This window comes from Numida meleagris, chromosome 4 (assembly GCF_002078875.1).
Source record: "Numida meleagris isolate 19003 breed g44 Domestic line chromosome 4, NumMel1.0, whole genome shotgun sequence".
NCBI lineage: Eukaryota > Metazoa > Chordata > Aves > Galliformes > Numididae > Numida > Numida meleagris.
Window position 1 is genome coordinate 63272688 of NC_034412.1, and position 137693 is coordinate 63410380.

The 137693-nt window shown below is 41.6% G+C and overlaps 1 protein-coding gene and 1 long non-coding RNA gene across 3 annotated transcripts in view; one reads left to right on the plus strand and one right to left on the minus strand.

Annotated features, from left to right (window-relative positions):
• LOC110399004 lies at positions 52033–121258 on the minus strand. 2 transcript variants are annotated; one of them, XR_002438811.1, is made up of 3 exons: positions 120988–121258; positions 108936–109131; positions 52033–52503 (listed from the first exon to the last, which is right to left on the minus strand). It is a non-coding gene; the product is annotated as an uncharacterized LOC110399004 (long non-coding RNA). The 2 variants fall into 2 exon arrangements; XR_002438812.1 differs by lacking the exon at positions 52033–52503 and adding an exon at positions 97836–98560.
• The window catches only part of PITX2 (paired like homeodomain 2), an 11005-nt gene continuing 4625 nt past the window's right edge, over positions 131314–137693 (plus strand). Inside the window, exons 1-2 of the mRNA XM_021396680.1 lie at positions 131314–131407; positions 133333–133388. Coding sequence (XP_021252355.1) covers positions 133343–133388 — 46 coding nt within the window. The 5' untranslated portion in view covers positions 131314–131407; positions 133333–133342. The remainder of the gene's footprint in view (positions 131408–133332; positions 133389–137693) is intronic.

The window sequence follows — 137693 nt, forward strand, 5'->3', positions numbered from 1 at the left end:
ATTTTTTGCTGTTACAGCTCAAGCAATAAGGAACAACTTATTTTTACTTTTCTACATTACCTTAATGCTTTAGGATGCAAAATCTTTCTCTCTGAGCAACTTGATTTCTTGATTCCTGGTACATTTTTTCCTTCTGGTTTTGGTATAATTATTTTCTTTCTAAACTTTTCAAGGATCACAAGAAAAATTCTCCACAGAGGCTGATCTGGTTCTTTATACAAGTCAGTTCATTAACACTGCACATCTTAACAGTAATTAGTAAATTTAGCACATGCTAAATTTACTAACAATGCATTGGTTTTTCCCCCCTCAAATATGATAAAATAATTCCTCATTTAAAGATTATCACAGAAGTCTGCTCAAACTTCACAGCAGAGCAATCTTCTGAACTGTTCCTAAAGTTTCTTGATTACACATGAATAAGATATGTATCTCAATGGCCAGTGTCCTTAATCTCTACCTGTACATATCCCCAAAAGTTGACTACTTTTCAGCTCATATCAGCAATCGAAAGGTTCATATAAACAGGGTAAAACTGACCCTCAATCTACTCTCACTGCTGCAAATGCTCTACAAGAAGATAATCCAGTGCACATTATCTCCAGCTTGTAGCCCCTCTCTCCATACATCGCGAGGATACACAGGAAACTTGGAGGGAAAAGCCATCAGTCTGCTCCGAGTAGAGGGAGGTGGTGGTCCCCCTCTACTTGGCTCTTGTGAGGCCCCATCTGGAGTACTGTGTCCACACCTGGGGCCCCCAGCACAAGAAGGACGTGGAGCTCTTGGAACGAGTGCAGAGGAGGGCGACCGAGATGATCAGAGGGCTGGAGCACCTCTCCTATGAGGAAAGGTTGAGGGAACTGGGCTTGTTTAGTTTGGAGAAGAGAAGGCTCCGGGGAGACCTCACTGTGGCCTTCCAATACTTGAAGGGAGCGTATAAACAAGAGGGGTATCGATTGTTTGTGAGGGTGGATAGCGATAGGACAAGGGGGAATGGTTTTAAGCTGAGACAGGGGAGGTTTAGGTTAGATATTAGGAGGAAGTTTGTGGTGATGCACTGGAACAGGTTGCCCAGGGAGATTGTGGATGCCCCGTCCCTGGAAGCATTCAAGGCCAGACTGGACGTGGCTCTGGGCAGCCTGGTCTAGTGGTTGGCGACCCTGCACTTGGCAGGGGGGTTGAGACTCGATGATCTTTGAGGTCCTTTTCAACCCAAGCCATTCTATGATTCTATGCTCTCAAGACCAGAGGTGGAGGACAGAGAGGAGACTGATCCACAGAGGAACTAAAAATTCCTGCAACAACTCTGTCCCTTGTAAGGTCATTTACAAGCTTAGTTTCTTACTGTGAAATTAGCTGCAAGTTTTCTCAAGTTTCATCACACTTGTCACAACTGGCAGCTGATCCCTGACCACCTCCATCACTCAAAGCTTACTGTTACTTTTAAGCAACTTTTTGCCTTCACAATTCACACGCACCTCTGAAAACAAAGATAGCAAAGTGGAAATCCAAAAACTTGAGTCTTAGTAATCAAGCATGTGAGGGGCGGCTTATAATAGGCAAGTTTAATTTGATGTTCACTGAGGATGGACATCTCTTTTCATTATTTAACTCCAAGTTAGAGCTACTCACAGCTGTCCATTAGCAACTGATACTATGAATGAACCAGACAGAAAATGCCTATTGTTAGTCACTTTCCAATAGAAAGTAAGAATGGTGAATTGCCTTAGAGGGCTGGGAGACTTTTACGAGCGTTGCCTTTCTGCAGCATTCTCTTGTTTTCAGTCTTGGATCTTTTGAACAAGCAGAACATGTAGAAAACTTGAATGGACAAAACAGACAGTGTATAATTTTTGTGATCTCTCCTGCTGTCTCTCCATCATTCACAGAAATGAAACCAGGGAAAGTGGCAAAACACCACAGCACAGGAATAAGTTCATGGAGTTGATGTCATGCATCATACATGTGTAACAGAAGGGCATCTTATAAAAGGTACTTCAGTGTTTAGTAGAGCTCTAGGAGCGTACTGATAACCACATGGGGGAAGTGAACACACAGTGAGCAATTACTGAGTTTTCCTCTGTCTTTGACAGTGAGGATGTTTCACACTAAACACTTAGATGTGAAATAGGTTTGGTGGTTTTTTTGTTTGTTTGTTTTTACTAATGTTAGTTCAAGGTTTGGTAAAGAAAGCTGCCTCTTCACTTGCCTTTGGAGAATAACTTCTCTTGGTTTGAGGAGGCAGATCTTCAAGGAATAAGTATAGGTGACTACATGGAGGAAACAACTTCAACATTTTCTCCTTCTCAACACAACATTCCTTCACATCATTCCTTCCCCCACCTTCACCTGGTCTACAGATAAGTAAATACATGTGTGTGTGCACATTTTCTTGTTTTAGACTTTAAAGCAATCGCATTCCCTGTGTATCTTACCCAAAAAACAAACTGCTGGAGGTGTCATGAGTATATCTGTTTTCTCAGGCACAATTCTCTGCAAAATAACCTTTCTAATCTTACTTCGGTGCCAGAAGGCAATTGAACACACAACTAAGGAACAGAGAGAAAAAAATCACATGGCATGATTGCCTTCTAGCTCTCTTACACCACAAAAAAGCTGCAAGTGAAGAAACCAACCATTCTTCACGAACTGTAGGTTCCCAAAGCAGCTGACTTCCTAAGCAAACAAAGTCAGCAAAATAAGTCTCTACATACCCAAGTGAGCAAAAAATTTAGGAGATTTCAGATATTATCTGGATTGATTTGATGCACATGGCTTGTATCATTCAATATTGCTTCTACTTTCTTGCTGTTAGACCTGAAAAACTGTCTTTCATCTTAGCAAGGTTTGAGATACTAAACTCAATGCTCACAAAGCAGAGTAAACGTAACAATGGTCCAGATCCATTTGTGCAACGTGCAGTATTTTTTGCAGCAGCTGAAAATATTTTCAAGACTTCTTTTCAACAGAAGTTATAGGGTTTCTTTTTCCCCATATGCTATAAAGAATAGGCTTTCCAAACTGTACTAAGTAATTTACTCAACTTGGCAATGCAAGTAGGAAAGCATCTTGAACCACAATGAAGCTAGGCGTTATAAATATTTTCTACTTGTCTCTGCCTTTCTCTAAAAACCTCTTCACTCAACACAAAGGCATATGCACCGTCAGCAAGTTCAATGTCTCAGAGAAAACAATACATTAAAACACAGTCTGGAATAATTGATTTTATATTCCATTACAAATATGTTTTCATGTTGATGTGAAAAATCTTAAAGCAGTTAAGGCAATTTTACCTTTGATCATAGCAACTCATGAGATTGCTTGCTGGTTCCTCCATGCAAGGAAGAGCTGCTTCTCCTGCTTCAAAACTCAGGAAGCTCCAGAGATGTTCCTCCAAACGCCCTTCAAGGCTCCATCAAACAAATCCCCAAGATGGGCTACTACAGTGCCCTGCATCCCACCCCCCGAGCCCCCCCAACTGCTTCTCCACCCACCACCGAATTGTCTCCCCATCCACTCAACATCCCCCACTACTCACACACCCACTTCTGAAGGGGCAACATTTTGCTGTCTCTGGGCTTATTGACTATCAGAGAGAAAGAGCTATCACTCCTAAAAATAATGAAACAGACCATGAGGTCTGTGTATTTTAAAGATCTGGTCATGGCAAGCTTCTTAGCCTTTACAAAGTAGAGAAAATACTTCTCCCCTTAATTTTTTTATCTACACTTAGAGTAAAATCAACAATAAGCTGTACACAACCATCCCACTGCACTGCTTTATTCCTCTTCTAAGTCTCGCAAACTTTATACAGACAGAGCAGCCTGCTAAACCTCTGCGGGATTGGGCCATGGCCTGCAAATTTTTGTCAGAGCAAGGCTGCAGACAGTGCTGTAAATCTAGAATTAAGCTTTCTGGACCACAGCAGAAGAGGCATTCAAAAAAAAATTAACACAAATAATCTGCAGTAAACTCAGGCTAGTATCTTGTTATTGTTTCCATACTATAGCACAGTATGAATGAGTTTGAATTCAAGAGAGCATTTTGTTCCACCTGAGATGGTCACAAGCAACTCAGAAAATACATTTTCAAGGGTTTTATCTGATGCAACATTAGCACAGTCACCATTACGACTGAAAGAAACAAAGAAATGTCATTCAAGAGAAAAATCAAACCAAGGAATTTACTGAAATATGAGCAGTGACACAACATCAAATTCCCAAGGGCTCGGCTTCCCCTGGTTGAGAGCTGATTTCAGAGAAGCACTCTCTTGACTATCCATGGAAAGAGAGAAGATAATCCCCTAGGAAAAGAAAGATTTTTGTACAAACTTCTCCTAGGCCTACTCATGGTCTACATCTGCCCAGAACACACCTCATGTTGTACTTGGCTGCATGCAAGCTTGGAGAAAACCCTGAAAGCACTTAGAAAAGGCGAGGAAGGCACCCAGCCATAGACTTCCAGCAGCAGACTAAGCACGGACACAGCTCTACAGTCCCCAGCCTGTGATTCATCAGCAAGTAATAAAAGGGACACATTCTTTCACTTACGCAGGTGCAACTTGTTTCTGTTGAGCAGGACATCATGGAGTTGAAGTAAATGCATGAAGTGTCACTTTGGCAAAGGCTTCAGCAGTTTTTAGTCATGATTTAAAATTACTGCTGGAAGGTAACTTAGTAACCACTACTTTAAAAAAAATAATAAAAACAGTTTTTGAAATTTTTCATTTCCTTGAAACAAAGGAAAATATGTTTGCTTTTAAACAAGTAGCCTTCGATATTTAATTGGAAGCCATTTTCTATAATGTAATAACTTGCAGAAGCTTTCAGGCCTGGCAGTTATTTGGACAGCTGTCAATCAAACCGTCTCACAGCTACTCTACCGTGTCAGCCATCAGCTAACCTACACTTTCCCAGGGACGTCTTAGCATGGCATCTTTGTTCTGTTTTCAGATAAACAGATCCAATTTCTCAACAAACAGACTGCTACAGTCCTTTTGATAACAATGTAATAATTCAAAACAAATGATTCTAGGCTTTGATGATAGCACTTTTATGGGTCATGAAGAAATCCTCCCACCAACATCTGTTTGATTTTATCTACTTGAACTTTATCCTCCAGTTGAAGATTTATAAGCTGAAATCATCCCAGCCTATTAAAGTCAGACTAATGTTAAAGCACTAACGCAGAGAATGAAAGTGCATTTCACAGTCATCTACCTTTTGAAATCCTGCCGTGAGGAAAAGATATCAAAAGTTTGGGAGATGTATGTTTAAATATGCTGGAAGACTGCATTCTGCACAAAGCCCCGGATGACTGAGAGATTAAAGCATCTAACTGCTGCATTACAGTGGGAGCAAGTTATTTACAGAACCAGTATTTAGAAAGACAACATGAAAAATACAGATGTTGTTTACATTTAAAGATTGTTTTCTTTGCAAAAACCTCTATGGGTGATGGAAATTCACTCCAGATTTGTGCCCCCCCCCCCTCCTTAATTTCCTCATACACTGTAAATAAAAGCATGACAGCAGAGCTATTAGAATCACTTGTTACTTATTAACTAGATGGCAAAAAATTTAGTCGGGATGCTTTATAAAAAAAAAAAAAAAAGAAAGAAAGAAACACTTTTCACAGAAGGTCAAATCAATCATGCTCAGAGAAAGAGTATCACATACTTAACTACCTGAAAACCTTTTTCTATGAAAGGCAGCTAAAAGAGAAAGCATTTGGCATTGTCACAGTTGCAGACTAGTTAAATGAAAAACAAAAGACTGATTCTGCAAATGCTGACACTTCCATAAACTGCTGCAGTTTAACAGTTGCTTGCTGGAATATTCCTCTGGAATAAACTGGCTTCGTGTACTCCAGATTAAACTCTTTTTTTTCCTCTAAATCTCAAATTAAAATATATGCTGCATCACCATAAGCACACACTAAAACTTTGCACTGTTAGTAAGAACATTCATCTCGGATATCTGCAAATGGAAAAAGCTATGGTGCACCCACATGTAACTGCAACAGAAACATGAACAAGTCAGTGTTCAGAGGTGTATGTCTCAAGAAGCTTAACCCTATGTCTTTACATATATATATTTACACATCCCTACACAACTGTCAGATCCTCTTTGCATGAAACAACTCAAACTACTTTACACACGCTAAAACTATTTCACTACAGTAGGGAGAGATGACCCTGTAGATTAGACACTGCCCTTATCACCAGTAACATATACAGTACAACTGGAAATCGTGCTGACTCAGTCTGTGTAAACCACTTGGGAAGACTCCTTCTCCATTGGTCAAAAAGCAGCAAGGTATGCATACACATTGAAGCTGTATTTCTTGCAAAGGAAAGAGAAGTCTGGTTGCATGGTTAAGTGCTGAAAAGCTCCACATCAAGTCTAGAGAGCCAGTGGCATAGTGAAAAGAGAAGGCACAAAGGTGGAGTAGCACTGAGCGGCTTCCTACAGTGAGTGGTTGTGAGAAAAGGGTCTGCTCACTTCAGGAATTTTTCCAGGCCAGCAATCCAAGTTTGGGCTTGGGGATTTTTTTTTTTTTTTTTTTTTTTTTGTGAGGGGAGGGGGGCAAGGGATATGGGGAGGAGTTGTTCTTTTCCAACAGGAAAAGGCATGCCTAAAGCTCAGTGGCAACATAAAGTAGTGTAACATGAAGGAGAGGGAGACCAAAAGCCCAGCGTACCTTCCCTTTGACTCTGTCTGTTGTATGACATTTACCAGATGACTATATGGAAAGTACTCTGTAATTAAGTTCATCTGATCACAATAACTTTAAGGAAAGTTCATAAACTAAGTCAAAACTCAGAAGCCAGAATAATTTGTTTGTATTCTAAGTAGATGAGCATGTCGCTCGAGCTGAAGTTACACTTCTGTTTGGTGTGAACCAAGTCAAATGATTTGATGGGGGTCACACAACAGCATTTCAGAGGGAACACCTGCTTTGTTCTACTGGCCATGCCAAAGCTCCCCCAGTCTATGAGTGCCCATCTCCTGGCACAGCACTGCTCCAGCACCGTCAGCACAAGTGAGAAAGTAAAGAAGTTTAAAGCCCTCCAGAACGTAATGACAGGTGAAAATGCCAAACGTTGCTTTAGCTTGGGATTCTGTCACGCTTCATGTAGCTTCTGTCTCACACAGGAATCAAATTCTGCAAATATATCATTCCCACAACTGTACCAGGTCACATGCATACACTCTGGCTGCTAAAAACGCCCCCTCCTCGTATTCAGCATGGAAGAAAAACAAGTTTATTAGGGAGAATAAATTTAGACACCAGCGTCTCTCATCAGTGCATCCAAAAATAACAAACTGTAATAGCTGTACACTAAGCTCAGCAGAGGGAGAACTAAAATCAGAAAAAAAAAAGAAACTAAAGCATCCATCAACATACGCGCAGGGTAGAAATTCCTCCTGTTGAAATCCCTACATGAAATCGTGCATGTGCATTTCCTTCTTGTTTGCTTGTTATTTTTAAGCCTGTACAATCGGGAACTTGTGTCAAATTCCAACATTTCCAAAAAAAATCCCCAAGACGAAGCCTAGCCATAGAAGAACAGCTGCACCCTGCACAGAAATTGAAATCAATGGCATTTAGCCACCTAGCCCAAACAAAATGCTCAAGGAAAAAGTTGTTCTACACGTTCTCCCTATCTGCAACAGGTTTTCTGGATGAACACACAGTGTTAGTTAAAAAATAGCCCAACTGCCTTGCACAGTACTATCAGCAAACAGAAGAGCCAAGGAAAGGAGGCTCAGCCATCGCAGCACAGTGGAGCAGCGCACTGCTCTCTGCTCATGCTGTCTCCCCAGCTGGCTTGCTTTGCAAACACTGTATCATATGTTCTTGTCCTGGATCCCCAAAACAGTTACAGTGCTGTTTTCCCATCTCAGAGGATCCCAAGATATACAGATGAGTTTTTCTTTATGTGAAGGGGAAGGCGCTTCTTGCACGCAACATGGAAGATGCATAAAAGCATTATTTAGGTATTATTCAAAATACAGCATGACTTGAGAAGCACTGTTTGCCAGTAAGCATAAAAATACCATTAAGATGTTCAGATTGTCATATCACAAATCTGAAACTGAATCTATCATCAGCTGCGCTAGCAATGTGTTTTCTGCCAAGTTGCCATGGGTAACAGAAATGCATGATGACAGCAATAAATAACTTTAATGACTGCTGATAATATCATGAAAAGGGCTTTGCAATACACAGACATCATTTAGAGGTTTATTAGCCATTATTAAGTGTTGCATCCTGCCTCAACTTGTCAGCTAATCGTAGCAAATCGCTTGTGTATACATATATTTTTATTCATCTCGGTGTATATGTAAAGCTAAACATTATAAACTACATGCTACACAATTAATTCAGGTTCTTTTCACTTAAGGCAACTTGAAATAGCATTCCCAATCACTCACACACCAGTGGGTGCACGTCTGGTACCTGCACAAACAAAATGCCTTTCAAACAGAATCTGTCCCTCTGTCATGCTCTGCCCCTTTGCATAACCCAGCCATGGTGGGATCCAACACCACACACAGCCTTCTTATCTCATGTACCTGTCATTTTGGAGTCCTTTTCTACATGGCATTCCTAGAGGTCTGTAGCATCACCATCTCTACACGTAGGCCTTGCTAGGAGCAGTTCAGCCAGCAGCATGGGTGCCAAAGTTACCTCAGCAATATTAAACTAATCTTCAGTTTTGCCTCTTGAAGAAATCCAGCCCCTGAAGCTTGCCTGCAGGCAACACACCAAGAGTAGGATGACACCTTTTCACAAATACCTGCAGTTAGAAAATTTTCATAATTAAGTTTCCTTAAAATTACATCATTCAGAGGTTGGCTGACCTTGTTCTTACCTTTTAACTTAGAAAATACCGTATGTTTTACATTGTATTTTGACATGTCTTCCTGTCCCCCTCAACCATTTCTGATGATTACCACTACTAAAAGAGCAAAGTAAAAAACTAGGATTTTATAGCTAATGCAACACGTTAACATAGACATTAAATACTATTTTTATATGCATTTTAATTTTCTTAAGGAGTAAAATATGTGTGCATTTTTTTGCATCAATTCTGTTAAAGCATACCTGATAGAGGAGAAAGAACTGTACTTGCAGACATGACATTTTCATGATCTACATTTAAGCAAACATATACTTAAGCAGTAAACATAAGAGCTTATTTGATTTAAAATGGGATTTGAAAATCACCATCAATACAAATATGACAAGATACCTTTTAAAAGTGTTGTTTGGCAACATATTTCAACACACAAAGACTTTGGCAAGATGACATAAAGACTTGTGGGCACTCAGCATATTAGGCATTTAAATCTTCCTCAACTCACACATCACACTGTTCCATCCACCATACTATATAAATGACAACATGATTACAACAAGGTGGACTAGGCAGCATCAAATATGGTTGTCTGTCAAGCAGTTACCAGTATTTTTCTTCACTCTCCTTAAGCAACTGCTCCACATGGTCTTCATGTCACAGCATATAGGTACAAGCAAGGGTTTTGTTTTTTCTTTTGTAACTTTCAGTCCTAGTGTGTCACTATAATCAAGATTTGAAGATCACAAGCATACTTCAAGCTATGATTATTAATTGCCTTCTGTTGAAGAGACAAGATTTGTCACCTGCAAAAACTCGGGAAGAAAACTTAATGCAATTACCATTCGTAAGTGTAACCAGAATGTTATGCTGCATTCACTTACACTCCTTATTTTTTAAAACCCTTTAAGTGGCCCACATGCTGAAACATTGTGCAGAAAGGCATGGAAGTAGACTTTGTTTTTGCACTATACTGTGTGCAAGTTGCTGCACTCATCCATCAAAAATGAAATACAGTGGAAAGTAAAAGTGGCTTCCTAACAAATCCCAAAACCAGCATGGTGTACAGCAAGATGGTCAGTGGTTCAAAGGAAAGTTAAAACAAAAAGATAGAAGAAGAAAAAATCATTATGGCTAATTATGTCATCCCAATAACTGTAAAAAGAACTCGAGCCTCTATGCTGTTTCTGATAAAGCTTCTGGTACATAACGACAGGATTTACAGCTACCAAGATTATGAGGTGGCAGGATTCAGATCCATTTCTGCTCCTTCCCTTAAGGGCCATGTAGCGTGGAGAAAGTAAAACCTATGGAGCCTCATTTGATACTTCTCAGGCTGAGGAGCTCTAACCAAATCAAATGAAAACCAAGTTCACTGATGAGTAGCATCCCTGCTAGGAATTCTGAATGAGGCTGGTTTTGAAAGGCTTATTTTGCAGCAGTGAGATTTTCTATTCCTTCAGATTAAAGTGTTTGTGGAGTCGTAAGATGCCTTCAGTTTTCAAACCAGAGCCTGTAACCTCTTACATGTCCCCTCTGTCCCCCCTGCTTCAAATAGCAGTGAATCCAAGTGAGAAGCAGCATACAGAAATTGGTTAGAGTTGGCAAACAGCGTGACAACTGCAACACAAACCCAAGAGGGGAAAATAAACAACCCTTCAGTCATCCCAATTATTGGAACCATGTGGGCATTTAACATGCTGTGGGTTCCTCAGGCATTGGAGAACATAAATTAGTGCAATAAGTGATACAATTAATGAATTTCAGCAGTCAGATATAAACACAAGTAATATATCCAGGAATAAATCAGGGAGTCATTAACAAAGAAACCCTGTTGCTTTGGAGTACCCTGCATTCCCAGACTCTCCTTGGATCCACTCACAAGACAAAATTACTTTCCAGACAGAAACTGTAAACATAGAGGGATGAGGTTTCCCCTCAGACTTTTCCAGTGCACCTGTTTCCCAGGCCTACCTTGCACCTCTCCCCATGGATCTCTTATTCCCAGGACCAGAGGGTATCTCTCTCTGACTGGCTTCCTTCAGCTTCTCCCAGCTCCAGATTCAGCAAGGATTTGGCTATCTAAACATCTGGAAACATGCAATTTCAAGCATCTCATCTCCCTTTGAAAGACTGAATACTTTTTCAAAGTCTACTGTAATAATTTGGGATGAGTGCACAGAGACATATGTCATATAACCTATGTCAGGTGGTTCCATCAGGAATGCAAGAAGTTCTGTTTACTAGCAACAAAAGCCCCTAAATAATCCATAAATCATATCATTTTGATAACTATCATCTACAGCTTCCCTATCTGAACCAATGCATTTTAAGCTCAGTTCACTCCCATGCACAGATCTGTCCTGCAGATAAAAAAAGCTCGCTGTGATTAGTAGTAGACTGATCACTACAGTTTACAAAGGGTGAAAAAATAAGATTATTACTGCTGTTTAAATTTACCATGAGCATGAACAGAAAAATGTAGGGCAGAAATCCATTTTGAAAGAATGAATGAATTCAAGACACTGCTTTGCAAATGGTTTACTCTACTGCCAATTTTATGTCAAAGTCCTAACATTTTGGCTAAGAGTCCAAAACATTAGGAAAGTGACTTATCAAAGCTTGGACCTTAACCATATGATTTCCTTTGTTGAAAACTTAGAGCACTGAAAAAAAAAAACAGGGTTGTGAATGAACAGCATGGATTTCGCACCATTTTAAGACAACCTGATAAAGTTAGAACAATCAGGGTCCATTTGTGCTTGGCTTTGAAATGGCTTTCCTGCAATTACTTTGCTTTCCTGTTTTGTGTTTGCAAGCAAGAGAAGTGGGTAAAACTAAGTTAAAAGGTGACTAGAAAAAATCTCAGATGCTGCAATGAAGCAAACATACATGTTTCTCAAATACTCTGATCAGCCTGTGGCAGAAAATCCTGCTTCCTAGCCTTGCTGGAAAGCCAATTGTTAAGGAGACCAGGAAGTGATACACTCATAAAAGGGGCAAGAAAACACAAAGGGCTCTCAGAGCCATGTCTTGGCTTCGCGCAGAGCATGAGAAGGTAAAGAAGAACTGCACAGCTTCCCACCAGGTGGGAGCAGCAGGAGGCAAGCTGCTGGACCCTGATAGGCAGTCATGAGGCTTTTTCGGGGCAACAGCCAGCAGGGTTACCTGAGGATGGTGCAGACATGAGCTCTCTACCACACTGGTACAGATTCCAGGCCTAAAATAGGTCCAAGCTGCTGCCAGCCCTGTTCAGTAACCTGAGCTCTGAAGGGCAGCTCCTATGGCCGGCACCCTTCCTGCTGCTGGCGGGCATGAGGGTGGCAGCTGCTCACATGGGTCCTCTTGCTGGGGTCCTCAAGCCCAGCACCCTCTTGACAGCTGGTAACTCTGCCTGACAATACCACTTGACAGCCACCGGGCAGGGCCAGGCCTGGTGGCTTATCCCCCGGGGGACACCTCTGAGCTGGCACTTGGCAGAGCAGCCTACACCCTGCTTGAATCTCAGGCTGTTCCTCCACTGAGGTGAAACAGAATCACAAGACACTGATCCACGCATGTTACTCCAGACATAGCAATCTCCTCAAAAATTGCTCTGAAATTTGGAATAGAAATAGAAACATTTGCAATAATCTCTGAGTTCTCACTGTGAGTTAGGGAACAGAATATTAGCGAAAAACCTAAAGCCACTGGAAACAAAATAGTGTACAGCAAAGTTTCCTCCTTCAGGTTCAGATAGGGATTCCCAAAGTATGAACTTGCAACATCTATTTTGGAAACATTTCATTAGGTGGAGGTGAGGTGTTGGTCATCACCATGCCTTCTCTCCCTGCCTTCTCCGCACAGAGCCAGCTCTCTTTTCATAGCAAAATCTCATCTATTTGTGATGTAGGTAAAATATTCAAGCTAAGAGGGAAAAGTAAGAATTTAACGTGGAAAAGAAACACAGTATTCACAGATGACAAGAGAAGAGTATAGAAGAGAACAAAGATGGAGGAAATGAAAGGGTGAGAGCACAGTGGAAGGAAACCAAGCAGTTTCCAGACACTGATGTGCAGAGGCTCACAGTGAATACTGAAGGCAACTCTGACCTTTATTAAGCTGACAGGACTCCAGGACAGCCAAGTGTTTGAACCTCTCCGTTCAAGAGTTTGATGAAAACCAAGCTGAGTTCTTCCACGCTCATCGCGTGCAGCTCTACATACTCCACTTTTCTGATTCTTCACATTTTGGGGGATCGTGAATCTCGAATAATGGAACGGGCTTTTGATCAACGCATGGAATATCATAGGTTGTGTGCACGCTTGTAGTAAGTTGTAGAACAGTTAAAAACATGCATTTATATTAGGTGTGAATGCCAGAGCTTTGATAGTAGGTAATTTAGTTAGAAAATAGATCATAAGGCATATAGGGAATTTGCGGTCGCGCTGTAACAGGTTCAAGGCTTTTCCAGGCATGGGGAGGGGGAAGTGTAGTAGGCGGCAACCAAAAGTACGGGGATATGACGCGATAGGACCTCCCCTGCCTAGTGCGCTTGGGCGTAGACAAAGCTAACGAGGCGATAAGGGAACATATATAAGACAATGTAACGACGCAATAAACGCCATTTTGCCGCTCATCATATTGATGTGTAAATGCGGCGGGTGGCCGGGGACAGGAAGTAGTCCTTGCGGGCAGGGCGACAAGTTACGAACGGAATATCGATGTGGTGAAGGCCACAGAAAGAAAAGTAATGCTGGGAATTACCTATGCATTTCATCTTTTAAAGAGAGAAAGAAACCTTCACACCACAGGCCTCAATATTTTTGATGAATTACTTCCAGTGCTGCATTAGAAAGGATACCAGGCAAACGCATTATTCTGCATAGGTGAATTGCTTCTCTGCACATTTTCCTTACGATTCTGGAGCTCCTGGATTATGTTTTGTAAATCAGTTAGCTTCCTAGCCAGAGATTAAGGTAAATTCTGCTAAGGACTAAAAGTTGACTTAGAGCATTAAGAAGGATTAATGTTTAGCTGTGGTGAAGCTGAAGTACTAGGTTAGCATGTTTACGCAGTGCTGTAGATCACAATTAATCCAAAATTAGTATAAAAGATCAACAGCAACTGCTCTTGCATGCCAGCTTGGCTTAGTCCTAAAATCAAGACGTACTTTGGGGGCAATCTGTGTGCAAAGTTGCCGTGCGTCTGCCCTAATAGGTTTAAAGCTTGCAGGAGAATCCATGCATTTTAAATGTTTAGCTTCCTTGCCCTCTGCTTTGAGAAAATAAATGTAGGAGTCAGTACTCGAGACACTTCTGCTTCTTATCTGTGTCACAGATTCGTCAGAATAGATTGGAGCTAGCAATGAACAAAAGCAAATACAATTTCCTGTCTTAGAAAGAAAAGGTGCTTAAAATATGTACTTTCCTTCATCATCACAGATTAATAAAAATAACAGGGATCTTCAGGCAGAAAATATTCATGTTGTGTAACAAAAAAGACAGCAAAGCATACATGTATGTCCAGATATATTCATTTATCTATAGGTACAGGCATACACAGTGGTAGAAAAAAATAATTAATCTGCCTTTTTCATAGCTATAGTAGTATTTTAAAGATATTTAAATATTTTGAAAATATAGCCACCTAATTTGAAACAGTATTACTGAGCTGCTTTTGACAGAAACTTCTAAGAGTGTTCGAGATGGTCTGCCAGTACTTCAGGGCAGTGAATGAGGTAAGCTGTGGGGTCTTAAAGGAAACACCTGTAAGGAGAAAGATTGGGCTTTGAGGCAGCCATCAGTGGACATGATGGTCCTGCAGTGGTGGAGCCGGCATGGCCAGCTGTGGGGCATTAGTGCTCTTAACAGAGAATGCAGGTGTCAAATTAAGTTGCTCACCTATCTGCAAGCTGCAAAATTAAAGAGATGGTCGTAGAATCCTTCTCTATGAGATGGATTATAAAAGCCGTGAGTTTTTGCTGGGGAGGACAGCTGCAGAGCTTTCACATCTTTTTAGAAAGGTTTTTATTTATTTGTGGTTTTGGGGCAGAGCCTTTTCACCTTTGGCCAGAAATACACGTTTTCCTTAAAGCGTTGTATTACTTCAGTACATTATTACAAACAGTACTAATTCCAAGGTTCATTGCTGAACTTTGTTACTGATTTCTGATTTTTTCAACTGTACTTACATGCTAATGGAGGCACAGAAATGGCTAATTCTGAGCATGTTTCAAAACTTTAAAAAAAAATCACCAAAACAGAAGAAAAACAGTTCAGTGTTTTGTTGGGAAAGACACCCCATGCTCATCAGAAGCTGCTGATGCCAAACCAAATGAGTTGGGAAATTTAAATCTTGTTGCTCTGTGCATTTCACAGTTGCAATAAGCATTCTTAGTTGGGTGTGCCCAGCACTCAAGGCTATTCGCAGAATGGGTTGGTAAGGTTTTTGTTTTTTTGTTTTTTTTTTTTTTAAATATAAGGTACGAGGTCCTAGACTTACAACACAATTCATTGCTCCCAGTGGCAAGGGCATACGGAGAGATGGTAACATCTGTGCCTGAGCTTAGCTAACCGCATTCAAGCTGTGATGGTGATGACATTTGTGAAACTTGATTAAATTTTTCTTTAATCCCATTCTTTATTTTAGAAACACACGCGAACAATTTCAGCTCCAAGTCTTAAAGGAAACTCTAAGCTGACACTATCAGGCTCTTGTAAGAAACTTAAAAATTCCCTTCCTGCTCTCCCTGCCTCCAAGAGACACACAGGGCTTTCTGTTTATGCAACTATTTATGCCCACAAGCTAAGTTTAAAAATAAAATTAAAAGGAAAAAAAAAAGAAGAGAGATACAGTCATAACCCAGACGCATTCACTAAACATTCAGAGCAGTGCACTATGGGATGGCATTGGGTTCTTCTCTCCATAGAGTTTTTATTACTACAAAGAGATACCCATCTTTTCTCCTTGAGGAGAACTCACTGCCACGCTATCTCAGCCTTCTCCATCTTTCCTCCTGAGCTCCTACAGAGAGGCTCTGCCCACCCATTTTCGTGCAAAGACCCTGTTCTGCTCTCCAGGGTGAACATCTGAAATACCAGACACACAAGCTATGCCTCAATGCTGTTCAATGTGTTGTGCGAGTTTGGTGGAGGTGCTTCTGAATTTGGTTTCTATACTAAGAAAACTCAGCTCAGGCACAACCCCTGGTTCCTGCCTCTCAGCAGGATGGCTGAGACATGCAGAAGTCAGGATGCTTGTGGTGCTTAGGGACGTGGCTTAATGGGCAATATTGGTGGTAGGTGGATGGTTGGACTAGATAATCTTAGAGGTCTTTTCCAACCTTAATGATTCTAAGGTGACACAGAGCTTAGCAGGGTTTGGAGCACACAGCACCCCTCAGGACCACAAGCCTTTATACTGCCCACAACCCTACAAGATGACCTTTGCTTATGGAGTCCTCTGTCTCAGTGTTTCTTGATCAAAGGCCACTTTGACAGGCCTGCAAAGCCTCATAAAGCTCCTATAAACAGATGCCACAAGAACAATAATCCCAGTGTACAAGTTGCATTTCAGAAAAAAAATGCTGCTACCTTTGCCAAAGCTGCTTTCTTATACAGAAGTAGGTAAATATATGCACATTTATCTGCTCCAAGCAACAAGCTCAGACTTAAGACACCTGCTGGATTGAGGGAAGATGCATCTGGGATGGGGTGACCCCATCTATGTATTAACTAGCCTGTGTCCTGCAAAAGTACATTTCCCTCAGTAACAAAGATATCTCACTTGGAAGTATTTTGTCTTTTTTTCATTTTTTCCCCTTGTTTCATTTTGCTACAGCAGCGTTACACATCCTGATTAATGGAGAACTACTACTTTGTGGTTCATCAAGTGAGCACACTTTCCACCAGATCAAAGCCAGGAGGACAGAACACACAGAGAAACATGCCAGCTCCAGAAGAAAGGGTTACTAACCTCTGCTTTCAAGTATGAGTGATTGATATGCAAATATTGTTTATGGTAATGACGGTGAATGTCTGCTCTTCTGGCAGCTCGGTGCTCCCACATGCATTATGCTCACAGATCAGGGCTGTGTAAGCGCGCTTCAGGGGCACATGTGCAGATTCAGAGACACAGTTTGCAATGGAAGCCTTCCAGAAAGCCAATCTCTGCTTTGCGCCATTAAACTAAACATATATTTAAAACTCCTTGGGATCAACAGAAGCAAATAGTATATCAAATGGCTTCGGTCCTATGCAGCAAGGGCACTGCCAAACCCCAAACATTCAGGATAAATCATGAGCAGGAACCTCAGATCATGAAAGAGACCTTTAAAAGAATCACACAGTAGGAGTAAAACTTAATCTCCTTTACAGTACCTTTTGTAAATCTAGTTTTGAGAAGTTTCATTAAGTCACATTTTAAACCTTTTTTTCTGAAGCTCCAGCACATGCCTTCTTACACAATGAAAGCTGTAAGTCAGTTCTTGCCACTTGCAACCCAGAACCAGGCTTTTGCTAAGAATAGACAAATACACACACAAAAAAAGCCAGTTCAAGTTTTCAGTAAGATTGTGAACTAGCAGCAGAGAAGTCATACGAGCCATAACCAACCCAACACGCTCTGAGGGCTGCAATAATCCCTTCTCTCCAGCTAGTCAAAACATGTTAAGAAACTCCAGTTCTCCCAATAAGCGAGCATGAAAACACTATCTTTAATTTCTTAAGTGTTTACCTCACTCATTAAACTCTCTACAAAACAACAGAGCCAACCCCACTGCTTCCCATTAGACAATGGTGTGCCACAGCTTTCCCACACATGCATTCATAGGCGTGAATCTCACTTGCCTTTCTGCACACCCAATCTCAGTAACAACAGCAGGAGAAAAAAAATCAAGCTGTGAAAGCTTAAAATCAGTACCTGAAAGCAGCTCAAAGGCAGCGATGGAGGCATCTGCAGAGGAGGAGAGCCCTACACCCTGCTCTCCATGGCACAGCTGCAGAAATGGCCCCTAATGCCCAGATTTAAAGAAACAGAGGAACAAAACTACAACTCATCAGCTTTTATCCAGGCTGAGGTAGAACAAACCACTCTTTTTTTTTTTGTCTCTTTTTTTTTTTTTTTTTTTTTTTTTGGACTACCTTTAAATAGAATGCAGTGATAATGTATCACTTTTGTGTACTTTGGTCTCTCCATAGCCTATTGCAAGACAACAAAAAAGTAGCAAATCACAAGTATATATCACAACTCCTAATGACTTGAACATGTGTTTGGAGAAAATGTAAATATTCCACTCTGAATGAGCAAAGCTCTTAAGTGTAGGCTTAATTTTATCTCTCCTCAATAAATCATTTTTAAGCATGTACCTAAATATAAGCCCTTGCTTTACTCCCATTAATACTAATAGGACTTAAACATGTGCTTAAAATTAAAGAGGTACTTACATGCTTTGCTGAACCTGGCCAGGAGAAACCATGATTACGTGAGTGCTAAAGTCGCAAAGATGGATTACCTTCCAGGCCCTGCACACGTTGTGCACAGCTCACAGAGCAATTTGAGGAAAATCAGAAGCTCTGAGCCATGCAGGTGGATGGGCCCATGGCAGGAGGTGACTATGTTTTGTACTTGTTCTACAAGAGGAGAGGGCACGTGCCACGCATCTGGTAGATGTTGTCAATCCACCATGGAAGTGAAATCCTGAAGTTCCAAGTGCATGTTGGTCACAATCATCTTTTCTTTAAGTGATGATAAAGAGTACAACAAAACACCTTCTACTCTGTTCACTGATACATCTTTCAGGATTATCAAATGCTTTTTAAGAAAGAAAATACTCTCTCATTTACAATTCTCTTTCTTCTGTTTGCAAACCACAGACTATTAAAGAGTCATAAAGATAAAACTGGGAAATGAAAGCACATGAATTAAAGAAAAAAATGTTACTACTTATATGTTAATCTCAGACCTTCTAACCCCAACGATTATTTTTAATTAGTTTTTGAAGATACTTATGTCACAGGTGGGCACAGATATTTCCAACACTGCTACGCTATGCTGAAAGGGGTAACTTGCCACTAAATGGAGTAGATAAGCATATCCAGCCCAGTCCTCCTGTAGCATAACTATGTTAACACACAGATGTATGGGATTACTGAGAAGAGCTGCTTTTGCAGAAGACCAATTTGGCAGCTGTAATTGTGGGAACGGGGATACTAAATCAAAGGATTTGGTATTTCCAAATATATATTTTCAATGAGTCATATGGACTACAATAGTTGTTCCACACTTGTTGGTCCCAGAGCCCCAGTCAGCCTCGCAGATGTGGCAAGCACTGAAAAATATCTTAAGAAATACCCACTTGAAGTGATAATTTTTGTTGGTTCATCAGAGACCACCAGGAACAGGAATAGGAGCTACCAGGCCATTCTCCTATGCTTGGCACATATCACTGCATCAGCAGCTGGATTTCCCAAACACAGCACGGGGGGTTGATGTGAGTGCTCATCACACATTCATTATTTAGCAGGTTCACCACCAATTTACATAACTATTTCATATTTAACTTTTAGCTTGGATCCATATTTCCACATTTATGTATTTATGAGCATACAATAAGATTAGGCAGTCCTTAAAAAAGCCACGAAAATCCTGCAGTGAAACTATAGGCAGGACAGTAAGAACTTTTGCTACCAACCTCTTGCTGGCAGATAAATTACATGCAGTTACATCATCACTCTTTAAGTGGTAGATTGAATTACAATGTAATGTTCTTTCAGAGGTCCTCTCTTTTCTGCTGAAGCACAACATAAATCAAGTATTTTAACGCAATGGCTATGAATTTAATATTAAATTGAGTTGTATAAGAAAGATACAGGAATTTCATTTCTTATATTTCTAAAGCAAGATCATCAATACTCCATTACCTTGGTACTAATCGTAAAACCATGTAATCATTCGAGTTCGAAGGGAACCTTAAAGGTCATCTAGTCCAACTCGCCTGCAATGATCAGGGACAACTACAGCTAGATCAGGTTGCTCAGAGCCTGGTCCAGCCTGGTCTTGAATGTCTCCAAGGATGGGGTAATTAATGCCAGGGCATGACTGTCCCCATAACAGCTGTACCCTGTACCCAAGACAAGACAGCGGCAATTCAAGAGACAAGATGCTGTCAGTATCTTGGGAAGCAGTGACCCCTGGCCGCTGCTGGCTTTCAGTGGCTGGGCTTCAGCACCCGACTTTGGAAATGAGAAATAGAGTGTGGCAGCACATTCACTCGTGCAATTAATTATATCACAGATCTTCTAGTAAAAAATACTAATAAAAAAGGAAAGTAAGTGAAACCAGCCAGAAAATTGAAGCAGTACATCTGTTCTGCATCCCATGGAAAAGGACAAATTAAAAGGTTAATTACAGAATTGTTGTGAGTCTCTGATGGGTGGGTTTTCTGAAGAGAAGAAAGGCTTTGAACCTTTGCCTCAGCTGCTCACCCAGACCTGAGAACAGGTAACACAGCTCCTTTCCTGCCTTCCTGCAAACCAGAGGCAGCTCAGATCAAGGGCAGAAGGCAGTGGGCACTGGATACTTACCCTCTGTTGGGGATTTCAGACTGAAGAAACTCCAACTGTTTTCTCTTTCATGTTCATCCATCCCTCCAGGCCTCAGCTCTGTAGCACTGTCTCAGCAGCACCGAGAGTACCTAAATGGAAGTGCTAACAGAAAAATAACCCTCAGCTTCCCTGAGGCTAGCTTATTTCCCACTGCAGTTTGGGTCAATATTTTTGCATATGAAGATCCTCAAAACCATGATGATGCTAAGCAATAGAGACTGTATATGGCAAAACACTCCCTGCCTCTGCTGACCTGAAAGGCACCTGTGAGCAGGGGAAAGCTTTCAGTCTGGTCCCATCCCCAGACTCACACTTCTAAGCTCCCTTGGCAGGACAAGCACCTGCCCAGAGAAGTTGCTCATGCCCCATCCCTGGAGGGGTTCAGGGCCAAGTTGGGTGGGACCCTGCAGCCTGATCTGGTAGGTGGCAGCCTTGCCTTTGGCAGGTGGTTGGAGTTTGATGGTCTGTAATGTCCCTTCCAACTTAAGCCACTCTATGAACACTTGGCTGCGAGGCTCCAGACTGCCATCAGAGTTTTTCAGAATGAACAATCCAAACAAAAGAGCTAGCACTTCTCCAATCAATCTAGAAAAATTGCATTTCCAGCCCAAAAAGTGCTTCTGAGTATTTTTTTGAGGCCATGGTTTGTCTCAATGTATTTCCTGCTGAATAACCTGCATTTTTGCCAGGAGTTTAAAATGTGTAAAACGCTTGGCTTTCTTGTTGACATAACTCACAGGCTGACTAATGCAGAGGAAGACGGCCTAATTCCACAAGTTATTTGGCATCTGCAACTTGCATTGATTTTTGACACGTGCAAAGATTTTCCTAGTGTGGACAAGAATTCAGTCTGGTGTCGTGCGATCAGTCTCATCCTATACGTTTACTTCAACATGTCAGCATTTTCATTTTAGGCGCCAAAATGCAAATTTCCTAAAAATCTTCACCATTATTGACCATTTAGCTATGTTTACCAGAGAGCCTTCCAGGATGGGGGAAGCCAACAGGTCTCAAGTTAGGACTGTAAAAATGAGATCATACTGCACATTAATTTACTGCATACGGCTGCTCTACCAAGTCTGCCATGAAGCATCTTGGGGGATTTCAGTGCCAAATCATCTCTGTAAAGCTGTATTGCTGTGTTTATCAAATCAGCTTTCACCGTATGTTTACTTAATTTTATAAATAAAATAACTTTAAGAAGAGATTCTTCCTAAAGCTGGTTCAGCCCTGGGTTTTAAGAGTTGTCCTTCTTCATTATGGTGAAAAGAGGTTGTGCAATGAAGAGAAATATGTCAGACAAGGCTGCCAGAAAAAAGCTGTCAGCAGTAATGGTACATCCAAAAAAATCTGCGCATAAATCACAGGTGACCTAGGGTAGCTTGAAGTCTTCTGAAATCAATCACTGATGTCTTCTGTCATACCACAATTAGCAATATGGAGAGGAAAACTTCCCCTGAAACTCTGAAGCATACAGTATTATATAAAGAATTGTTTTAGAAAATAAGGGATTTTGTCAGGAAATCAGTAAGCAGATACATACTCCTTTTTAGCAGCATATAACCACAGTAACATAATAAAACAGAAAAATTACAAAATACTGTATTAGATGGCAAATTGAGGGGCATGTGTGAACGTGAGGAGGTGTGTAAAAGCATCTGTGTGCTGCTTTGGCCAAGAGGTGGTTTTGTGCTTTAATCTGAAGGCATCACGAGTGATGAGAAAAATACTTGCTCTAGAATTGTGAGTCTGAATTTGCAGATACCTTGAATACCTTGCAGATCAAAATGGAATCTCTAACCCAACAACCCAACATCTCAGGAAAGTTCAGGTCACCAGGAAAGTTTCACTGTTCCCTTTTCTCCTAAGAAAAAGCTTAATTCTAAACCACAACCAGACGTCAGTGAGAATCATATATAAATCTTGTCCAGCTCATTTCTTGAAGATACAACTCTAGATTGTGTGTAAAGAAAGAAAGGAAGAAATCAAGACTTTCTCTTCTTCCTCTTCTATTTCCTCACTTCAGGGAAAAATCTTGCTAAAAAACAAAACAACTTCTCAAAAGAAAATGCAGTGTGGAAAACATTTTTTCCCTTCTTAAAATATTTATATTTGAAAACAATAAAAATCTAGTTTTAATGCACTTGTAATATAGTTCCTTTGGTAAACAAAGGAGAACAAACAGAGAAAACTTTTCCACAGCATAATTAAATATTCTGGATTCAGCGTGGGATGTGTTTGAGGATGCAATTAGATTATTAGTATGTTATGAAATTCTTATGGGGAAAAACCTGCAAGAGATACACAAAAACTTGCACTTTGATTGCGTATAGTTGAGGAAATTTCTGAAGATTTTTCTCAACAGCCTTTCAATAAACCTATGCTTTCGAGCAGCAAACTCATGGCGCATCCTGTTCATCTGTCAGTGCATTTGTTAGGAAACATTTTCTTAAAGCAACACTCTTTAGACAGTAGAATTTAAAAATTGGTTGCAGTCTTTAGCAAATAATGCATTAAAATTCTTTCAATTATGTCCTTATCAGCTTAAAAAGAATGAAAGGAAAGTGGTACTAAAACAAGGAGACATTGTGTTATGAATGAAGGCTGGTAAACTGATTCCTTTTCAGACAAAGCTGAAAAACGTCGCTTGAGTTGTGGCGAGCAGCACAACAGAACCTGCTCTAATCACATACAGATGATGGGAATTTGTCTAATGTTTTATGGTGAATCGTTGATGAGGCCTGCAGAAGGAAAATTTGTAGAAATAAAATCACCTTGACAGTAAAGCACTGGGGTCAAAAAGCAAAGTAAAGTCAGTGTTCTTAGCTTTAATAAAAACAGTATGATCTGTCATCAACACAGCATTTTTACACTCTTGGACAATGCACTCTGGGAGCTCCTGCTGGGTTTCATTTGATTTTCACCAAAACTAACAAAGGACAGCTTATGGCTGGTAATTCATTATGACAGCAGAGAAGTTATAAAAATACACATGTTTAGATCCCTGTAAATAAACAGCCCACATTGCCATTTTTAACAGAAAAACTATTAGCCAGGGTAGGTAAAATACACTAATGAATTGCATTCGTTTTTCTTTCTTTTTCTGTCAAATGTGAATCTAAAAGCACAGATTTTTTGATTTGTTATTGTAGTTCCTTGCAGTTAATCTGCCTTCTGTGCTACAAGGGTGTTCCAGGCACATTTTGGGGAAGAAGCTTGGCAAAGAGCAAAGAGGTATTGTTAAATACCTGAAGGGACTGTACATACATTGCATCACTGTCCAAATACTGACTGTGCAAGATCATAAGGCAAAACAAACAGCAGAGTAATTGAAAACATCTATGAACTAGATAATCACCCACGTAGGGTGGTAGCCAAGAGGATATACAATTCACTCTTCAGCGCCTGATTTTACACTGGGGTTAGTGCAGTAAGAAAGAAAAACAGGTTGGAAGAGAAGAGGGGGGACAAAGTGAAAAGGGGAATGGAAAAATAAATTGAACACTGGAATTGTAAGCCTCAGAAGCAACGGGGAAGTTTCAGAGAAAGTCACACTAATTTCCAACAGCCTTTCTGGGATGTCTTAAAATACATAAACAGTTACGTTTTGAAAGCTGCAGTCATTGACAACATTCTGGAAAGATAGGAATTAAAGGTCACTTTAAGAGAATATTGCACAGAAAAATGTCTAAGTAGCTACACACATACTTGTAAGCAAGCTGTTTCCAAATCAGTACTGATATGTATATTGTACTACGTGCATAAACACATGAAGAGGGAGACCAACATAAAGTGTCACAACAAGTACAACCAGAGGCCAGCTGATCTCTGCCAGCAGAAATCCTTACTGCAGACACAACACAACTGATGGCGTGCAACACGACCAGTGCATCTGGTTCAGCTACGGGTTGGGAAACAGAGCAACCCTGAACATCACTCTGCCAGGACAGCTGCCCCTCTATTTCACTCTGTTAGTGTGACACGACAATGTTGCTGTCCAATGGAGCATAAGCTAGCCCAGCATTAGTAAAAAAAAAAAAAAATACCCAAAAACCTTTAAAAAGTGACTGTTATCATGGACTATTAGAAGGACTTGCACTGGACTCGGGTGCCCGATTTGGGACTCCTCAGTCTAATACGGGTAATAACTCCTTCTGCCCTGACTTTTGTGTTGCCATCCATCCATGCATTCTCCCAAATCGGATCAATTCCAAAGGTTACAGTGCTCAGACATCCAAAGACTGAGGCACCTGGATGTTGGTCACCACTGAAATGCTGTATGACTGATACGACCCTCAGTGCTAACTCACAAATATATCATCTTAGCATCTCTGCTCAGACAAAGCGCCAAGATTTTCTAACCCCACCCAGGCAGACACCACACCACTCACTTTGTCGGTGAGCACATTTCTGGGTAGGTGCAAAGGTGCGGGAAGTTAAGGATTGCCCATCATACTGCCAGGGGTCTCTATCAGTGCACAGCAGTTGCAGAGGCCCCAGGTCTCACTTTAGACATTGCAGTCCTTTCTTCCTAAGACATTATGGTACATAGATAATTTCAGTTCATCGCTTCACAGTCTATGTCAGTTCATCGCTTCACAGTCTATGATGGAGCAAAGAACTGAAATAATTTCTTGCATCCCAGCTGGCTCCTTACCAGCCCTTCCTGTCATGAAAGCCTACGTGCAGCAGCTACCTATTGGCAGGGATCCTTACTCATATTTTTGAAATTAATTCTCTAATATGAAGCTGCAAAAAAATAAATACAGACATGAAAAAAGTATTTCAGTTTCCTGGGAAAAATAAAGATATGAAAAATCTCTAATTTGGGTGAATTGTGAAAAGATGCAAAACCATTATACAAATTATACCTGTCTCCGAAGAAAGAAGTTCTTCCTCTTCCTTGAAAGTCAGGCTTTAATAGGCCCTCAGCCTACTAACAGCAGCAGGAATGGGCCCTTGTGGAACAGCAGGACACCAGCTCAGCTCGTTTCAGACCTGCACTGTTTTGCTGATGGGCAAAGGTTTCATGTGCAAGGGAAGCCCTAGGAACTGAAATAACACTTTGCAATAGGCAGCCTTGGTGGAAATCAATGGGAGTCTTGCCACTGAGTTAAACAGAGCCAGGATTTCACTCACTGCTTGGATATGTAGGAGCAAAAGATGAGGGAAAAGATCTTGTATAAATCATCTCCCAAATAGGAATGATTGCCTTTTTTCAGTCCTCCTGGAAGGAAAAATGATTATGCTTTTTAGCTGTCAGGACCGAATGCCAGAGTAATTCATAAGGTATTACATTAACACTTATAAAACGAAATGAAAAACAGCTCTGAAGAATGACCTTTCACTCCAGCAAAATCTGCAGCAAGTGTATTGCAGGCCAAACTAATACCCATTCTACCGGGCAAATAAATTCAAACCAGTGAGTTGGTCAGGCTCTCCTCAATGTGTCAGCTCAAGAAAGACATCAACTCCAAATAGGACTCAAAGCAGAAGCTCAAAGTAGCAACATACAATGCACTGATATTTTGGAATCTTCTTTCACAAACAAACAAACAAACAAAAAAAAAAGGGGGGGGGGGGGAAGTTATGCCATTGATGTCAAAAAAGGAAAAAGGACTGTAGAAATGTACCCTGTATCACTGCACTATGGTCTGCAATTTTGGAATCAAGCCCAGGATTTTATTGTCAGAACCTGGGTCTTGGCCTCGTGTTGTCTAACTTACAGACTTGCAAACACATTGTTTAAAAAAGAGGTATTTAACACAGAGAAGCAATATGGCAAATAGCATGAAAATTACAATGAATGTGATATGTTTCATTAAAAAACTCTCTCATCCAATCCCGTAAGAATTAAAATAAAATCCCCCAAACCTTAAGAGTAAAAATAAATCAGGCTTAAGTAAAAATGTAATGAGGGAGCATTATAATTCTTAAATGAGCAAATGGTGTATAAAGTATCTGAGTTTTAAGTACGGTATACTGCATAATGCCATACAAACAGAGGAAGTATATTTACTATAGAGGAGACAGTCTGCTATAGCTCTTCAAAAGCAGATATTTAAAGTTTACTTTTACATGGGTTTTCACTTTTTGACCTGCTCTTGACCTGGGTAATACTTGCAGACCAGTGAGTTTAAGAAGGCCTGGGATCTATTAAAAGAGTAGTAGCTTGACTTTTACTGACTAGCACGCTGATGCTTTAAAGTAAATGTTATGGTTTGTCACAGGAACCAATTTGGTTACCGTTTGTTCTTCCTGCCCCTGCCTGCTGATATTTTTTCAAGTGTTTTTCATTCTTTAAATTCTATAAAGAAATCTGCATGCTGTTATTTTAAACTTCTGTATCTTTCTTTTGAGTAGTTCATATTTAAACACTGGGCAGCACACCCAAAGTTTAACCCAAGTGTTGTTTGGTAGGACTTGAACCCAAAGTGCATTACCGTTAGCAGCTTCTTTTCTGGCCGCTCAGTTATCATGATGAGGGATCCCTTTTACCTGACTTTTCAAATTCTATGATTTTTCTATCCATAAGTAGAAGTACACTATATGCAAACACTTCATGGATTGAAAATATTAGCTTTATTATCTGTTTAAATTTGCACTTCAACTCTTATTGGGTTATTTTTGTTAACATGATTATTCCCTGTCATACTTTGCAAGATTTATACAATACTTTGTCAGAAACTTCAAAGAGCTTGGCTGTACAGGAGCCGTTCCCTCACTTTACAGGGAAGAATTTTGATGCCTCCCTTTAATTTGTTGTCTTAATAAGAATTCTATTTCACAAAATATGACATAAAAGCACACAGATATTCCCCTTAAGCTCACAAGATCTTAAGAATTCTGGTCCAGAGAAGGCACATCAAGTCCTCGTTTAACAATACATATGAGAAATCCTGCATTTTCAGAGTAGGAGAGGTGCATAGAAAAACTGAGGAATGAATTGTCTCTCTGCAGACATCAGCAAGATACTTGAGATATACGCAGGTGACTGAAGCTGTCATGGGGCTAAACCCTATTCTTTCCTGCAAAGTATCAGGTTCAAAGGTGTAGGAGTTGTGTAAATCCTCCGACTTGTATTTTTTCAATGTCTCATTTTTATTTGCCTCAAAACAAAGGGCTTGTGTACCAGCAATGACTTATGTCCCAAAATGATATCAACTGTGTAAGTTTATGTTCACAAAACTAATCACCTGCGTTCTCCCAGCTCAATGCAGAAAGGGATGGAGCGCAGCTGGGAAGCTGCCTCTCCTGCTACAGCAGCTTTATTGGCTTGATTCTTCCATGAATTATGTCTGATATTATATAAAGGGGATTTTCTGTGGACTGTTCTCCAATATTGCAGAGTCTGTCAAATAAAAGAAATCTCTAGGTTTTTGAAGTTTTCTATATTGCACCTTTAAACAGCAAGAAATCCCAACTCTAGAGGGTTTGCCTGAGGCAGTGCCACTGACTAACTAGCAGAGTTGAAAAATTCAGTTAAAGAAACATTAGCAGCTCTGATGATGCAAATGCTCATTTACATCCTGTAAATCCTTCAGAAATGAGATGGAGCAAAAACAAACACAAAGGAGTTAAGCTGTGAAGTTAAATATGTATATATTTATACTTCCCCTACTCATTTTTTCTTGCTTATGCAACTTCTGAAATGGTCATTCACATGGCTAAAGTTCTTAAGATCTTGTCTCCGTTTCCAGGGTACAAGATGAAGATCGCGCCTTTAGCTCTTTTGTCAGTTTGTCCTTCATAAACTAGATCTCCACAAAAACAACACTGGCAGATTTCAAACCAGCAAGAAAGTCTTCTGACATGAAATGCTTCCAGAGGTACTACCTTTAAAACAGGCTTCAGTTTGAGCAATGACGGTCACATGGCTATTACACAAAAGCATATTTTGGGTAAATAATTTAAGTGGGCATTTCGTGTGGCAGTTGTCTCATCTTTGTTAACAGTAAGAAGTATCTTACTGTCACAAAGTAGTACCATACATACCCATATTTACAAAGCATTGGTAAAAGTTACTACCATTGTACTCTGCCATGAAAAATTTGTTGAACCTGCATGAACTAAGAAGCTCCTCACTGCATAAATCACCACTACTTGGTTTCGGTAAAGTAAAACAGAATGGAAATGTGATAAACTGGGGCAGAGACTGTGATTCCTCACAGAAATCCCAACCTCTCCCACTGTGTATTTTCTGGGATCTAAGATGAGGTCTCTGCCTTTGGTAACTGATGTAAGTAGGATTAAAGAGGCTACACTTCAGCAAAGCATTTCCCATTGCACTGAATGAAGCTATTGCACTAGCGAAAGGGTTCAGTTATTTTAGACAATGTAAAACCACATTAGATTTGGTAGGCTACTAGAAGTAAATGCTTCCCATTAAACTGTAAATAATACCTGGAACATCTACGGCTTCTCTTTAACTTCATAGCTTACCACTGTGAATGGTCAATTCAAGATGGTGGTTTTCAAAAATGAGCATTCAAAGAACAAGCATTTATTTAGATTTAAATATACTTTTTTTCCCATTTTTTTATAGTAAAAGATGAAAGGGAAGATTGTTTACCAGAATTTTCATTTTCAAGGCTAAAGAATCATCATATATACTATTCAGTGTATAGCTAGGAAACAACCCAAATACTGCTACCATTTATAGCTCCTGCAGACTGCTCTAATCACCAAAATAAAGCTACCTTGAGCCTGAAGTAGTTTCGATGAACAATGGCCTTCAAGATTTAGGAAATTAATTAGCAATAAGAGGTTAAAAAGATACGGATTGTACAAGGGATAGTAAAGATCACTGGTATTTTTCATAACTATAATAGACATAAAACTAGTATTTTACTTATGTTACTCCATTGCCATGTACTTCCCAGTGTAATGGTGCTGCACATGTGAAAATATCAGTGAGAGGTCAATGGAGTCTCAGTGAATTACCAACACGACCAAAAGTTTCTGGGATTTATTCAGACACCAAGATTCAAATTCAAAGCTCAAAACCATTTAAAAAATGATCCATTTTGTTCACAAGAACTCAGATGGGATTTTGAAGTAGTGAGGACAGAATACTAGAAATAATTTCATTTTCTATAGATCAACATGCTAACTGGAAAAGGGTATGGGTTTATACAGTTGAAGCAGAGAAGATGGACAGAAACAAAACTAAAACATGTAATTAATTTAAATTATTTTGTCAACAAGAGCAAATGAGTGTTTTTCCTAATGAAATTAGAGAGTGCTGGAGAGACCAGGCTGGTCTAATGCTGTCTCAGTGAATATATTTAAAACTGGAAATTAACACAGTTCACAGTATTTGGTTTTGAATCCAAACGTATATTCCATCTTTTGAGACTTCAGTGATGTTTATGTCTGGGGTTTGAGCTCAGGCTACTGTAATGCTAGAAATCAGTTGTAACATACAGATCCAATATTAAGCTACTTTTGTACTATAACGAAATCAGCCAATGCAGACAAGCTAACAATTTACCCAAACTTTTACACAAACTAAAGGTTGGTTGGAAACTTGAAGACTCTGAGTATGTTACACTGCTGCTTTCCATCTTGATCTGGAATTAGACATGAACAAAGCAAGCCAGATCCCCAAAATATTTGCAGCTGTGACTGAAAGCAGAGATCATTGTTTTTAGATTCTTGTGACCTAACAAGAAAGCTTTTCTTCCAGACCAGGCAGATCAGTTGTGTAGATCAGAGCCTCATTCCTTGGCCTGTGGAAAGCAATGAGAAGTTTGCCCCTTACTTCAGCATAACCAAACTACAGTTGAAAGCCCTGATGTGGGAAATGCACATAAACTCTTTGATGTCTGGTTATAGACTGCATGGCAGGACCAAGAAATGCCAAAGAATCAACAACAAAACTCTTCTATTCACAAGAGTATAGGGAAAAAATTTAAACAGCAAAAACGCCTAGCTCACATACCCTCATCTGCTTCTCAGGTCAGCATAGCCCCCATTCTCCTTATTTCTGACTACATGTTTTTGGTAGATTCCAAACTCCAGAAAAAAGACAGTGCTAAGTCCTACGTATGGGATTCATTCAAGTGTTTCTAGACATAAAAAAAAATGCATTATCCAACACCTTCTCAACATGAAGACCTTCTCTTATCTTCTCAGGAGAAAACGAAGCCTCACAGGGAGTACCACAGCAAGGTTGCCTGGTAGCCATGTGGGAATCTACAACCATCTCTCTTGGAGTGGATGCATGGGGAAGAGTAACGAGCAGGAAATTAAAGCAAAAGAACCACCCACCACCATATAAATGAACCCAGAGAGTGGGAAATTTAAAAGATTTGAAAATACAATGAGCTTTCTGGATCAAAGCGTAGCAAAAGGGACACAGAATCTTTAATCTTTGGGTAGTCAGTTCAAAATCCCACTGAGGTCAAGAGGGACTAAAGGTTATCATCTTCTAATGACTTTCACAAGCTTAATTAAACTCTCCATCAAGCTGCTTATGCCCAAGAGCATAACCCTAACTTCCACAGGAGACAGTAGCAAAACTCATATTGACTCAGAACGGAGCCAGCCTTATACTCAGGTATCTATAAATAAGCATAATGTCAATGACTGCTGATAAGGTTATTAAAAAAATGATGAACACACCCCAGATGTAAAACAACTTTGGATCTGGACATACATTTCACAATTTTAGCAGCAACATATTGAGAAGTTTTGCTAGGAGGGTTAAGAAAGAAGCCAAAAGGGGGTAAGACCCAAACTTCTTTAATGCACAGAACCAGACTGTCCACAGGAACATAAACACCACTGGAAGGGCAAGAGGAAAAAAATCTGGGAATAAAGCTGTACTGAATCTCTTGGGACAAGAGTCTTTTCCCCCTTCCTCAAATAAACCAGGTCTTCATGTATGGTATCACAGACACAAGTAAAAAACTTTTTATATCAGCATGATTTACTTTTCAAATTGTGTTTCAGTGTACAAACTCAAATCTAAGGAGGAAATGCCATTTCTGATGTAAACACCCAATACCTGCAACACATATTACAAGCCTCATTTGGCTAACAAATCTTTGCACCTAAACTCATGAGACAGCAAAGTCTGCATTATGCCAAAGGGTCCTCATAAACAGATTTTTGCATCCTTCTATGACTCTACTATTGTTGTTCAGATTTCTTCTTAACGTAGTGATCTGCATGACCTAAACATGTGAAAACCAGGAGGAAAAAACAGTGGATACGAGATGCATTTGAGAGAAAACTGAGGAAGCCAAGACTTCTCAGACCCTTCCTGAAATAAACCATCTTTCATCTCTTAATAAATCCTATTTTTCAATTCATTACCATCTTTGCATTTGCTGCTGGAGCTGCTTGAAACCTAAGCAGTGCCACAACAAAGAGAAACAAGTAGAACAAGAACCAGGGTAAGAATCACAACAAAATGTGACTTTTCAGTCTTTCACCCAGATAAAGGTCCTCCTGAACATCCTGGGGCGCTACATTTCTCTCACCATCTAGTTGCTCCATATTGTTAAATGATAAGTGTCTTACTTCAAAACTCCTGTCACTGACACAAATTGAAGCAAGGAGATACTTAGAGGGTCACAACAGTTAGAAGAACCAATGTACATCTCTATGTCCTCTGCAATTTTGTGTAGTGTAACCATCTTCTTGAAAAAACACTTCTGTATTCAAGATAAAACCGAGTCCTTTCCTAGCTTAAGATCAGGATTTATCCTTTATAGAAAATCTGAACATTTTGGATTTCACTCCAAACTGGAAGGAAAACACATTTAAAGTTAGTTTCCAGCAACTAGAAAAACAAACATACAATCAAAAAAACAACAGTGCCATCAAGGCCAACCCTTTCAATAAAATCACATCTGGATTTCCTCCTCCATTTTCATTTTAAAATCTGAGGTTATAGCACTAAAATGCTGAAATTAAACTAAAATCTCAGCTTTTCGTCTTAATAGCCATGGTTAGGCATTTGCCTGGTTGGTTGGTTTTCCAAGAAAACTTGCAAGAGGATGAGCACATATTTTTTGTTGGAAAATAACTCTTTATTGAACAGCATTGATGGAAAAACGTACCAAACCACTGTACCAATCTACCCTTAACCAGCTATTCTTTAACAGATAGGGAACATAAAAAGACCAAAAAAATACAAGTTTTGTTACTAGTAACCATAAAAATATAAAAACGTAAACTAAAATAACTGTTTAAATATTTATTGATGTAGAAGCCAAAGTATGTGTTGTCATTTATATGCTGAACTGTTTACAGTACTTGTCTTTCCTGAGCATCTGAAAACCTCTTGAGAAATCAGTGGGGGAAAACCAGAAAACAGGACTTCATTCCCAGCATTCTTTTAAGTTTGCTGCAGGAGATAACCCAGACCTATTTGTGCAAAATCTCACTGATTTTCAATAGTTTCCTACGGAAATGACAGCTCATAGCAACATGAGACATCTGACACAAGATCTGCATTTCAGTGTGGGCTTTGGAAATGGACATGTTAGCTGGAGGACTTTGGGGCTGAATTCTCCCAAGATTTACTGCATCTGCAGAACCTATATGATGCCACTCATCCCATGCAGCCCAGTGACCAATATTTCAGAAGTCAATGAATGGAACGAGAACCAAAAATTCCTCAGATTAGACCCCTACCATTTCTCTATCTGGACAACCACTCGTTAAATGCAGAGGATAACAGTGATTGCTCCAAAAGTACCAAATGCTTAAATTACTACTGTAGAGAAGTACTGTAGAAAAAGAAAGCTCCACGTCTTTTCCTTTGTAAAGGAATTCTGAACCGTCACTGCGAGTTGGTACCTCTTCATAGATAAGCCTCTCTTCTGTTGTCTTCCTGACCAGTCTCACTCAGATCTCATTTATCAGACTAATTGCTTTAAAGACAAGCATTCTTAGGCAATCTGTTCCCTCTCCATATTTCCCATTACACTCATTGAAAGTTATGTGTGCAGATGAAAATGATAACAGCTAGAGCTCTCTCAGAATAGTCCTTTTTAAAAAAACACTGAAAACTCCAACAGAAAATGTGGCTGAGCCCAGTCCAATCTGACAATACTCAAAATAATGACGTATAATAGAAATACTAGTACCAAGCCAATGATCCCAGGCCATTGTTTACACAGAAAATTTCAGGGACGATTAAACAATCAACTTGAGGTTTGGAAACCCATTCAGCAACTGTACCCATGGAGGCAACTGAAGACAAATCTAGCCAACATCAAGTCCTGCTAATAGTTCCCACTTTCCTTCACTCTTCTACAAGCAGCAAAAAATAAGACATTAGCATGTGTGAAATAAGTGCTGAATTTACCCAACATTCAGGTTACATCAGTCTGCCTGAACCCAAGTAGAAGTATTCTCATGCAGAACTTCAAAAAATGTACATAGCTTATTCCAAGGAAATATAACCAGCTTTTGGCATGGAACTGTTATAACCCCCAGCCTTCAAGCACTGTTGTGAAAGGGAGCAAGCACGATACTTACCATCAGGTCCAACAGCCAGGAACTGCAAACCATTGCTGGGTCACTTCAGCCACCCCACTCCTCACCAGCACAGCCAGAGCTACCCATTCCCTGGGATGAACATCACCTTTCCCTTTGGAAGGACCACATCTCCATCACTCAGCGGGTCATGTGTCCCGCACAGTCTCACTGCTTCCCAAGCACAGGATGGAGTATTGAGGGCTTGAGGGATTTGAGGCAGATTGTGAAAGTACAGGAAGCCACATGAACATTTCCCTCTGCCTGTGCAAGCTGCTCTTCATGGCTTGTTTCTCCTCACAAACAAGGGAACAGCCAGATGCTAAATTCTTTGAAGAAGATAATTGCCAGGGATATTGGCTGACCATCTCTACTGCAGGGCTCGTTTGCAGACACAGCTAAGACAAGACATACCTAAAATTACCGCAACGTGTTTCTCCATTACAACACTGCCTTGCTTAGAAATACAATGTGAGAAGGTACAGTAGACTTCATGGCACTCTGACTAGGAAAATATTCAAGCACTATATTAATAACTACAAGTTGATGAAGGACTGCATTCCCTCAGAATCTAAAGTATTTGACAGGATATATAAATTTAAACAATATCTGAAGGGATAAAAGAACATCTGCTTTTTACTTCATTCCAAAAGCATCCAAATATGTTTATTTTCAAAATGATACAATTTCACAGAGTTAAAAAGAAAAAAAAAACTGTTGCTATTAATTTATTTAGTTCAGTCGTGAATTTGGGAAATTGTTACTACTCATCACAATTCTGCACTTACGGTTTGAATTCTGGGTGGTCCTGTGTGGAGTCAGAAGTTGGACTCAATGATCCTTCAGTGTCCCTTCCAACTCGGGATATTCTGTGATTCTTTGATTTTATGTTAGATTCCTGTATACTTTGTGTAATGCACCACAATGAAAAGATCAGGCCCTCCGCCATTTTTTAAGCTTCCATTCAATACTCAGTGAAACCAGTGAAAGAATTTCTATTGACTCCAGTGATCATCAGAGTAGTATGAGGATATCTTCCGGTATGAATGCAATTAAAATAAATATTTTTAAGGTATTTGAGCTGTTAGAAAAAATTACTTGAGCGTCAGAGGACATAAATAATCAGCTGCTAAGTAGACTTATCAGCACTGCTCTATAATGACTGTAATTAAATAGTTGCAGTAAGGTAAGGTTAATTGGTAAAAAAAAAATAAGTTTTCTAGAAGTTCATAATTAAGCTAACAGATTCAGCTGATGAAAAAATAGTCAACATTCTGATGTGTTCTGTACGTTCTTCCCTATGTTGCATACTTTTTGTGTGACTCTGTTTCTATGTGAATGCAATTTTTATTGGCAATTCTGTCACCTTCTCAATCACCAATTTTATAGCACCATTCAGAAAGACATCAAATAATCTAATTACCGTGAGCTCTCTCTTCTGACTGATAAATCCACCTACATGATACTTTTCAGAGGCCAAACATCACGGTTGCCTTGGTATATTTATATCAGCTTTGATGATGTGATCTACTTGCTGACAGCTTGCTGGTGTTAAATGGACTTACAGTCCTGGCTCAGCTGTGTGTCTGCTAATACTGACTGTTCTCTCCAAACCTCCAAGAAAACAGCAGGTTCCTGGGAAATTACAACAAACTTCGTTAGAAGGACATGGCTGTATCATCTCACTTACATTTGCTTTCTCCATCACACGCATTTTGGTGCCATTTTCATGCTATGCCAGTAAGTTCTAAGTGGAAAGTTGAACCGCCTCTGCAAGGCAGCTGACACTTTTTTTCTTCCCATCATTTTATTCCACCTATCTCACTCTCTGTGATGGGCAGAGTAGTCCATAAACCTAGAGCAGGATTTCCCTTCATTAGCCTCCTCTAAAACCTCCAGCACGCTGCTTTTGGGTGAGTCTGTAAAATCACAATAATTGTTATAAGCACTTAGATACAGTTCTGTATATATTCCCTTAGATTTTTTTTCACACAGGACTAGACATGTTGCAGGAGCATTCTGAAATATTTATAAGTTATTGCAAAGAGATAAAAAAAGAAAATAAAGCTGAAGCTATCTCAAATGTTCCCATGCATGTTTGAATCTACTCAAAATTCTCCAGATTCTCCCAGAAAACAGTGTTCTACCAATGCAGGGTCATGGTCTTTGGCCTCTGCATTGCCCCAAGCATATTCACCACTACTATAAGACCTGTCATTCATCTCTTTAGATCTCTGGCAGAAAAAAAAATGTTTAGCTATTTTATCTATTTAGACAATATCTTGATGCAGAAACAAGCACTCCCAAGCCCCTGTGTGCGTCAGCCACTGAACATCTGTGCTTTTGTGCTGGAGATCTGTGACAATTTATACACAGAGAAAAACTTCTTGCAACTTTTGCAATAAAAATGTTTTAAAGGCATCATACAAATGTAGTAAACACATCTTAAATGTCCCTAGGGCAAGAGGAAATCCATGCACAGCATAAAATTAGACAATCTATCCATCCCACAACTGACTTCTCAGTATTTCCAATTTGTCAGAGAATCAGAAGTAGAGACTCTTTCACTTTTATGCAAGATATCTTCAGTATTTTAAGGCAATGATCTTTTTTTTTTGGCTCTTCTACACACTGATGTAATACAAACAACTGATACATTGATGAAGTATATGCAAACTACAAGAAACACCAAGGCCAGACTCACTTTTTCCAGATGTATCTGAATTAGTTTGGCCACTTGGCTGAATGCTGTTTCCTCAGCGAAGACAAGGTATAGAAGGGGAGAGTACTGAGAGTTGGAGTCCAGTACTCCATCTTTAAGGCTATGTATGTGTGAAAGAGGCAAAAAGAAAGATAATGACAATGTACAGGAAACCTAGCTATATTTTTCAAAGTAAATTGAATTACTTTAGTCTCAAAGTCTATGCATAATTCTTAGCATTTGCATAGATTGTTTTAAGTATAAAGAGCTGTTCATGAAAGATTGTCAGGGAGTCTCTGTATTCAAAGGCATTAACCTCTTATTTCTCTTATACTTTTAGTCCTGAGGCTGTATGCCTACCACGAGATCTAACAACATAAGCCTGACTCACAAACCCATGAATTGTTCCAGAGGTCAGTGAAAGCCAAAGGAGTAACCCATTTTCTGAAGGACAGAGAGAAAGAAACAAAGTGCAGGGAGCCCCTTCGTGTCTCACACTTTATCAACACCAAGACAGTTCTGCTTATACACAAGACAGAAAAACCACCAACTCCTTCATTCTTTTCTTTCTGAATCCCTCATGTCCCTAATTCCAGCCTACTCAAAGCAGCAAAGGAAGAGAAGGCTTTGCCTTCATTTACCATTTTACCTGGAAGTAATCTCATGCCAGCTAGGAGAGGCTGGTCCAGTCTCTAGAATTTACTCACAGACAATAACAGGAGATCACATTTAGTGGCTCAGGGACCTCATCTTTATGCCAAATCCAGCTGCAGATTTCACACCAGCTGCTCCCCATAGACTTGGTGGTTCCACAGTTTGTTGACCAAACCAAGCCAAACCACACGTTTACACTCTTCATGGCAACAAGTACATGTTTCTACAGCAGAAGATGAATGAGGAGAAGAGATCTGGTAGGTTTGTTTTGCTCTTGCTTGAAGGCTCTAGAGGACAAGGAGTCATCAACTACAGAGCTACTGGGCTCTAAGAAATGGCAGGAAATAAACAAATGCTGCCGTACTTCTAGCATGGAGAAGAGGTATCAGATATAATTTAAAAACATAAAGTAAGGTGGATCACAAAAAAATATTATGATATTGAAGAACCAAAGCAGATGATGCAAACTTTATCAGAAGTCAAAATGTGGAAATGAGACAAGTTTGGGAACAGCAACAAATCTACAAAACAAAATTAACTTGAGTCACAGATTTGGTCAAAAAACATGAGAAATAAAAGAAGAAAAAGTGAAATTTAAAAGCTATGGGGTTTTAATAGAAAACAAGATACAGGAAAGGTTGCTTTTCAACATATTCTGTCATTTTCTCAGTAACTGTAAATTGTGTGAGCTAGACTGTGACACTTTAGAGCATACACAAGACTAATTTTCATCCCATACATTCTTCTTAAGCAAATTACCCATCTCATCTGAAAAGATTTTAAAAGGGCATCATTTTTGTTGATCTGATCTCTCACTATTACTTTTCAGTGCTGCATGTAAATCACCTTACACACACTGACTCAGACATAATAGGAAGGCGGGACCAGCTCACCTCCATTTGGTGAGCAGAGCCACACAAACACAATGGGGAGAAGGGGCACTGCAATGCATCTGAGCCCTTATGCAATAGCCAGGGTGATGCAAGATCAGCTAGAAGCAGGAGCCGGGCTTCCCATTCCCCGTCCTGAGAGATGCAAAGCATTGCAGAGGTATCTGGTGAATCTCTGGGGATAAGGTTCAAGCCTTGTCACTACAAATCACCCTCTGCCAAGCAATTTGTGCAGCAGCTTATAACAGCAGTTAAACAAAGGAGTCATGAGGCCATCCTCCGGACTGAGGGCAAGATGCCTTGCTACTGGGGAGAGGAGACTGGGAGATAAAAGGAAAGCAAACATGCCAAAGTTAATAGGGCAGAAAAGGCTCAGCCTCCCTCCGATCCTGGCTGCGTGGCAGGAAAGAACAGTGCATGGGCTCCTAGTGAATCAGTACACTACACTAGGACACTGGCACGAGGCAGCCACACTGAAAGCCAGCACCTTGCTTCAGCCCCAACAGGTGGGTTTGCAGCCATGCTGCAGGCAGGGAGTTTGCGTTCAGTCACTTTGTATGGACTTAATAGAGCAACTGTAAATTGATTTACGTGGGGAAACTATATTTATAGCAGAAATGGAAAGTATTTCTCACAGGTCAGATTGCTGTCTGCTATCATGAGGTAATCGCCACAAGTGTTATGCAAGCAGAGATTTTTGTCTTAAGGTCTTTAAAATGAAATTGTAGAAGCTACTACAAGTCATGGAAAGAATTAAAAATGCAGTGTTTTGGAGAATGTTAGCCTGTTGCTTCTGGGATATTCCCTAATCACTCTAAGTATTTTCCAGAGCACAGAACACTGTTTTAGAGATCCTGGGACAGGTTTTCCAAAACTCAGTTACTCAGAATCAGGCAATGATTCCAAAAAAGAAAGGATGTTCCCGAGGGACTTTCAGGACTTTCACTGTATTAAGTAAAAGTATTCAAATTGTACATACAATGCTGAGTGCACTGCTGTTTGCTTTCTTCATCCCATAAAAAGCTTTGGGTGTAGAGAAGCATCTCATTCCCAGTAATAAGAGTTCTTCCAAAAAGTGTCATTGTACACTCTATGATTCACAAAACATGCTTGGATAGAGCCAAATGTGCACATAGTTAGAATGGCATTTTGCAAAGAATGAGAAAATTTGGTCAACTTAATTGAACCCACTAGTCACATTAATAAAGATTTGACATAGAGAGCTTACAGAGCAGCCCAAACAAATCCTTGAAAGACATACACAGCATACTGGGTGGGATGGTGAGCCTGCACCATACCCTCAGTACCCATCACCATGCTGCAAGGTACACAACATGATTTAAAGGTCCCTTTGATGCCTCTGGCTGCAGTTCAGACCTGTATCAGTACGCACAACATGATAACTCTTCCTATAGCATTTGTGTAGACCTATAGAGGTACATGGGAAGCCAGCAGGTGCGAGATGGGCCTCTAAATGCTGCAGAGCTCTTGGTTTCATAGAACCATAGAATTACTAAGGTTGGAAAGATCAGTAACATCATCCAGTCCAACCATCAACCCATATCTGCAACTGTTCTAGGCCATGTCCCTCAGTGTGACATCTATCCTCTGCTTGAACTCCTCCACGGACAGTGACTGCATCACCTCCCTGAGCAGCCTGTTCCAATGCCTCACCACTCTTTCTGAGTCAAAATTTTTCCTAATATCCAACCTGAACCTCCCTTAGGTCAACTTAAGACCATTATATCTTATACTATTGTTAGTTACCTGGGAAAAGATGACACCCTCCACTCCAGCAGGGAGGGCGCATAGGTGGCACAGCAAAGAGACCAAATGGAGGAGGGACACATCAGAGTAGCGAGCAGACGCATACAAACTCCTACAAGTCCTCCAAAAAGATGTATTTATTGCCCGCAGTAGGCACTATTTCTCCATTTTACTCCCCAAAACAGAGCAACATCTATCTGTGGGCAATAGGTTTGGGACCAAACAAGGAGCAGCTCATGGCCTGGGACCAAGCAGGCATATTTCTCCCCTTCCTGCACCTTCCAGGATTTACTTGTGCATGGAAAGCAGAGATTGCTCAAAGACTGATGGAGTGAAGCCCTTGGAGCTGAAGGAAATATTTTCACTTTGTGGAGAGGTTCTGAATGAGAGGCAGGGATTCTCTGCCTAACCAATGCTTCCATGCCATTATGGGTATTTTAACTAAACAGTGGACTGAGATGGAGTAAGCTGATAACTAGCATTCTCTCCTACCCTTCAGCTGAATACAAACAGATTAACCTGGGGAAGTTGGCAAAAAAAAATAAACAACCAGGGAGGTGATGGGAAAGGGAGCCTTGCCTACTTGCCAGGGGAATTTAGCAGGTTCAGTTACTGCAGACTGTTAAGGTCACTCATTTTCTCCATGAAGAGAAATTTCTGGGTATACTTTCTATACGTTTGCTAGAAACAGGGTCAGGGATACAACATAATGAATATAACACCATGAATTTTCACATTCTTGCAGATCTTGATCCAATAAACAACTACAATAATTCCTCTTTTAATTTTTCTTTAAATAACGATTTAAAATAACAAAGAGAAATTGAAACATCAGAACAATTCTAACTTTGTTTCAAGATTTTACATTAAATCTTTCACTCAGTCTTTCATTAATCTTTGTATTCAAGACGTATTGTACACTTACTATTATCATTTTAATACAACCACTTCCCTTTTACTTATCTTTGAAAATTACAAGGCACACAAATATTACGTATTACCCTAGATGAACTCTGATGTAGATGAGAGGTTGAAACACAGGAGAAAATATTTCAAAACTAACAACAACAACAAAAGATTCTGTTGAATTGTATCATGAAGAATAAGATTTGATAAGCAGATTGCAGCATCTGATTTTACAGGGGCTGCCCCAAAAGTAATGCCTCTTGTTTTATTATGTTGGCCCACAATATCAGAGGCAGATGTTGGTGGTATGGCAGCAGAGGCTGAACCTTCCCACCAATATTCCATTACATTTTGTTGTTGTTTGACAGATGGCAGCAGAGGGGCAGTCTGACAGAATGGTGCCTGACATGGAAGTGCGTATGAAGCAAAGGGGTGGAACTGAATTCCTCTATGCAGAAAACACTGTACCCGCTGAAATTCATTGACACTTGCTGAACATTGATGGAGACCAAACAGTGGCTGTGAGCACAGTGAGGTAGTGCATGGTGTGTTTCAGCAGTGGTGACAGTGGGTCATCTCCACTGGTGCAGATTGCAGGCTCTTGTTCATTGCTGGTGAAAATGCATAGCTAATGATGTTAACGATGTTGAAAAATAGTGTTTAGAAGCTGAGATTTTGCACTATCAAATAGTATTATTGTACTCTTTGTATCTGTTGTACCTCCCATGGAAACAAATAGGATGCATTACTTTCAGAGCAACCTACATAGATAACCTACTCTCATTTTTAAGTATTTATTTTTACTCCTTAATGCCACAAAAGCTTTTTTTTTCAAAACTCAAGTCAAAAGATGATATAAGCTTTGCAAGAGAATGTGTTTTTATGTGTTTTGCTCTTGCCATCACTTGTGCCATAACCTTTGCATGTCCTGATAAACAGTCAATAATACTGTGAAGTCAATTATTTAAATTATGCAGTAAAAATACAATAGATATTTAAAATGAGCAAAAAATCTGAAAGAACACAAAGATGTTTTAACTAAAGTAACCTTTTTTCTCAAGGAACAATTGTCCACAAATGCATTAAACAGAAATTTTGAGACTCTCTTTGGTTACAAACTATTCAAAAGTTGTAGTGGGTTTTGTTTTGTTTTTGTAGGTCCAGGAATCACCTTGACCAATACTTATAATTTTGTACCTGACTTGCAAGAGCAAAAATACAATGCAACATTTCTCCAAACTCCCACCTGAATTTCTTAATGCACAAAACCAGAAACAATATAAAAAACCATAACTGAATTACATTGCTTCAGGGACAGATTTGGTAACATTCTAGGAAACATGAGGAACCTCCAAAGCTGGGACAACAAGCAATGTTCTTTTCAATGATTTATGCTAGTACCACTGTGATACGCAGACAAAATCTCTAATATTTATCACTGGGATCCCACTTATGATATTCATCATTTACAAAACCTTACACCAATCAAAAAAGCACATGGTTAAAACAATCACACGTGTGCACTTCGTTTCTTTGGAAGGCTGCGTGCCCCTACCTTTGACTCACCTCTGTGGTGATAAACATTGGCAGGGCTTTTTTTAAGCATGTGACACATGGAAAGAAAAAAAGATTTACAAGCCAAAAAATAATCTTTGAGTAAAGATCCATATCCTAAAAGCAATCTCTGAGTGAGTAGACATCCACTGTGGACTATAGCTGATGCTGTGAGCAAGATGGGAATGTATTCTCTAGCCCCACAGTACTGGGACTTCTCTACAGGTAAACTGCTGTACAATGGTCTTTTGAAGGGAACTCTGACTCCCATCCTCTGCAGCTGAAGCTATTGATTTTACCAGAACCAGATCAGCCCCCTGAATACGAAGAGCTGCTTGCATAGATTTCCCTCTGTATTGCACTTCTGAAGGGCCCTTCAGGATAAAAAGGAAAAAGAAAAAATCCTTCATAGAACAAACAAACAAGCCCGATTCTTCTTCTGCACTGAAACAAAGTTTTCATCCTAATTTAATTAACATGTTACCTTGGGGCAACAGAGCAGTTCAGAAAAAGGTAGAAGGAAATTAAAAGGGCAACAGAGCAATCTTACAGAATATTTCTCCAAAGGAAAAACATTAAGGGACTCTCACAAAAGTTTATCCTCTAAGGAGAGATAAAAGAATTCACTCAAGCTGGCTAAATATTTTTTTTTTATTTCATACGATAACTAAAAGTGAGGCAAAAGCTAAAGACACTCAGACATTTTACCATATGGAGAATGGTTTACTAGTAAAGCTAGACCAAAATCCTATAAATGCATTAAGTTTTGCTGTGTGGAGGCTCCTTCTAGAAGAGAGAGAAAGCCGTTTCCATTGGGATGCACATGAGCTGCATTTCCTCTCTCAGCCCAAGTTCAGAACTTTGTTCTGCACTTCCCAGCGTGGCACTGTGGTGCAGGAGCTGTGCTGACCCAGCCAGCACTATGCATTCTGGGCACTCCCATAAGCAGCCTGGGACTTGAAACCCCAGATATAGAAGTTCCCTGCTCTCAGGATTAGCCTGGGGCCACCGCAAGGAGGTGAAATGTGTGTGTATGTATGTATGAACACATCTGGGCAGCCCTCAGAGCCCAACAGTAGCACTGTTCCACTTGCCTGTATATTTATTCTGATTTGGGTGGGCCAACAGAGTACATCAAGACAAAGCAAAGATGGGCACACTGCTGTTATTTGTCCGGCTTCCATCTCTGCTGCCCTGCTCCTGCACACCTACCTCTGGGCAGTCTGGCACAGCACACAGCTTTCCAAGGAAAGTGGATGCATGCGCTGCCACCTTTTGGCGATAGCCAACTGGGGATGACATGCTCCCAGGCTCACAGCTGGTGCACCTGCCCGCCAAAGTGGTGCTGGCACACACACAAATACCCTCAAACTCCTACCAACCCCAGAGGCAGGCAAAGCTTGTCCTTTAGGAAAAATTTTACAAATACAGATTATTTTAATTTGCATTTCTCCTACAGCATTCTCACAGCAGCAGGAGATGCTGCAGCACATCGGACTTCCTCTGAGTTGCAAAGAGAAAGGCTGCAGTGCAAGCCCACACCAACAGCTTGTTTCATGGTCTTAGCATGGACAGAAAGTAACTGCTTTACCCTCCAGTCCTCTGCTCATTAGCTGAGGCTTTGTGGCCTCAGGGTGTTTTCTTCTGCAAGGTGCTCTAGTAGGGAAGGGCAAAGATGCCCTGTTGGGGCAGAAGGCTGCTGGGAGGAAGACTTCCCCAGCTTAGCAACATTGGTATTTGGGGACACAGCACTCCTTGCATGGCACAGGAGCTCAGAGGGCTCATGGAGGAGGGCCAGAGGGAGGGAAATGGGGAAGGTGGCCTACCAGCACCCAGAGCAGCAACACACTGGCACAGAGGCCATCTACTTCCCAGGGGCATCTGGTGTCCTGTTGTCAACAGCATGCAGCAAAGAGGAGTGAGCTGTTCTGTCCTTGGGGAACCAAGGGCCCTCTGACACCAAGGACATAGAAATCTAGCTTCCAGGTTTTCAGCAAAGGCTCAAATTGACGTAGAAAGTTCAACGGAGCAGGTCATGCTCCATGTAAAATAATGTCTGTATTACTGCCAGCTTTCAGAAAGTTCAGAAATAGGGCAAGAGCTAAGGGGTTTTTCATTTTGCTCTCTCTCCACACCTTAAGGATGATAGCTGAGTCATTCTTCAAGGAGTAATGGTCTGGAGGACTGAGCTCCAGATTTCTTTTGAAGGCACACAGTCATACTTTCATGCGACTGGGTGATAAAAACCACAAATGTGGCATAAGGACAAACAAAACTGATATCATGGAGGGAAGGTTAACAGCTATTCAACTCTGCTCTCTCTCAATACAACTTTTTCTCTCTCAAGAGTTTTATGTTTGGTCCAAGCTAAAGGTTTTGCTTGTTTTAAGTGAAAAAGATATATTTGCACAACAGATTTTTAACTCCACGTTAAAGAGTAGATTTACAGTTTTAACTGCAATTTCTCAGGTTTTTGGTTTTTTTTTTCCCTCCTTTTTCAGGCATCACAGTTCTTTCTGATACTGGTTAATGAATTATACTGAAAGGATATCTAGTACTAATGCTGAGTTTAAAATAAAGATGAGGTTGTTGTTTGTAAATAGATGCACTTAGGAGCTTAGGAGCTAATACTCCTGGGTATATAGAATTAGATTTTATTTCATTGAATGAAATACTTGTAGAAGCATATTTTGTTCAAATATTAGAGGTGCAGAGTGACTTTGTGGGCTTGAGGTCTTAACATGAGTCCCACACACTTAATCTTGTACAAATTATTTGTTGTGTGTTTTACAGGTATAGCATATTAAAATCCATGAAACATTACCATGTAAACCTTTCCAAACCAGCCCATGCTTCTCTGGCACTCAGTTGCTGCCTACTAAAAGAAATTTGGTGGAGGAAGAGTTAAGCAGAGAAAACCTCTACCTTTCTTCATCCTCTATATTCACACTTTTTCCACCCTTCATGCTCTCAGACCACACGTGAAAGAGTTTAATTTTGTCTAAGCACCAGCACACCCAAAAACTGGCATTAGCATCGCAGCTGGAGACACACTGGTGCAAAAACGATCATCAGCTCCCTGCAAACTGCCTTAGCCCATGGATTACAAGCATTACTTAATTCATAAATAGGCATTTTCAACGCTAACAAAAAAAAAAAAAGAAAAAAGATAACACAAAAGGCTATTTTTCAGTCTCTCAGGAGCAGGTGGAGTGATGGAAAGCAGACAGGCGCTGCCCAGCAGCACGCTGCTGTCAGGAGGAACGCAAGCGGCTGCAGCCTGCGCAGGAGCTCTACCACCCGCTGGGCTGGGAACAGCATGGGGCTCACTCCATCAGCAGCAGGTGCCAGTGCGACCCACTCATGCCAGTCTGGTTATACTTAGACAGCAGCTCGTGATGCTCATCTAGGTCAGATATGGATGAACTTTGCTCCCACTTCAGTCTTTTTTCACCCCTTGGCTGCATCTTATCTATCTATCCATATTAGGCTCTATAGATGGTCAAGCCACCTCCAATCCTATATCCCTCTTGTCAGAGAACTGCTCCATATCACACCATCTATAGAGGTTTACTCACGTGGCTGTGAGCACCAGGGCCTCCAGGAGGGAGAAGCACAGACTCGTTCCTATCCTTTGCTTTTGGTTCAGGTGGCTAAAAAATGCTGCTGGAAGCCTTTGCTCTATGCCCAATATACCAGACCCTGCAGTGACAGGATCTGGTGTAAGGCTGCTGGCAGGCTGACCAGCTGGTTTGCTTTCATTAGGTTTTTCCAGGCCTGACTCCGGCTGCAATGAACTGATGCTCAGCTATTGTACAAAATCCTCTCAAAAATTGAGTGGCTACTGTAACACCCCATTAACTTAGCCCTTTTTGTAACTCTCTCCCTTCAAAAGTGCTGACCTGAATTTAAACACACTGTGTTTTGGTGTCAAAAAGTTGCATCTCATAAAAGAATATCTGACTTTATAAACCTACTCAAAGCCTTTTACTGAAGAGGGAATTCTTGGTTTCCGCAAAATTGATAGATTTAATGAATATATTCCTGTTATAATATGACTTCTCATTCTCCTCCATCATAAATACTTGTCAGGTTTATGATTTTTCACTCATTGGCCGAGAATTGTGTTGCACAAGCTCAGGCTGTGGGTGCTCATACCAAGTTTAATTTCACTCACAAGTAGAGTTGACAAAAGATCACAGCCACTAAGCCCTGGAATTACCCTAGATATTGCCCTCTGTGCTCTGCAAATGAAATCCTACAGAAGACCCTTTGGAGAAGAAGAACACGCTGGTTAACACTCAGAAATCCATTTTGCACAGGGCAGCGTCAGTACACAGAGGTGCGCTGAATGACAGGCAGAGCTGCCGGCTCCAGGCAAGCAAGTCTGATGCTGCACTGCACTCCACGTCCGTCTGTCTGTCTCAGCCTGCTCCCCTCCTGCTTTCTCTCACTCCTCTCTCATGCCCTTGATTGACTACTAGGTCAGATAAGAAATTAAGAGCAGTGAAATCAGAACCAGACCGCACCTGTCCTCAGCGCAGTCAGAAGAGCCCTGAAATAAAGCGCTTACGAAACTGCTGTGATCGTAACCTTCAAACCGCCGAGCTGCTCCAGCTGTCTGCTTCCTCGCGCGGGCACTACAATGGGGCGCAGGGCAGGAGGGCCCCGTTAGCTATTCCCAATGAAATGCTGTCACTTTGGGAAAGGCTAAAGCAGTCTGCAGTGCAAGGATCTGTTTTTAGCAACAAAGCTTCTGAAAATAGACATGACTCTACTATTGAGTTCATCAGATTACAGCTTGGTAATAGAGGGATCGCTTTACTCCTGTTTAATTGGATGCTGTAAGGGGAAAAGATACTGCTACTATGAACGGAGGAGTGCTCAACTCTGCCAACAATTGTCATAGAAAGTGTTTATTCTAGCAGAGCACATTTTTCTTCAAAAAAAAATATTCAATCTAGGGATTCGGGTACATGAGTTGCATTGCAGGTCCTGATCTGAAAGGCATGCAAATGTAGACTGAAACATAATCACTATATAAGCACACATTTTCCATACACTTAACATTGTACTCCTCCTTTTGTTAGCTGCCCATTTCAGAGGCAGCCTGACTTCACTGATGCAGACACAGCAGTAAGGAGACAACCACCCCAGAGCAGGTAATCCCGAAACTCACCCCATTACCAGCCAAAGAGATCCCAGCACCTGTACACCTTGTGGCAATCTTCACACCCAAACATGTAGGAGAGAACCGTCCCTGTGCCCCACAGCAAGCTCTCAACACTATGATAGAGGTGGAAGAGCTTGAGGAGCAACAGACCACACAAGCAAGAAGGAAAACACCCTGCTCACAGACCTGCTTGTGTACCCCTGCAAGACACGAGCCTACTACCGAGAATCCTCCAGAGCAGATCATGTAAATCACTCCATTAAACAACATAATCTGCATTTATCAATGAAAGAAAGCAAATCCCAAGAGAACAGGTTACAAACAGGAGCACCTGAAAGAACCTCAGTGTCCTCCAGCATCCAAATACCTGAAACACAAACAAATTCAAGAAAACAGAAGGGAAACTTGCAAATGTTGACTTGATATAAGCAGACGTAGCTGAAAACAGCATTTCTGTATTTCAAAGAAACATGAAAGCACCAGGTATTTGCAGGACAGAGGGCTGTTGCGCATTGTAGAAAAAAAAGAATCATCCCAATACAATGCCAGATAATGACATATAGTAAAGAGGCATGGCTGTCTCTCACAAGGGAAATGCCAAAGTAAATGGGTTGTTTAAAATACAAGGAAAATTAAAAGTGAGGCTGAAAAAGAGGCACTGTGGATAAAGAAGTGCATTTTTGAAACAGTTTTCCCTGGTGAAAAATAAACTTCCCTGTAGATACTTCTACTGTAGGCACCATCAATTAATATTGCTTTTGTGAGCATGGCCACTTTTACTTGGGAATTTCTGACTGCTGCCTTCTTGTAGTCATCATAGGCTTCATTCAAAGCCCACCTCATATTCAAAATCTGAGATCAGACAATTGATCTTTCATTGGTCCCAATTTGCTTCCCCCTGATGAAGTCTGAGAGTCTGACTCTTCTCATACTGATTTACTATTTAGTGGGGTGGGCCTTCTGTGAGCATGCAAGTTCAGTGTGCTTGAGCATATTTCAATTATTAATTAGTTCAAAGGAAAAACAACCACCATATTCTTTCTCACAGGACACAGAGCTACACCACACAATTGTTTTGCATCCCAATTGCATGCTCAGGAAAGATGGTTGAGATATCTTCCGCTGGGACCCGTGGCTTTTGCTTGGGTTCATACTTAAAATAATAATTTAAAAAAATTTCTTCTACTGAACTACTCTGAATTTCTCAAATTCAAGCTTCCTTCAGAAGTCTGAACATTTGCAGTTTCAAAATGAAATGAAGCTATGAAATACTCCACTAGTGGGAGAGAAATACTGTCAGATGTGCAACAAATGCATGCTAGCTTGTTCTGAAAGGAAAAAAAAATGAAGAAAAGTAGCTTTTCATTAGGTAGCAGCATGTTTATGGTTTGTCTGGTTTACAACCATAATGTAACCCCCTTTGGTTATTAAGTTGTCAGAGGAACACAGATTAGCACATAGATTAGCAAGGAAAATATATGCTACCTTTCTAAACAAATTACCCATTTCACTTAATCACTGAAGTGTGAATGAAGTCACAGGGCATCTGCAGGGAGTTTTCACATACTACTTTTTGGCTGCGTGCACAGTTATATAAAAACACTCATTTTAAGCTCACCACTGATTTGACTCTTGTACTGAGTAAAAAAAAAAAATACCAAATAGCATTGTGTTAGCGGGCAAATAAGATACAAAATAATTCCTGAATTTCAACAGAGAACATTAGGGAATCAACAACTGAACAGGGAGCCAAAGCCTTAATAGATCTGAAGGAACAGAACTGCACAGCTTGATCAGGCTCAGGCATTTAGTGCTGCTCCTCAAAGCTTTTGGGTGGAAAACAAGAGAGTATATTTAGTTAGTTTCATGTTAGATTGCTTCTTGTGACTTACATGCAATGGCTAAGGTGCTATCGATCCTTCATTAACTTAGCCCATATGTTATACCACTGTGTCAATATGGATTACACAGTTGAACTCTTCACTTACAATGCCATGGCCAAGAAGAAAAAGCAAGATGCAAGTGTCTCAACCCCAGCCCTGATGCAAAAACTAGCTCTTAGCTCAGAATTGATCAGGTTACCACATCTCAAAGCCAAATCAGGACAGCACCTCAACAAACCATTGAGATTAGTTATTCTCTAGGGTTGAATGGCACTCTGTAAATGTGAAGTATTTTACATAAATTTGTGGCTACTTAAGACTTCACAAATACATTCTTAGAACCTCCTCTTGCAACATACGTCCTTGGCACCTAAACTAGATACAGCATCCAGCTGTTAACTGCATTAAACCCCCCGACAAGGGAGAGTGCTTCTCATCCCCTCCAGCAGAGGACATGGTGCGTGCAAGCATCGCAGCTGGTGGGGACTGCAAGGCAGGCTCTTGCCCACCCCTAGGCAAAGACCTGAAGGGAAAGCCTATACAACTGATCTTAGTTATATTTTACATTTCTTTTCAGTCCAGAGCAATAATGAGGAGAAAGAGCATTAGTTAAACTTTTCATCTCAGTGGGAACCCCATGTTAGACTCTCAATCCTCATTCAAATGTGAGGAGACTTTAGGGAAAACTAGGCAACGTGAACAACTTTTTCACTCTGAGTTTTCAGGGAAAATGGCAGTAGCAGAGACAGGTTGCTGAACACATGCAAGACTATTTAATTTTGGCTCTGGACAATGGAGATCAAACACAGAAATTATAATGAATTGGGTAGACTATGAGATCAGTTGTTATTTCAGTGTTCTTCAATGGTGGAACAATAACACTAAGCCAAGAAATAAAATATAAGCATTCAAAAGCGCTAGTACTCTGAGACCTGTCCACAGTTCTGGAACACGTTGCCGATTCTCTGCCATTTTAAACACATGGTTTTCCAAACAAAAGAATTACCTATAATTGTTTATAGGTAATGCACAACTGTATCTGACTATAGTTTCCATTTTTCAAGGTACAGAGCAATACCTGCAAAGGATCTCAGTTTGCATAAGGTAATACTATACTGAATTACTATAGTAATTCAGAATAAACTTGAGTTAAATATAGATCAAAATTAAAGTACAGATCAAAAAGTTTTAATAGATGACCATAATTGTGCGTCATGCTGTTTTCTCCTCTGATTCCTTCTAGCTGACAAGATCAACGATGCAAGTAAGCTTTTGTAGGACTGCAGCTGAAATCAGCTCTGCGCTAGTTTTTCTAGCTTCACCAAACTAGAATTCTAAAATTCATATGAAAATGTATTTCTTATTACTCTAGTTATGTACAGAACTGCATGCTTCTTTGAATCTGTCAAACAATCTTTAAACATCTCCATAACCTGAGTGCCATACCATTAACCATGAGATCTGGTTTGAATTTGAAATAAGAAAAGGTGGGGGGACGGAATAGGACAGGAGGGAGAGATAAATCCTGTGTTTTTCTTTACATTTTACAAATTTTATTACTTCAGTCAAAAAATGTGACTGAAGCAATAAAATGTTACTGGTGCTCAGTGTAATGGTATGTGTTTGAAATACAACCCATTTGCTCTTCATTCACTTCACGAGAGTTTTTGGCAACCACTAAAGGCTTCAAGTATGTGTGTAGAATATTCTTTATGCTATCATATTCATATTATTTCTCCACTTGCCATTTCTTAATGAGCTATTTTTAACAGTTGTCCACTTACCAATTTTCTATTTATGGCTATGTGCCTTTCCTCTATTTAAAAACATTTAATGAGATTTGTTTATGAAACTCGTTTGCAATGCTTTGAATGCTGGCAGCCACTACAAGAAGGAGATCAGAGACCATAGGTGCAGCTCTTCTTCCAAATCCCTGTTCCGACTACAGACTAGTAGTCACTGCCAACTCACATGAAATATGGTCAACTGTGCAATCCCAGCAATTATGCAGATGACAGGACACAGCCTGAGTTTATATCATGACATTGCTCCATTGACCCTCTCTCAGCCCTTAGGGACACCACCTCCAGGAATCATGGAAAGCAATGGGAACCCTGAGGTGTAAATATACTCCAAGTTCTGTTGGGTATTCAGGGACCTCCAAATGGCAGCGTGGCAAGCTGATACTCAGCTACCTTGTTTATCCCTTGTTCTGGCTCCTAGTATTTATCTAGCTGTTTATGGACATCTAAAAGCTCCAAAAGCTGTTTTCTTTGGCCGTGAACTCCAGTCTATAAAATACTGCTCAGTAAGGGGATCATATCTGTGTCCTTTAATACCCAGCCAGGTGCTCTTCAGAGTTGGCAGTGGTGCCTTTACTGATAGCTTTGACTGCATTTTTTATCTTTTCCTTTACCATTACAATGCAGACTGCTGTTCAACTATTGCTCCCTCTAAATCATGCATGATTTTGGCTTGTAGAAAAAGTAATTCAAAGACAATTTCCCCCGAGCAGAATGTCATACCTGCTAAAAAGTAAAGAAACAAAGAAATGGGGAGTACAGAAATTCCCATGTAATTGAAATGAGTTGGGGACTTTTCCCTCCCAGTTTCTTAGTTACCTAAGAGGTGACAATTACATTTCATCTAAGTTTGATTAATTCAATTTCTAAAACCAGTAGAACAAGATCAGTACAGAAAACACTACAGAGAGGTCCAACAAAAATACAGTTGGGTAGAACACTTCACATTGCATTGCAGTCTTCCGGGCACATTTTGATTCCTAGTACATCATTACAGCAAAAGATCAGCTGCTGATTTTGCTATATCTTCAATAGAAGAATGGTAGTAAGATCAAGATGCAACATTTTCCCAAAGGAAGCCCCGTCAGGACAACAGGAATGCACCTCAGCAATAAAGTTCAGTGAAGGATGGAGATTTTCATTCTGGCCATTTTCAGTCATTTTCTAGAATTAAATTTCCTCTCCAGTTCACCACTGATCACAGCTTGTTGAGATTCTTTCCCTTCATCTTATGAAAAAAAAAAAAACACATTTTGATTAAATGAGGGTATGGTGAGCAAGTTATGGATATTTTCTTGTGTATTTCTCACTTCCCATACTGCTTCATAGGAGGAGCTCCATGGATACATGTGATATGTGACAGCTGTCAAGAGCAACCACGTTCCTGGAATGCAGCACAAAATGCCATCCACAGCACAAGGATCATCTCGTCACATAGCCAGGAAGGGTATACAGCCCTTGCCTCTGTTCAGACACGAGAGCTGACCAAATATCTGACACAAGAGGTTATCCATTCCACAGAGTCACCTAGAAAAACCTGCATACTGTGACAAGGTCTCAGGAGGACACTCATTCCGTTTCAGAGAAGAATAACAGAATATCAGTGCCTCAGAAAGGAATTTTAAATAATTTCTCACAGCCTTAAATGGTCTTTGTTTCACAAAGTTCGGCATAAAATTTTTACATAGCTGTGGTGGGCAACTGAATTTTTGACCAACGCAAAGCAAAATCACCACAGCAGTGTCTCAGGTCAGACACTGACATATAAGCTCTGCATCATCCAGATGAGATGCATCAGAAAAACAGAGACTTCCATTTACCTTCCAGTACATCAGCAACATGCAGCTTCTATCGCCCTGTACAAAAACATTCCATTTTTCTCAATTAGCATAGCATTCAGAAGGCATATCTTGGAACACTACTAACATACCTGGTGTGGTCTGTTTATGTAAATAGCAACTGAGGCCACAATATTGAACCTCACAGAAAATGTGAAATTAACTGACGTTCCCAAGTTCTTCACAATATTATTCTTTCCCATAAAAGAAACTTTTCCACAAACAGTTCAGAACTGAAAAAAAATCTAATTTATAAAGGATATCCTCATTTACTGATCATCTTCAAGATCAAACATTTTTCTGTATTCCATCAACACAAAGCAGAACATGAATCACTAAACTAGTATTTTTGTGGAATGTTCACATCACTGTCATGGTTTTGTGATTTTCAGTTATTGGTATTCCACATCATAATATCATGTAGTGGATATACCTGGTTCTCAGAAGAGGACTACTACAGTCCCCACGGTACTTTGCTCCTCTGTTACCATTTCCAGCCGGAGGGAAAAGATAGAAGCTCGCAGTATAAAAACTTGCAAATCACAAGACCTCATCCCTTTTTCCACCGTCTCTCGTCTTGGCAGCACCTCGCTCTCCACCTGTCTTATCGTTGGTAGTAGAGTAAGGCCTACCTTGATTTTGGGACATTCTCTCTCTCTGTATTGGATTTATCAGCTTCAATTGTAATTATATTGTATTATAGTGTGTTGTTTTGCATTCCGATATCTTATTTAGTAAATTAGTTTGTTTCTCCTCAGATTGTTGCCGCTGTTCTTTGCTCTCAGGGCCATCTCCTTACCCTCTTCCCCTTTTCCCTTTTCACGGGGCGTGGACCCGTGGATCCCCCGTCCCCTTCGTCACGGAACCAGGCCGAACACCTGTAAACCATTGACAATCACGTAAGAGAAGACCAGAAAATTCTGCATATTTGCAGCTACGTGAAGGTAGATAAAAATGGCAAAATAAGTAATTTCCATAACATGGACACATGGGCACTATCCTTGGTTGACCCTGGCAACATTTCAAAGGGAATCTCTAACGGATTAACTGTTCAATCTATCAGATTTTGTGACATATGCCAATATGTCACAATGACATATGGCTCCACAAATGAACTTGCAATCAAAACATGGAAATAACAGAAATAAGTTTCATCTGTAATTAGTGCTTGCAGCAGAACACGCAAGAAGTTGCGTGCTTTGATGGAAACAACGTTCATGTTTCAGAAACTCCTTACTAGCCTCAGTCCGCAACAGTGGACTGCAAAACAGCCCTGGCATAGCTGTTTGAAGATACATTCATACATGAGGGTACTCTAATGCACCCCATTCTCTGAGCATTCTGAACCAGAGGAAAAGACAATAGATGCCTTTGCAACCAGAGAACAAATCCTTCGCTAGGGCACTTGGCAGGCATATCTCCTCCTATCAAGGCTCAGCAGATGGCTGTGTACGTGCTAAACACGGAGGCAAGAAGTAAGAGGCAGCCTGAATAGACATCTTGTGTCAGTAACAGAGTCTGTCTCACTCCCAATACAATGAAATTGTGCCTACGACCCCCCACCAAGGCCGCATGTGCCTAGAAATTGCAGTTGTGTGCAGTTTTACTAAAGAGACAGTCCTGTCCCCAAAGAGCTTGAAACTGAAAGATAGGAACAAAGAAGCACAAAGAAGCCAAGAAACGATGCCCCCAAATCAGTTTCCAAATAATAACAGTTATCAGATTGATGGAAATACTAGATAAAATAATCTTCTACCAACCCTTTGTTAGCAAGTAATTTTAGCATGAGGAGGGGGAGAAATCAACTATTGATCCAGCTCCGCATTATTGCCTCAGTGAGAATAGAGCCTGTCATGACCCAACAAGGTGTTCTTTATTTTACACATAAAAGCGACGCAATAGATTTCAGGTGATGTTAACTTACATCAGGGTAAGCAAATGCATACACTCTTCATTGAGTGAAGGCCCAGTCCCATATATTTAATTGCAAAACCTTTGGGTGAGATCAGAATAAGCTGTGACAGCCTTCTCATGCTCAGAAAAGCCCACATAGAGCCTCAAAGAAGACAGCCACTGGTAACAGCTATTTGGTATCACACATCTTCAGCTATTTCTAATTCTCTTCCCTGAAAAGCAACAAACAATTGTATTAAAAACAACAGAATTTGCTCAATTAAATAGTGCTATTGTGCTCTTCACATCTGTTGCAGTTCCTATAGAAATAAGTAGAAGGCATTATTTTCAGAGCAACCTACATATTTGACCTGAGCAGCAAGTAATCATTCACGGCCCATAACTTGGCCTGGATGACAGCTGTGAAATCACCTTGGCCTGCAAAATGATAAGTTTCATTTAACAGCTTTGCCCCCATATCTGTTAGAAAAACCTCGAGGACCCTCCTACGACATCTACAGCAACAGATTTCCCACAGTTTTCTGTGGGGGTTTCCAGAGCTCTGAGTAGAGAACGTCAGGCACCTCTGAACATGACAGCATACTCTCAGAAGCACTGTCAAGGACATCAGTAGCAAAGTCAAAGCTCAGGAATGAAAAGAAACATTTACACCACATTGTCTGTATATTTTTACTCTGCACTTGATATATTAATATCAATGAAAGTCAATGCATACTCAAAAGAGACACTGAAATACACGATTTAACTAAATAAGAAGTTTGTAAGCTGAAGGTCTGAAGTGTGAGTTTGTGTTTAGCAGACAGAATTGAGGAATCACAGAAGAGATAGGGTGGAATGGGCCTCTGTGGGTCTTCTGGTCCAAGTTCCCACTCCAAGCATGCCCAGCTAGGGAGAAGTGATGAAAAGGAAATTCAAGTATGCACCCATTTTTCAATCCACTGGTATCCAGGATTAAATGAGAAGAATAAACACTTGAACAGTCCAGATTTGTTATTAGAGCAATTTTTCATTTATGCTTTACCTTCTCTTTTCAGGCACTACACAGGCAAACAGCAACAGTGCAGTCTTTGCCCCAACCTCTTACAATTTGGACTTAACTGAGACTTAGGTGAAAAGCCTGAAAAGCTCTGAAAAAAAGACTTCATTTCCTTTTAGAAAGAGAGCAATTAAGACAGCTATAATCAGAGTTCAAATTAACATATACATGCAAGGAATAAAACGATTTTCCTCACCTCAATATATTTTCCAGCTAAATGTCTTCCAGTAAAAACAGTGACCTTTTGTTGAGCGATTTGCTCGAAAGCTGTTTTGCGTAACTGTATTTAATAAATTAATGGAATACGTTTATTCCTCTTGTAATTCTACTTAGGCTGTAGTCTCTACATCCCAGACACTCGGGGAGGAGGAGAAGAGAGAAAAAAGGTGGTGGGGAAGAAATAAAGAATATTTCAAGTATACTCTTTGGCAAACACTCTAGATCAAACTGATAAGCCCACAGACTGCTGTGCATTCTCCATCACAATCTTTAAAAAAGTGAAACAACCATACGATACTTCCAAAAATAATATTCAGGAAAAGAAAGACTCAAGATAAGAACCCAATTTTATACAAGTTCTGATAGTTTAGTTAGAAATGAAAACCGCTGCCCTGTCTTCCTGCTGTGCTTTTCTTGTCACTTTACCAAGTCTAAAGCCTCTTTTACTGGAGAGTAAAGATTCCAAAATTCTTACTATTAGACAAGACAAAATAGCATTGCTTGACATGGGAGAGCAGCTATCCTCAGCTCTTCACTAGTGCAAAGAGCAATGCAGCTGTATGAGCTGTGGTTTAGCTGAGAAATCCCCTGACTAGGATAAGTAATCCTTTTCTCTACGAACACAGATGCCTTTTCCCGTGGCCCTCCTCTGCTTTCCTCCATGCGTCTTCTTACGCATACACTCAACCCTACCTCCAAAGCCAGAACTCAAACACTGCAGATGCAATCACTTTGCTTCATCATTACTAGTTTTTTCCTCATATACATGAAGAAAATGAGGCACAAAAATACATGAAGATTTTCCAAAATCACATGCTGTGTGTAAGGTAGAAATAAACTTACCTCCTGATCCCAAGCCTAATGGAAACTTCCTTTTAAGAATTTTTCACTCTGAACATCTTTTGGAAAGAGAATAAACTAGAGAATATTAAAGTGTGGTATTTCCAAACAGAGAAGAAAGGAGGAAGAGCACTCATGCCTTGAACACCCATCCAGCCAGAGCTCGGCATAAAACCTGAAAGGTCTATGTGTCAGCAGTCCTCTGTTTTTCAGCAAGAGCTCCAATTTCCCCTTCCAGTGTAGATGTGGTCTTATCCTGCCGAAGCCCAGAAGCACAGCCCCACTACTGTGTCTTCTCTGCTGGAAGAGCAAGTGGAAAACCTACGTATCAAGGTGATATGTCTTAATGAGGCTTTCCTTCATTCGCTTTATTAAGAAAAATCTCATTAGTCACATTTTAAATGCAAAAATATCACTAAGTCAAGCATTCAAAAATGGATGAAAACTCCAGAGTTTAGGTTTTCAGTAACAATTAATTAACCTCATAAGACAAGCATTACAAAGCCCATCTCTTTTTTAAGGTGCAGTCTTTCATTGCTTTATTTACTTCTCCTCTCTTCTCTGTTCCCCAAGTACAATCAAACGCTGCCTGCCAAACCTCAAATGGAAAAGCACAGAAACTGCAAAGGTTTTCCAGTGAAGCAACATGCAAGACATTTTCCCTTTGTAACATGAACAAAACAATGGCATTTTCTTCTGAGAAGTGACTGATTTAAGCTTGGCTCAAATTCCCCCCACCGTCACCTCTCCTGAATGAAGACACCCGTCTGGAAAATCTCATCCGAAACTATTTAAGCTTTGGCAGAGCTAGCGCAGACATTTAAAAGCATGACCTTCTGGCTAAAAGCGTTAAGCAACCTTAAGCATAGGTAGAGTTAGCAACCCTGTCCATCACACAAACAGAAGAATGAGATTGTATTAATCTGAAGTTTTCACAAAGCAGGAAGGAGATCCACTAACAGTGCGAGGAATACGTTTAATGCCTCTTCTAGCCAAAGCAATAGCATCCTTCAGTTACAGGATTAACAATAGATATTTGCACATTTCCCTACAGCACTTCTGCCAGAGGAACTTGGCCCCAACCTTCCAAAACTTGTTATATTCTCTGTTACACAAGACCAGATCGAGGAAGTTATAAAATATTCCCTTCTTCAGTGAATGCTGAAGGAAAAGGTTTACACTTGAGTTTTTCTTCTCACATTTGCGGGTTTCATTCCTTTTGGATGAGAAGCTTTGGCAGAAGGGTCCACTGTCCCCTCCTCTTCTCTCCTCCTTCCATCCATTTCTTATTTAGCTGGATGTTTGTCCACATCACATGCTGCTTTGCACAAGAGTACGTGGCTACAGAGTCAATCCTGATCCGATCAATAAAACAAGATTCCTTTTATGCATTTGAAAACCATGCTTACTTAATTCAGATACAGGTTGCTGAACCAAATGCAAGAACCTCTAGGGAAATGGACTGTCTGTTCCATCCAGACAACGTAATTAGTGGTCCCTTCCATCCTCCAAAACAGTGAATCTCAATCTTGGTAACAAAAAGTTATCCAGAAACTTCTAGGTTAGAGCTATTCAATTAAGACAGATATATAATTAGCAGTACCGATAGCTTTGTTTTTAAGAGATACCAATTCCAAACTGAAAGAATGGCACCAACACTAACAATAGGAAATGTGAAGCTGATGTTCAAGTTCACGCCTCAGGCAATCTCCTGGGCTGCTGGATGCGCACATCTGTGAACCACATCACTAGCACTGGGAACACTGGTGGAGGCCCCCCAAAATCTCCCCCACTAGTACTAACATGGCTCAGCAGCCTTACAACTGTTTTGTGTGTCCACTCCTCAGCAGCCACAAGGTCACTTGGTTGAAGAAGGAAACGTTCAGTTCATGTTAGCTATAATTAGTCAGCGGGTGTAAGGTATTCTTATACATTACTTCTACAAGCGTGAAAGTAGCTGGATGTTCTACATGGAAAATTATTAATGACTAGGAAATATCTTCCTTTGAAAAATACCGTGTCCTCCATGTGGTCCAGTCCTCACAGTTGTCCTAAATAAAGTAAGGTTTAAAAACATATTAGGAAGTTCTGCTTTTATAATTTTCTTTAACGCAGGTTTTGTAACTACTGCCCAGATGAATGCTAACCAGTAACAGAGCTCTTAGAAAACATTAGTGATCAACTGTGAGCATATTCTACATTTAGCTTTTACTGCCAGAAAACAGTAAGAGTATTCAACTTTTTTTTTTCCTTTCTCAGAGTTTACTCAATATTTCTGCTTCCTCTGAGACTACAATCATATATGAAATTATATATGGAAGTGAGGGAAATAAATGAACTTACCATAATAACAGGAATCAGTAGCCAGCATTTACAAGAACTGCTCTAAAAGTAATGCCTCCTATTTTGTTATGTTGGCCCACATTGTCAAAGGCAGATACTGGTGGTATGGCAATAGAGGTTGAACCTTCTATTGAATATTCCCTTACATTTTCTTGCCATGAGACAGATGGCAGCAGAAAGGAAGTCTGACAAAATAGTGTCTGGCACAGAAGCATGTATGAAGCAAAGGTGTGTCACTGACTTCAGAGGGACCTAGACAGGCTTGAGCAGTGGGTTCAGGTGAAGCTCATAAGGTTCAACAAATCTAAGTGCAAGACCTTGCACCTGGGTCAAGGCAACCTATACAAGCTGGGAGATGAAAGGATTGACAGCAGCCCTGCTGAAAAAGACTTGGGGCTACTGGTGGATGGCAACCTGGGCAAGAGCCAGCAGTGTGCCCTTGCAGCTCAGAAAGCCAACTGTACCCTAGGCTGCATCAAAAGATGTGTGGGCAGCAGGTCAAGGGAGGTGATCCTACCCCTCTACTCCACACTAGTGAGGCCTCACCTGGATTACTGCATCCAGACGTGGAGTCCTCAGTACAGGAGAGACATAGACCTGTTGGAGTGCATCCAGAGAAGGCCCACAAAGATGATCCATGGAATGAAACACCTCTCCTACGAGGACAGGCTGAAAGAGTTGGGGCTGTTCAGCCTGGAGAAGAGAAGGCTGTGAGTTGACCTGATAGCAGCCTTTCCGTATCTAAAGGAGAGCTACAGAAAAAAAAAGGGACAGACTCTTGAGCAGGGTCTGCAGCAAGAGAACAGGGGGAAATGGTTTCAGGCTCAGGGAGGGTAGATTTAGGTTGGATACAAGGAAAAAATCTTTTACAGTGAGGGTGGTGAGGCACTGGGAAAGGTTACCTAGTGTTGTGGTTGATGCCCTGTCCCTGGAGACTTTCAAGGGAAGGCTGGATAAGGCCCTGGGCAACCTGATCTAGCTGTGGTGTCCCTGTTCACTGCAGGGGAGTTGAACTAGACGGCCCTCAGAGGTCTCTTCCAACACTAAGGATTCTATAAATTCCTCCATGCAGAAACAATGGCACCCACTGATGTTCATCAATGTCAGCTGAATGTTTATGGGGACCAAACGGTGGATGTGAGCACAGAGAGATGGTGTTATTGTGCTCTTTGTATCTGCTGTAACAGTTTCCATGGAAATAAACAGGAGGCATTAATTTCAGAACAGCCAACATATTTTTCTTTGTGACACTCATTGCCATCTGCAGGCAGCTTGCAATTAGGGTTTCCATAGCATAACATGCTGTCTCCCAGCACATACAAGGCTTTCCTACACAAGATACTGCATGGGCTGCTGCACTGGAAGCTGCTCTCTGGGCATTCATGCTCACAATTTTCTGAGCTGGTTTAGGTGGCAGCAGCTTTTTCTCCCATTGGCTTCCTGATGGAAAACCTTGGCCTGCAAGAAATGTCACTGGGGCACTCAACAAAATGGGGCTAGTAACCTTGACATTCACACAATTGCATATTAATAAAAGCACAAGTTTTCATAGAGTTACAACCATATGTGTTCCCTGTGTGCATATTCGATTTGTTGTTGTCATTTTTAAAAGGGCACTGAATAGTCCATTGCAATATCTGATATTTATAGAAAACGCTTGTTACATCATACACATAAAAACCAGAGCACAGATGGGCATCCACATTTCTGTTTCTGAAGCTCACCTTCTCTATAAATTGTAGTTTCTCTCTAGAGCAGCCAGATTTCCTCACCCTTAACAAGTCCTGATCCCCTCACTTTCCTGTACTGTTGACTGGGAACATACAGAATATAAACCACCTGTTTTGTACATATGTTCAAATTGGAGATTTCCTATTCTTCCTTCAGACATAGCTGATTTCCATAGAGTTCATTTCTCCACAAATTTCAATCTTCTCTTAAAGGTACTTTATTCCAACAATGTAATAATACAGCAGAGGAAAATCTGTATTTAGGATTAACAGTACTAAACCTTTGATAGCTAGAGAGCCACTTCATTATGAGTTCAAATGATGAAAATGATGCAAAAAATAACCCCAGAGCTTGACAGATGATATTGTTACTCTGGTACAATAGTATACAATTTTGGTTTTGACACAACTTGAATACTAATCTAAGAACAAAACACCAGGAATTAATGACTCCCTATTTCTATCCATACTGCCCTCAGATACTGTTTCACAAAGGGCAGCTTCACAAAGAAGCAGACAGATGCCTGACTTTTCTCCAATTCACCAAACTACAGAGTTTAAAAAAAAAAATCAAGTCAAGGTTGCCCACTTTCAATCTCTATCAATCAAGCATCTACATGGTCTAAAGCATATCACAAACACCCTAAGTAGCAAAAGCTAGGGTGAAATGTTGCCTCCTTCAGTCTTTCAACTTGAACTGAGTACTGTGCCTCCAAGTACCAGTTGCTGCATCATTGACATGATTTGGGAATGATATCAATAGCCCTAGTTCATCAATTTGCCCTTATCAGCCAAGTAGACTCTCTCCTAGCTGTGTTCTCAGCCTTCAAAATGCAGAAGCTCAAGGTGCAATCTTGCAGTCTATGCAGATTTTGACAAGATTTGGAGAGCTTTAAATGGTTAACTCCACATCTGCTTCCATATGTTGGCATTTTTTTTAAATTCTAATTGAAAAAATGAGAAGCTGTAAACTGAATGACAAACATGGACATCAACTTCTAATGTTCCTCTTAATTCACCATGCAAAAAGAAGAATTCCAGATTACTACTTTATTTTTAGATATTGCTTGCTCACGAGCAGCCTCTTGTCCTCAGTTGTGGGTTTGGGACTTGAAAAAGTTACACCGCAGACTGCAATTACATTTTGCAGCTGTTGTAGGTATAACGTTGTAATTTTATTTCAAAGGGTACATTGTACTGATCTCTACATTATAACAGCAGATGTGCAAAAGGTAGTAATCTATAATTATTGTTTTTAGAAAAGAGAAATGCGTTAGAATCTGTTTGTCAGAAAGAAGTTATTCCTGAGGAAAAAATAAAACAGATGATAATAACTACAAAGGGGAATGGAATGACAATAGAGAAGTGCTGAAGTTCAGCTGCTGCTCCCATTGCCTCTGTGGCTGCTGGATGGAGCTATAACGAACAGGCAATTTGACATATGCTCCTAAATGCCACCTGGCAGAAACACGAACCAGCGGGTTCTTGTTTTACACATGTGGGCAGGTAAACTCACCTTGGCAAGTCTGATGATAAAATATCGTGTGTACTGGGGAAAGACTGGCAGTAGCACAGATTTCTCAAGAGCAAACAATAGGATGAGTGATCACTAGGCTTCCTTTACCAGTCTGAAGGTATTAGGGTCTAAAATTAATCAAGTCACTAAGAAGCATGGCTGAAACTCACATCTGGGTGCTGAATTCAAACAAACTGAAGAGAGAAGTCACAAATTCTTTCAATAATCAATTCAATTGATTTCAGTAATCAACTAATGGCACAGTTATCTTCTGCTGGCTTTACACATAAACGAAACACCTTTTTAGGTTTCCTGCTTCAGTTTCAATAAAAAAAGTTATGGAGCTCAATGTACATACAGTGAAAGAGTAAAATACAATGGCCTATAACAGCTGGAGCTCAAGGAATGTTATTTAAATCATTCTGCTTAGCCTCAGTCTGTGAATGCTCTCATCAAGTTCAAAGATGAGAGTAAGAACAAATTAAGGACAGCTGCTTCTCCACACAACTGTAACAGTGTCATTTATTTCTCTTTTTCTTAAGTGATTTCACCTACAGAACATAAATAGTCTGGTCCGTAGCACCTAGCCATAAACTTAAACCCCTTAGGGCATAAAAGCAAGTCCACTAAAAGTGAAAAGTAGCATCCACCGCAGAAGGAACACAGGCTACCAGTCTTCTCTTTAAGAAATTTATTATTTATGGCCTAGTCTTATTATAGCAACATTCTGCAGATTTTTTTCTGTGTCAGAGCATTTAATAAATGCTGTATATTCTCAAACTGTAGGTGCATGCTATCAATAAACTATGCAGTGAATGTAACCTTTGTCTTCCGACTCATGTTTGCAAATGAATTTCTAGCATTTCACTGAACAGGTGAGAAATGCAAACTGACACGCAAGTAATGTAGCAATCAGACACTCTGATCTAGACTTTAAGACTTCAACAGTGGCTGAAACATATGAAAAAAAGCCATTGTAGCCAGTTAAAATAACTCAGTGAAGATATCACTTTAAAACACATCATCTGAGAATATGTCTCATTTTGACTGTGGTAGCTTTTGGTCCAGAAGGAGGATTTATCTCATCGTATTTGCCTTGAAACTGTTAACAGAACAAATAATAAAATACATCTAATTGAACTGATTGATGAAGCCAAATAAAATCTTAATCATACCGATACTTCTGATCGTATCTATGCTGATGACTTGCGAGTCTAGACTCTCTTTGTTAAATACCAGAAGCCAACAACACACAGCTCATCACATTATAAAAAAATGTAGAATCTAATCACAAAGCAAACACTCTGTTATAGTATCTCTGTAGAGCAAAATAATACTGAAATGCCAGGGCCCCCGCTCAAAATATGCATGAAATCGCCATCGACATCTGCTGGGGCTCAGCACGCAGCAAAAGAGCAGGATGTGGCCTAACAAAATGAACAGCTTCAGAGTTCTTATTTAGTTTATTTAGATCCATTTTAATCATTTATATTTTAATTTCTTAATATGAAAGGTTCTTTCCTTCCTTAAAACACGTTACCTGCTGCCGTATTGGGCTACAGCCCCTTTTCCTCGTACTTCGAACTTACTAAATGCTGAGTAATATCAACCTAACCATACCCTTTCCCTTAAATCAAAAAAAAAAAAAAAAAATTCTGGATATTCTCTCTATCAGCAAATAAAGATAAGAGCAGCATGCTGGAAATGCCAATTTTACTGCGTATTTCAGGATGTGATAATACACTTTTCATAGCAAATTCTCTTTCCTCTATCCAAAAATTAGCAAGACACGTTTGCTCTTTTTCTCACAAAAGGCTGGAATTTTCTGAAAATACTAATTACAAAAACATCTCTGACAATTATTGCAGATTTACCACGTCTCATGAAGTACAAAGGTTGTAATTATGGCAGAGTGAAAAATGAATAAACACCTATTTGTGGTGGAAGAGCTTTCAGGAAAAAAATAAACTTAGGCAAGTCCACATGAAAATGCTGAAAACAGTTTGAAGAATGCAAAACAAGTGTTTTACTACCTGTGCAAAGGTTCATAATCAGCCAAGAATTCCACTTGAAGGGCTGGAGCCTACAATGATTGAATACATGACATTTACAAATAAAAGCAGCTGGCTAAGAGTCTCTTAAAACTAATCAATTTTCCAATACATTTTATTATGGTTGTCAAAAAATCCAATGATGTACGTTAGTAGTGTGTAGCTATCAAAAAAACCACCCTGGTAGCTGCATAATCTTTGCTTCTCTGTAAGTTTGACTGTTTCTCTTGATTAAAATAAGAATACTTCATTACAAGTATTAACCATTGCCTGATGACTTATGTAAAGTTTATGATTTTTCGTTTATACTTTAGAATCTTAACCACATTGTCTCACTTATGCATAATCCATCAGCCCAGGTGACAAATAGTCTTCTATACTTGCACATTAGGAGTATACAAGGAGCATACTGTAATAGCAGCTGGAACTACAAACGCCACTGTCAATCAAACCAGCTGGCATAGGACCATATTTCTTGTCACCAAGAGGCTTAAAGCAAAGAATCTGTGCCTAATTCTCTTAAACCTTACAGGTCAAAAGGTTTTAAAATTATTTTTGACACCATTTCTTTGCTTTGTCAACAGGCCTGAGTACTTTTTAACATGTAAAGGATATCAAAAAGCTCCTCATCGGAACAGTCTGGCATTAGTAATTTATGGGTTTCAAGCCCACTGGCACAACCACACGCCATCCTGTAACGAAAGGATGGAGATGCGCCTGGAGGACCATAACTTTTATTAATGCAAAACTTCCAAAGCAAGCACCCGCACTGCAGGCAGCCAGCAGCTCCTGCAAGCACAGGGATTCCTGTGTGCCTGGTCTCAAGGTATTTCCCATGATTTGTTATGAAATTTCCCTCTTTCTGTTTTAGGGTACAGAGGCTTGAGAACCCTTTAAGAAATTGCATTATACAACTGAAAACACCATACGAAAATCAGCTCCTTGCACAACCGCAGAGCTGATGCCCTGGTGCCACCAAAATCAACAGTACTGTATGCACTGGTAGAGGTGGTGCTGAGAAAGGTGCCCAGGTCCCTGCCCCTTGGCACTGTGACAGAGTTCTCCTTGCCAAAGACCATATTTGTCACAACTTCTAAAGGCAAGTGCATCATTTACATAAACTTGTCCCCAGGCTTTCCCAAATGTTAAACTTGGAAATAATAAATAATATAAATAATAAGTATAAGCAGGCTGAAAGCCCCCAGTTTCGCTGGAACAGGTACCTCGCTGTTCTTTCCCACCCTCTCAAGATTTAATTCTCTCATCTGCCAAACCACTCAGTGCAGGCACTGGAGCAGAGGGAAGAGGAGGAGGGAGGAGGAGCAGGGGGAGGCAGCCAAGAGGACAGCTCTGCACAACCCCCGGAAGTGCTCCAGGGCTGAATTTTGGCCCATAGCCCAACACTAGCAAGTACCACTAGCTTCAACTCCATCAGATGAAATATTATCATAAGGTTATATCCATTTTCCTCCCTGCGTTGTGTGTGCGCACTGAGTCTGGTTTTTATTTTGGTTAAGGGCAAGGACACCGTTTTCAACAACCCACACAGAAACTCCTGATTAAAACAGCACATTTCCTCACAGCATATGCACAGGGACATGAATATCATCATGAGAGACAATGAGCTGCAGAGCACTACTGCACACAAGGATCATGGCCAGCCCTAACGTCATCTTCCTGGGCTTTGGCAAGAAGCTTTGTACTCATGTCCATGGAACGATGACTGCCACTAGGCCAACCTCCTGTTGTCCTGCTTTGCCATGTCACCTTGCTGCCTTGAAACTCAGAGAGCAGCCACAAGCTGCTCCTCAGATCTTGCTGTAGGCAAAGAGATAGGCATGAATCTCACCCCTAGTTCTGACCTCTGTAAACCTCTGCAACCGATCTGTCAGGACTGGATAAGTGATAGATAACAGCCTATCTCCCAGAGTGGAAAAAAGAAAGGGAAAAAAAAAGCACATCTTCCATAGTTGGAAGCAGGAGACAGGAAAGGCAGAGACTAAGGAATCCCATCAAGAAGAGAGGTGAAAAAGATACAAATGTCTTGGAAATTGAGACTGCAAAATTCATAAAAAGCAGAAGAAAGGCTCTCAGTGAGAACAGAAACAGTCCAGGAGAGAAAAGACAGCAGCCCTATGATGAACCCTTTCCAATTTCAACAAAAGGAAGTAAAGGAATTTCTACTATTCCTGGAGTACAAAAAAAAAAAAATCTGATGTTAACAGGGCAACAAGAACATCTCTCTTGGTAGTGGATTACAAAGTTGGTGCAACTCAAGTAACTTCTGAACGCTAGAGTTTTCCTCCTCACCTCTAACACTTGTTTTTGGTACTTTCTCTTCCTATTCCTGATTTACATAATCCTTCCTTTTTCTGCACAATTAAAGCTCGCTCTAGTAGAAGAATTATCCCTTTCAGTGAAACTGTAACAGTCTTTTCAACCTTTACCCCTCTTTTTCCACCTTCAACAGCTCCACTGAATTGTAGTGTGCTCCTTTCACCCATATTAGTTGACTTATCATATTGTTCTGTTTTAGTGTAACAAAAGCATACACCTTTCATCTGATTTATAGCTAAATACATACATATTCCTTACAATAATACAGTTCTGTATGCAACACAGATCTGTTTTTGGTTCTTCAGATCTCTCCTCAAATACTGAGCTAGGGCACGTTTTCCACATTGAAGGAAAGGATAATAACACAAATCAATAAAAGGGCAATTAAGAAGCAACCAAATTACTTTCCAGCATGTATGTAAAAAAGACCTGCCAGGATTTAGAGCTGAGAGAAAAATCCATAGAATTCCCAAGAAACTGGGAAATGGATTAATGGTCAACTGGTGCCCTACTTCAGCTTTAGAGATTTATGAGATTTTTTCACTTTTGTGGATGTCTTAAAACCAAACATACGTCACTCTTGGTTGCTGACTGTGCCTGGTGCCTTCAGGTTTCCCCTCCCAAGGTTTCTCTTGGTGGGGAGCTCCAATTGCTTCCCATTTTTTTTTTTTTTCAGCTACAAGAGTCAGAGTGCAAGGTACCAACAAGTTTTACCTGCAAGAAAATTAAGCTACAAATTAGCAGCATCAGCTTCCAGTAATAATTCCTTTTCCATTTTCTAACTAATTCTGTCTAAATCTCAGCCCTTTTTCTTGTCTGTGTATAAGATGCTTCAAATACAGAGCACACAGAGGAAACTCCCATACACAGAAGAGCTGAATAGGCTGTAGGCATTGCAGCAAGGCTGTTGGACTTGTTACAACAGATTCAACTTTGACTCAGTGTATGCTTTGAGGGGGGCCTGGGAGCAGGCTTTTATCCAAACCTATTGAGTTCTGGTTCAATCTGATGTTTAGGCTGAGGTTTGGACATGTTCTTAGTTTTTTGGGAGTGATTCATCCAAAACTTTAAGTTATCCAGGAAAAAATGTGGGATTAAATTAATCCTAGATGTTCGTATTTAAAAAGGAAAAAGCATTTTTAATATGAACTGAATAGCAGTAGAAACATGAAGCCACAGGAAAATGATACATATATGGGAACAAAAGCATAAGTTATTAAGATCAGTGTCTTAAATACCAGAAACAGTGCATCCTGAAACAGCATCCGGGAAAGGCATCCTGCATTGCACAGGACTGGCTAAGAAAATTATTCAGATAAATCCTGCTAGTTCTAGGATGAAGTAGTACCCATAGGTGTTCAACCAGGCATGAACCAAAACAGCCCCACTAACCTGCCAGGTACACCGTTAACAGTTGCTTTTGATTGCACAACAGTACTGGCAGGCACAGAGACCCAGTTCCCATTTACTCCTCTACTCACATCCCCCAGAACCCACACAGCAAAAATAAAAAAAATAAATTAAAAAGAAAAGAGAGCCACAGCACTTTCTTGCCAAGATCCAAAACTGTGGGGTTTTATTCTGGGAGGACGGGAAGGAAGAGAAGCAAAGTGACACCTGCAGCTGGTTTGGGTCTTGTGTGGGAAGGAACGGGGAACCAATAAACTACTCTGTTCTTTAAGAGAAGATGAGCTAAAGAGTTTGGGAAAAGATTCCTGATTGCATTGGAAAGATTAAAATGACAATAACAAAATAAGTTTCAGAAATGGAAAATGTTCTGGAAAAGGAGACTCCATATCTGCGCAACTAATCGGCATTTTTCAGCTGTCTAACCAAACTGCAATTCTGCACTGTAGGTTCGTATTAGCAAAATCACAAGGAAGGACTGGGTGCCAAAACATTTATTTCCACTGCAAAGGCACATTAAGTGTTGAAAAAAAAATCATCAGTTTTGTTGGTGTTTACATAGGAAATAGTTAAGCTGTGGTAAAAAACTAAGCCATCATTTTTGTTATGAAAAGCAATGACAAGACATTTGTGTTTTAAAAGCATCCAAGTTTATCAGATTATGATTTTTAACATACTTGTGGTCTTTCCCTAGAGCATATTGTTTGTGTGCCTATGCAGCTCAAGTGTTCCTATCCCATCAGCCAAAACGCATGGAAAGGAGGTACTTTTATTTCTGAGGGTGGCTACCCCTTCGCACATCCCACGCTGGGCCCTGTTCTCTCCTAGCAGAGCCCCACAAGCTGCAGGACCCTGTACTTTTGGCCCAGACCAGTGAGATTTGGGGAAGCCTTGAAATCCAACTTAAAAGAGCTCAGGACTAGCAGAGGCCATCTAAAAATGGGGACTGATTGCTCTAGAGAACAGGAGGCTCAGGCAAGACCTTATTGCTCTCTACAATCCCCACCTCACCACAACCTCTTTTCAGGGAATCAGCCTCTTCTCCCATGTAACTAGCGATAGGATGAGAGGGAACGGCCTCAAGCTGCACAAGGAGAGATTCAGGTTGGACGTTAGGAAAAATTTCTTCTCCAAAAGATTGGTTAGGCACTGGAAAGGGCTGCCCAGGGAGGTGGTGAAGTCACCGCCTCTGGAGGTGTTCAAGAAACATTCAGATGCTGTACTAAGTGACACGGTTTAATGGGAAATATTGGTTGTAGGCAGTTGGTTGGACTAGATGATCTTGGAGGTCTTTTCCAACTCTGGTAATTCTATGATTCTATATTTGGGCTCACCTTCTCCTTTCCATTGAGCTCTCCCCAGCAGTTCGAAAGCATACACATCAATTCCCTCCAGCTTCCACTACTCTAAGGATGCACAGATCCAGGAAAAAAAACACAAAGCCTTATCTGACCATAGCGCTTGTGGAAAATATTTAAGGATTCAGTAAGCCAGCACAGCATAACAAGCCATGTGCTAAGTGGTCCTAAAGCACAGAGAACACTATTTTTCCTCCGTACATCACCACTGTATCTGTCCCTTCAGCATACTGCCTGAAAGGAGGGATTGACACTTGCCAGGTCCTGGTCCAACAGGAGATGAAGGAGGTCATTATCATGTTCCCTGTTAGACCATGGGAAGGAGCTTGTCACCTGCCCCTTGACAGGGTAACCAGCACCTCAGGGCAGGCTGAGGACCACGCGTGCCCCAGCACAACTTCCCTCCATCCTGCTTTCCTCTCAAAATTAGGCACTGCTGCAATACAGAACTTTTACCCAGATAGACTCCTAAGAAGACCCCTTCTTCCAACCTGTCGACCTGCACATATTCAGTGTACAGTTTCAGATCCAATCCACTCTTCAGGCTCCTTTGATCCTGGCCCCAAACCCTTCCCAGGCAAGCACCGTAAGTGCTTTCTTCCCCACTGCAGAAACCTGTAGGTCAGTACAAACAAGCGTCCCCATCTCCAGTTCTGTCCCACTCCAGAGGAATGCGGCTCTGCAATCCCACAGCTGTGCCACTGCAGGGAGGGGAAGATCATGTTCCCAACATTGCTCCAACACCCATTTATCCACTTCTATGAACTGAAAGCGGACTGGTTTTACTGCCGAAGTGTATCATTTCAGTCTGACTGAAAAATAGAAAGAGGCCAGATTTCAGCTTTAACACACCACTCAGTTTTTGTACCACTTTACGGGGTGATTTTACTGACTTACACCCAAATTAAAACAATGGGAAGACACCTTAAGTGTCCTTTTCACAGAAATAAATAATTTTAATTAAAGGTTCATCTCTATATCTCAACTAGGCTAAAGCTATATCACTTAATGAATTTGGTTAAAAAAATAAAATGACCCAGAACTTTACCTAGACAAACATGGCTCAAGACAAAATTCCTCTGAAGTGAATTTACTGCTAACATAAAACACAGATCAGCAGGCGGAGAACCAGACCCAAAGATCTTAATAGTTTCCCTACATGATCATGAAAGGGAATCCTTGCTCCCGTGTTGAAATCTGTGAAACACACCATCAGCCAAACACTGTTCTATGCTCTACAATTTCAGTCGGCTCAGCAGGAGCATGCAGCTCTCCAAATCCGTCCCCTTAAGCCAAGCATTAGGCAGTGCAGGTGTTCCCTCTGCTCTCACACCTGGGTGCTTGAAGGGAGTTATTCACAACCGTCCCTCACTATTGGGAAGTTTGGTTCTGTTTTCTTTAGACGCTTACAATAGGACTGCTACCAACAGAGTTCTCTGGATTATTAGCTTTAAGCACTACAAGAGGACAAGCAACAGCTATTAAGTAACACTGATTCTGCCACCCTCAGATATTTAAGGCAGCTAATAATCCACATCGCCTCCTCTTCTGCAGCATATCATCATCCCAGTACTCGCAGACACAGACAAACAGGACCAAGATGTATATCAAGAAGATACGTGCCCCAGTGAACAAGTTTGGGGCATATAGTCTCTGAGATAATCTTGGTGGATAATAATTTTAAAGCACACATACAAATAACAGTCTTAAGGTCTAGAGCATGAAAAATGAATTTGCAGGTGTTTACACATGTAAATCTGTGCATACAAAGACAACAGTGATGAGACCCCTTTGCAAATCAAATCTTTTTGCAATTTAAGTTGAGAAGTAGGAAGGGCCAGCTTTGTTCCCCCTGGACTTGTGAAAAGAGATAAGGGATTTGTTTTTTCCCCCTCACATATAGAGAGTGCTAAATGTCAGAGACTGAGTTAAATTGATATAATTTCCAAAATTCCTCAATATGTCAGTAGCAGCATGGAATCTATGAAGTACCAAAACACAGCTGTCCATAGCGGATTGTTTTCCTCTCTTTGGTTGAGAAATCAAAAGGTTGCTTCCCCCTCCATAACTCAGCCAGTGTTGTGTTTGCTCCTCCCCCAAAAAAACCAAGTAACTACTTTCTTCCAATTCAACTGATTTTAACTTTTCTCCCTTTATTTAAAAGATTGGAATGAAAACATAATTTCCAAATGTACTCTGTTTTGACTTAAGTTTCATTTGGTCTGTTTACCTCTCCCATGCAGACATCCAATATTTTGAATTTGCAGTGAATTTACAGTATAACTGTTCATACAGAATCCCTGAGTCCCTTCATTTTTAGAGAGATTTAAATTTTATTTTTTTTAATCTCGCTGTTTGTAAAATTCAAATAGAGCAAAGACTAAGCTGCTGAGAGTGAGAAAATACGGGGGAAACTCCATCCACAGGACTGGAATTTGAAGCATTTTAGTATATTTCACACCAGAAGTTAACTAGAAGCACCACTGAAAGAAGTGATGGAGTGGCAGATTGTTACAACAGCTATTTTTCCTTATGTAAATTCAAAACCAAGAGGTTTTTGCTAGTTTGTTGGCAAATTCAAAATTGTCCAACATTGTCACTAGACCACAAAATTATATGCTACAGGAAATAAGAAAAAACAATTAGCAATATTGAAGTGGAATAGAGTAGCAAGATATATGTGAGGTGTATATAGAGTTAAGACTGACAACTAATATCATAAAGTTGTTAAATCACATTCTACAAGGTTTAAGCCAAAATCTGTCTTAAAAAAAAAAAAGAGAACCTGATGAAATGGATTTCTCCACAAGCAAGAAAACAGAAAAAAATTGCTTTTTTTTTTTTTTGCAAAACACTTCATGAACCTTTTGAGTCTTCACTTACCTACTACTTATGTCTTTTTATTGTCTTATCTCACCACCTGGAAAATACCCCATCATGGAATGACACCATAGAGAAGACTTTGGGGACTATGAAGGAACTGAAGAGGAATAAACAAGTCCAAATATTTTCAAATAAATCCTTAACACTCACCTGCAATAGTGGGAACAACACAGCTGGTGAAGCTGAAGATTTTGGTAACAGATCTTCACAACATGATCCTGTCAAATAAAGGATTATAAAGGAAAGTCCCACTGGAAGCTTGGAAGGCATGGAGGCTACGAAAGTGCAGTAGCACTCAGTGGAGACAGAGAACTGTGGAAGAAGATCAAGGGAAAGCATACTCCTAAATTTCTGAGGTTTAAATAATCCAAGCTTTGAAACGGCCAAGTTCAAAATTGAGGAAGCTGTAAGAAAACCTAACAGAAATAAAAGAATTAGACAGAAATCGCAACTGAAAATTTGAAATCTCAAAGACATAATTAGCAAATGGGTTTAACTGACGATGAGAAAAACTACTTTTCAGAAAGAGCAGATTTGAAGAATGGGAAAAATGTAGGTTTCTTCATGTTGAAACTAAAGGATTAAAAACTCAATACTGTATAAATATCTGCTATCCAGATTATTTTTTTTAAATACATTGCAAATTTGAAATGGAAAAGAGCTGCAAAAAGATTTTTAGGACTGGAGAAAATGCTCAGGCTTTAGTAAACCAATCAGACCAAGCTTTTAAAGCAGAATGTTCTGTTATTTTCATTGAAATAACAAGGGCTAAATTCTAAAGGATTTTTCGCAACCATGGTGAGAGTTTTAAGTAGTATCCTGAGATACTAAAGATGTAAAGCCAGGCAAACACAACTGAAATAAAATAGTGATGTTTTTGTATTCTTGGGGAGGTTTTTGTTTGTTTTAAACAGAAAAGCTGATGAACCATTGTACCAACTACAAGAAAAACTGGAAAAATTCCACTTCAAATCAAGAATGTTTTTTGGCAGCTGTTCTTCACCTGAAAATAAGGAGTGGGAATCGATGCCTGTGTACTGAGGGCGGTACTAGGCAAAGCCTTCCATCTTGGCACAAAACAGACAGACCAGTCAGATCATTTCCTAATCTCTCCTGGCCTTTAACCCTCTGCATCTCATGCCTGTGGTTCTGGTTCCATGTCCTGTGAGACCTCAAAATATGTTTCCAGGGAAGTTCCACCTATGCCTAGAATCAAGCTACATTTACTAGGCTTTCTTCCTCCCTTCCTCTACTTCCTGATGAAACATTACCATCTTCCAATGTCCACTCAAATATTACTTTACTTTGTATGCAGCTCTTTGTTAACAAAAGTCATGATACCACGCATTTTATTTCTTCTGCTAGCAAGGATGGTGTTAGCAGAGAGCTGCACTGTCCTCTGCCTATCCTCTGTTTCTACAGCACTCAAATAGAAATTTTGCACGTTTTCAGGAACCCAACATAGGTCCAGCTTTTGAAATGACCTCAGCATTTCCCACTTTGCATTGTAATTTTTCTCCCTAAAATAGCCACGTTCTAATGTCATATTTCACAGGATGTGAGATTTCTGCCCCCCGACTGATGCTCAGTAGCACTTCAGAGAAGGCCAGCTATTCTCATCTCAACTTGCCCATTAGATGTCGGAGGAAAGGTCACGTCATTCAAAGGGAAGCTTTCCCTCAAGTTACTTTCGCAGCTCACAGAAGGGGTTTCCCTAAGACCTGTACCACTGTGCCACATAGTGTCTGTGTTACCCTCTCACTTCCTTGTCCTGTCGGCCAATACATCGTTTACACACAATTTTTTCAGCTGGTTTAATTTGTGCCCCCACAAGGAATCAGAAATGCAAATCTGAATGCTCTTGCTCCTAATTACTCTGTCAGCACCAGCAGCCAAGGAATTATGGATTTAGGTGCTCAGATTTACACTACAGCTGTAAGAAGGAAAACTGAGTGAAACGCCATTAGGAAATAAGCAGTAGGCTACAGAAAGCAGAGCTGGAGCCCCTAATCTGCAGAGCTGCAGCAGAACAGCACAGTCTATGACATATGTCAATAAGGATATACAAGCGTCCTTCACAGGATTTACAATGTATATATTAAGTAGCTAGAAGGACTTAGCAAAATTGCTGTACTGACAACCTTAAAGCTAACCGCATATGTTTTAACATCATATATGGTGTGGCAGGACACCACCACAAAGAGGTACATTCCAGATGACTCATGCCAGTGTTTTGAATAAGGTATGATTTATATTTACTTTTGTTGTGTATTTTTACTGGGGGATAAATAACAAAATAAAACATGTCACATTTTGTTTATTCTTTTTTTGTTCTTCTCAGCCAAGCATGCTCTCAAGTCTGCAAGCATTTAACATTTTCAGCATCAGTGCTTTACCACAGAAGACATCTGAAGGTTATCCTCTTCCCTTTACTCTAATAAATTATATAACTCGAATGTTGATCAAAGCACACTCAAGTTGAGCAAAGTAATGAAAGAAAAGTTTAAATTAAAATCATTTAAGTTTCTTCAGAATTGAAAATGCGGGTATGCATGGAGGTTGGGTTTGTCTTGCTGATTTTTATTTATTTTTATTTTTAAACAGACATAATCACATCTTCTTTAAAGTAACAATTAATCTCTAGCTGGGAGAGGGTGCAACCCATATGGAATTAAATTTCTCTTTGGAAATCATGTGTTTGCATTCTTCCTATATGATGATTTTTTACCACACCAGAAGCTTCCTAATTAATTGCAACCTATTTCACTATACTGCAACAGATGTAAATAAGTATTTTTCTAGTTATTATAATCATCCTCACTACCCACGTGTGTGCAAATTAAAGGAGGGCACTAAGAAGCTCTGAGCACCTTCAGACTAAACTGCATTCACTACCTCCTGCAGAATATTTGCAGATTTTTCCTGTTAAATGAAAAAGATTAAAAAGAAAAAAAAGAAAAACATTACTCTGAGGGAAGTCAATGCTTAGGCAGGGCTCTTTGAACATCCCACCTGAAGCAACTGACTTATAACAGAAAATGCTTCAAAGGGATGAAGTGCAAAATACAACCATGGAAGAAAGACTTGAAAAAGTCACTCTCGCTGTGTTTTGCTTGGAGTCAAGAGGATATTATCAGAACCCGAGCATCTGGGAAAATCTTCTGAGTGATCAAGCTTGGTTTTAAGTAGAAGAAGGCTGACAGGATCACAGGAGAGTTTACATTATTGGAGAACTTAAAAGTGAATAAAAGCTAAAGCAGTAAAACTCAGTGAAAACAAAATACTGGAGACTGAAGCATGCCCAAGAGAGACAAATGTGGCCTAATGCCAATCATCATCAGCTTTAAAGATGGTACTTTATTAAAAAGAAAATTTCATACTCAAGCAACTGTTTTGGAGTAACCTGTGAAATCTGGAAAAGGAGAGTTTAAGTGATAGATACAGCCAGGAGAAAACTCACAATAGGCTTGCTAACAAAGCCCCCTGAAAATAGTAAAAAACTAAATAGAAAATTGCCCTACTCTCCCCATCTAGCTCTATCTAGAAGTCATCAGTTGTAATCTGCTGCTCCAATAGGGCTTTCCTAGGGGCTGGAGGCTAAAGGCCTCCAAAAATAAAGAGTTGATATTTTGAAGCTGAACAACCAGTACTTTCACCACATAAAGGTAGCACCCTTTGCTTATGCAACACCATTAAAAGTGAACCATGACTTTCAAGATCAGAGTCCTTAATGTAGTGCAACCCCAAAAAGAAAGAAACCTCTTGTTACACAGCCTAAGGCACTTCTGAAAGGAGCATTATTAGGTTAGGAAAATTCAGTCAATACGATTGGTATGAATATCTGATTTTTAGATCTCTTAAGGCACTGGATCAGGATTCGGGAAACCTGCATTCAATTTCTGTCTCTGCCAGAGACTTCCTGTGTGACCTTGGGAACATCACTCCATTCTGGGGGGCGTCTTTCTGATCGCAGGTGAAATTTCCCCATTCTGCTGTATATATACTAGTTGTTCACACCAAAGGTTGAAATTACACCTTTCACCACGTTGTCTCTGGTTCCATGGAACATGAACACAGGTACCAACAATTTTCAAGTTCTTTGCTTAAGTGAGAGTGTACAATAACAGCCCTTTCCTTCCACAAGCATACCTAAACAAAGTGTGCCCATCTCATTTTAATGGGCAAGTGTTTCAAAACAACTCTAGCCTTTTAAAAATCTCTGCATCGTTTCAGGAATGGGATGTTCCACAATGGCTTAATAGGTTCCAGAGGAATGTGCCTCCAAAGATCGTGCATGTTTTGAAAGGGCAGGTCTGCAGACAGAGACAGACCTTTTCTGACAAAAAAAAAAAAAAAAAACAACACCCCCACACAACCTTTTCCTACTTCTCTCCCAAAATTGGTTTTTATTTCATCACACGTAGTAGCTGGATGGAAACAGAAGATATCCTTGCTTTAAATGAGTACAATACCTAGAACTAAAACAGTTATTGATAACAAAGTCATAGACTCCATAGTTTTCTCTGTTGAATATCTTCCCTCAGCTATACTTCTGTTCAGTTCCCTCTCCACAGGTATGTTTAGGACTCTTAAGAGCTACCCTAGTGCCTCTTGGGACTCACAATAAATATGACTGCTCCTCACACTGCAACAGACTCACTTTCAACCATCGACACCTCCCATTCCTCACCATCTGTGTCAGGGGCTGTATGAGCTTAACAGCAGGATAGTGGGATCTTAAAAAGAAAAAAAAAGAAAAAGAAAAAGAAGAAAACCACCACGTTTAAGAACATCCAACTGTTCCACATCTGCACTATGCTCAGCCAGACTGAAAATGTGTTCTGAGTAAATGACGGAAACAGGTCAGTGTAAATACTTGGCAACAAACAGACATGGCAGTGTCCCACTTCTTATTTCAAAAGCCAGTACATAACCTCTGTAATGGAAAAAAATCTGAGGACAAGGTGATTTGCTCCAGATAGACATTCAGACTGCTTATTTTGATGTTGAACCCTAGAAATCTTATTATGTAAATCCTACTTCTGGGAAGGTGTGTTTATATTTCTTCATTTGATAATCAGAAAGGTCAAATATATTGTATTTCTTCAAGTGACATTAGACCTAATAGCCTATCATTAGCATTTTGAGCTGCAGTTGATGAAGTCAAGCATTTCAATAGCATAGTCATTTCAATCCTCTCCATTCCTCTCCTTTAGGATGCTCCCAAATACTACATCAAGCAAAATAATCAGGGTAATTATTTGTGACTTGTACTTGTAAGGAATCTGGCTTATTTTTCACACATAAATGCTACTCAGCTTTTTTGAACACTAAGGACAAAGAGCAAAACCAGAAGTATTTTGTTCCTGGAAGCAGCCCTTTGCAACGTATAACTTCATGGTAGTAAGGGGATATGGTTTCAATTCTAACCTGAATCAGACTCTAAATATTCTGACATAGATCAAGTAGACTTGCCAAAACATATTCTTCCCTTTCAAAACATTCCATTGGCTCTGGTCTCATTAAGCCATTTAAATGCCATTTCATTTCAAAAAATTGAAAATGCAATATTAAAAGTAGATTAGATTGAAATAGCAAAATGATATGGAACGGTATTTCTGTTATATTTTATTCTTTTATAGTATGTCAAAGAGTTCCAAAGTTTTAGCTGTCAGTTTAGATTAGAATTAGGCATTACTCAGGTGCATCACTGTTACACTGACTAGGTTCATATCTACCAGTTATTCTGGAATTACTCAAAGTTTTTTCTCCTCAGACTTTAGGCCTCTTTTGTGGCAGGTTAAGGTAATGTAAGCACCACTATGAGGATCACCAAGACGGCCTCAGCTGGCTCTTCTTCAGAGCGGAATTGGAGCAGTCAATTTTCAGAGATTCCTTTCAACTTACACTATGAAATCCTTGAACATCTTTTTCCCACTCTGTTCTAATTCATTTCCCAAACATTTTCTTGCTTGCATTGACAAATATGTTAGGTTATATCAAGCACAACTTCCACACAAGTTGCTTAGTCACATTTTCATCAACGCTGTGGCAGCATTCAGCATCACCACCTTCACAACTTGCTTTTGTATCTGGTTGCTAAATAAGCAATTCAAATATTCTAGCTTAAATATACACATCCACACACATTTACGTAGCACATTCATATTTTCTTTTAAAAAAAGTTACTACCTCACTATTCTGGGGATGAGACAACTTGTGCACACATCATCTTATCCTCATTTCTGTCCACTTCCCTATAAATTTTTGTGACTTTCTAATTTCTCATTTGCCTTTCTGCAGAACAAAGAAAGAAAAAGACTCTTAGTAAGATCAATAACTCCATGAAACCATAATATTACATATCCCCTGTTATTTTCTCCCAAGTGACAGATGGGAGCTCCATCGTGATCTGACTATCTTCATACTCCATATTTCCCAGGAAGAAATCCTGAAGTCACTGTCATTTACCATTGACCCTCCGTGAGAACTGCAGTGATTTAGACTAAAGGCAGTCTTCAGAGACACAGGCCAACATAAGTCAAAAGAATCAACTGCCTGATGATTGGCTCCTCTACACACACATTCGCAGATAAATTGCTCCTATAACTACACAGATTTCTACCCATTTGGTAACATTCTTTACACAGTGCTTTGAAGAAGTCATGCTATTAAAGAATCAAAGAGAAGGTCCTCTTACGGACTATAACTATTTTTTTAGAAAATCAGGGTGGAGGACAAGAAATCAGCTTTCACTATGGAGTGTGATAAGACATTATACAAAATGTTAGTAAACTGTCTAAAAAAAGGAATAAATAACAAAGTTACTACACATACCTACTTCAAGATTTACATTCACTACTACTATTCAGAAAGACCCTGGAGCACTTGCAGAGCATTCCCCAACATACCAGCTGAACTGTAAAAGCATGAGCTAACCTGTAAAATTACTAGAAAATTTCTAGTAAACAAACAGGAGACTATGGCATGATCTCAAGGTACACTAGTTGAGAAAGTAGGCAGGGTACACCACAGAGAAAATGGTTTCATATTTACACTATTTCTTAAAATTGCACTCAGCATAGTCCAAATCATCACAAGGACCCACATATACCTTTCATCTGGACCACAAAGCTGTTTCTTAGGTTTGCCTTAATGACTGAAGAGTTTTATTATCAGAATTTAGCAGAGGCTGTACTGAAATGTTTCTGACTTGTTTAAGCCAGATCTCTTCACGCCATGTTTTGCAAATTGCAATGACGTTCTTGACCAGCAGCAGAATTCGCGTTTTCTTGAAGTGCTGTAGTACAGCTCATGAGCTGCATCTCAGGTACTTCAAGATGAGGCAGTCACGTGTTGCAACTCAGATATGTGCAGATAGTGAATGAACATAATAGAAACAGTGACAGCAAAAGAAGTTTTTTTACAGCAACTAAAGTCTCTAGAATAGCCTAGGCCAGCAGTCCCAATTCATCTAGTTAAATGACACCAAGGTACGCTGTTCATACCTCTAATGAGTATTAGTGTGCTGATGGTATTCTAAAGATAGCATTGTTAAATAAGCCAAATATACCCCAGAAATCAAGCTCAATATATAATGCCAATCTATGCTCATCAGTTAGGATGACACATAGACTGCTAAAAATATACAAATCCATAACTGCCATTGGCCCTCTGAACCCTGTCCAGCTCACTACAGCTACAAGGTAGAGACACAAGCTGACAGCATTGAAGTCCTGCAGTGCTTGCAGTCAGCAGCTCTCAGCACAGTCTACCTGGAGCACAATACTCCTGTATTATCTATATCTTGGTAGGCAGATTTATCTGCTGTATAATCATAGATGGCAGGTGTATTATTAGACTTATGGGAAGAAAACCATTTAAGCAAGTGAGCTAACATTTAAATAAAATAAATACTACCTTGTTGGCAGCACAGAAGCACCTCTGACTTCTGTGTTGCCAGGGAAAAATAAAGGCAAAGCAGTCACATATATGGCTTTTCTCCTTTTCTAGCCTCACATGTCTGGATAGCCCTGAGGAAACTGCTCTACAAGGAACAATGAATAATGTAGTTTGGAGAAAAAAAAAGGAATAAACCCACAGTGCTAATCAAATGAATAACTGATCAGCATCTGAAACTGTCTACATGCTCATATTCATCACTTCAGGATCAGATAATACAGCACCTGTCAGTGAAAAACAGCATTGTATTCATCCTTCAAAAGCACATCCAGAATAGTTGCTCCCAAATCTATCCAGATTTAGGGGACCTAATACTCAGAACAAATATTTAAGGAGTTCTTGGATATTTAATTGTATCTTATTTTGTTCCAGTTCTGTTTTTTTCTTATTTTGGGGGGGCAATCCTCTAATAATTAGTGAAACTATGTGTACCTGATGTCCGCAAATACCACGCATCATGCCATCCCTTATTATAACGAGAGCCAAAGCAAAAAGTCTGATCCCTGTAACTTCAGGAATCTGAAGACAAGACATAGTGTTAGTCTTTTATTCAAGCCATATTGGTACAGGTGTACCAATGCAAATCTGGGAATGTAAAAACAGCCAACCCCAATCAAATAAAGGTCTAGAAACTAGTAATGAAACACAGGACCAGATAAAAGCTATTGACACAAGAGAGGCTGAAGAGAGCATCCTTTCTCCTAGGTATGCCAGTACCTTCATCATTTCCAGAAATATGTATTCTTTTCATCCCAGACACCACAGCTAACAGCTACCAGAATCTCTGTCTTCCATTGTTAGATATATCTCAAAATATACTTTGCACAGTCCCATGACATGGAGCTCCACAAATAAGTCATGCAGCCTTGCAAAATAGATGCCCTCTCCTTGCTTCTCTGCTAATTTTGTTAGTAAGCACTGTGAAGTTCTCATGGTCAGAACTGCATGCTCATTTGCTACAGTGCCTTTTATTTTTCTTTACCAAAAATCATATGTGAAATGTGACTGCAAAGATACAATCTTGTATTACTTCATGTGTCTTTTTTTTTTTTTCTCCTCAGATCATGGAAAAACTTTATATTTAAAAATGTGGGTTTTTTGTTTGTTTTTTTTTTTTTAAGCAGCTCTGGAAAAATCAAAAAGCATTCATCTAGAAATGATTAACCAGAAATAGGAGATACAATACCTGAGATTGTTCTGCATTTCCAAGGCAATAGGTGAAACTCTTTGCTGTAAGAAGTTCACATCCAGCGCTAAGATTATACTGTCAGAACAAGCTACCCCCTGCATCGTTCCTAAATGAACATCTAGTACAGGTAGCGTCTGCAAGGGTACAAAAGCTCAAAAGGAGGAGTTCCATTATCCCTTGACTGTCATTCAGCCTGGTTACTCAGAAGGCAAGGAACAAAGAGCCCATGTGAGGAAAAAACACAACAGAAAAAAATATACACTCAAGTCACCCACAGATTTACAGTAGCCTCAGAAAGGATGCTTTGCATTTGCTTAATCTTAGAGGATATTCTTCCATTCTTACATGTTGTCCTTAAGTACACTGAAGATGCACAAATATTTCTTTGTAGCAAGGCCAATTTGTAAATGTGGATTTAAAAGTAAACTGAAGGGCTCAATCTCCAAGGTCCAGAAAAAAAAATACATGACCAAACAACTTTCCCCCCCCTCTCTGAAACAGATCTTTCTTCTTGCTAGAAGAGACTGAATATTTTCATTTCAGTCAAGTTAATTTTATCTGTTCTGCTCAACTTTTTTCTTATATAACATAATTGGTGAGGCCGTTCCACTTGTTAATTTCAGATTTGCGCAGCAATGATCACGGGAAAGAACATCAATGGAGAAGATCTTAATGCTCCTACACCAGAATGCACAAGGAACATGGACCTCTGAGTTTCTTCTGAGCTGAGTTTCTTCTCCTTGGAAAGCCAGACCACCATTTGCCTCAATCCAGCTGGAAAATGGAAGAGGACAACCACAGAATACTTTTCAGCAGGGGAATTTCTATTTTTAAGAGAGGTTACTCTGAAGGCCAAGAAAAAAAAAAAAAGTTGCAAAGCTGGTTTTAAAACGCCTGCAAGGTTAAGACTTCCAGTTGGAAGAATTAAGTCATTTTCCTCAATGTGAAGACCTGAGATATGGCAGACCAACAGTTTAAGAAGTTGTAGACGTGTTGTGAGATACCCAGAAAACAACAAAAACCTCAGTTTCACTAGGCTATGTCCTAATGTCAAGTAAAGGGGCTGAAATTACTCTAACAGCAGTTGCAAAGGTGGGATATCATTCTGCAGTTGCTACAAGAACTATGCCTGAGCAGATGAAATCCAAAAGTCACTTCTGCCCTTAACCATTCCACATGATTCCACAAGTAGTTGTGCAGTTTGTTGGACTCCATAGCGATCATAGAACTGTTTGAGTTGGAAGGGACCCTGAAAGATCATCCAGCTCAATTCCCCTGCAACAAACAGGGACACCTACAGCTCCATGCAGCGCTCAGAACCCCTCCCAGCCTGACCTTCAGTGTATCCAGGGACAGGATATCCCCCACCTCTCTGGGCAACCTGGGCCAGCGCCTCACCACTCTCACTGTGAAAGAACTACTTCTTTATATCCAACCTAACCCCCCTCCTCTTTTAGTAATAAACCATTTCCCCTTGTCTAATCACAACAGACCCTGCTAAAGAGTCTGTCCCCTTTCTTTCTTACAGCTCCCCTACAGATACTGAAAGGCAGCTCTCTGTTCTCCCTGGAGCCTTCTCTTCTCCAGGCTGCACAGCACCAGCACTCCCAGCCTGTCTTCATAGGGAGGTTTTTCATCCCTTGGGTCATTTCTGTGGCCCTCTGGATGTGCTGTTCTAAGGACTCCACATTCTGAGCACAAGAGAGCTAAGTCTTAATTTCATACCATAAGACTCATGAAAGCACACATTAGAGACCTGATCAAAATACAGAAATAAAATGCTTTCTCAACGTTTACTGCAAATGTGTATTGGATTTAGAGCCAGCACTCCACTCTTGGATCTTAGTGGTATACAGCATCGCTGCAGACCGCGGAATAGCTGTCACGCTCTGCTGCCTGGCTGCTCTCCAGCTCTGGGTGAAGCAATTCCCACAGCATTTGCATGGAAGAAACGATGGGCTCCTTTTCTGTGAAGGATCTAGAGTGAGTGAAAGGTGGGTTTGGGTTTTTCTGGCATTTATATGAATTCTTTGATGATACCTCTCACCCACAAGTAAAAAAAGAAAAATAAAACAAGCCAGGTGTCCCAGTGACTCCATCAAAATTGAGTAAGCATTCTCTCTGAAGTCCCATGTAGAAAATATCCAGGATTCACATCACACGTTATGCCATTCTTTGCAAAAGCTGATGCCCATCTTTTTTTGATAGCTATTTTTCTGTACTCTCAGGAATTGTCAGCTGCTAGTTCATTGTGAAAGGCAGTTCCTTTCGTACAAGTGGTTTTTATCGAAATGCATTTGTTGGTTTAACTTTGCAGCTTTAGACAGTTTCTGCAAATCATTCTTGATAATTACTTAATGTTATTGCATATGAAAGTCATTACTAGTAAGATCTGCTGCATCCCACTAGCAAGAAGAAAGAAAGAAAGAGGCAAGTTGGGACTGCAGCTCAGCTATTGCTTCTGACCCAGAATTGCAAGTGCTGTTGGCATTCTGAAACTTTTGGAGGCTCCTACAGTTTCCTAGAACTACACGATACAGCTCTTAGCATTCCACAGACAGCACAGCTGATTTATTGGAAAAAAAATTAAAGATACTTTTCTAGATCTCTACGTAGTATTCTCCATGCCTGAGTGAAAGCAGGAAACCCAGGCACCCAAGGCTGCCTGGGCAGGCAGAGAGCTACATCCTTGTTTCCAAGCATGGAACAAGTTTTAATTTTGCACCATTAACAGGGTAGCAGAGAGATGATGCACAATGTATTCCAGGTGGTTTCCGGCCTCTTCAGCTTTATCTCTGCCCTGAGGTTTGCTCTTTTGCAACAAAGGTCCACTTGTGATAGAGGCTTACAGGAGGAGGGAAATAGCAATCCCAAGCAGAAGGGAGAAGAATATCAGAACTTTTGGGGATCTTTCTTTGTTAGATGCTACAATGCTCTGTTTTCCTTAAGAGATTCAACAGCCCCAGATATACATAGCCTTTAAACGAAGACATGGGAGTTCATCTTTAAGGGACTTTTCTAGTCCATGTAGATAGATCCTCAATCAGACTGCAAAAGTAACCAGAGTGCCTCTAGAAAGTAAAGAATAAACCCAAAATACTAGAAAAGCATTTCCCGGAAAGACACTCCTCCCAGTTTTCAGACTTATAATTATGTTAGAAGCTGAGAAAAGTATCTTAGTTCCTAAAGCTTTCCCAGAAGTTTAGATTCAGTCCAAAGGAAAAAAAAAAAATTGTCTGAGAGAACCACTGCTTCAGTAAAATCTCCTGGTAAATGCGGAAACTTCTTGAAGTATTAAAAGTCAATATGTGAAATCAGATCTTGTTTTCTGTCTTTCAGGAAATAGAGAAGTACAGGACAAAGCACAGATGAAATCGTGCTTATGGTTCTTTTTTTCTGTAATTAAGAAGGCTATAAACGCTGAAGCTTTATATAAACACATAGAATTCATTCAAAGATAACAGACCTCTCTTTAAGGCAACCACGAAAACTTAGGAAAAAATTAGGTTGTGACCAACACAAAAATAAATAGCAATCCATCTCTTGATCAGGTTTTGTAGAGAAGCACTCGTCATTCAGATGCCATAACAACTTCGATCCACTCCAATATTAGAGCCAAGGCTCTGTTCTGGTACTAAAACAAGCTTATTGGAGCAAGTCAAGTCAAATACGTTTAGCTGCTGAAAAATTATGAATGGGAAGTTGGCTTGTCTAAAATAATCTGCTCCTAAACCAGTTTTGAATTTAATCAGTGCAGTTTTCTTTTTCAGAGAAGACATGCACACATTTCTGGGATAGCTTAAATGCTACTTGCTGGAGAACATTTATGCTTTCATATGCTATAGTATGCTTAGCATACTTCATATGCTAAGTCCTCCGAAAAATATCAGGGCTGTTAGGTTCCTGTCAAGTGTTTGGATTTCCCTTGCATTTCCTCACTCATATAAGTTAAGACAAAAATATTAGTATTTTTTCAAAATTCCCTCAGCAATCATCACTTAAGTATTTCAACTCCTGAGCTGAGTCTTCAGAATTTAAATTGTTCCTAATTCGCTTTCAGAACACAACTTGAAAAAGAATAAATAAAAGACACTCAGAGGTGAAAACCTGCATTACTGCGAGATGTTACTAGGGACACAGAAGCATTCTGTTAAATGACAGCTACCCTAAACCCACCAAAAAGATCCAAATTTTCCCATTTAAATCCCTTCATAAAGCTCTCCTCTGCCACAATGGCCACCTCCAAGTAATTCAGCTTTTAAGCCAATGGAAGAACACTTTCTACATCTGTATCTATTTTTGTCATTTGTCAGATATTTTAATTGCAATCATTGATACCTGTCACCTCCCCCCCACCTTATGCCCATGGGGAATCTTGTATAACAGTGACCTAGGCTTCACACTTTACCATCGCTCAGATGAAAAGTACATTTAGCCAATGACACAGAAACCAGTGGGAAAGAATATCAAAGCGGGGGAAATACAGGTGGCTTTGGGAGGAAATCAGTCAGATAGTTTCACAAAAGTCTTGGAAGGTTCCATGAATTCATGAATCAATGCTGCTTCATACGTGCTATTTCAGTGCTGTCTTTGGAAATGTTTACCCTAATAAGCACACTTTCTTAAGGAACCAAGACATACGCTGGTCTTGAAATCAATAATTACAGTAAGTATGAAACTGGACTGAAATGTACTCCATTTAATTGATGGCTAGAGAGCATGCTATTTAATTATGTACCTAGACAGCCTGGATTCAGCAAAAAACAAAGTGTAATCCAAAAACTGGAAGTAGCTGGTGACTAAAGTTTCAGCTTTCTATAATCACGGTCAAGTTCTCTTTGTGTAGAGCTCTAGGATGAACTTAAGAGATTATTACTATTAATAAGGAATGTACAGATCTTTCTTTAGAAATGAGCTATTTGGCTGAGATTCACAGTCTCTCAGATGAACTCCCTCCCATCCTAGGAACTTGTTCTCTTCTGCTCATTAAGTTCCCAGTCAGCATTCACATGCTACTGATGCTGGTGCCAATCAAGGAGCCAAATGGTTCTTACAAATAGAGATATTTACCAGCACCTAACCTCTCCAGGTACATAGAAGCACTTCCAGTCCCAGGGGATAAGGCAGGCTCTAGCAAGATCCAAGCCCTCGGACAGTTGTCACACAGACAGCCACACCATGAGCCATTTACAGTCATTGGTCATAACTATTAGACAATCCTCCATCACAAAAAGATAGAGACAGTAATTGTTCCCTGCCTTGGGTTGTTTTGGTATTTGTTTTTAAACTGTGAAGCCATCTTATTCATAATACTTTTGAAGGACACGTTCAAGAGGAAAGGGGACAATCAATAAAATTAGAAAAAGAATTTGCACCAAGTTTATCACACTTCATGCAGCAGGCTCCAAAATTCATTGGTATAAGTAAAGAAAATCACTAGTATCCAAAGGCAAATCAAATCCAGACTCAAGAATATTTAATAGTCACCAACCTAGGAGGTCTGCTGGAAAGGATAAAACCTTCTACTTCAGTTTTAGCTCAATTTCTCATTAGAAGGGATTAGAATGAAATTTTCATAGAAGCCTTTAATTCCTATGGGGTCCACCATCCTCATCTCAAGCATCTGGTATGGTCATCAGAGAAGTGGTAGTACATTAGATAGACAACAAGAACAATCCAATATGGCAATTACTACATAGGATTTTCCTGCTTGATAAAAAGTTGAATAGCCCATCTGATGCTGCTGTCAAGATGCAATTCTGGAACAAAGCACCAAATAAACATTTGTGTATGGACAAGAGAAAAACTGGATATGCTCACTAACAGCAAAAATTAGTATTCAATTCAGAAAGAGATGCAAGACTATGTATCCAGGCCACAGTCTATACAACCAGCCCCTCTGGGAATTCTTTCTTGAGGATTTCCTCTTCAACCCCCCCCCCCCAACAAAGAGTGGTGAACACAAGTGTCTTCAATGGGCTATAAAGTCAGGTTAGGGGAAGGCAGAGTTCACTGCTTAGTTTTTGAGCTCACTGTGAATATTCTGCTGCTCAGTAAGAAAGGGAAAGGAACGATAAGATGATTCTCTTTTAAAGATCATTTCTTTGCAAAGCAGGAAACATAAGTGTCTTAGAACCAAATGAAAGGGAGAACAAGGAATATTAAAGCAACAGGAAATATAATTGAAACTCTCCTTTCACAAGAGAGAGAAAACAGGAGAATACTGTTATTGTTCACTGTTCTCTTCAAAAAAGTAGTAATACACTAAGCAGCACTTCTCATCAGAAGTAGTAGTCCTATGATTTCTAACAATTTCTTCCTCTTTATGGCAACAAAACTATCATATTTATATCATCCCTACACAGAACAGAAACTAAAATATATAATTCAGCAAAATGTAACTGCTTCAAACTAAGAGGGGAGATTTAGACTGGATATAATGGAGAAGATTTTTACACTATGGGTGGTGAAGCACTGGAACAGGTTGCCCAGAGATGTGGTGGATGTCCCATTCCTTGAAATATCTAAGATCAGGCAGGACAGGGCTCTGAGCATCTGATGGAGCTGTAAACATCTCTGTTCACTGCACAGAAGTTGGACTAGATAGCCTTTCAGGGTTTCTTCCAACTCAAACAATTCTATGATTTTTTTGTTAGTACTCAACTTTTAAGAAAGCCAAAGTACCCCAGTCATAGCAGACCCACGATGTCAGTGATGGCACTACTCTCAAGCATTTCAATAGGCGAAATTCATACCACATACTAATCAGAATTTAGTAAAGCAGCAGTGATTAATTAATTTTACAAACCCTACCTAGAAGCACAGCCTGTAAACTTACCCATTCTAAGTCATTCCTGAGACTGTATTTAGTAGAGATTGAAAGGAAAGCACTTACACCAGGAAGTGGTGTAAAATCATAGAATGGCCTGGGTTGAAAAGAGCCACAATGATCATCTAGTTTCAACTTCCCTGCTGTGTGCAGGGTCACCAACCACTAGACCAGGCTGCCCAGAGCCACATCCAGCCTGGATGCCTGAGGCCTCGAATGCCTCTAGGGATGGGGCATCCACAACCTCCTTGGACAACCTCTTCCAGTGTGTCACCACCCTCTGTGTGAAAGACTTCCTCCTAATATCCAACCTAAACCTCCTCTGGACCTGCTGCAAGAGCTCCATGTCTTTCTTGTGCTAGGGGCCCTAGGCCTGGATGCAGTATTCCAGACGGGGCCTCACAAGAGCCAAGTAGAAGGGGACAATCACCTCTCTCTCCCTGCTGGCCACTCCTCTTTTAATGCACCCCAGAACACTGTTGGCCTTCCAAGCTGATAGTGTACACTGCTGGTTCATGTCCAGCTTCTCGTCCACCAGGACCCCCAAGTCCCTCTCTGCAGGGCTGATCTCAAGGAGATCTTCCCCCAGTTCGCATAAATACCTGGAATTGCCCTGACCCAAGTGCAGCACCTTGCATTTGGCCTTGTTGAACCTCATTAGGTTCACATGGGCCCACTTCTCCAGCCTGTCCAGGTCCCTCTGGATGGCTTCCCTTCCCTCCAATGTATCGACTGCACCGCTCAGCTTGGTGTCATCTGCAAACTTGCTGAGGGTGCACTTGATTCCATCATCTATGTCATTGATAAAGATGCTGAAGAGCACTGGTCCCAATACCAACCCCTGAGGGACACCACTTGTGACCGGCCTCCACCCTGACATAGAACTATTAATCACAACCCTTTGGCTGCATCCAGCTAACCAACTCTTAATCCACTGAACAGTCCATCCTTCAAATCCATACCTCTCCAATTTAGAGAGAAGGATGCGGTGATGGACCCTGTCAAAGGCTTTGCAGAAGTCCAGGTAGGTGACATCCCTCGCCCTTCTCCCATCCACTGATGCCATCACTCCATCACAGAAGGCCACCAGATTGGTCAGGCAAGATCTGCTCTTGGTGAAGCCATGCTGGCTGTCTCGGATCACCTCTTTTTCTCATATGTGCCTTAACATAGCTTCTAGGAGGATCTGCTCCATGATTTTCCCAGGCACAGAGGTGAGGTTCACCAGCCTGTAGTTCCCTGGGTCTTCCTTTCTCCCTTTTTTAAAAATGGGAGTAATGTTTCCCTTTTTCCAGTCACCAGGGACTTCACCAGACAGCCATGATTTTTCAAATTCCTGAGTTGTCTTGGACAGAAAGACATAAGATAGTTTTCCAGCTCCTTTTTGTCCAGAATGTGTTAGCTTTTGAAAAATACCGGTAGAAGGCACTATTTTTCAAGAGAGAAAAAATTTATGTATGTTGCTCGACTGTAGAGCTCAACACCCAAAACAGTCTTTCTTGCTTTTGATACTTGTGGGACATGGGAAGTCATGCAAGAAAATACATTTGTAAAGATGCTTAGTAATTCAATCAGTAAGAAGCAAACAAAACAGAAAAGTGAGATGCAGTCTTTCATAGATCTTCTGTGTCCTATAATCAGATACTAGAGTACAGGACTCTGCATTAAGAGCTCTGGAAAGGTCACCTCCCTTATACCTTCACAGTCCATGCAGGAAAATTATACTTAACCCTCTTAGAATGCACCTTACAACTGACAGTTGAGAAGTGACTTTGAAATTCCATTATACAAAAATAATCTTAACAGCTATTAGACCTCAAGGATTACTGAAACACGCTGTTTTCTCTCACTTGATTGCATTAAGAGCTATTTTTTATTTTTCTTTCTACACATTCAGTGACTAAGAATATTTTACACTCTTTTGCCTGCATGTCTTATTTTCCGCTGGTTGCCAAAAGGAAAGCCTTGCCCTCTTCCTGGCTCTTACCCTTTGATCCTTTCAAGAGTGACATTCAGAGTTCAGTCCTTACCTGTATCAGAGACTGCAGCAATGTGAATAATTCACCACAAGCTAAAGCCAGAAGACTTCCCCAAGTCCGGAGAGACTCAGAAAGCAGAACATGCTATGTTAACTTAATTCATTTCAGTACATGTTAACTGATGCTAGTGAAGCCACTTAAACACAGCAATAACATATAGAGTTTTACTACTAAGCAAAATAAACACAAACTTGAAGACAGTCTAGGGTTATGAGAAAACTGCTTCACTTATTTCAGCCACAGGAACTTCTTAACTTACCAATGTTTACCGGCTAGATGTTGTGTTGTTAGACAGTATGAGGAACTGAGGAAAACACCTTGAACATCTTTATCAATGACACGAACAGTGGAATTGAGTGAACCCTCAACAAGTTTGCTGATGGCACCAAGTTGAGTGTTGCCATTCACACAAGAAAAGGGAGGGCAGCCATTCAAAGGGACCTGAACAAGCTCAAACAGTGGACGCATAAGAACCTAATGTCATTTAATAAGGTCAAATGCAAAGTGTTGTATTTGAATTGAGGCAATCCCAGATGCGAGTACAGACTGGAAGAACTCCTGGAGAACAGCCCTGCAGAGAAGGTCCTGGGGGTCCTGATGGATGAAAATCCGGACACGCGCCATCAGTGTGCACTTGCAGCCCAGAAGGCCAACAGTACCCAGGGCTGCATCAAAGGAGTGGCAGCAGAGAGAGGGAGGGGATTGTCCCTTCTGCTCTGCCCACGTGAGGTCCCAGCTGGAGTTCTGCGTCCAGGTCTGGCCCTGTTTAGGAAGGATGCAGAGCTGGTGGAGCGAGTGCAGAGCTGGGACACAAAGATGATCAGAGGGCTGGAACATCTCTCCTATGAAGAAAAGTTGAGGGAGCTGGGCTTGCTCATCTTGGAGAAGGCTCCAGGGAGCCTCCCAGTACTTGAAGGGAGCTTACAGGCAGGAGGGGGACCGACTTCTTATGCAGTCTGATAACAATAGGACAAAGGAGAATGACTTTAAACTAAATTTCCCTTAAGTTAGATGTTAGGAAGACTTTTTTTTTTGAATCAGATGGTGGTGAGGCACAGGCTGCCCAGAGATGTTGTGGATGCCCCATCCCTGGAGGTACTCAAGGCCAGGTTAGATGGAGCCCTGAGGAGCCTGACCTGGTGGTTGGCAACTTGGCCTACAGCAGGGAGTTGAAACTGGATTATCTTTAAGGTCCCTTTCAAACTAAGTCATTCTATGATATTTCTATGAAAACTTATGCCATATTTAGCTTGATATAAAACTAAAAACATGTACAGAAACACTGGATATTTATTTATTCTTCCCCACAACACATTCCTTTATGCATCTGTCTGTAGCACCCTTGAAAAAAAGAAAAAAAATCTGGACAAGTTCTAAAGAAATTCCTGCGCTTCAGAAAGTGTTCAGCTCTGGGAAGGAGAGAAGAGGAGCCAGGAGAAACCAAAGATAGATACACTTTAGGAAGATACAGTGAAGCTGGAAAGCATATGATTAATTCCATGACTTGAAGAAAGGATTCAGCTTTCTAACATATAGGGAGAAGTAGCTTATGTGGCAGGGAGGGGAAGGAGTAGAAATCAAAGCTTTTTTCAGTCAATAGGCTGATTCTTGCTTTAAGGCTATATTTTAGGTGTGCATTCTGTGGTTATCACCTAAAACTTTCATATAACATTGTCTTTACAAACCTAAAATGTAATTTAGGTTTTTGATCTAGGATGATCCACAGAAAAGAATTTGATGGCTAACACTGTTACTTTTGATTCCTATTAAGTACTTCAACTGGAAAAAAAAAGTGAAAAGAGATTTTGTAGCCACTAAGCTGACTGAGCTCTCACTGAGAAATGTGAAATTATGCAAATGTAGACTCTAAGAGCAACTTTCTTCTATTATGTACACACAAGTAGGAACAGAAGGTCACACAGTGGTTAGCTAAGCTTCACTGCAAATACAGCCTATCTGGGATTCACACAACAGTATATAAAGATTTGACATAATTTAGCAGCAACGATGTAAATTTGTGATTTCTGAAATGACTCCTGGTTCTTAGCTGATTTAAAGAGAAATAAGCTGCTGTTCTTACTGACTCAGATGAGATAGGAAATACCAGGGGCACCTTGGGCAAATAGTGCTCTTTCTAAAAATGATATTGACTATTTATTTCCTCAGGTCAAAAGCAACCTCAATACTTTGTAATACACAAAGCTTTTTATCTACCTTTAAATAAAGTCACTTGTCTTTCTGCGATGAGCACCACATGCAGCTTCAGACTTACACATATTGAAATGCTACGTTAAGCATTTGCTCACGAGACACATTCGAAGACAGTGAAGTTCCACTAGCTCTAGTTACTGAATCTGAGAAATTGGAATGGAACAGACAGAAAGAAGAAAATCCAGTTTGCATCATTCCAACATTAGGACCTGTAGTTCAAAGCTCATTAAATGTAAGATTACCAAATATTTACTTTCAGATTTCAGAAGCACAGTTTTACAATTTTATTAATATTTATTGATAAGATGGGCTACAAAAATGGCTCTCTGTTGATACCACTCATAAGGCTGCTAGAAAAATATCAGCAGGTATTAGTTTCCAGAGGAATTATCTAATTAAAGTTAATTTTAACATGACATGCCGATTTGACATCAACCCTATATGTATTTTGTATGGGTTGGGCTGATTCCCTTACCTTACAAAGCAAGACCTTTCATATTGTGTTTTATCACACTATTCATTACAAGGCTTTACTCCTCATAGAGTAGGTATCCAGAATTATGCAATTTTTTTTTAAAAGGTTTCACAAAATGTTATATTCTTATAATTTCAGATTTCATGTGCATATAAGGGTATAAACAGTACCTCATTAGATGCTCCAAGATCATTTTTTTCCATTACCTTCAAGCACAGACAAGTGCTGGTAGCATGTTGTAATACTACAATATGATGGAAAGCACAGCAATAATAGCAGTGTAGCAAAGTCCTAGGCTGTAGCAAGTGAGGATAAGCCCAAATGCAGCAGCCATAGACACAGAAATAAAGGAAAAAAGCTGCTTACCCTGGGAAGGCCTCAGGTAGTCCAGGATCTCCAGTGAGATACCTTCACCTCCACTACCAACCCTTAAATGAGGTATGGGAAGGGATGGATCCTGGCTCCACCCCTTCCGGTTATTCAGGCACATTGCATGCAGCTGACCTTCCCTGGATTGGCCCTGCCTTCCTACAGGTGCTCAATCATTGTTTTAAGCCATGACTTGGCATTTCCACTACATATGTTGACCTTCACAAATACCTTGAATCACACAGTAGTAATTTAAATACAGTAAAACTAAGACATATTTCATTTGCAAGAAATCCTGGACTTCACATTGAAGAGTAAAAATAATATTATATTTAGTGGGGACAGTCTGGCCTTAGAACTGCAATATTCCTCACATTAAAGTATGTTGGGATATTTGTTCATTCAAATAATCAGGCATGAGCATGAATATTAGAGACAAATGCACAAAAGAAACTGATGAACTGCAGTGGCCAGATTTTCAAATGCTCCTAGGTTTAGATCCATTAAAAAGATAAAAATCATCTCCGCTAAACAGAGAACTCCGGCAACAAATAAGAAGCAACTGTTTTGTCTTCAGATGTTCTCATTTTAACCATGATATTAAACTATTCTTTCAAAAAACACAGAAAAATCCAAATCGTATGATACAGTGGCTTTCCACATTTTCACAAAAGATACTTTTGCTAGTAAGTCATGATATTTCTCTTCTTTTCACCACAGCAATAACTAACAGCAATTAGTATAAAGTATTAGCATACGTGGGTTGGATGGGAGGACCAAGAAGATCATTTGCATTATTGGGTCATCACATATCTTGTCTTACACAACAGTTTGCAACAGAACATGTGCATTAGCAATCTTCAGGCAAAAAAATATTTTTAAATCCACAACTGAGCTCTGAATTTAATTTCTGTCCTAATTCAAAGGGGATTACGTTCTTCAAATATCTTGCACTCTTCCATAAATATTTCCAAAAAGTTTCCCTTTTAGACATAGTCTGAGCACTAAAATAACAGACTCACAGCAACTACAAAAATACCAGCAGGCACACAGGATGCAGATATAGGAACGAGTTCAGAAGACTTTAAGACTTAGTGCAACAATACCCTACAATACCTGTCAATGAGGGCACTGACTTGCCTTTCTCTGAGTAGTTTCCTCAATTATAACAGCACTTTGCTTTCACTGAACTAGCTACATTCGCTTTAATTTTTCCAAATGGCAAATGCATCTCCTGTCTTCAAGTCAGGGAAATTTGAGCCACTGTACCTGAATCTGGATTTCCCTTGCAATTACACCAACACCTAAGCTGTAATGGAAGCTTTCACTAAATGTAAGACTTACTTCTATTTTGGTCAATGCACTTAGAAGTTACAAGATCAAATCCCTGGAAACATGCCCCAGCCTACTTTGTATTTGAGTGGCTGAAGAACTGGCTCATCAGCAGTCATACATCAGACTCAGGAAAAAGTTTAAAACAGGTGCCCTTGTCATTTTTATAATGGCTTCCTAGTTCCAGCCATACTTTTAGCATTGTTCATCTACAACATTATAGAGGATGGACTACAGCTTCTTAAGTATGGCCATGTCAACGGTTTACGGGCGTTCGGCCTGGTTCCATGACGAAGGGGACGGGGGACCCAAGGGCCCACGTCCCGGGAAAAGGGAAAAGGGGAAAAGGGTAAGGAGATAGTCCTGAGAGCAAAGAACAGTGGCAACAATCTGAGGAGAAACAAACTAATTTACTAAATAAAATATCAGAATGCAAAACAACACACTATAATACAATATAATTACAATTGAAGCTGATAAATCCAATGCAGAGAGAGAGAATGTCCCAAAATCAAGGTAGGCCTTACTCTACTACCAACGATAAGACGGCTGGAGAGCAAGGTGCTGCCAAGACGAGAGAGGGCGGAAAAAGAGACGAGGTCTCATGATCTGCAAGTTTTTATACTGCGAGCTTTTATCTTTTCCCTCTGGCTGGAAAATGGTAACAGAGGAGCAAAGTACCATGGGGAATGTAGTAGCCCTTCTCTTCTGAGAACCAGGTACATTCACTACATGATGTTATGATGTGGAGTACCAATAACCGAAAATCATAAAACCACGACAGGCCATAAGGTACATTAAGAGATTATCTACTGTGCCCAGTTTCCAGCATAGGAACAACCACACTTAGGTCATCCTTGACAGGTACATACTTCACATATTCTTTATGTTCTCCAAGAAAAGAGACTATACAGTCTCCCAAAAAGATATTTCAGCATTTCATATTTTTTTTCCCCCTACAGATTGTCACCAAAAACCTACTTCGAATCCAACTTCCTACCACTGAAGTCCATTGTTCTACTCACCACAGGAGACCATTATTTTGTTTCTAGAATAGATTTGTAAACTATTGTGTCACCCTCTGACATTCCCTTCCTCAGGTTAAAGAATCCAGTCCATTCAGTCTTTCTTCATGGATCATCTTCTTAAGTATCTAATGACTCAGTGCTTTCCTTCGTTCTCCCAATAACCAGTCTAAATCTTTCTTGAAACATAATGCCAGAACTACAGCATTCTGGATGAAGCCTTACAGTGAGAAGAGGAAAAGCTGGGGTCCTTCTTGGTACACTCCTATTCAAATTTTAGCAAAAGCGCAACACAGTTAAATTTCTTGTGATTCACTGTAAGCGCTCTTTCTCTACAGAACTTCTGCTTAACCCTATTGCTTTCTTGTCCGTATTTGCTCAGGCAATTATCACCACAAAATAATCACTCAAACCCATTGAATTTACCTGTTACTTTTTAGATTATTTCTAATTTACCAAAACATTTTGAATTATAATCCCACCTTCAGATAAAATTGTGGCTCAACCCACCTTTGATTCATACTACCCTTAAAAAAAAAAAAGAAAACAACAGCAAACAGCCATATCATCAAGGAAATCTTCGAACAGAAGCAGGCTCCAAATAGACCCCCGAAAAAGTTCACGTGATAGAGCCTTCAACTGTGGCCACAAATCACTAGTAACTATTCTATGGTACAATTGCCCAACTGATTTTGTACCTACCTTACAATAGCTTCACCTAGCTCACATGTCTTGAATTCATTATGAAAGTGTTGTGTAAGACTTTTAAAAGCCTTTCTGAAGCCAGAATACAGAAGGATTTATTGCTTTGCCTCTATCCACAGATACATTGCCCTGCCGTGGAAGGCAGTTACATTAGTTAAACATGATTTGTTCATGAAACATTTTTGGCCACTCTTTATCCATTATTTCCTAGATACTTCCAAACTGTACATTAATTTGTTCCAAAATGTTGCAAGAGAGTAAAATCAGTTTGACTAGTCTACAAGGTCCCCTGTTCCTATTCTTTTGCCAGCCCTCTTCAAATAAATAAGCATTGTCCCTTTACTCCGTTTTTTAGTACCTCAACCACCCTCAACAAATTTAGAGAGATACTAAATAACAGAATAAATCACTTCAATTTGAAGACAAGGCCAGATGACTTGAAAAGAAATCCAAGTCTTACTTTCCTACTCATGCAGAAACATCAGCGCTTTAAGAGACTATTTTAGTTGCATCTGCATTTAACAGGGTGATTAACTGCAGTATAAAATATTAACTGCACTGGCTATAGCACATAATTGACCCATTCAGCATTGATGGATACAAAACAGTTAAAAACACCTGCGTTCTCAGCATCCATCCTTAGAGGCACAGATAAACTTTGCATATTACATCCAGAATTCTACCCTCCTGAACCACAAGCATAACAGTATCTCTCAACCAGAAAAAAAATGGAGGAAGAAATCCTTCAAGCTTTCAGACTGGACAGATCACTCAAGAGACACAGCTAACTTGGATAAATGTCCAAACTCAAGGTTGCTTTCTGAATTGATGCTCCTGAGGTTTACTCATACCAATCATTAGTCACTACCATTTATTAGCTTGCAGATGAACTGAAATAGATCCTGGGAAAGAGAGAAAAAACATTCTCCCAGGGCCTTGGTTATTAATTTTATTTATTTAAAAAATTGAGCTATGGCAAAATTAATTGTTTTCTATGTATCTAGCAGAAAGTTGGAGGAGAGAAGGGAGGCTCTAAAACATTGTGAAAGCAGGTCTCTCCCGTATGTATGCCTCTGAAGAGGTCACCTTCTATCACAGGCCTCACAAAATCAGGACCATAAACATCAGTGAGCAATAAACACCGCTACATGGGAACGAGGCACGCACAGGGTTACTTGGGAGGCATACCAGAGGACTGCACCAGCACAGCCCTTCGAAATGACCCCTGCCACACTGATTCTTGGACCCTAAACAGGCAGGCATGCACAAACAGACACTGAATTTCTCATGTCTGACAGATGGGAAATTTGGAGCTGACTAAACACATGCCCTACCCTATATTCTTAACACAGATAGCACTTTATTGACCCCTGGCTGATGGAAACGCCAGAAGAGTACCATCTGAACGTGACCCCTTAATGTAGTCCATGTGTGAAAACCTTAAGAAACCGTTCTCTTTCCAGTGGAGGCCAGGAAATGAATGAAAAACGCCCACTGAAGTCAAGGGATTTACATTGGCATAAATCTGACATGCAGAAAAGATTAGAGATTCAAAATCTGTCCTCCAAACAGCAGTCAAAGGGATCCCAGGCGAAGAGTTTCTCCATTAGTTTCCATATACATAGGCACATTGTTCCATTTGGAAATGAGAAATAGCCAGTGCCATGATCTGTAACACTAACAAATATAAAATAATTGTATTTCAAACAATAAAAAAATCCTCTAAAAAACTCTAGGGTTTGTTTTCTTTTCCTACATGCTTAAACACCTTTTCATGTTAACTAAGTTTTCCAAAAGAGCCCAGCGCATAAGGTACTGAAGCTGCACTGAAATTCAATGGGAGACTGGCCACTAAGTCTTATTTCAAAAATCTAGTTATTTTTAAATTACGAATTATTTGTAGAAAATAGATCTTCAGACACATGTAATTCACTAAGCAGATATTCCCAATACATATGATCTTTGCCAAAACAAATCTGTATTTACTTCAGCACAAATATACCTATACACAACAATTTATAGATTACAGCACAGTGATTCATTACCAAATAAAGTCCATTTTGCGTACACTCAGTTAAATAATATTAAAATGAATTCCAACTTATTCATTATTGAACAGCATCCCCTTATTAACATCTTTATTTAATGAATATGCTTTGAGAAATGTGTTTGGCAAATATAACATTGCTCTTCCAGATCTCACTATTTCAGAAACATTACTTCTCTGAGGAAATACTAGATCTAGTAACAGAAATATCTTTAAATCTTTTAGATAGCCAGTCCACAGGGAAAGGTTTAAGAAAGGATCAAAGCTTGTTCTTTCAGCTTGAATTATTCCATTACAGCTGAATGTGACATAATTACAAAAGATGTTGGATGTGGAATCTCATCAGGATTATCTGACACTCATCTTTGTTGAAAGAGTCCCCCCAGCTGTTGCTCTGATAGCATAAATGCGACAGGAGTGCAGAGCTCAAAGTAGCTGCAAGTGACCACTGCTTTGGGTTCTCTGGGCCACATTGCAGCTTTTCAGCCACCACAAATACTAAGGCTGTTTAGGACTGACTTGCAGGCAAGAGGGAATACCAAGTATGTTACTCCATTTCTGAATAAGAAATTAATTTATAGCAGCCAGAGTAAACTTGTAGCTATGTTATTTAGCTGAGGCATACAAATAATTCATCCTTCAGTATCTGAAAGTTAACATAATTCAGTGCCTACATTTTTACCCACAAATAAAAATGAAAATCCTGCTATATTGGCCATGTTTGTTTTCATTAAGACATGTCATAAGCAGCAATGTATTCATTTAAGATAAAGCACTTTCTTTACAATCTAAATTTCCCTTTACACTTGATGCCTTCTAAATCAGTACATACAAGCATAAATAGCAAAGAACGGGTTTTTTCTCCTTATAGTGCCACTACATTGAGCGTGTGTGCATTTTTTTCCCCCTAATTCTGTGAAGGGAGCTCAATTGCAAACTATAACATCAAACATCAAATCTTGAATAATTACCCATTCCAGAGGATTTGGTAGCTGTAAAAATACTTTTCTTTCCTTCCTTGTCATGGATTACATTTCCTTCATACATTATTAATGAAGTTAAACTACTAGTAACATGCCAAATGTGCTGCATAGGAGATTTGTGCCTAATCCAGCACAAAACAGGCCCAGTCACATAATGATAGAAAAAAAGAACAAATGTCAACAGTTTCACACTGGGACTAGATTAAGCAGACCATACTTACTGATTTCTTACACAGGGATTACCTCGCTTTTAGTGCTATGAGAAGACAGGCCACACTTCTATGTTATTAACACAAAACTGCCCCTAAAAAAGGTCCCAGAATCGGCTTGCAGACAGATACACACACAGGCTGCTGTTTATTAAACATGGCAGTCAAACTCTCCTCGAGGTGACAGACAACAAAAGGACACCAACAGTAACATACCAAAAATGCTCTTACTGCTTTAGATCCAGTCCAACTTACAATGAAATTTGTGGATGGTCCTTTAGGGGTTATTACTTACAATCAGACTCTAACTGAATCCCAGTTAAACTAAACTAACTGGTGTCTGTAGGGTTTACCCTACTAACACAGAAAACTTTTGTTGGCTTCGGACCCAAATCACACCAGCAGCCAACAAGTGTCAGCCTGATAACTTAAGTGCTCATTGAAGCCAGAACTGTGCTCACTCTTAAGCACTCACAGGTCTGGGCATTTGGCACAGAACTGCCTGTCAACTAAGCAGTAAAAATTTCCACAACTAGAATTTTCCTTCTGTTTTTTAATCTCCTCTCTACAAGCCGTATTCTCTAAACCCCCCTATGACAGACGCAGGTGTTTGTTGAGACAGCATACTTCAAGGCACAGCTTTGTGAGGTGGATAACATTGCCTTAAGATGCTTACTACCGCATCAGGAATGCTGAGGCAATGACGCAGGCTGCAGAACCAGTGAAAACTCACTTTGTCATTTCAGATCTGTTCAAAGTGTTCAAGGAGTAGCTGTCCCAGCAGAGCAGGCAAGATCAGGTGTCATCTGTCTGCACCACCCTGAACTTGATGCCGGATTGAGTATCAGCCCCTCTCCTGCAGCTGGCACAGGCTGCTGGCAGCAGCACACTATGTGCTGCATTGGGTTCACAGCAGCACAGCCAGGCGCCCACACTGATCCCAGCCTCATTAGTGCGTGCCCTGGCCTGGCAGAGAGGACTGTTGAATCACAAACTACATTTGCAGCTCCAAGTTGCTCCTTCTTACAGAAGAGCAGGCTGCAAGCAGCTTTGCCTCTCAGCTTTCATCCTGGGCAATCATAGCTGCCTGGTCTCTAGAAGTTCCCATCCCCTTCCTGGCATAGATTCATCTGCAGATGATGTAGTACTTCACATCAAACCTTTGAAGAGATGCTGGTTTTATAAACCAGAACAGTAAATGCACGCACAGGGTTGTGATCACCAGCCCCTTCAGAGGTTAGGGTAACTCTCTTCAGAGTCCTAGATGGGAACCTACAAACAGCTCAATGACAACGCAAGGGCAAGTCATTTCTAATAGAGAAATGCCTTAAGCAGAGACCGACTCCAACCAAGAGGAGAGCCACCTCATAATCAACCTGCCCCCTAATGAAGGGGCATCCTGTCTGTGAGAGGTCCCTCACCATGAATTCAACTACATGGCGCAAATAATTAAAAACAAACAAAAAGTTTTTCAGCACACTGTATACTCATTCTGAGCTCAGAACAATAAAAAGAAGCAGCTGGAAGATTACCTTGTGCAAGGCTTCAAGTGTAGATAAATTAAAATAATGATATAGAGTTGCATAAAACTTAATTTGCTTATTAAAAGCCTCTGCTTACAGTGCATAAGTCACTGTAGCGGGACCAGCTTTTTAGTTTCTTAGGGTTTTCCACAAAACCTACATATAAAACCGCACATTGCATTCACCACTCGACCTTAATTTCATTTCTTCTTGTACACTCGGCCTGCAGCAAGTGCTGAATGGGGAGCAGCCTACGGCAGAAGAGAAGGAAAATAACCTAAGCACGTGCTCAGGAGAAATGACTGAGTTGCATCAATCTCTTCATTAGGAAGTAACCCACAGACTGCTGGACAGTGCAGCAGACAACACCTCCACAGTGCCCCTCTGCTCCACACGGAGCATAGAGCTTCTTGCTCACTTAGGAGGTCTGGTGCATGCATACTCCATGGAGCAGCTCTGCCAGAGCTTTCTGCAAATACCCTGTGAAATGCAGCTCCTTCTCACTGCAGAAGGGGGCCTATGAGGAAAGCACTAGTCAGCATCAAATTCTTTCCACAGCTCATGGACATTTTTTAATCCAGCCTATTTCCTTTCTAGTTCAGGGCCTCAGATTTTTCTAAGCAACATTTGGACCTCACAGGCTGCAAGAAATGGTGTTTCTGAAGAGGTTAAATAGGAATGTTAGGGAACATCCTAACACAAATTTTCCCTGCTTTGCAAACCTCATTGGACTACATGACTCCACTGCACTGTCAGATGATGACACTGAAAAATAAATTTTAAGTTCAAGTTCATGCAACTTTTCTGGCACACTTGCAGTTAGTTAAATATTGATTTTTGATCTCATGAAATGCATTAAGTATGAAGTGTCTGGCTTCAAAGCAGTATAACACCATGAAGTGTATGCTCAGCTTCAGTAAATTCTAATTTATAATTGCTGCCTATGCTTTATCCAGTTTCAAAGTAGTTATCAAGTCAAAGAAGTCATTATGTTTCATTTAGTAAAAAGAGCACATCCCAAATGAGGTGTCTTTAAAGAAAAGAAACAGGACAACTTGTGCTGACATTTACCCTTTGTGCTATGCAAAGCTCTCCTGATTCATCACCTGTTCATCTGCTGCTGACACATCACTGGCCAACATCTGTTTGCATCTTAAATCACTGCCTTGCTATGAACTCTCCCTAGTTATGTTCCCCTGGTAAAAGTACAAGCCCCGTTCCTTTATGGCCTACTGGAAGGAACACCAGGAACTACTGGAGAGTTGTATACAAATGTAACAATCTTTTTTGTTATTGTCGTTATTATTATTACTGCTGTTTTGCTGGTTACCATTATTTTTTAACAAATAAAGACAGTTTTGTTTTAAGCACTTCAGGGTCTGAGAGCAGTAAAGAATTTTAACATGAGCGAAAAAAAGTTTCCAGTATTCTTTCCAGAGGGAACTAGCCGAAGTTCAGAACAATGGCCCTTTTCGTAACTTACATTTCTGAACCCCAGCTTTCCTAGCCCCCACAGCACACCCAGTTCTGCTCCAGGCATCATACAACTATCTTGTAAGCAGACATACATCAGCCATCCACAGTGTGTCAGTCACCAGCCGTAACAAACTTAGAAAATTCTAAGTGAGACAACCCTTAGCAGCTGATGGGGAAAACAAAGAAAATGGCCAGTGATTGAAGAACATTAGCCAAGGGAGCTAATAGATGTAGTGAACAACGATACCCATAATCCTGAATGAATCACCATTCAGGATTTGGGCCTTTAATCAGTAATTTTGGCATGTGCAAATCACACAAGTTTTTTGACAACTTGCATGCTTTTAAAATACATAGAGTGATGTGCAAAGAGATTTCCCTGAGAAGTATAATAGAGAATACACGCTGCTGGAGCAGAGCACTCAGTAACGCGTACAGGGTTCCTGAGGATATAGCTTGGACACTCCTGGCCTACAGCTATAATGCCTTTACACAACTTTTCCTCAGGAAGCCCCTTACTGCACCACTCATTCATATCATTCTCCACTTAACTAGCTCTTTTTCTTTCTCCAGGAACTGTCTCTTTTTTTCCCCCCAGTTCCTTCTTAATTCCCTAAGGGACAAAGAGAACCAACCCCCACCCTTTTCCGACACAGCCAAGACAGCATGTGCTCATTTCTGCAGGCAGACCCAGAAGAGGGGAAAAACTCTTTCACTGGAGAAAGGCTTGGGATCTATTATGTGATGGGCAGGGAAAACCTCACAAGACTTACAGGAGAATACAACTTACACTTGTGCTCCAGGAAGCAGTTCCATACTGCAAAACCCAGTACATTGGAGGCTTGCCCCCAACAGGATGTTGATTTGTGGAGTGATATTTTATGTTATATGCGGTTCAATAAATTAAGCCAGTGAAAATTTTACAAGTGAGATGTTAGTATTCTGTAAGAGATATTTCTCCATTAGAAAATACTGATACTTAGAATGGATTCAAAGGGACCAATAAATTGGTCCAGTAGGTGTTAATCAATAATATAAATGAATAACCAGTGAAAAGCTGTCACTAGTATGCCAAAGGGGATATCATCCAAGAATGAAATCAGTGCAATAATACAGATGTGTTGTATCTATTAACAAATACATATAAAGCATACTGGATAGACATCAGTTCCCAGTACAAAAGCACATGCTCTTTACACTGCTCAAAATAATTAATTTCATACAGTGTTTTTCAAAATGTAATTTTGATTTTTCCTAACTGTAAACATTGATAAACTGAGTTCAAAGATACAGATGTATGTGTGAGCACACTGGATATTTGCTTAAATTTTGTAGGTTTTTCTTCTTAATTATTCTCACAGAACAGCTTTTTGCCAGAGCTCTGAACCCAAGAGAAAAATCCCAGGAGATTTAGAGGGAAAAAAAAAAAAAGGCATTCCCTCTTATTTGCCTATTCAATACACGCACAATGACAAATTATCAGGATGGGCAAAGCCTGTTCTGTTATAGCATCTGAAACATCCGTCCAGGATCCTCACACAGTCCCCACACATTTGCAAAGCCGTGGTTTTGGTCACATTAACAATGTTCATTTTAACTCTCAGTAGCTTGCAGTGCAGCCCACAGCTTCTGCAAGAGCTTGCTGATTTTTTTCACTCAGAATTCCCATTCAGGTATGAACTACTGGTCTTCTGAGTTCATGACCCTTTGTCTATCTACATTAGAACTCCTGGTAAAAACACACGGAACACCTGGGACAAATCTCTTCCATCTTTGAAGTTAAATCAGGCCCCAAATCTGTATATGCAGTGCATGAAGCTAGTGAGATTACTCCCTTTGATGACAGAGGAAAGATGGGCTGTATCCTTTATTCTTTAAGAGGGAGGGAACAAATTAGCAACCACCTTGTTTAACTGTTTCCTTTATATTAATACTTCCTTTCTCCTTCATCAAAAATCCACTGGCTAATTTGACCATCCACATCTCTGCATCCTTCTACTTGACAGTGCTGAAGGAGTGACTACAACAGCAGTGGAAGAGGGAGATTTCCTCTCAAAGATTCGAAGATAAAGTCTCATCATCAGTACTGCCAAAGACACGTGAGCATGGCTTAAGATAACCACAGAAGTTTTGCACCTTACGGTCTATATCCTTTGCAAGAATTGAAAGTTTTAGTTTCCATTAAGTTTCTGTGGCTATTTGTCAACAACTGGGCAAAAAAATCTACATTCTGTACACCTGATCTTCTAAAGTTTCACACAGCAGCACTGTGGCCTCAGTTATCAAAACCCACATCTGGAGAAGCAGCTTGTCAGAAAAGGGACTGCTAGTATATAAAGCATAAGGCAGCCTCACATCTAAAGGCAATGTTACAGTGAGGCACAAATGCTCCTTAGAACAGCATAGAGGCCTTCCAGGTACTGATACACAGTGCTGATCTCAGCACATCTGCAATCAGAAAACAGAATAAAATCCAGAGTGACAAAAGGCAGCTGCTACTTTGTGTGTCTGAGGTACACAAGGTAGTTGATGTAAATTCCTCCCACTCTATGCCTTCCATTTACTCTGTCACTCTTACATTACTCCCACTCATCTCCATCACGTCTCAAATTATACAGCAAGATCTCTGCTGTAGAGAACTTGGCCCTAAGTCTAAACTGCACATTTATGGTGGTTCCTTGCAGGAGTTTTCTATTGTATTCACATTTACTTTCCTTTGTCCTTGGGCTGATCTCTGACTCGATAGTTCACACTTACCTTCATATGGACCCAGAGGGCTGCTCTGGCAACCAGGAGTTCCCAGCACATTGAGAGGTTACAGCCTAACCGCTTTTGCTCAGGAAAGAAAAGAATGCTTACACTGAACAGGAAAGCAGAAGCCTTTTCAGGCAATAGGAGTGCCATTCTGGTGACCTTCTGTCAACAGAAGAGTCTTCCAGCCATGGGTTAAGCCAACATTACAGCTAATTCATACAGGGTAACTAAGCTGGAGACCTGCCAGTCCATCTTTTCTGCAGTCTTGCAAAAGGCTCTATCTATGAAAAAAGTAAACAGGAGTCTCTGATGAGCAACACAAACAGAGCATTTTTTGTCGGTAACACCATGTAAATCTAGAAACAGACATACATTTGACACAGATGTAATGACGTGCAGAAGGAGCACAAGTGTGCATAGCCCTCCCACAGGTACCCAGTGAGCTTTCACTGTCAGATCTGCAGCCACTGGACACATATGGCAGGTGCAAGCAGTTTTAAGATTGCTCCTGCATCCCAGCTGCCGCACAGAGATTTGCTGGCTTTATTTCAGGCATTTGCCAGATTCTGCAAGCCCTACTAGGCTTGGAATTGATAACAGTTGGACTGCAAGCAAGACGACATCATTAGAGTTAATACTGTGGGAACTACTGGCACTTCTTGTCTTTGAAATTCATTCTTCCCCTCTCAGAATTTAGGAAGAAAACGCAAAGGCATATATTTCTACAAGCAGCAGCTACTTTGTTTCTTCTAAACAAAGCTTACTATAGCATGTGGAAGTCAAAATTTTTGCTTGTGTGGGCCACATTGAGTGAAGATAAATTGTTTTGGGCCTTGAGTCCAAGGCGTTCATCAGATTTTTGATGAAATTTTACTCTTCCTGAGCTTCATTCTTGAAAACTTGTTCAGAAAAGTACTTACCATCAAAAAGTGATGGTGTTGCTGAAGACTAATTTTAAACAAACTGGGCTACCACTGTATTAGGTATCAGAAGAATACATACTTAGTCTCCTTAACCAGGGAATTCCTAGAACCAGTCGACCTTGAAGAGAAAATTAAATGGGATATTTTGGAGTCATTGCCAACTTGGCAAGAAAACCAAAGGTCCATGAATCCTTATGATGGTAGGAAAATTACTAACAATCATCGTGAGGAGAACAGACTGGAAAATTACCAACTTTGTGACATTTGTGTTAAATGTTGTGTGCATAGTTTCACACTGTGCTTGATCTGTGGCTAACCACCAATTACCAAGTGGTGTGCAATCCTGCAATAAGTAAGCAGTGTCTCTCCTGAGTGTGCAACAATTAACTTCTTGCACATCCAGCAATGAATCTGCTTTTCAGACAACATCAACAGGCTGTCTTTTTCTCTGGTAAGAGAGGTCTCCTAAAAATCGGGTAGGGAGACATGATCAAATTTTTGTGTTGAGTACCTGACTGCAACTCTATATCTTCCATCTGAAAATTGGGAGATAATGTATTGATATCAACAACTGAAAAATCAAGTCGCAGATATACCAAAAAATTGATTTTTTTTTTTGGCACCCTATTCTCAGATTCCTTTATCTGAATGGAAAACACAGCTGCGTATTTTTCCACTGTTCACAGGACTGTGTTTAGCCAGTGTATCACAATGCATAAGCTTATTAGCCATCAACTGAGTCAGCACAACACTGTGCCCTCCCCCTGCCCTGGTTTCAGCCCAGACAGTGCCAATAGCATGCACTGAGGTTCAGTTGGTGCTGCGTGATGGGTGCTTGCCCAGGGCATGATGGCGTGAGGCAGGCCCCAGCAGGAACTGTGCTGGGCCACATGTGGCCCACAGGTTGTACACGTCTGCTATAACACTAACAGCATACTCACAGGACATTTTAAATGGCAGATAAAACTCTTCAAGCCAATAATAGACATTCAAGTATTATAAAATACAACTTGCAGCCTACATATTCCCCTCCAATTTAACTCTACTTAAGTTATTTGCAATCTACAGAGAATTCCCCCCACTTCCATTCAAATGGGACTGTTATTGTTCCCATACTGACAGCTGCTTTAATTTAAAGTTTTGAAGTAACTTAGTATGATAAAGAGCAAGACTCTCAGGGGATTAAAGAAGGAAGATCTAGAATATCCTCATATATATATTTCTGTTGGACTAATACCTATCAATCTATGACTAGAATAGATTGGTAAATACCTATATGCACATGCAATATTTACTGGTAGATTCTTCTTTTAAAAAAGAATCCTCAACATTCAAAAACTTTCAAAATAATGACAACTCACTCTTAAAGACGCAAAATACATCTACTGATTATCTTAATCAGATTTCAGATTCCATTTTTAGATCATGCTAATGTGAGGTACAAATTCATATTCAAGTTACTGACATTTTTAACTACCCACCCACCATAGAACAAAACCCATAAATAGTTTTTAAACATCAATTATACAAACTCCCATTAAATTTCCCATTCCTACTGAAAAGAGCATTTGCAGTCTTTCTTCACTGTTTTGCAGATCTTTCTCTCTAACCCCTCATCAACCCCAGTTATTTTCCTCAACCATATATAGTACCTTGAAAAATCTGCGGTAGTAAATTTGATTAGTGTCAATTCTAGCATTCCTCAAAACCTCTAAGACTTCAGAGACTTGTGCTTACTCAGAAATGTTTTCAGCTGTTGATAGAAAATGTATCATAACATTATGTCTTGTAGAATGCTTTCCTGCACTTACTTAGACATGTGTAAAAAAGTGACAAGAAATCATCAGTTTGTATCACTCAGGAAATGAAACAATTTGCAGTTAGAATAAAGCAGTCTCCTGAGCACTTCCAGGACAGCTGGTCTCTAGCACCCCTATTACTCATTAAGACTACAGCAGATAAATAACAGACAATGAACTGAAGTCTGCACAATTCAACCCAAACCTTGTTTTGAACCTCTTTATAATTAGTATTCACATTAATTTTTTAGAACATAAACTTAGATATAAAGTTATCACCCCCTCCTGCTTACATTTTCACATGCCTCCATAAAGTTTACATGAAAAGCAGCACGTACCTTCGCTATTCATGATCCACTTCTGTGCTGTGATTTATACACATCTCTGAACAGATTGTCTGAAGTAACCACCTGCATATAGGTTCTCCATATATGTTCTCCAAGAAGAATATCTAATTGCACCTCAGTCTCACTTCTGTCACATTCACTCTTTCTTCACACTTCCACAGATTTCAGCTTCACCTGATCGTTCTACCTTAAAAAAAAAAAAAAAAAGCAGGTTTGAAAAGGAAAGCAGTTGTGAAACAATTCACCAATAGTCAACATAATGTATCTGCAGCCAAAGCCTACTGGCCTGGGAAAGTCACTGTGGATAAGGATAAAGAACTCAAAGTATTTGAATGCCAAGATTTCATAATTCTGCCTTAGGAACTTTCAGCATAGCCATGAGCAAAACTAGGTTGTCACCCCCATTATCCAAAAAAAGGAACAATAAAGCTACTCTCTCATCCCATCTTGTAGGAAACTTAACAGATAATGAGGCATTCAGGACCCGCCTACACAAAGCAATGCAACACCACATTCAACTGATGCTGGAGCCAGCTCAGAGAGAGCAGCAAAGCTTAATGTGCATCACCGAACATCTCCAGCTACTCAACATGATGCTGGGCTCAGACTTCATGAAGCAGTGCACTGCCGATATGCAGAAGCTGATCCCAGGCTCAGCTCAGCTGGTTCATGTTCAAGTAGACCATGCTTCCTGACACAACACAAGTAGGCAGTGAAGCAGCAGCCTTCCAGCCATGAGAGCACTGGCTGGCCACACATGCAATGTACATGATCTCATACCTCAGATTAACTTGAGTATACTGCCTTGCAAGAATCATAGAATTGTTTGAGTTGGAAGGGATCCTGAAACACCATCTAGTCCAACTTCCCTGCAATGAACAGGGACATCTACAGCTCCATTGGGTGCTCAGAGCCCCTCCAGCCTGACCTTGGGTGTCTCCAGGGATGGGACACCCACTGCCTCTCTGAGCAACCTGTACCAGTGCCTCACCACCTTCACTGTGGAAAAGACTTCTTCCTTATACCCACCTTAAATCCCTCTTTTAGTTTGAAACCATTTCCCCTTATTCTATCACAACACACTCTGCTGAATAGTCTGTCCCCTTCTTTCTTACAGGCTCCCTTTAGATACCGAACGGCTGCTCTCAGGTCTCCCTGGAGCCTTCTCTTCTCCAGGCTGCACAGCCCCATCATTCTCAGCCTGTCCTCATACAGAGGTGCTCCATCCCTTGGAACATTTCTGTGGCCCTCCTCTGGACACATTCTAACAGGCTCAGTATGAGAAGGGGATGGAATTCATTCATTTAAACCACTTTCCAAGGGATGGGTTGAAATTGTCCTTCACTAGGTGTCACGGTTTTGTGATTTTCGGTTATTGGTATTCCACATCATAACATCATGTAGTGAAATTACCTGGTTCTCAGAAGAGAAGGACTACTACATTCCCCAAGGTACTTTGCTCCTCTGTTACCATTTCCGGCCAGAGGGAAAAGATAAAAACTCACACATCATGAGACCTCATCCCTTTTTCTGCCCGTCTCTCGTCCTGGCAGCACCTTGCTCTCCAGCCGTCTTATCGTTGGTAGTAGAGTAAGGCCTACCTTGATTTTGGGACATTCTCTCTCTCTGTATTGGATTTATCAGCTTCAATTGTAATTATATTGTATTATAGTGTGTTGTTTTGCATTCCGATATCTTATTTAGTAAATTAGTTTGTTTCTCCTCAGATTGTTGCCACTGTTCTTTGCGCTCAGGGCCATCTCCTCACCCTTTTTCCCCTTTTCCCAGAGCGTGGGCCCGTGGGACCCCGTGCCATTCGTCACAGAACTGGGCTGAATGCCCGTAAACCATTGACACTGGGACAACTCCAACATCAAAAGAACCAAGATTTTAGGTGAAGTCTTCGTAAAAGGCATTTTTCTTATCAGGATGAGAGTGGAGACCTCAGTGTTGTTTGACAAAAAGGATGGAAGAGAAGCCCTTTAAGAAAGCAGACATTATCATGCCTGGCCCAAGCAAATGATTTTGAATTGAGATGGTAGCAATTTTGTGGAGAGTTGGAAAGTTTACTTATTTACAAGAACTGAGCAAACAAACTTTTGAAAGGTGTATGTAAAAATACAAATAAAATGTGCAGCACTCAGCCTTACTTAAGTAAGGGGATTTAATTTTCTGAGTGAACAATTTGATCCACTAAGTCTCACAAGAACTGTAACATTTTTATTGATTAAAAAAAAAGAGAGAGAGGGAGAGAGAAAAGGCAGACTACTGAGGGAGTCCTTAGAAGCTATTTTGTTTATACGCAGTGTAAAGAAACAGCTACGCAACTTAATCAGGGTCTCCAGTTTCCTCCCTTCCTTCTGCTCGTAAGCTTACCTCCCACAGATAGGTAGGTAACTCCTTCAGCCACTGCGCACTTGTTTTGCTGGTAAAGAGCCATGATCTGACCGCTCAGGATATATTTGCTTTCTAATTTGGTAAATGATTAATCACCAACAAGAATAATGGCAATGCCTGTCTCTTCAATGGATTATGTTATCGCTACAATACTTTCACTGGTAAATTCATGTGTGGTTCAGCTCACGCTTCACTTAAATATTTGACTAATGAGAGCTTTCCTTCAGGTATTTCCTTGCTGTAGCAGCAGCCTCTCCAAGCGACAGGAAATATGAGATCTATATTTAAACTCCAAAATTATCTTAATAACTAATTCTTGTAGATTTTTTTTAAACCACTTGTAATACAACAATATAACAACTAATTGCAGTTCCAAAGCAGCAGCTAAAACAAAACAACAAAAGAAGTGAAAACAAGGTAAAACAGGGCAAAAGATGAATTACCACTGAGATCCTCGTGATATCACCCATATCACCTCTGCTCCACAGTACATGCACACACACTGTTGAACTAAACTTTTCAAAGAAAAGTGAGGTGCACGTTACGGCACTTGTTAATTAAGCCTGTAATAATCTGTCTGAAAATAAATTCCAAACCTCCCAGCACAGCCAGCAGAACTTAGTGTATAGTCTTTGTCACTCACACTCCTGAGGATGCAGTCCCATGAGATGTTACTCAACTGATTCAATCACAGCATTCAACTTGTGCTCAGAGTCCCGTGGCAGATGATCTGTTCTCCATTCTCCATCACTTACAGAATGGAGAAGAGAATATTTCAATCTCTCCCCTGCCAAACATGCTGTTGTATTACCAAAGAACCAGATTATTACTCAAAATCAGCAGGAACAGCACTTCTCGAATACAAGTTTAAAAAAAAAGAAAGAAAATTCCTAAACTGCCCTATACAGGAGAACTTTAGTCACTACAAGATATTCAAGCAGTATAAACTGATGCCTGAAAGCCAGCATGACATTCTGACAGTGATGCATTGCTGTTCCTTATGTCAAGGGAGTGCACACCAACAGCTGGCTGTTGCAGGAATTGGACACGCGTCCTGTCACTGCAGCACAACCTCCTTACAGACCTTGCCATCATTCCAGCTAGCCGGGAGAATTTCTTTCATTGCACCCAAGCACACTGCACATACTTTCTCCTGTTTGGTAAAAGAAGGACTCGCCATTCAATTCCTCTCCATGTGCAAGAGGTAGCCCCAGCAAATCCTCCTCACATACATAAAGCATTTTTAAATAAAAATCTATTTTAAGGCATTTGATCAAATAAGCAAAATTAGAGAGTCTGTTAATAGAGCTTATTTAAATAAAAATTGTTAGTGTGATACTCTCCACCTTAAATACATAGAATCAAGAGCCCACGCTTTTTCCCCCCCCTCCATGAATTTAGCTTGAGAGTTAAAAATACATAGATCATGAGAACTCTACATGAGTGAAAAAGCTCTTTAGTAACAGCATTGTTGAATATTGGAATGTAAATCTCTGAGCTCCTTATTTCGTGAAATAAAGTCTTTTTGTGTGCATAAAATACAGTTCAATGTTAAGTATTTTCTAGAAAATGGGGGACAAATCCCAGTGTAATCTTCAGACAAAGTTATTTCAGATGCTTAATGCCTGTAAAATTATAGCTGTGCCTGGTCCTAAACTTGAGGGTCTTTTGACATTTTCCCTATAAAACCATTTATTCGGGGGCTTACAATTTGACCATGAAAATTTGATTCAGGATGAATCTTGGTGTATAAACCCTCAGCTTGGGTTGTACTTCTGAGTGGTGCCCACAGATGCAGGGGAGATTATTTTCATCAGGGCATAGGAGCCGCCTCTCTCTTTAAAGGATACTCTTTGCATTCAAAATTTCACATTTATACCATTCCACATACATGGGACAAATTTCAAAAGAACAGCAAACAAGCTGCATTTCTAGCTAACCTGCTCCATAACAATACACTGAGCAAGTGAAGAACAAAAGCCTTTGATTTGTACAGCAATGAGTACACAAAGTAAATTTTACAACATTTTAAACATAATATTAAAAATGAGCACTTAAAGATGAAAAAACCTGAAGCTTCTTCCCAAAAGAGATTTTTCTAACCTACATTATTTTAAGATTACAAAAAATACAGTGTCTACATGATTCTATGTTCCCAGAAGTACTGTTTTTTGAACTCAATACAGAAAAGAATAAGAGGGCTGGCCACCCTCATGAGGCCTTCCTGCTGTTAGGGGGCAAAGGAATAAGGTAAATTGAGAAGCCAGATCTGATCCTAAAACTCTCTTCAACAACATGAGACCCTGGCAATAGCAAAGGGATAGACTGGCTGGTTATTTTAGCCAAGTGCACGTGTGCTCCTGTCTGCCTGCAGCCCACAGCTGCTGAATTAGGCAGTGGGAGCAAACAGGCACACGGGCAGGCATCTTTAAGTAGAAAAGAATATAAGCAGCAACGTTTGGGTTCAGATTTCAAATGCACCACCGTCCAGCAGCACTCATATCCAGCGTCACGGTGCTGACTGCAGCTCTACTTTCAGGGCACTCAGCCTCACCCACAAGTTAAAACAAGCAGCAGAGGAAAGGTTCACCTGCTCTGCAGTATGACACCTTAAGAGCGCGCCAGTGAGATCAGGATTAGGGCCACTGTTCACTCAGAGAGAAGAGGGGATGCTGTGGTTGAGGAGTATAAAAGTGCCTGAAGACAGCTGCCCTCATTTCTGCTCTCTGCTTGGATGTTTTCAACATAACCATGAGCTCCCTCCTAGGCATCAGCCCCAAGACACAACGAGGAGGCTAATCCTCTTTTCCCTACCCCCTGTACAGAGCTCACAATTTAACTACAAATGCAAGCATGGGGAGGAAAAAAAAGTCATAATAGCAGGGATAATTATGAATACCCACATGTAATATGACTATAGGAACAACTCAAGTAACCAAACTATATTAAAATCAGAAGGAGACCAGAAAGAAGGAGGGCTCAGCCCAACTATTTGATGCTGCCACTTCTGCTAGTTGCTAGTGCCCTTTGCAAACATACATCCTTCCTTCCTTCCCTAGTAACATCCCATTTCTGTTATTTTTGTGGGTTTTGCTGAAGAGGAAAAGGGGTCTGCCAAGATGACTTCTGGTCTCTGCTATGTGCTGAACAAGTCAGAAGCCAAGTTATCCTCTTTGACTGTTTCTAGGATTGTCTTCTAGGCAGCAGCTTTCTCCAGCAATGCCCATGTGCTTCCACACCCCAACCAGCAAACAACATAAAATGTTCATCTTCCTCCCCTGTCTCTGCCAGGAGGCTTCTGTGCCCTGGATGTACCAGGGACATTGCTAAGTTGCTTCTGTCCTGCCCTTTATTTGCACCTTAGCAAAGGCATTTTAATAAAGCATATGGACTCTTCGGGCCACTCAGATTTCTACCTTGTTGAGTTACATATCACTGGGCAGACACCCACCAGCTGAGGAACTCCTGGCCTTTCCCAGGAATTGGAGTGTTTTCACAGCAGGAAAAAATAAGAATCACTATTTTAAACCTCAGTTCTAAACATTGCAGTTTAGGGCAAGATGCAAATCCAAGTATAAACAGCTGCTGAACTGCCTAAGGTCAAACCATAGAAATCAGATATTTCTTATTTTTTAAGGATATAATCAAAGTCCTTCTCCTATACTTGAGAACCACTTAAAACCCAATGAGTAGACAGGACTCTACTTCTCTCCATAGGCTATGTAAGTTCTGTTTTCCCTCTACATCTCCCAGGTACCTTTAATCAAATGATTACATTTAATATAAAATATAAAGTATCATTTAACATAAATAATGTCACATTGGCTCTAAAAACATATGTCCTCACTAATGAGAAAGTTAAGTTAATTTGACGTGTACCTTACTAATTACATGTTTAAGATACCATCTCCTAATGAATTCAAGTGTATGAAATATCATTTACATGAAAAAGCCCACATCACTACAGAATAAAAGCATCTTGTAGCAGGCATGCGTGTCCAAAGGATCTGTTGCAACAGGGTATTGTATATGGGTCAAGCATGAAGAAAGGCTTACATACCTAATGGCTTGCCTGTTTTCTACTCCTCCCCAAGTCAGCTGCCTGGCTGGCAGGAAAGTCATGCTTCCTTGGGACAGATGACATACCGCTCCTTTTGTATTTTGGAAGCAACAGCAAGTTCGCATTCATTACAGGTCAATTAAAAACTGATAATGAAAGGATTTAATGCACCTTTTCATCTAATAGTTAATGCGCTACTACAAAATGCTCAGTATGAAATACAACATTCAATCCAACCCAACCATCATTTGGAGCATGGGCCCACATGGGGCTCCACACACACAGAGCGTGGCACAATGCCCGACAGTAACTTGCTGGAGGGTTCGGGAAGGATCCTGACCCTCATCTTTCATAAGAACAAGACAGAGTTATGTTTTAGAGCCCTGCATTAAAAGTGTGACTGGAGGAGCCCAGTAACAGAAGGTGATGGGGAATTGCCTTTCAAGTAGGGCTGCTCTCCCTTTACACCATGACAAGAAGTCCCGTTGCCGCACACACACAATAAAATCTGCTTAGTACAAGCCTTCCTAAGTCAGACCTACCTACTTCTGCTTGTGCTCTTGACCTTCCAGCCACACGTTAGCAATTAGCTCCTTGGCACAGCCATCTGGAGAGCTGGTTGGTTTTGTACAGCTTTTTGCTACTTGGTCCCTAGGAGCTTCAATCACAGGACCAGGGCCTATGCCCTGGGTGTGCTGCTGTGCACCTCACAGGAAGGGTTGTGATTGTCATGCTCAGAGAGCACAGAATGTGGCCAGAAATGAGCCTCCTGTGTGATACAGGTACAAATACAGCTATACTTAAAGACAGCACCCTGAGTATGCAAGGGAATGAGATCAAAGAAAAGAGGAAGAACTGAAAGAAACTAATAAGGTGCAGACAGAAGAGCACGGGGTCCAGAAGGAATTACACCAGCAAACTAACCAGGGAAGTCTGGTGCCCTTGGACTCCTCAAAGGAATCACTGGATCATCTTTTTGATGAAGATCAAGCTTAAGTCACATATAGCAAGGTCAGTCTATGAAGGGCCTGCTAATTACAGGAAACAGATGATAGGAAATACAAAAATTAAAATGCACACACACAAAAAAGTACCAGGTACTCAGGGCTCATTCCACTTGGAACAGTCATTTTTCTGCTCCAAGTTGCTTTGAAACAGTTCATGACTATTAAAAATGCGGAAGACATCTGTGGTATGCAGCTCCGAACCACTTCACGGAATTACAGAATGTCAGGGATTGAAAGGGATCTCGAAAGAAGAACTCCAAAGGAAGATACAGCTTTAAAAAAAAAAAGCACCATAAACAAAGATACTTTGACACAGAGCACATCTGCTGGTCTCACCAACTTAGCAGGACCCCAAGATGTACAGCTCTGTGCTTCACATCACAGAACAAGTTGAGATTACCTGAAATGCTCAATTCTGTATTTTGCAAAGTACAAAACAGAAAGCATGTATGGTGTTTATAATAAATAGTTGCTAATTTTTTCCAGTGCAAACTAATTTTACCATTACAATTTGGTTGGGTTTTTTGTTCCATGCTTCCCATCCTGGCCCCCTTCCCCACCCAAAGGATGTCAGTCATTTTCTAGTCAAAACTGCTCTCTTGAAACAGTTCAGAACACTAACAGATAGTTTGTTTCTGTACATACACAGCGTACATGTATATTCCTGTTTTATATCTGTTACCTGATTAGAACTCTGCTTCCACCACAGCCTGCTCTATATAGAGGAGGAAAGCCAGATTTTTAGCTAACATTTATGTAGCATATAATAAAGCCAAGTTCTCAATTTCTCATGCAAGTACTCAAGAAGATTTTAAGACCAACCATTTATTTTAAGGTGTCTTTTATACTTTAAAGAAACCCTAAATTATGTTTGCTTAACCCTTACCAGAGTCAAATCAGAGTATTCCAGGAAACACTCATCTTTATCTAAGAGCAGAAGTTTGGTAGAAGAGGTTATTAATACAGTCAGTACGGTACACACTCCCCTGAAATGTTAAGGTGCACGTAAACAGCTCTATAAAACAATGCCAAAAAACCTCCATGAGGAAACACTCAGGTAACAAGAGGTTGAACTTTGCTCTTTGGCCAAGGTCTATTTGTAATTACAGTAAATTCTGATGATGAGAACAAACCAAAATTCAAAACCAAAAATATTTTTTGAGGAAAGCCACAGTATTGTTATTAATGTTTTAACATTCTCCTGGTATTCTTGGCTGCAAAAACTCTTCTTGCCAAATGACAGACTGAAAGCAAACTATCAATATGCTCACACTGATACGAGATTAAAGGACTCACTCTTTTGGTGTGAATTACCCCTGAATAGCATACCTCCTCATCTTATGTACACCCTGAATATCTCCAATAGTCCACATTGTAATTGCTTTTTTTCATTCAGAGATCTTAGCACGTTTTCAGCAGATGTATCATCAAATGTTTTACATGCCAATCTGTTTATCATTAAAATGAAAAATCAATATGTCTGATTCAAGCGTAAACAGAAGTTGAATGTTTAAGCTGTCACTGAAGATGACATATAATTATAGAATATGATTTGCACTTGGCAAATCACTATTTCCTGAGAAGGGCAACAGACAGTAGCAAGAAACTTTTCACAACAACTCGGTGCACTGCCACTTATAGCCAGGGAATTTTTTATTTTTTTTAAACGAATGCAAAAAAAAAAATACCTATACAGCCAGAAAGAGCAATAAGCAAACAATCACTGTTAAATTTAATCATTATGTATGTTTAGTTGATGAGAGAACATGTCACTTTATGTTACTGGGCTGAGTCCAGATTTTTATTTAAAACAGAAGTACTGAAAATAATAACTTCAAAAAAAATACTACGGGGTTTCTGTTCCAGACCATTAATTTTTCAGTCAAATCAAACTATCATTTAATTGAATCCTGATGCTGGGACTTGGATTCTACATTAAAAAAACCTGGAAACTAAAGCACATAACAATAATTTGTTATGTTGAGCAATTCATCCCAATATGTCAAGCAAAAACATAAGACAAACTCAAAATAACATTAGCCTACTTTCTGTGATGACACAAAACTAATAATGAAAGGAAACAAACCTTTGTCCTAGCCAAGGAATAAAGCCATTAACTATTATTTCCTCCAAGCTGATACTTAATTTAAAAGCACACACAAGATGGAAGAGAATACACCAAGAGGGGAGATTTAGATTGAATGTAAGGAAAAAGGTGTTTTTTTTTTTTTTTTTTTTCCACACAATACAGGTGGAGAGGCAGTGGCACAGGTTGCCCAGAGAGGTGGTAGATGTCCTGTCCCTGGAACATGCAACATCAGCCTGGCGGGGGGGGGGGGGGATCTCTGAGCACCTGATGGAGTTGTAGTTGTCCCTGTTTATTGCAGGGGAGTTGGACTAGATGGCGTTTCAGGGTCCCTTCCAACTCAGACGATTCTGTGATCTATAAATACTCATAACATTTGCATGAAAAGCCAAGCACTTCCAAAGGCAACTAAAATTTTTTAGTTATCCCCTTTGAGCCAATACAAATACATAAATATACATATATTCACACATACATGCACAGGTTTTCATAAGAAACAGAGAACAATCTCAGAACAAAGAAAACTACCTTTAGAGTCATGTCACATCAAGCATACAAACACAACTGAGACGAGGTGATTTGTTGTTTGTCTTTGCTGCCATACTCACAATTTGACAGCAATAAGAGAATTCCACTTTAGAAAAGAGGAATGCTTCTTTTCTGATTTTGAATCGCGATTTAGAGAAGTCTTCAAACCTGACATTTGGGGGCTTTAATTAACATTTTGGTCTTCTTTGTATCATAATCGTATTCTCCCCCACTGCTACCTCACTAGAGACAACATCATCCACAGAATGAGGTAAGCCTCTCAATTTTTACTTGAAGCAATCATTCAGCTAACCAGCTGTGAACGTTTTCAGGCAGACATGAACATGCTGAAATATATGGCAACTTTCAGCTAAGGAGCTGTGAGTGTCCTGGTTCTGCTGCACAGCTGACAGCACATGAACTAAAGAAGCTCAATCCTGGTGCATCAGGAGCAATCAGATGTCAAACAGCGCTGGGAGCACACTGGTTTCTCCAGGTCTTAAATATCAACGGAAACCTACAACTCCCCATTGAGTCTTCCTCATCTTGGTTAGATAGACCAGGAAAGGGAAAAAGATGAAGGTGCAGAAGGACAGTGGAGGGAAATTAGCGCCCTAAATACAATCTTGCATTTCTGTGTCCTAATCACCTTCTATTAAAAAAAAAGTTATCAGAGAAAAATGCATTTCTACTTTGCAGACAGAAGAACACATTAACTTCTTCCCCATGTAAAGATCACCTGGGATTGCAAAGTAAAAGGAGCACTAATCATCTGATTAGGAAGAGTAAACTTCATAACTGCACCCTCTGCCACATCTTTGTTTTATTGCCACTAATAGGAGCGTTAAGCACTTAGCACATCTACAGATCATACCAGCAATGTCGCTGCTGTAAGTTAAGCACCTTACTTCTTCTTTTGACTTTTCTAGAGGTATTCCTATTACTGCTCTTTGCCATCAGGTCAGACTGGTTACAGAACCAAAGGGTACTCTTTAACATCTGTATTACCAAGTGCTTTTAACAAACATCCAAAGATGCAGCAGCCTCCAAACGCACAATTGATAGACAAGCCTACACATCAAACAGTGTGTTGAATTAGCACAATCAGGTTTTTGGTTTGTTTTTTTGTTTGTTTGTTTTGTTTTTTTCCTCAGGAAGAACATGTGGACATGTTTTAATCTCTAAAAGACATATCTAAAGTGCTTTACATTGAATTTATTGTATAACACCCTTAATAAATATAACAGCTTAATAATTTAGAACAGCAAGCTTTGCTAAAGATCTTTTAAATACTAGCCTGATAAATGAGCTTAAAATGTATTAATACAAATATTAAATTAAAATTAATTAAAATTCAGATTTACTTCGTCTCCCACCCCCACAAAGAAAAAAACAGCATCTCCCACATCACTGCTAAAACTAAGAATGCCTAACCATTAGGTAGAGAGCAGTGAAGAGCTTGACGTATCAAAAATAAGGGTATAAAATATAAGGATAAAGCAGATAAATTGTGACCAGTTGTTTGTTTTGTTATAAGGAAAGCATACAATTCTCTTGCGTATTCATTTATCATCTACTTAAAGCATTAACACTACTGGATCAGAAATACAGCAATCTGCATGAACTCAGTGAGGTATCAGGGATCCTAATTAGAAAGGCAGAAGCATAGGTGCACACAGGGAGTATATTTGCCTTTCTTCAAAATATCAGGAAAAACAAAAAGCTGTTATACTGAAGAGCAGAAATAAGGGCATCCTAAAAACACCAGGTGTTACTTTTCCTTGAAAACTTTATGTTAGCTAGAGAGCTAATGAAATAACATAACAAACCAGGAAACTAAGCATCTGAGCTATACAAAAATTGCCAAACACAGGAGCAAGCAAGGCCCTAATATTAGAGGGAAGCAGAAGTTTTAAGTACAGGAGAAATATGATTAGCTAAGAACAGCCTACAGGTTTCACTTACCACATCATCCACAGGTAAAGTCCTCTTCTCTATAGATTAATGTAGTCCACTCCATTAGCACATTCTTCCTAACCCTGCATTTGTCACATTAGCTACCCAGAAGACATAACTGTGCTCCCACAAGTAAAGGTACTTTGATCTCCCTCAGCTTGAACAATACAATTATTAAAAGGCTTGAACTAACACACCCACCCACACAACAAAGGCATTAGCTACTAAAACCAAAACTTTCTCTGAAATTTATTAAAGCAATGTCTGCTTAAACCCTCAGCTCCTTCATGGTACTCAGACCCAAAAAACAGTCCTCTTAGAGCTGGTATTTAGAGTACCAACACCTGACTCAGATCAGCAGGTGTTAGGCGTTACAGAAAATGTGCTGTTAGTTGTCTCTGGGCGTGTTTTTCTCCAGTACTCAGTGTTCCCTTAAACTGCTGTTATAAAATTGTTGCTTTTGATTGTCTATAACAATGCTCAATGATAACCAGGGGGGCTCTTGTCCTTTGAAGGAATGTTCTTTAAAAAAAAAAAAAAAAAAAGAGGAGGAGGGGGGAAAAAAGCAAACACTGGCTAAATGTGTAGATAAGTCTTGACAGGACAAGGAGGAATGGTTTCAGACTAAAAGAGAAGAGATTTAGATAGGATATAAGGAAGATTCTTTTTTTCCACAGTAAGTATAGTGAAGCACTGGCACAGGTTGCCCAGAGAAGTGGGATGCCCCATCCCTGGAGACACCCAAGGTCAGGCTGGAGGGGCTCTGAGCACCTGATGGAGCTGTAGGTGTCTGTTCATTGCAGGGGAGTTGGACTAGGTGGACTTAAAAAGGTCCTTTCCAACTCAAACAATGCTATGATTATCAGAAGAAGAGAAAGGCAAAATATCTTTTCTATGTTAGTAAGCTATGCATAAAAAAATAAGAAAATTCTTAAATCTTGAGAACTTTCAACATACTTACACTTACTTGGAAATACCTGCCACTTAAAGGCAGGTAGGCTTCTGCTTCAGGTAAGTTTTCCATAGGAAAATACATCAGGCTAAATTCTAATCCTCATAGAATCTATGTGTAAACATCCCCCAAAGGGAAAGATGGAGTGGATGTGTGAGACCTGGGCTCTGGAGTAGGAGAGCTCCAGAAGTGAGCCCTCTGGCAGGGCTCTGGGACAGGAAGATCGTAATCAGCTCTGTAGCTCATCCTTGCTAAGTCAAGCACAAAAAACTTAAGGAATGCCTGAATGACCTAAATATGCCTTCCTTTTATATCTTCCTATCATCTGCAAATAAAGGATTACTTGCTGTTTGTACCATAGCTCAGTGGGCGTGACAAGCAACCCCAAAATGGAACGCTTTGTGTTTCATTCAGCAGATTAGGAAAACCCGCAGACGGGTTTGCTAAAGAAACAGCCTGTCATTTGATATGGACTGGGCAGGCACTGCCTCCACGGCACATGAGCTGACGTTGCCAGGCCTTTTTGGGTACCAGGAAGAGCTGGGGTTTGGTACACAGTGATGCTGCTGCCTGTCATGTTCCTTTCCCTGCCCACTGATGTTTGTGTTTGCTCAGCCTGCCCAGCCACTGCCCAGCTGCGTACCTGCCTGTTCCCTGGAAAACTTCTGCTGTGTCTGCAGCTGTGATTCCTGCTTTAGCGTCTGGAAATTTTTTCTCTCACCCCCTCATCTGCTAAGTGCCAAGAAGGAGCTCAGCTGTTCAGCATTTCATTGCTAAGCTCTTTGGGAAGGCATGGAGAAGCCACAAGCAGGCTGCCCTCCTTTTTCAAGGGAGGAGTCTTAAACTGAAAGAGGGAAAGAAAGAGAGAAAGGCAACTTGAGGCTGTTTTTTGTTTTTTTGTTTTTTTTTTTTGGGGGGGGGGGGCTCACCCTCTATGAGCTGAAGAATCTCAAAGTTTTCACCCTCATCACGTTTTGAGCATGTCTCTGCCTTCTCAGAGGTTTCAGAGCAGCACAGGGAGTGCCCTCGCCTATTACTCATCGCCCAGATATACTTGGGGGGAAGCCTATATTTCAGCCTTTCTCATCTCTTTGCAGAGACAGTGCAGTCTGCTACTGAGTGTAGTCAGAGGAGATCTTATCATGCCTTTTAAAAGGATTTTTTCCCCAACCAAGCAAAGTAGGAGGGGCCAATGTCATCTATATTCATGCCATGTTTTATAGCTCAAACATCAGATTGCTCCTGCTGTAATCCAGTTTGTAAAGCATGTTTGGAGGGAATGAAAACAAAGCAAAAAGTTATTTTTTTCACTGAGTGTAGATCAAAAGGCTTACATGCTGTACTTTTACCACAAAGCAAATGTTTGTGCTATGTAAACTCCCAACAATTGAGATTATAATGAAAGCACTAACAGACATTTTTATTGACCTACAGCTCACTTATAATCACAGGTATGTTCAGTAGCTTTTAAAATCCAAGAGGACAGAAATAACTTCCTGGCTGTTCTTGTTACCCAATGTTTTCCAAGCCTCCCTGCTTTGACGTGGGCTTTCACTTCACTGTGAAGTTGTTGCCACAAAGCATTCACAGCCCCTGCATTCCCAGCACTCCAACGCAAAAAAGAAAATAAATTAAAGTCAAATGGGCTGTGTGAAAATGTTTGGGGCTCAGAAATCAGGAGGGGAAACAATAACCAGAATCAGTAATAGCTGCCCAGTAGCAGGCAGAAGCAGAGAAATGAGCTGCAGAAAGATCTCCTTATGACCCCAGTAACTTTTGCCTGCCAAAACTAAAGGGCCCTTTGATTTTCTCCCCAAAAGGTGCACGTGGATTGTGTTCATTTAAGGAGCACAGGAAGGCAGCATGGCTGTCATCCCCAGGAATGGTAGCATGAGTAAGCCCAGCCCAGGATAAGCTTGCAAAATAAGGCCAGTAGACAGCAGATAGAAAAAGTGCAATATGCCCATGTGGAAAGAGTTCAGCTGCAAGATCGATGACTGTAGTTACTGCGTGCGACTCCATAAACATGCATTCCTCAATAATCCACAGAGCACAGTTAGCTACAGTCGGCAGATCGGAGATTACCTGGCTGAGCAGAGCAGTGCTGTATACAGCAGCCATCCCCATGAGGCAGCACCACCGCTGCCAGGGAAGGCGACGGGGCAGGAGCGGGCTCCATGTTGTGTAGGCCCCGCTGTGTAGGCCCCACGCGCATTCAGCATGGCAGTGCCTGCAGGCATCTCGCAGCTGGGAACCCAGGCTCCTGAAAGAAGAGAAACCACAGATCTTTTCTTTTTCCTTGTCTGCTGGAGTGGTTTGGACACAACAAACATGTTCAGATTCCTTTTTTCACCACTGCCAAAAAGAAGCACTAAGAACCTTTTACGTGTCCTCTCCAAGCCTGACTTCAAAGTCAGTGTCTTTCTGCCTGGGGGTAGCACAAACACTCCTATAGGCTGTATATAAACTTGTCTTATAGTTTAGGGCTTTGGTGTGTGTTGTTTTTTTACCCAGAGATCTTTCCAACTCTTCTTTGCATTTTATTATACCTACTCTCAGTTTCCAAACACTTTTTGATAAGCTGTCTAAACATGCCTAGGTATGGCTTTATGTGATTGCCACGATGTCATCAGGAGCCATTTCATCTAGCCTACCATGTTAAGCTAACCATAAATTTGAATAACAGATCACATCATAAATTCCATCAGAACAAATATTTTTCTAAAAGCATTTAACATTTTCTCTGACAGGGGATGCCAGAACAGCTTCATATAAAAGTAGAAGAAAAAAAAAATGAAGGAGCACTGAACTGGTAAAAAAAAAAATTACCATTATGTTTTCAAGAGAAACACTTTTTAAAAGCACTGTCTAATAAGGAGCCAGGTCTTTGACACGGTGCGTTACAGCAAGTAAGCAGCTTGGCTACACTCCCAGGCAGAGAGCAGCTCACTGGGTGCCACCACATGCATTGCTCTTACATGAGTGGTTTCCCCAGTCACTGCTTAATATGTTAACCTCTTCAAGGCACTGTGGGGAGAGCAGGGACACCAGGTCAGGCTCCATCACAGCCAGTGAGCAGCCTGGGGTCAGACAATGGCATGTCTCTACCCGTTTCTCTGTGAAGAGGCACAGTGGAGGCAGTGGCAGCAGGGTGCTGGCAGCGGCCATGGTGGTGGCAGAGCTGCCTGAGGCAGCCATGAGCCAGCCTGCTTCTAGCAGGCTCTGAAGACCACACAGTGGTACAGCCTCGCTGCACACCGAAACCTGACTGTTATGCCTCAAAGTCTCCTGACTTAAAATTTCATAATTGTACAAATGCACACAGTACCCATTCCCAAACAATTTTACCCAGAAAAAATGGCAGACATAGGGTGAGAGACATACTCCAGGGCCTCCATGGAGAATGGGAGCAGGCACCCTGAAGGACTGCTGCCACAATGGGTCAGGGCCTCCTGAGGGCCCATGGTAACCCTCATCAGGGCAGGGACACTCGGAGAGCTTGTGGATGGCACACATCAGCCAGGGACAGCCCAGGGGCCTGTGGTGACTCACATCAGGGTGGGGACACCCCTGAGGGTCCATGATGACCCCATATCAGGGCAGGGACACCCCAAGGGCCCGTGGTGACCCACATCAGGGCAGAGACACTCCCAGCGGAGAACAGCTAAGCAATGCCTGTGCACTGATTTACCTCAACACAACTACAGAATAGCTTTCAAGGAGGCTGGGTGCCATTTTCCCCACAGAAGTGCTGGCTTGACAATGCCACACTTTCCATCACCATCCAGCATAGGGAGAGTTTCAGCACAAGAGGATGTGCAGCCTGAAATGTAGGCTTTCTTCCTTCATGGCTGGCAGAAGGTGAAGCAAGGAAAGGGAACAACACCACAAACAGAGAAAATATCTGATGTTTTATAGCGCAGGGTCTAAGCTGCAGTTGGAGGACTACTGCAGTGATCTTAATGACAACTGCAGTTTCAGGTTTGTAGAGAGATTCTACTTCTGTTAGGAAGAAGGAAAAAAAAATAACAAATGAACTCCTTTTCGATAATTTTATTTTGATGTAATTTGCTTGGGTTTTTCTGCTTCCTCAGCGAGAAGCTGTGATGGGGGAAAGAGACCTGTACTGAGAGATGGAAGATTTCTGACATATTCTTCAGATTTAAGATGGTTTACATAAAAAAAAAAAGAGAGAGAGAGAGAGATAAACTAGTGGCAACTTGAAGTCCTTGGAAAGCAGAAAGAAGATAAAGTGTTTTGCTGTGAGGAATGACATGAGGAATTACATGATATCTGGTGGATACTTACTGGATACTCTGGATACTCCACCTAGAACACCATGAACAATCTGGACACAACATCATCACATCACACGTCCAAAAACTGTGCAAGAGGAAAAAGCCTAAGTGACACACATTTAGCTCATCTTCAATAAGCTTCTTCATAATTAGTTCACAGCCAACAAATGAAACAAAAGTAATAAGAGATATTCTCTTTTGTAACAAAACTATGAGATTCAGATATTTTGGGGTCATTCTGGCATTATTTTCCCTCTTCTCATTCAGAAGCATTCAGACCAGAGCCAAGCACCACACACAAACACTTCAGGCTGAATATTTTACAGATTGAGGGATAGAGTAGCACCAAAGAAACATGAAGTCCAGCAGAAGCAGCTATGTGACAAGCATGGTGAGGAAAGAGAGCACAAACATTGCGAATGCTCACAGCATGAGCAATGAGATCCGGAACACCACAGCCGTCAGAAGGTGTGACACCTGTGCAGTTTCCGGACGAGAGCGATAGGAAGGCAATGAGCTAGGACACCCCAACAGTAGCAGTACTGTTGGGCTATACCTGTTTTTTGAAAAATGTGACATCCCCTTCAGCCTACACCTGGAGCGCTTAGCAGAAGGTCTAATTTCACCTAGCACGGATGAAAATGAATTAAGCAACTACACAGAGATCTTGGATTTCCATAAGCTTTGGACAAGATGTACAAAGCAATGTAGAAAGTCATGTCAAAAAAAAACCCTCCAAAGTGGCACCTCTTCTAGGGTTTCCCTGCTAAGCTCCCAAATCCCCCAAATTTGAATCCAGCTCCTATAAGAAAACAAGGGGTGGTTTCATTCAGTTGCTGGACTACAACATGACACTATTGAGAAAGAAGTCCAATGACAGTATTACAGTGTCAGACACATAGGGAGAAGAAAGGCATGTTAAGTACACTGAGCTGGACATGGGATATGAGCAAGCTATGGGCTGAAAAGTTCTGTCACAAACAACTGAAGCCATACAATGAGGCTTGAAAACCAGTGCTAGGCTGTCTAATCCTTATTGATAAGTGCTGCCACTGCACAAACCAGACTGTGAGGAGATGAGGCTCAATGGGGAGTGTAAGGCTTAGGTCTAACCAGACAATCCTGGTTGCTGCAGCTCAGCAGCTGGCTCATGAATGATGGGTGGCACACACTGATGACAAGGGACATCATCAGCACTGCTCAGAGGTGAGACATGAGCTGGTTAGACCAGCATGTGCTGAGAAAGGGCAGTGATCTTGCAAAGCCCATAAGGGTAACCACACACTGAGCAAAAGCCCTCTGAGCATTCACAGCCTGGGTCGGGATGCTGCTATGGGGTGGACAGAATCAGAGAGGCCAGTGTTGGTGCTAACGCCATCCCTCAGCTTTCTGACTCTGAAATGAAGAGTGAACACATACAAAACAGGAGGAAAAAAAATGGAGGGAGAGGAAGATGCCTGTAAGTGATGGCTTGCTTTGTCCTGGAGAAACAGCAGCCAGAGCAGGAAGAAGAAGGAATGTGCCTGTGTGTGTGCACCATGTGGGACAAAGGCAGCGCCTTTCCCTTCAGCTCTACTGGAAAGCTCGCTGTCATCTCTCAGCCTCATATGCCTGCATACAAGTAACACCACGCACAGTGCTCTTTTTGGTGTCTTTTATAACAGGTTTCAGGTGTTGAATTCATATGAATTTTCCATGTGGAAAGATGTATGCATCCAGTTTTGATGATATTCTGTCATCTGGCTGCAGACAAGTTGCAGGCTTGCGTGTCTGATGGAGTGCAACACACACACACATATACATACACACATTCACCCACCTCCCCACCCCCTCGTGCTGACCCCTCTCCACTTCTCCTCCCTAACCTGCTGCATCTGCCCCGTTCTCATTGCCTCCCCAGTCCCAGGGCTGCTCCTCGCCCTGCCCTGGTGCTGCCGGGAGAAAGGGCTGCGGAGCTGCCCTGGGGAGGGGGGGCTGAGCTCTGCCTCGGCCCCGGGACCCCGGGTTCGGGTAGCGGGGTGGGGGCGAGGTTAAGGCTGAGGCCGCGACGGCGGGAAGGAGAGTTTCGGAATGGTTAAAAAGTTCTCGATAAGCAAACTCAGCTGCTGTCAGAGATATCCCCCCCCCCCCTTTTTTTTTTCCCTCTCCCTCCTCCTCTTTCCCTTTTTATTTTTAAGGCAGTTGATGTGGTAATTAAGAATTTGGTGAGAGCCCGGTCAGGTCATCTCGTTTCTCAGATCAGAGCCCCATCAGAAATTCTTTCAAGTGTCCTTCTGCGTCGCCAAAGATGACAACAGCAAATCAATAAGCGCTTGAAATGAAAGGGGCTGCCGGCTAGCCCCCGAGGCTACAGATTTTCGCACCGCCGCTCTCTTTTTCTGAACTTCTTGCGCTGGGCGCTGCCTCTCGCAGCGGAGCCGCCTTTATGCCTATGCTCATGACGAAGGTAAGCTCTCGGCTCGGAACACATCGCGACACGGGCTGCTGCCGCCCGCTGCCTCGAACATCCCAGAGCTGGAGGGCCCGGGCGGCGCCTCCTCTTCCCTCTCCTTCGGGAAAAAAAAAATAAAGAAAGAATTAATAGGAGAGGGGTAAGGGATCAAAGGAAAGAAAAATAAATACGGGGCTTGAGGTTACTTTGTGCTGACAAAGATCGCTGCGCCCCATTCGCACCGCCGTCCTCACCCCGGCGTGCCCCGATGTACCTAACGAGCGGGCTCCTCGGGGCGCCTTAATTGGGCAATTCATTAGGTATTCTTTTAGCTCGAGTGGTTAAGCGCTCATTTCGAACTGGTGATAAAACGGGTGGAAAACGCGAGGCAGAATCCATGTAATTTATATGCAAATCGCTGTGTCCGTTCGAAACGCTTAATTTTGGAACAATTATTGTGTTGTAGCGCCGGGATCAGCCGTCCGAATGAGCAATTTTGAAACCAGCTCTGGACGGGAAGAAAATACTCGAGCAGCCCAACAGATCGATAGTGTCTGAGCGTGTTAACAGAGCGGCCCTAGGTATCTCCATACGCGTCCGCTGACAGATAAGGAGCGCGGGGAGGCGGGGGGAGGCTGAGGGCAGAGGGACGGAGCGCTGCGAGCACAGTCCGCCAGCGAAGGAAATAAGCTCTCGGCGCTGCCCAGCGTAACTCCGCTCTCCTCCGATCCCTCCGCAGAGACCGATGGAAGACATCGAGGGACGGTGCCTGCACTGTGCCGGCTGGGGGGATGCTTAATTTCCATTTCTTCGGAGGAGAGCCCCGGGCCAAGCCCTTCCCGTCCGCCGCCCTCAGGCTGTCACCGCGGCGGGGGCCCTCCGAGCGGCCTTTGCCGCCCCGGTTTGTGTTCTTCCTTTTCTCGCTTTGACAGAAGGGGAGAGAAAAATTGGAATCCGGGCATTCAGGCGGCTCCGCGGTTTCCAGCCACCCTGAAACCCCTCTTCCACAGCAGCATGTCTAATGTATTCCCCGGTGACTCCGGGCATTAATTAGTTGTTTAATAGGAGTATGACTAAAAATGTAAAAGAAGGATTAGGAGCGTGAAACGTATGTCCAGCTCCTTCCACACACTCGAGGAGGGAATGAAAATCACCCGCTCTCCTCTGTTCCTCTAGGAGCCATTTGCATTTCCCACCAGCTGCTCACTTGGGCTGCAGAGGGGTAACGCGGGTGAGAGCGGGATCGGGCTGCGCCCCGCGGGGCTGCGCACCCGCGCAACTCCCCGTTGTACCTCGGGAAACGCCGGCTGGGAGCCGGGAGTACTCCCGCTCCTTCCTCGGATAGCCGGGAAAAATGGGTTTTACCCGACTCAGAGGTCCCAAGGGCAGAAGCGGGCATCCAAGGGCGCGCTCCGTTCATTTGTTTCTCCCATAGAACCCCGCACCCCGGAGAGGGGCACGCGGCAACCGCAGCCGCATCCCCTCCGCTGCCCTGCGGTGCGCGGGGCCGGGAAACGGAGAGCTCGAATGCACCGCGGCTGAAATCGTTGCAAAACAGCCACCGACAGACCGGGTGCTGCCCTCGAACTGAGAAAATGTGTACAGAAAATGTGTCATTTCTTTTTTCTTTCTTTCTTCCTTTTTTTTTTTTTTCCGCGTAGTCCCTCCAGAAACAAAACCGTGGAAATGCTGCGAAAAAAAGCGTTTGGATTGGTTTGCTCTGAGTAAATATATCCGACTTCGTTTGTTTCTCAAACGCCGAAAACGGCTCAAAATCGAAAACCTCTCCCTCCACTGCCGGGTCGGGGCCGTTCGGGGCTAACGGGGAGAGGAGTGCTCCCGGCCCGAAAGAGCAGCGAGGGGCAGAGGGGCTTTTTGACTGCCTCGGCTCTGCGCTCGTGGTCGGGTGGGAACAAAAACTCTGCGGATTTGGAGAAAACAATAAAAGAAAAAAGAAAAAAAAAAAGAAGAGGAAAAAAAGAAAAGAAAAAAAGGAAAGAAAAAAAGGGGAAAAAAGAAAAAGTAAATAAGGAAAAGGAGGTAAAAAGAAAGGAAAAAAAGAAAAAAGAAAAAGAAACAAAAAAAAGAAAAGAGAAAAGGAAAGAAAAAGAAAGAAAAAGAAAAAAAAAGGGAAAAAAGAAAAAAAAGAAAAAAGAGAAATAGGGGAAAAAAAGAAAAAGAAAAAAGGAGAAAAGAAAAAATAAAGAAAAAGCAAGAAAAAAACGATAGGAAAAGAAAAAGGAAAAACAGAAAAGAGAAAGAAAAGGAAAAAAAAAAGAAAAGGGGGAGGCGGGTGGAAGCAGAGACCTCTCGCCACAGCCCGGTGCTGCCTCTCTGCACCTGAGAAGTGCCGGCCCGGCCTGGGAAACTTCTCCCACACCAACTCGCGCCTCCCGGGCGGGAGGGGCGCGCTCTACGCGGGCGCGGAGGGGCCGCGGCCTCCCTCTCTCTCTCACCTCGGTTCTTCTGCGGCCACCCAGCCCTCCTTCTGCCGCCGCCGCCGATTCTCCGCCTGCGCCCGCGCCCGGCCCCGCGCAGCGCCGCGGAGCCGCCGCCCGGCCCGGCCCCGGGGCGCTCGGAGGAGGCTCCGTGACGTCAGGCCCGGGGGCGGGGGCCGGGGCCGGAGGGAGGCGGTGGCGGTTCCGAGCCCCGCAGCCAGCGCAGGAGCCCGCCGCGGCCCCGCCGCCCCCGGCAGCAGCGGCAGCGGCAGCAGCAGCAGAGCGGCGGGGCGAACGGCTGCCGGCCCCGGTGAGTGGTGCACGGAGAGAACGGGGCACGGCGGGGCGGGACGGGGCCGAGGCTGGAGCTGCCCGTCCCCGGAGGCTGCCCGGGCTAGTGGGGTAGCGAGCAGCCGGCTACGGAGTGGCCGAGCGCTCCTTCTCCGCAAGAGCAGGCCCGCGGCTACCTGCGGGCCGGGCCGTGTTCCTGCGAGAGGCAATTAGGCGCAGTCGCCCCTCTCGATCCTAATTTCTTAACGGCTTCTCTTGGCTCGTCGGGCGCCGGAGTTCGTCGGGAGCGGCTCCCGCCGCTGTGTCCCGGCTTCCCCCGTTGGGGCGGGCACAGCGGAACCGGCCGCTCCTCGGTGTGGGGTGGCTGCGGCCAGGGAGCCCGGGCCCTGCGCTGGGGGTGTCCCCGGGACGGCGGTCTCGGCTGTCCCCGGCGGGTGGACGGCCCCGCTCCGAGCCTCCTTCGTTGGGGAGGCGGCGGCCGTGGGCCGAAATCGCGGGCCGAAGCCGCTCCCACAGACCTTCGGCGTTGTTGAGATGCGTGCCGGGTGACTCGGCTTATTTCTTTTTTTTAAGAATAGTAATAGGTACAAAAAAAAAAAAAAGTGTGTGTGTGGGGGGGAAAGAAGAGATAAAAATACATTGTGCGACACTGCTTCGTTGTTCGTGTCCTGCAGGTTTTATAGTGGTGGTGCTGCTAGCAGGTTGTTCTCTAGCAGAGCCGGCCCGGGAAAGAAGGGAAGGGAAGGGAAGGGAGCTCTCTGGGCCCGCAAGTGTGAGGCTGCAGAAGTGTTTAATTGCGAACGAGGAGTGCGCAGAGACATGGCAACGGCACTATAGGCAGAGGGCAGAGCCGCCTGCAACTGATGCACCGTGCTGCAGACAATAGGGAAATGTTTCTTGCTCCTCTTGGAGCTGCTTTGCGATGTGGTTTATCAAAAAATACGAACTTTTCAAAAAGAAGAGAAGTAAAGAGGGTGAGAAAGGGAAGGAGCAATACGGGCAAGAAGCAGAAATCCTCCCCTCAAAAGCACTTCTCTCCATCGAGACGGGTGAATACGGAGAACAAACTTCCCCTCGGTGCGGTCGCCGTCCCGTCCGTGGGTCAGCCGAGGCCCCGAGGCGGACAGGAGGCCGCTGGCTGTGTAGGGCTCATCCCGACAGAGCCGCCCCGCTTTCGGGCCGCCGGCGGAGAACGAGGGCGGCGGGCCGCGTCCCAAATAGGCCGGGCCCGGCGCTAGGCCCAGCGTCCGTTCCGAGCCGCCTCCGCCTCGGGCAGAAGCGCTGTGTCACGGCGGCCCGGGTCGGCCAGGCTCGCACCGTGCCTCTCGGTACTTTGCTTTGGGTTTTCCCGTTCCTCTTTCCTTCTCGCAGCAGCCGGGGAGGACTGAGCGCTGCCAGTCGGCACCGTTCCATTCTGCGGCATTGCCGTGACCGGGCCCGGCTCGGGCGTTACAAAAGGGGCTGCAGCGAAGCGCACCGAAACGGCGGTGACATGCAAATTGCCCCCGAAATTATCATAAGTAAACACTGGAAGCCTGGACTAATAAAATCCCATCTGTGTTACTTCATATCGAGTTAGTAGGGAGCTGTGATAATGAATTTTGTAATATCTCCCGAACAGACATCTCAATCAGGCACTAATCCCATGATTTTACCGCCCAGCCATTCGGGCTGGGGGGGCTGGGGACCCTCCTCCACGTCCCCAAAACGTGGCGGCAGGAGAGGGCCGGGCCGGGAGCCGCATCGGGGGCTGCGCGCTATTTTCCCCGGGTGCGACTCCTCTCCAGCATGGGGGTCACGTCAGGATCGCTGCGACGGGGTTCCTGGGCTTCTGTTGTTATTGTAATTGCTTTTGTAATTGCTATTATTATTATATTTATTATATATGTATCTATAGTCCTGGATTCGTTGCTTTAACAACCCAACGCGCTTCGTCTTTTGCAGATAACGGGTAATGGAGTCCAACTGCCGTAAACTTGTCTCGGCCTGCGTGCAGCTAGGTAAGAGAACCCACCGCCCCGCGGACCCCGCTGGGGGAGCCGAGAGGCGCCGGGGGGACGCAGGGACCCTCCGCCCCCAGCTCCTCCGCGGGCCTCGCCGCTCCGCGCCCGGCCGCCCGCCTGCGCGGCACTATGGCGCCCCCTGCCGGCCGGCCGCCGCCCGCGCAGCGCCTCCAGGTGCGCGCCCCCCGCCGCCGCTCACCTCCGGCAGCTCCCCGAAACGCGCGCAGCGCTCGCACCGCGCCTCTCCGCTGCCGGCGGGGTCTCTCTGCTAATTTGGGGATTTTTTTTTCTTAATTGTTTCTTTTTTTAACACCCCCACGCTCCCAGAGCTGAGGGATGGCACACCACCTTCACGTCCTGTGCCCGCTGCAGGGGGCCCGAGGGTGGGCGAGCCCAAGGGGTGATAAAGAAAAACACCCAGGCAAACACATTACAAAGAAAACAAGTGCTCTGTATTCCAAGAGACTGTTAAATCCAAGATAAACGTAATTTTGTTTAAATAAAATATATTAACCTGAATTAATAATACGGGAAACTAGGCGGAATTAATAATGCACGCCTTGCCGGTGTCGTGGTTAAACACTCCCCTGTAGGAACGCCGCGTTAACCCCCGCGGCTCAGTGCGGCTCCGGGAGCAGCCTCGGGCTTTGGGCAACGTGTGTCCACCGGACATCGCACCCCACCAGTCACTCCAGTGAGGATCGGGGCCGGCAGCGGGAGAAATGCGGGGTTATTCCGGCCGCGCAGGCTTTAGGAGCCAGTAATTTTTAATCCCGGAAACAGACGCGATGTTGAATTGTGCCCAAATCGGCTTTGCCGGGCGCTGGCGGTTTTTCCTTCGGCCGGTAATAAGTGTTAAATAACGTGGAAAGGAAGGGTGACATCGCTTTATGTATGGTTGGGAAATAAGGAGGGCCTTCCTCCCTCCCGACCAACAGGTGGTCTTAATCAGAGCCCCTAGCGCGAGCTAATGGGGAAGTGGGGACCTCTCCGACACAAGAAATTTACGAGCCCTTCCCCGCCAGCTTTATTCGGCGAAATATTTATAAAGGTAATGCCCACATGCGCTCCCTGACATTCTCATTTTTACTTCCCCCGCCGAGAAACAAATGGATATTTTCTTAACCGTCTATTAGGAACGCGGGCTATTGTGCACGTAAAATGCACTGCCTCGTTCCCCTGTCAGTCGCTCTGCGTCCTACCCGTCGGGCTGAGGGGGAAATCTCTATCTAAACACCTTGAATGCCATTAATTGAACGAGAACCCTGGAGCAGCGCTGGGCTGCCCTACCGCCTTGCTTTTGCGGGATAGATGTGCGCGGGCGGCGGCGCTCGGAGCGCCCCGACGTGCGGAGCAGAGCCCGAATCGCTGCGATTTGCCTTTGAATTCCGTAGAGCTTCGCGTAGGGGTTTTACTGGCGTTTTTTGCCCCCTTCGTTTCGTTGCGCTGTGAATCCCGCGGTGCTCTCTGATTGCGGGCTGTGCCCGAGCGTCAGAACAGAGGTTTTAAGTGGTTTACCTTGAGAAAAACATCTCGTCCTTCTGTACGACTGACGTAGGGCAGCGAAATAGCGCAGGGACCGTCGGGGACCCCTTCTGCCGGAGAGCATGTTTGGGAACGGGCAGCGCGGCACCGTGATTGAGCGCTCTGGGCGCTATAGGTGAGGGCACAGCGAGGAACTGCTGCCTACGGCTGCCGCTAACAGCAGCGCGAACGAGAGCGTCGGCTCACTACAATGCTCCTGCCGGAGGAGGGAACGAAATTCGGGAGGAGATGCCGCAAGCGAGGCGGGCACTGGGGCTCCGGCTTGGGAGCGGGTCTGCTGCGCCCGGGGAAATGAAAATAGCGAAGTGCGAAAATAGCACTGCAGCCAAGAATGGCAAAGGCGGGCGCCGTGTGCACCCGGAGAGGCGGAAAAATCGCTGCTGGGTGCACATGGTTGGAAAAGCACCCAGCTGGTGGACTGGCTTCTGGGGGACTTATTCGGATCATTTTTGTGAAGGGCAGAGGGATGCTTAGATTCTACCTGTGCGTTTTTAGTTGTACTTATACAATCTACAGAATTCGTTAGCTGCCTGAATTCTGCTGCAGGAATCCTTGCCCGCAGTCGCTAACGCAGGTGTCGCTGAAGCAGCCGCCTCCCAGTATAAAGCTGGGATTACAGTCCCCCCTGTATCAGCGGCACCAGCGCGAATCGATTGTTTCAACCCTTTAAAAAGAAAGGGGGCGGGGGGGGGAAAAAAAAAAAAAAAAAAAAAGGAAGAAGAAGAAATCAGTCTTTGGGCTAAACACTCAGTAACTTCATATCTCTTAAAAAAAAAAGAAAGAAAAGAAAAGAAAAAAAGAAAAAAGAGAGAAAAATAGAGCAGTGATCCCGCCTTACGCCCAGCCCCGCGGAAGGTGCCCGGTGTGCTCTGGCCCCGCCTCCCCCCGCTGCCGGACGGGGACAGACCCCGCACCCCGCCGGCTGCGCAAGGAAAGTTTGTTACCGCGCTTCGGGCGTCGCATCAATTTTAGGTTATTTTTTTCCCTCCCCGACGGTGTCTGAGAATAATACATGCAGCAGTTGTTAGCCTCACTCCAGGGAAAACGAAATGTATAAGGAAAGCTTATTCGTGAGGAGGAATATACTAATGGAACAATCTGATATCTTCTTAATCCTATGTAAAAAGCTCTGTAGTCTTCCTAATATTGACTGAATGGGTAATTAATGGCTCTTCATCGAGGAGAATACGCGGTAATCCGAGATAGGCGGGAGACAACAAGGGAGGGGAGCAGCCGGCGAGGCGAGCGGGGCTGCGCAACCCCGAGGTGTCCGTCGGGGAGGGGGTTACACAACGATCCTACGCGTAGATGAAGGAGAAGTGGGAAAGTGAAGACCTGTGGGAGGTGGGCGGGTGGGAAAGGGGGAAGGAGGCGAAATAACACTCGGAATAAAATAAAAATAAACCGAATAAAATAAAGGAATTGTGAAAGGAGGAGGGAGGGTCACCCGGTCCCCATTAGTGGGGACTGTGCCCGGCGCCCCGGGCTGGGCTTTGGGGAGGCCCCGCAGCGAGCAGTGCGGGCCCAAGAGGGGATGGGAGCTGCCAGCGGGAAAGGAAAAGTTAAAAAAAAAAGACTTCTTGACATTTTAATTGGAACCTTTAGCGCTAATATATGGCGTGGATGCCTACAATGAGGTTGTTTTTCGGTTGGCTGACAGCTTCTAAAATATTATTTCACTTGGGAAATAAAAGCTTCATCTCAGCTTCTAGGTGGGTATTTTTGGATTTAGGTGATTTATGGTCGCCATGACAACTAACGCCGCCTGTCCGCTCCCCTCCCAGTCGGGTGCGGGGCTGTAGGCAGAGGGAAGAGCCTGCACCCCCTCGCTTTTGGGGATCGGCCCCCCCGGGTGGGAGCGGGGGACGCGGGGCCGGGTCCGAGTGCGGGAGCGAGGGGTGGGGAGGGAGCGGGGATAGGGTCGGTAAACAAATTGTGCGGAGCGGAGCCGGCTTCGTATTGACTCAGTTATAGGTCATCGGCTGCCGGTGCGGAGGGAGGAAATATTTACTTTACACATATACTTTATGATCTTGGGGGAATTAGAGGAAATTCAATAAGAAAACGGCTAGAATCATTTTAAACCCCCTATTTAAGAGACTTAAGCAAATTAGAGTCTTATCAGATTAAAATCCACTACAAATGTAAGAGCGTTGTCTCCGCCGAAACGCTGTGGGGTCTGAGGAAAGAGATTCGCTGCCAAATCTCGGGGATAAAAACGCGTCATTTAAACAGCAGATAATGAGCGGAATGTAAATTAATTTAACCTTCTTTACCAACAGCCCGAGAAAGGAATATGTGCCATTGGGCGATAAGTGCCATTGCGAAGGACGGTGCGAACGTCAGCGGGCGGAGAGACCCCGGCGGGGGGACGAGGAGGACAGCGGGGGGGCTGTCCCACGGGCCGGCGGCACCTGAGCCCCGGGGCGGGCGGTGCTGCGGGGAGGGCGCGGGGCGGTAGCGGGAGCCTTCTCCAGCGGGTCCGGGCGGAGGCACGGAGATTACGCGCGCTCGGGGCCGGGATTCGCGCAGCCCTCCCCGCGTCGGTGGCTGCGAGGTGAGGGCTTCCCGACCCGCGCCGCAGAGAGCTGCTCGCGGCCGTCGTCGCTCCGTTGCCGCCGCGCTCGTTTCGGCCGTTTGCAGCCGCCGGCGCCGCCGTCAGCGGCCCCGAGACCGACCCGCCCGCCGCACTGCCCTCGCTCTTATTGCCCACCCGGGGCCGGAGCCCGGCCTCTCCTCCCGGGGCCGCCCCGCTCT